Genomic DNA, 144,179 nt, shown 5'->3' with positions numbered 1-144,179 from the left:
TAAATTAGCGTTCTACTCAGGATTCGGTGGGTGGTCAGTTAAGTTAGGTAGTAGTTTATAGGAGATCCCGTCTTCAAAAGGTTATTAAAAATTAAGAGATCGTATACAATTACTTAGGTAATAAAGTAATTGTATAGTAAATAAAATCAGTGTTTATTATTAGTTGTTTAGTTGAGTTGATTTTTGTACTGAAATTGTAAAATAAATTTGATTTATAGGTTTGGGTAGGAAATCGTATGTAAGTATGACTAATTATTTTTTACTTTTTGTTCCTCTTTGTTTTTTGTAGTCCGTTCTTTTTTTATTTAAAAATAATTTATTTTTTGCTTTTTAGTGGTTTAAATATAAAACAAGTACGTAGGGTAGCGTATGTGGTACATGACGCTGAGGCCTTTCTTACGTGCATTTCGAGTAAGAAAACGTCGAGCATATGAGTCTGACAACAGCTAAGATGAGCACGATAGAGAAAGAAATAGAGCACAACGTCTCGGAAACTTCCGAAGATTAAAGAATGGCTCTTTCAAATGTGCAATTGTTTACAATGAAATGTGTCTTCATTATCAGTTCGACTTTATCAAAAAGTTTTTCCGGAAGCAAATGCACGACTCACTAAAAGACAAAAGAATTCGCTTTAACTTGCCCATAAAATTTGAAGAGTTTCCCCAATTTTTCAAGGATCCCATCTTCAAATGCTGACCTGATGACCATGGGATCACCTGGGAAGTATACCTTTTCAAAGAAACAGAAAAAGAATTTTCCAAATTGGTCTATTCGTTTTCAGTTAAAGGGGAATAACTCAACTAAAAAGATTCCAAAGAATTGAAAAAAATTGACAGTAAAAACTAATCTTTTTTTTTCCCCGGGATTTATTTGTGTGCTAATTTAAATAGAACCATTTAAATGTTAATGGTTTCCCAAACTAATTAACATTTCACAATAATACGTGTCACGTAACTCGTGATAAAAGTCAGATTTCTCTTTACTCAACACTAGAAACAGAGTATCTACTGTGATGTTGTATTTATGAAGGTCAAAATACTACTAAGCAATGATACTAAATGAATTTCCAGTTTGCTTCAGAGAAGTCTTTATTCAAAATTTGCGATATGACTACTAGTGATTAATACCGGGGAGATATTTAAATATCAACCCTCCCCATAAGACCTTCAAAGACTACTCCAAATCAAGAACCCCCAAAAAAGGAAAATAATTTTCAAAACAGCCCCCAGCCCCTAGGTGGGCCCCCTGATTATTATTAATATTTTATGATATTTTCTTTAACACTGAGTAAAGAAAGTACCTTTGTTTTGTGGCACTTTTTTTAACAGTGGGTTTCGTATTTAATCGTTTAATACGGAAATTAAATGAAGTACTGTTTTTTGCCCGTAACTTTTTTCTGAAGAACAAATATAGTGACGCAAAGGTTTGGGACCTAAGTTAGACCACCCCTATCCATTAAACAAAAAAACGAAAAAGAAAAAAAACAATAAAACATAAAAATCGTTTCACTAAGTGCAACGCTATGAGTTTACAAACAACAAAGCGCGAGTATGCAATTTGAAGAGTTCCCTCGATTTCTCACGAATCCCTCATATCCGGACTTGATTAGACGACCAGGAGAAGTATACCGCTCCAAAGAATTGTCCTAATCGGTCCAGGCGTCTTCTAGTAATCGGGAGCATAGTACATAAAAAAAAAATCCAAGGAAGTCTGTTAATTAGTATTGCCATAACTGTAAAATTAAACTGACGGCGTAATGAAATATTAAATCTAGAATACTTGTCAAACTTCAGAAATCGGACATTAGTTACGATATATTTATTACGGAATATAAATTTTATCGTCGAAGGAGGGGGGATTTTTGTCTTCAATTCCCCTTGAATTGAACACTAATATTTTAAAAATTGAAATATTCAAAAAAAAAAAAAAAAAAAAAAAACCCGAAAAACTTTAAAGACTAAATAAAGATATTTATTAGCAAAAAAAAAAAAAAATAATAATAATAATTCAACTATTTTCGTAGCAAAAAAATATTAAATTTACTAATTTGCTACATGAGTAACGGATACATTAGTAAGAATATAATTACAATTTACATGCGGCGCCGTGAAAATAAAGCATCCCGTTGGCATGAGAATTAAGTATTGTATTGTGTAAGACAAGACCCCTCCGTCGTGAAAATGTTCACAACGGACCGTTCACGGCAAAAAACACGTGACCTGTGACGTATCGCTGGACTGACGCAAGTTGGATTACGTGGACACAACGCGGATGAAATTTAAAGCTTCTTCGATTTTTCCGAGACCCCTCATCAGATATAGACAAAATTACCATGGGACCATCTAGAAAGTATACCGTTTCAAAAAAAAAAAAAAAAAGGATTTCTCAAATCGATCCAGGCGTCTTGGAGAAGTCAGAGAACATACATAAAAAGCTGCAGACGAATACATAACCTCCTTTGAAGTCGGTTAAAAATCTTCAAAAGTTATCAAGGAAAGCAGAAAAAATATGCATTCAATTCATTTATTCATTCTTTTTCTTTTTCTTTTTTTACTGTAGGAATATTTTTTTTAAAGAAAATAAGTTTCATCTTACGCTTTTATTTTTTCTAATACTTTTTATACATGAGAAATTAGTCCAAAGGAAGAAAACAATAGAAACTTTTTTGCGATTTGGTGAGCTATTGATCAGATTTTATGCTATGAAAATGTGCGGAGATAAAGCATTTAAATGTTACAAAGAAATATATTCGCACATGAAAAAATTAGTAAATTAACTGTTTCCCAGTTGAATGCTGAAAATGTTCAAAATTTCATCTTAAAAACTTGTATGCTTATTTTTAGATTTTCCTTCATTTTTTCTCTGATTTAACAATGAAATGATCAAATAAATAATCGTAAACAAATACTGTGGAAGATAGGTAACAAAAATAGTCGCACCGAAAATCTAAGAGAAGTTATGCATTTTTCACACTATGGACAATTAGATGAATTTAGTTAAAACGCCTTAAGCGTAATTGAAAAGATCTAATACCGTGGAAAGATAAAGCTCAGTAACTGCAAAATTTATCTTTTTTTTAAAAACATTTTTGTGATTTATTGTACTTTAACTTTATTGTACAAGCTTGCGTTTTTGGTTTCTGCTGAAAATTTTTTACCAAGAAAAAAAAACGTTAAATTGCAACATTTTCCTATTGTTGATCTGGAATCCAACACGTTTCTTCAAATATCACAAAAACGCTTTTCTGCAGGTACTGCACTTTTCCTTCCCACGGCAGTTTATTACCCTAGCTCTTCATTGAATAAACTTTCAGCAGCCACTTATTAATGTATAACTTATTGATTTTTCGAAATCTGTGATTTAATATTCAATTGGAAGAAAAAGCTGACCAGACGGGAAGAAAAATCAAGCACAGGAAAACTATTTTAATTAAATCTAATGCTTTGCGAAAACTGATAAAACTTTCTTTAGATAAAATTGCACCTATCCTCCAAAGTTATTTACTCAAAAATCAAGCAAAAGAAACCATCTCAGAGAATTATTTCCATATTTTAAATTTTTAAATTATCAGAACGAAGCTTTGAGACTAATCCTGATAGAAAAAAAATATGTTTTTGAAAATTAATTACTAATATTCTTCTGCATATCGTTACGCATCAATATGTGAGCCTTATTAACTTCCGTAATTAATTTCTAACTAAAATTCAGTAATGAATGTTTTCACAGCTGACATGTTCATTATAATCGCAAGAGAAAATCTGAAAAGATCTTAAACTTCCTTTTATAAAAGTCGAATTTAATTAGTATTTTACACGTCTTAATTTTAAGAACTTAACTAAGGTGGAAATTTAAACTAGCTGTTAAGAGTTGAATGAGATAGCAACTGGAAATATGAAGCACTGATTAAGTTATTAATTATTATAAAAATTGTTACAATAGTAATTATGATAGGTTAATAAGTTATAAAAATGAAATAAAACTTTCGTTCATAAATCGCTTGATAATTATATTCATTCACACACATACACAATAGTGGTACGGCATCAATGGAAAAAACATTTCAAAACATAGACGATCAAAATTAAAAAATCGATGGAATTGAGGAATAGTTCAGAAACACTTAATATTTTTTCTAAAATTGTAATTACAAACACCTATGTTTATATTTGCGTAAAACTTTGGAAACACTCAATATTCTTTTTAACAATGCGCAGGAAAAAAGGGCTGACAGCTTTTCCGCAATATAAGTCTAAGTCTGTAGACAACTAACAATAAAAAACTACTTCCGACGTGATAGATCTCTCAATAACTAATTGATAAAGATTTCATCATTACTGTAAACTGTACAAATATTCACATTTTTTAAGGATAATTTTGGTTCAAATAAAAAAATCTTAATCGAAAAAACATTTAAAGCAGAACATCGATGTTAGAAACATCGATTATCAAACATCAATGTTTCGAAAGCATCGATGTCGCATCACTAACACGCAACCACCAGCATTTTAAAATAATTAAAAGCATAATAAGGTTAGCTCGTGTACTTGGATCTAAAAGAAATGAATTTATTGTATCAAAAAATATTTTCATTTTATCGGTAGTTCGAAAAGAAGCTGATGATTTTACTTTGGGCTTTAAAATATTTTATTTGGTATTTCTTCCTGAAAAAAAAATTTTTTTCATTGAGAATTACAAAAATTGATGCATTTCATTCACTTTATTAACTTTCGATTTCATGAGTAAATCTTAAAACATGTTGTCACCGTAAAAAGGAGAAAAAAAAATCGTTTTTTTTTTTTTTTTTTTTTTTTTGTTTTTTTTTTTTAATTTCTCCAACTGCGTAATCTTTTCTGTAATGACTTATGTAAACGTGGTGAATTAAGTGAGCTTCAACTCAAGAATTTTTTTTAAATAATTTTGTTTATTATGTCAGACAAACATTTTATTTCAAATTTTGACCAAATTGGTGTATCAATGGAAAAATAAAGAACGCTTGTCATAGCTTCATAAATATTTTTGAATAAAAATTTTCTGAAAAGGTTTTTAAAAAATGAGTATTCCTAATTTTAAAATAGAAAATTCAACAAAATATGTTTTCATGTTTTAAGTAAAGAATCGAATGTTTCAGTGGAATTAATTAATGAATAAAATGATTATTTTATGCATAAACATATTCTTTCAATCTTTCATCAAACGAAATTCGGTCAACTAAGAAAGTGTTTTATACGAACCAGAAATAGGCAGCTCGAGTGTCGCGGGCCTTATGCCGTCAACATTGTTCCGTCGTCCTGACCTGCTGGGACGACGGGAGAAAATTTTAAGGATAAAACTATCTATAAGTATGTGTGTGTATTTTTCCGAATTTTTATTCAACAGATGATCTCATTTTTTAACGTAGGAGTATTGCGAATATACATGTAGGTAGTTTTTTTACACCATGCGCTTTGTGCTGTAGTTTGCAGTTGAATAACGTTCTTCTAATTAATTTTATTTGCTTTATTTTTTAATTTTGTGCTTCTGATAATGAAAATATAATGACAATTTTAATTAATTAAAATTAATTATTATAAGAAATAGAGTTTGATAAAGGAAAGTATGCAAAGAATTCAACTTCATATTTTACTGATTATTTTTCTGCATTAAGTCAACTTTTTCAAATTCATATTTAGCAGCAAAAAATAAAGAAAGGAAAATTTTTAATGACAATTTTACATTCGAAATGCATAAAAAATTTTTTACTGTCCCTTCCCATAAAAATACGTATAAAAATCTTGAACTAAGTGTTCAGCTTTTTTTAAGTGATTCGTAATGGAAGAATTTGGCAAAGTAAAACATGAAAAAAAAACATTGACTTTAGGAAATAATTTTCGGAAATTAATTTCGGATATAATAATTTTCGGAAAATATTTCATAATAGCCATTTACGACAGGGATTCACCACTTGCGACACCTCATATAGTGATGATATTATATTTGCCTACAGTATATGGACTTGGTGAGAAATTGAAGAGATATTACCAAGTTGGCATTATTTTTGGCGATATTTTGAAACTTATTTGTGATCGCCATAACGTGCCCTTTATCAAGGTCATGTGATATCCAACTGCCAATTAAGACACCTTTAGTCGGACACACATATGTACTTACAGAGATTGAGATATAGATACGGTCCGATTTTAACAGCGAAAATAGCTTCCACAATACAACAGTTTAAACCTTAGCAACAGTTTAAACCTTAAAAAAACCACTTTTGCTTCTGCTATTTAGTTTTATTTTTTTCCCTGTTTTATAATTAAAATAATCAATTTTTTCAGACGACAAAAAAAAAAAAAAAAAAAAAAAAATATTGCGGCAAAAGGTTGACTTTGTGTGCTCAGAAAAAATGAACTTCACAATAATCGAATAGAAAAAGACTGAATGAGTAATGGAGTTTCTCTATTTTGAGCTGAGACTGTATCGAAGTACAAGTTTCCTTAAGCGAAACAATCTGCTATAAAGTAGGGAAATGTGGGGTAGAGTGAAATAGTTAAGATTACTTACTTTTTTCAAGATGAAGAACTCGGAAATGTGCTCTGAAAATTTCGATGCATAAAGAAAGAGCAATATATTTTGCAATTAAATTTGCTTTGAAACTTTTTTTTAGTTTTGGCAATAAATTTGTATCTTCAAAAAAAGGAGGAAATTTTTCACTTATTTTTTTGTGGGGCTAAGTGAAAAATAAATTTTTTTTCTAATGAAATATTTTCTATTGTATTGTTGAAGATATTTTTGATTAAATAAATAAAAGAATGAATGATTAAATGTAAAGAAAATACAGTCGACGCTCATTATAACGACCACACATTATAAAGACCATTCCATTATAACGACCAGTGGTAAAAGCCCGAACTTTGTCCCTATGAACTTAATGTTAATTTGCTTTCGGCATAACGACCGTTCTGTATCTTCTAATCCAATACAACGACCGAATTCAGCGGGCACTATTTCCGATGTTTTTCCAATAAAGCAAATTTGTAGCTTGAAATGATCTTGATAACTGTTTACAGACAGCTGCATGTAGTCTTCAGTGTTCAATCCAACTTTGAGAGGGGGTGGGAGTACTACTCAAAACAGCACAGAAAAAATAAAGGGGGTATAAAGTGAAATTTCCGGATTCCGAAGTAAAAGGGGTTGACACATTTTATGTTAGTTTGGTGTTTGATCACGTGGTTTTTAAGATCTTTGCAGTTTTGCATCTTTCTGAAGCAGCATGGAATGAAGTCTCAGAAAAGACCCTCAAAAATTGCTATCATCATGTTGATTTTGAAAAGCAAAAGGAATTGGAATCTACTGCTGAAATGCAAAAGCAACTTGCTGAAGTCAGGCAATCCAAGATGAAAATTTCGATGAAGAAGATGAAATGCTGTAAAATGTTTTTAAGAAAATGAAACTGGATGAAGAGATAAACTAAAACAATTATGCTAACATCAATTCTGATTTAGCATGTGTTGAGCATCTGTCAGAAGATACTGTGCACAAAAATTAATTGATGTATCATGATCATATGAAGAAGGAATTGAGACCAAAGTTTCTAGTGTGAAAAGTTTTGAATGTTCAAGGGAATTTTAAATGTTCTTTCAAAGGCACACTACTTATCATCTATAACTGAAATGGAAAATTGTGTTTTGCAAAAATCATGTGCGTTAAAAAGGCAAACAAGTGTTTCTGATTTTATCTTCAGAAAATAAATGATTTTTAAATAAACGATTTTTAAATGTGTAATCAGTTTTTCCCATATTTTCTACTTTAAAATCGGTCATAATATTTTTCACCCATTATTTTTTAAAAAATGTCTATGATAAAAATACTTTAGGAATTTAACTGGAATCTTTGAAAAAATGCAAACTTTATTAGAGCAACATAACATGCGTGATGCATGTATATATGTTTTTTAACTTCTACCTCTTATAACGACCACCCATTATAAAGACCTTTTTCTCTGGGACGGAGATGGTCGTTATATCGAGCGTCGACTGTAAAACAATAAATAAATACGAAATAAGTGATAAATACGTAAAAATAATAAGTAAAAAATACGTAAAAGAATAAGAAATACGTAAATGAATGAATAAAATAGTGAATTAATAAGTGAATGAATGAATAAATAAATACTGGAATTATTGAATAAAATAATGTAAATGAAAAAAAATGAATGAATACGGAAGTAATTTTATAAAAGATTTAATAAGTAAATGAAATGAACTATTTGACGGTGTCCGATCCGCTTTGCCCCGCATGCACTTGACTAACTGTACAAAGCATTTAAAATACAAATAAGCTTAATATTAAACTAATAAATACTGCATTGAATATTAGTAAGTCTCAATTAATATTTGAAATGGTAACAACAAGAATTTTATCATTTATTAATTACAAAAATAATTTTTGACTTACAACAAAATATTATAATATGAGTATCAATTTTTGAAAATTGCTTGTATCATCATATTCTTTGATTTTTAGAGGTAAGTTTTTCTTGACTGGAGTATTGTCCGTTTTTCACTAGTTGAGACTTGGCCACGCCCCCAACACGTTGTATCGGAAGATTCTATATGCGTCTTTTGGGGATGAGGCTTCAGACCAACACTGAGAAAGGTTGCAATTGGTCATCGTTATCGCGCTGTAAGAAGAAGAGTGTTCTATAATTTTTTAAGAAATTACCTCCCACCTTCTTTCCCGAAAAAGGTGTGCTACTAAGACATTTGTTCGACTTAAAAGTATTTTAAGATTTGCAGTGTATTTCTATACGTTTTGGTTTAATTTATCATTGATTTTGCGAAGGAAATCCTAAACTTTCTGTCTTTCACGCTAAGTAAACATTTTCTGAACACATTTTCAGGTGAAATTGGAAGGAAAATTTTTCCTTCTATTCTGCTGAAACTTTCACAGCTCTCAAACGTGGGTTTTTCATAAGTATTCTAATTATAAATCTCTAATCGCATATTGTTAACTTTGCTGGTCAACCATTTCTCACCTTATTTTCGATCCGATTTTCTTCTTTAAAGCGTTTATTAAATATTACACAGTGCTTAGGGATAAATGAACTACTTTTGCCATATTTCGAACTGTTTTACTTCGAATATAATGAAGAATTAATGCGTTTTCGAATTGTGTTTGTTGTTACTTTGCGAATACCAGTCATTTTTAAAATAATACGTAGACCTGTAAAGTGAACAAGCAAAAATTAATGCCAAAAGATTTTTTAACTATCACCGCATTGAAAAAATAACAAAAAAAAAAAAAAAAAAAAAAAGAAAAGAAAGAAAGAAAGAAAGAAAACGACAGACGATAACTTTAATTTCGAATTTTTATGAAAATATTTCTCCGTCACCTCATTTTTGGCCCATTTCAAACAGTCAATATTTTGTAAAAAAAAAAATGTTGAATTGATGTAATCATGTAGAGACAGTATGAAAAAGTATTGAACTACTATTTTGATTCCTAGGCACTTCATTTTTAACCATACACATTTAAAGCCTACGAACAATTTTGGAAGCCTCAGTAGGTAAGTTGCAGTCTGTGTGACACATTTCAATACTTTAGTACTTTTTTTTTTCCAATATGGCTTTTATTCTTCAGAAATGAAAAAAGGAACAAAACAAAAATTAAAGCTTTTCACATGCCAATATGGTTATCTACAGAATAATTGAATAAGTGCCTGAAACAACGTTTTATGTTACTGTTTTAACCTATTTATTTTTCTAAATACGAAAAAATATACATGCTTTTTTTATTCAAGTTTTTTCGATTACTCTAAAAGTAATTCAGTTCTTCCAGTACTTTTACAGAACAGCGTTACGTGTGGGGATCATAAAATAGGCAAAAGTTTGTTGCCCGTATTCTAATACAGATCCGAACAAGGACGGACACAAGGGAGGGGCGATGGGGCGACCGCCCCTTCCTTGAGTCGAGATGCAGAACTCTTCCACGGCATGTCTTTGATACTGAAGTTGAAAATTGTTTTAGCCTATCTTCAATAGTTTGACGAAGCTCTTGCTGTCTGGAAAAGGAAAGTGTAGCACATATCTTATTCTTAACACATTACTGATAGAGATCTGAACTTTGTATAGGAAGTAGTTCAAAGTTCCAAAAACTCAATTTTAGAAGATTTTAGATGATATTAAATAGGGTTATAGGGTTCAAGGGCTCTTCTCAGGAAGTTTGGAAAATTGAAGTCCCCCCCCCCGAAAAAAAGAGGAACTTTAATGGGACACCTTTGATGGCGTTAAGGTAAGGGATGGGGTTTGGTACACTCCTCCGCAATTTTGTAGAAAAGGAAGTCCCTTCCGTTCCCAAAATAACTGAAATGAGACGATCTTTCATGGTGTTTGGAAAGGGGGGGGGGCGGAGGTTTGCGAATTTATAAAAGGGTAAGGGTGTGAAATCAATCGCCCCCTCCTTGAATAGTTTCTGGATCCGTCCTTGGCTCTGAATGTGAAGTGCGTTTTTTTTTTTAATCAAGAAACGTAGCTATAGTCAACCTATTCAGTTGTTCAAAATATCCCACACTGGCAAGGAAACTGACTCAACCACTGAAAAAAAAACAGCAATGGAGAAAATTAAGGTTTGACGCAATAGTAATTTTAAGTGATTTAGTCTCAAACATTACAATATGCGCAGTCAACTTATTATGTGATGTTTATTAATTAGTTTTTGAAGTATTGATACATAATGCATACTTTAAGCTCGAAAAATATTCTTCCAAATTATGAAATTTCAATGATGTGTCATTATTGATGAAATCGTTTCTACGCCCCCCCCCCGCACCATTTAGGTGAGCTAACTTTGCGGTTTTTGTGTCGAGAAAAAGCACTAAATTTAGATTTTAAATCAATAGCCGGTACGGTTTTCCCAGATTTTGAATTGTGTCACTTTCCTTGCTGGAGTGCGATATGATTCTTTATTAAAAACATACATGATCATAAACATATTGTGACTAGCGCTATCCAGGAAGGAGGGGGGGAGCCGGTCTTTTCCCTTAAAACAATTGTTACTGCGATTTTGGTGACTTAGAGCAAACCTAAGGAGTCGCTTACAAATGATGTCACGCTTGAAAGGGGTAGGGAGAGAGGGTTCGGGGTTCATGAACTTCGGACAGTTAGTCTCAAGGGGGAAGGAGGGGATTATAAGAAATATGACTTCACATATTTTGGTCCAAATAAAAGTGTTCGTTATAGCAATATGTTCATCGAACATTGCGTGAGATGTAACGAGGGGAGAGGCTAAGGTGAAGTGTAACGTCCTTTATGGACAATCCGTGTTTACGTTAGGCTACTGTGTACTGAAGTGTTATAACTAACTTCGTTTCTGCCCCCCCCCCCAGAAACGAAGTTGGTTACCTCCCCCCCCCCCCGCCTTGAAAATACTCGCCCTGGGGGTAGTCGTCATCTCTTAAGCCGACCCAACCGATGAACCTATAATTTTAAAACAGTATTCAAACCAAAGACACTTTTTATAACGCATCGCAAATTATTACATATTTCTAAACATTAATATTCATGCAATACTTAGAGAAATAGCCTTGATTTTAATAGTCAATTGCTTTAAATATTTCAGATTGATTTTTTATTGTTTTCTCATTTACTTTTATTTCTCACATGTAAATCCTTTCTGGAACAATTGCCCAGTCCCCGCCTTTGGTTCAACCAAGTTTTTTTTTTTGGGGGGGGGAGGGGAGGGGGGGGGCAACTTTTGTTCGAATAATGTTTTCATCATTTTTCAAAAATAACTGCTACTGTAGATCTACTGACTGTATATCCGCTCTATATGATCTGAAATTTTGTACAATCCATATAGATGCATCAAAAAGACCCAACCCGTAAGAGCTACTGAGTCACCCCCCCCCCCTCAAGAAAAGGGAGAGGGAGATGGAGAGAGATATTAAGTCTTCAAAACGAACGCAACCCTTAAGCATTTCAATGCCACAGTCTGTGTGGCAATGAAGTTTTCATGTCACCCCCCCCCCCCTTTTTTTTCATCAGCGCACTTGCAATTTCGAATATAGGACGTTAGTGTTTAAAAGGATATCGTTCAAAATTCAGAAAGCCTATCCTTAATAGAAATGTTTCATTCGGAAAACAAAATACCTTACTTTTTTTTGTAAATACAATATTTTTGTTCTGAAATTTTCAGTTTGAAAAGTATAGATTCCCCGTAGACGACAATTACGCGAAGCTAGAAACGAAAGGAAAGAACACAAAGACATTTTTACAAATTTAAATGCCCGCCAAATTTAGGGTTGTCTCAATTGAAAGCGGTAGCGATCACCCCCACGCTAAACTTAGCTTTGCTTTCGGGAAGGCGTTCCGAAGTCTCTTCTCCTCATGAACGCACAATAGACTACATGTGTTACTACATAGTTAAAACATTGCTAGGAAGGGGGCGCTAAAAGCAGAGTGATTATTTCGCCATTTTACTTTGCCCCACTATTTCACTTTGCCCCACATTCCCCTACAACTTATTTTTTCGTCTCGATAACTTGAGTTTTACTTGCCATAGACATTACTGTTAAAATTTTATATTAAAATAATATCGATGAAAAGCACGTTTCTCTCATCCATTAAACGAAAGTACTCAGTTTTGTTTATCTTTTGACCGAAATTAATGGAAAAATATAGTGCAAAAAATATGCACAAAAATTCTAATGGTAAATTTCAGATTAGTGATGTTTAAGGGAGCTTTCTATGAAAAAAATTTTGCTAAATGAACATTACCATCAATGTAAAACTGCATCAATAGACAGATTCTCATCAGTGAACAATTTCTTTACTGAAGGTGCACAAGTTTTCTTTCCAAAGCCTTGATAAAAAGCAACACGAGAGCATCATTAAAAGTATGTCTTGTAGCATGAATGTGAACTTCTTTTAATTAATAATAGATAATAAAGACTTAGTGTTTGGCCTTATAGATTGAGGAAATCAAAACAATATAGCGATGTATGTTATCATGCATTGAAATAGTTATAACTATTATTAGCGCGAATCTGATAAATAAACCTCTAACTTAAAAAGAAAGCTGCGTTTTTTTTTTCAACTTGTGTATTCTGTAGTAAAAAGAGTTAGGCGAGAAAAACTTTTAGGACCAAGAAAATGTAAAGCTAATATTTTGTATAACTCCATCAAATGAACTGTTAAATAAAGGATTATAGGGTAACACCCCAGTAAGTGTCACTTTAAGAGTTTGTTCTTAAACTAACCTCTGTTTTCATTACTTAAAAAAGAACATTCACTTGCAAATATACTTGTATCAAAGAATGCACATCTGTGCATCTGTTAAGTTTACTAAAAACAAAAATATTTGAATTGATATTTTTATAAAAATATATATTCATAAAAATTTACTAAAATCTGCAGTAATTGACACCTGATGCCCCAATGTATGACACCTTGTGATCCAGTAATTGGTACATGTTAATAAAATTGGAAAATCACTTTTTTTTTTCACTTTTAGATTACTTACAAATTTTATCATCATAGGAAACATAATTAATGTTAATTTAAAGTAGGTAATTTTACATAAATTAATGTTAAATCACGCGTCTTGACGTCGAAAAAGTATTTTAAAGAAATAAAAATTAATTTGGAGTTTTACATGGAAAAAAATATCAAGATTATTGCTGTTTCATTAGTCGGTATGCGGTTTTGATTTTATGAATTATAGCTATTTCCACAGAAAAAGGAACATTAACCCGATGATTCTAAGGGACCATAAAAAATAAAATGATTCTCTACAGTCGCAATATCTGGCGGTATATTCTGTAGTATATTCTGTAGGATTCAAATCAATAGTAGAACCCAAATAATATTGTTGCTGCAAAAGAATCAGAAATCAAACTAGTCATATATTGCGCAACACATTAGTGAGTATTGACACATATGCCAATTACTGCGGACTAGCAAAACTGAAGCACCACTAATTGGCATCCATCATTGCTTCAAAATTCCAACAAGGGATAAAAATATACTTCTGCCCACTCAAAGTAACACCTTTCAAATAAACAAAACTTTTGACAACCAAAATGTAAAATTTATTTTAAGTCGGATTTTAATGGATTGATGCGCATGCTTTCCTTAAGCCAGAGAAGAAGCTTTTGCAACAAAAATGACTGATTTGACACAAGCCACAATTCTTTCTCTTTCATATACACTGCTACCATTTAGTAACATGAATTGAAGTTATAATCATTAAAGTAAATGTACATTCAGTTGGTATATAGCCTTCTACTTTCAAAAGATTGGATATGAATCTTATTTTAGGATTTTGTTGTTGGAAGTGCCAGTCACTGGTGACCTGCCAATTACTGGGGGTGTTACCCTATAAGCCAATTAAAAAAAAGAACATTTTTGTTTCTTCTATATTGATTTTGCATTATTTTTTTTAACACATGAAGAAAAGATATTTTGAAATTTTATAGTTGCATCATTATAACTGTTTTTAGCACAGCTGCATGACTGATTGCCAACAAGCAAAGAATCTGAGGACCCGAGAAATAAATATAATTTAAATATAAACCTGTGTTCTCGATATGTTGTTTTTAAAGGTTTATTAGAAATAGTGATGAAAATACAGCTAATGTGCGTCAATGGTAAAAATTACTACTGAAATAAAGCAATGACAAAAATGGAAAAATCTTCCTTCAAAACGTCGTTTCGTGTTAAGAGTGGTTAAGGAATTTCAGCTTACTGTTAATAAGAAAAGAAAATTTCTAATCATAAGATGCACTGATGTTAGTTTGATTCTGATTAGTAAATGAACATTAAAGCACAATTTCATTTTCAAAAGTTCATAACATCGATAAAAACTTACATTTGGTACATGACATTAAAAATATTTTATTAATATATGTAATTGCTAAAAAAATTGCAAAAACTTTTGTGGTTCTGTTTCAGTTTTTTGGGGGACTTTTAATGAAAAGTAGTGTTTTAACCCAGTAAATGATTACGTCCAACCATAGTGCAATCAGAGACAAATGATAGCGGACATAAGCAAAGAGTGTTCCTTCGGGTGGTTCAAAAAAACTTTTTTCAGCTACAGTCCAGGACACCCCCTATTTTTTTTAAGACTTACTAATAGTATTATGCTGTAAAAGTTTTAGCTTCTTACTCAAATTTTAAGACGGTGCTCAATGACCCCTCAATTTAACATTAGCCGTAGTATACAAAATGTCACAAATTTAAAAACATTTTAATTCCCCCATTTGTTTTTTTTTTTTTTTGTAAATAATTATTTCATTGCAATGTATATGCATAATACTCGTTGTTTTTTTCATTTTAATGTATTTTTTTAACTCCCCTCCCCATACTATTGAAGTTTGGGGGAGGGGGTTGATCACCGTCTTTCAGTTGAAATAGGAAGCTAAAATTCTTCCAGTATATTGCTATCCACAAGTCTAAAAATATTGAGGGGTGTCCTGGTATCTAGGAGAAACTTTTTTTTACATGTATTTTTGAACCACCCTAGCTGTTGGGCGACAACATTTGTCATTTTCTTTAACTACTTATTGGATCGGTGGATCTGTTCATGAACACTTCGCTTAACAGATTGGCACTGTATTCAATCATCCAATCCCAAGCAGACAACGGCATAGCCAAGTGCCACGTTGCTTTGTTAACTTCCGCTATCACTTTTCGTCGAATGCATTGTAGTTGGCAAATACAAAATTTTGTTGTCGTTTCTTTTGTGAAATTATGTAGAAGGAAGTTATTGTTGCCAATTCATCTAAGAAAAAAACTTCTGAAACTTATTAAAAATAAGGAGAAAAAACGTTCATTCACTGACCGGAGTATACTACACGAATAAGGCTGTTTCACATCAAACGGTTCCTTGTCTTATATTCATTTCAATAGTCTCGTGAAAAAAACTCCTTTCTCATGAAACTTATCTCGTTTTCTTCTCCCTTTTAAAGTCTTGATGAAAAACACTAAAGAACAGTATTCAATATTGGTTTAGTTTAATCATTAAAACAAACGTGTGAAAAAATGAATTAATTTAACAGTAAGAACAAAGTAAGTTTAAAATAAGAGCTTAAAATTAAACCTAGTCTAAATCATTCTACAACAAAAACTACCCACTTGTTAATTATTTCAATAAAAGATATCGGTATTATTATTGCTACTTCTAGCATTGTAGTTTTACGAGCATACATTAAATCTTGATGTATATTTTGCTGATGCAAAATAATCGAATATCAACAGAAACTCTGATACACAAGTACGGCATTTAGCTCTTTACAAACTATTTAAGACCTTTTCTGCAAGAAAAATGACAAAAATGTGTAGTTTAATTTGTTTAGCAAAACTGGTTCAATTTGTGCCCCGAGGAAGACAATGCAACTAAACTGATACTGCAGCTGAGTGACCTTTTTATTTGCTATGCATTCGTCTTGTTTTATATATATATATATATATATATATATATATATATATATATATATATATATATATATATATATATATATATATATATATATATATATATATATATATATATATATATATATATATGCGCCGAAATAGTTTTAGTATTATCTAGGCTTTAAAATGTGTTTAATGTTTCATTTGAGTCACGTAAAACTGCTTTGAATGACTGTGAAAATGAATTTAATTAAATTTGAAACATTTATTAGATGGAACGGATTAAAACTAACTTTTCTTATGTTTCAAAAACCTACAAAAGAATGCTTTTCAGATTAATCTCATGAAATATAGATTAAATGCAAAGTAATGCCAGAAAATATTTTGTGAATAAATTTTGTTCGAGAGAGCTTTTATTAATTTATTTTTCGGTAGGGAAATACTATATATACAATATTAAAGAGAAAATTTTCGGAGATATTTCGCTATCAGGCACTGAGGTATTTTTTTATTTTTATGCACGGTTAATAGTCTTATGTATCTAAAAATAAATAGTTGCTATCATTTATCTTAATTCACGAAATAAAAAAGGAGTTAATTATATCTTGGTGATTTTTTTTATAGATCTCTTGCTGAGTGTTCAGATAGACTTCAAAGTATTTTTACAAAAACGTCAAACGTAGTTTTGTAATTTTTTTAAGATTCGTGTTTGTAAAAGAATCGCTGGTGCAAAAACTGTAAAAAATAAATAAAATTAAAACAACATATTTTGTAGTGTAGATTTTTTAGCACAGCGTTGAAGAATTTTTATTCATAAGGAAATTCAATAAGTTACCGGATTCATCTCCTACCAATGTAAATAAACTTCTAAGCATCGAGTATTCAAATTATGACTTGAATTTTCTGTTTATTCTTTATTTATTTTTCTTACCTGTTGCAAACTATTCCGTGTTGGTTTATTGCGCAAAATGTTTTTTTCTTTCTGTATTATCCAGCTGATACCAAAAGTATGTATTTTGAGCTTAAAGACGAAGGGGGAAATCAATGAGAAATATGTGTTCGTGATCATGTCACTGACTTATTTTATCTTTTATAAAATATTCATAAGAAACCGTAGAGATTTATTTGTTTAGCAAATAAATTTTGTACTGGTTTGCTTCCAACGTAGAGAAATAAATACTTGTGTTTTAAAACTAGTGTTTGATCTTTCCACAGAAAGATGCAAAGTGGTAAAAAAAAAAAAAAGAACGCATGGAAATTTATTCAATGACAGAAATACTCATAAAATTTACAGAGTAATGGAAGAAAATACTTGCGAACAGGCATGCAATTAACGGAAAATATATCAAGCAAATTTATTATATATCATAACTATAACAATGGGAAGTGCCACTGCAAAAGTAAAAGAACTGCTGGTCTTCAACAATTGTTTTTAAATTAGACAACGGAAAACACATTGGGGAACGGATTTGAAGCAAAAACGCAGATTATAAATTTAAAAATTTCCATTGTGGAAGTTTACTGCATTACCACTAGCCACAAAAAAAACCCTCGCAAGGTTGAGAAAACCGTTACCACATACGGAAAAATAATGAAAAATTAAAAAAAATTTTTATAATAATAATATGCGAAGATATCAGTTGATTCAATTTAACCAAAAGAGAAGTGCGAACTGCTGGGGCAATATTCTAACGGGAATATATATATATATATATATATATATATATATATATATATATATAAATCTCGTGTCACGATGTTTGTTCGGGGTAAACTCCGAAACTACTGAACCAATTTTTATCAAATTTTATACGTATCTGTAATTTGGTTCAACTTAAAAGATAGGATAGTTTTTATAATTTTTTTATTGCAAATAAAATGTTTATTATACATTAATAGTGTGTATCGATTGTTTGGTTCTGTAATTTTTTAATAGATGGCGCTGTAAGTTAATTCAGCCTTAAAAATTTTTTTCTTAAGTTAATTAAAATTTACAAATGATGATATGTTACGGATATTAATATTTATCAACAACAATATCTCCGTAAAAAGGAGGAGTATAGAGGCCACACTTTTCAATGTAAAGGTCAAATTCTACAAATCAAGTTGAAATTGATAAGAGGGTAGTTACATACTCACCACTGCATTTTAAAACGTATGAGGCTTATATAAATGTCGAGTTTTAAGTTCTGTTACCGACTGTGTCAAAGCCGTTATTAAGGGTCCTTACTTGGTCGCATTTGAGGTACAAGATAGGGACAAAATTTGTGGAAATAACGCGGTGAGTGAATATCAGGACAATTACGCTCCGTCTACATTGACTAAGCTCGCAATGAGAGTGAATGAGCTTCTGGATTCCGTTGCTTTGCAGAAGTCGCAGGGGAGCTGGACTCACGGTACTTGCTTGCAAGTCTGTCTTACCCTCCGCAATCCTTGGAGCTTTCTTAGGAAAGTAGAACGGTGTTAAGCTTTGTATTTAAATTACCTAAGTTTTCTCTGAAGGGGGGGGGGTGGTCAGGCGACACAACTGGCTTTTAGCCAGGGATATTACTGTACTCTTCAAGTGGATTCCAGGACAATTTCAGGAAGGAGAATGAATTTCAGTAATGAATTGACTTAACTACCATTGTCGTGTCCCGTCTAGACCTGACGTAACTCCGAATGGGAGCAAGTGAGTCTCTGGATGTCGTAACTTTCCAAGATTAACGAGCAAGTAGAATTCTTTGTGCCTGCTTGAAAGTCTTTTTTAGCAGTGGCTGCGGTTGCGATAATGCTTTTGGTACTTTCTTGGTAAGTCGAAAAATGTGCCAAGCTATTACTTTTAATCTTACTTCGGTTCTCTCTAAAGCTTTCAGAGAAATGATTGTTTCGAATCCGAAAGGTTTCGGAATTCTTCAGAAAGACTTCAGGATAATTTTAGGAAGGTTTCTGAGTTTAAGTGAGATACGTTCCTACTTTTTTGCAAGATATGTTACGGCAGATATTGGGCCTGTTACCTATCCATTATTTTTCAGGACGTTTCATAATTGTTTTTACAGTGTTGAATAAAATCAAAAATATTATGGAAGCCACGCAAACAAAGAACGCAACATTCATCAATCTCGGGCATAATTAAAAATTAAAGCCAAGATATTTGGACCAAAACTCCATCCAAAACAAAACTGTGCATCCAAAACAAAGTGAATGTTGTTTTTGCATTTGTTTTCGTTAAACATTCCCGAAAAGACGGGAATATTTGCGGACCGTTACTAATCGAGAATAATACATATCACGATGCATTTCGTGAACTGTAATTATTGGTAGCAGACAATCATAGGGAGTTGCATTCTCTAATGCAGTATTCGTCAATTGTTTAAGATAATTTTGATGACATAATATCCAACACAATCATCATTTCTGTGGGGAAACTATATAAATTTTATGCTTGAAGATGTACTCCATAGAGTTAAACAAACACACCGATGTACAAATCTAGATTTTACACCAAGTATATATAATGAAGCTTTAGTGTTGATTTAAGATTTATGCATTCCAATTTCAATTTTGTTGTTTAGTCATTATGGTATGATATTTCCTGATCGATTGGTCACCGACTTAGTTAACACTGATTTACAATGAGAAAAAACAGTGCAATGACGTTGTCTTAGCTACAATTATTGTAAATAAGGAGCCATTACTTACAGCTGAAAAAAATCAAAATTATATTGTGCTGAACATCGATCCTGAACAAGGCTATACAGTTGTCGATGAAAACAAAGCCGTTAACATTCCAATTCAATTTTTAAATTCTCTGGATATACAAGGAATGCCACTTGACGATTTCCGGTTGAAAATTGGTTCACCAATTATTCTTTTTGACAGTTCAAACCCAACCAGATTATGCAACGGTACACTTTTTTTTTATCAAAATTTAAACGAGTTTGACGGAAAGGTTTAAAGGAGAACTTTTGTGTTGCCACGCAATCCATTAATAGCGTCATAATTTTCAAACACATTTGGATGGCTTCAATTCCGATTTGTTTAGATTTGAAAAGACCATAAATAGATCTTAAAACCAAACAATGTCTACTTTCGGTTTCACCGTAAAAAAAATTCGAAACGTTACTGGTTAATTTCGTGGAACGTTTCGTGATTTCAGAGGTTTTCACCTATTTCCCCGCAAAATCAAGTATCTTCGCAAAAAAGGTTTCTGAATTGCTAAAAGAAGCACGAATGCTGACTTTTCACTGCTGTGAAAAATATTTTTTGCTATCAGTTTAAAGATTGACTGACGGTGTTTATTAAGTGTATCGGCTTCAATTTGATCACGGCCCGCCCAGGTTGATAAAACTCCCAGTGGGAGCAAAAAAAAAAAAAGTCGCTGGATAGCTGCGGTTTTGCGAGGCAGGAATTGCAGTCAAGGAAATGCTTGGTCTTTGCTTGCGATTTTCGCGTAGTTTTGGCGAGGATTGTTTGAATGCTTCTCGAGCTTTCTTGGGAAATTAGGAAGGCTCTAATCAAATACATAAAGCCTGTTTCATATATCTAGAATGTTCGCAACTGGCTTTATCATGTGAGATTTCGCAATATTTCAGAAAGGTTACTGACTTTTATCGGAAAACGTTCCTGGTTTTTGTAAGATATGTTACTGGTTGAAATTGGGCACATCAGCTGCCTATTATTTTCCAGGAACGTTTCTGAATCGTTTTTACAGTCTTGGACTAGAAACATACATGTTTCTCTAATGGGCAACTATCTATCGCGTACTCACAAGGGAGAAAGGTATCATACCTATTCGAGTTAGCAATAGACAAGTTAAGCAAGAATATCGTGCACAAATAAGTGCTTAGATAATTTTCAGTTTTCAAATAATAGAAACAATAGATCGAAGTCAATGTTATCTACTTCCTTTATAAAATTAAATTTTTATATGTTTTTAATTTAGTTAATGTATTTTGTAAATAAGTTATTGATTACAAACAATAGAGTAATCTGAGATGAATAAAGTGTAGTGTACATTCTAAAAGTTTATGTTGGTTTACGCTTAATTTCTACGTTCCGATATTTAACAATCCGTTTCGATATTTACTATCACTTTCAAGTTATTCTGCTTTTAGTTTTGGCCGAAGTCGCACTTGCAAAATTTACTAACTGTAAGTATAGTGCTTTTAGCATTTAAAATTTAGTTAGTACTTACTAATATCAATAAGTAATTAATTCAGTCTAACACGCCCATTATCAATCTCATATATTTTAAAATTTGCTAGACTATTTTAAGCTTTACTAAAAATATTAATTAGATTCTATCAAATATAGAGCAAAAGAATATTTTAATCCATCTACTTCGCCACAGCAACGCGTGGCTGGGTCAGCTAGTATATATATATATATAGAGAGAGAGATAGATATTATAATAGGTTAATTAAATATTTCAATTATTAATTATTTCCTTTTCAGGAATGAAAAGCACATCTAACTGTTAACAAAAAAAAAGAAACCCTACTAAGGTTATTTCTAAGTGTGATACTCGTAGATTAACCCCTTCTCACCCTCTCCCGTTAAAAACAAATCCAAAAATAAAATATAAATTTGTATATTAATTGTACAAATAATTTTATTTACATAATTTTCTTGAATAAAAAACAGGCCATTTTACTACCGTTTCTTGAAAATATTCGCTGGGTAATGAGATCGGTATTGGGTTAAAGGGATATCATTGTTCAACTGAGTAGTATTTTGTTTATTAGAAACATTTTTTGGAAAACTATATATAACTCGATTGATTTATTTCTAGATATGATACTGATGAAATGGCTAAGTTGAAATGTGTTTATTTCACCTGTTGTAATAAATGTTAAACTGAAAAAAAGTTTTAATGAGAAGGATCAAAAATTATAATATGTTTTTCTCTTAGAAAAAAAAAGTTACTGTACTTAATGGTCATGCCGACATGACTCAATTGTGTTTTATTTCATATATTCTCACAAAAAAAACAAAAAAAAAAAAAAAACTTTTAAAATAACTCATGTTTAACAATCATATCTAAAAATAATGCGTTATAGATGTATCAAAATAAAAAGATTTATCTTAAATTAATTTCAAATAGTGAATTACATTGTCCTAACGGTATGACGTGCATCACTCTCATTTTGTGTATTCTGTGTACACTAAGCTTGTCTGTAAACAAAATACATGATACATTTAACGAGAATGAATTAGTATTAAAGATTATCAAGTGTAAATAACTGCTTGCACGCTTCAAAATCTGTCCAGCTCTTTTGTAACGAACAATTTTCAATTACAGATAGTTGATTACGCAGAATGTCAAAAATGTTTCTAAAAGTTAATTAAAATCATGCTGCGACGTTTTAAGAAGCAGTATGTACTGAATGGTTTAATTATTTCATCAAATAATCTCCAAGCATTCCAAAAAAAAAAATCAAGGATTATCTAAAACTACGAAACAATAGCTTCATTTATGGTTAAGATATTCCGAATGGAATTGACAACAATCAAAGAATACTGAACCGAGAAGCGCACGCAAATCTCTCCCGTTGCCTTGGTAACGAAACTCTTCCCCTGTTTTGCGCTGCTATCCGAAACACGTTACGTGCGGACAAAAGAGGTGTTTATGCTTTTGAGTGTGTGTGTGTTTGGATGTTTGCGTGTACCTTGTCTAATTCCTGATTAGAACATAGTATGCGCGCGGGGCAATTTGATACAAATTACGTTTAATCAAGAGAATAAATCAAGCTATTTAGTGTAGCTGCAATAAATAAACTCTCATTTCTGACCATCTGTTTGTGTTAATATCTATGGATATTTAATCATTCATGTATGTGTGTGGGTTCATGTATATATATGTATTTATATACTACACGGATTAAATTAAATATATCAAGATACATAAATTTACTCTGAATTTTGAATTTTAGCTAAGTTCTTTTTTTTTTTTGTATTCCACGATTTGTTGATTTTCGTTGTTGGTTTTAGATAACGTTTTACGTTGGAAAACATTTTAGTTTTTTTTTTTTGATATCACTTCAAGAGTTGTCTACAGACTTTCGTTGTTTGATTTAAGATCTAACAAAATCATCAGAAAATCGCTAGTGGGAGCAAATATTAACATATTAAGTAGTAAGTTACCGCACCTAGGTCAGGGCTAAGGCAGAACTACATGCAATATACCAACAGCCCGATTTTCTCATCAGAGACTGCAGTTTTGTCCTTGTTATGGACATAGCAGTCTGGAATAGGAAAAAACAGAGCTAGAGTTCAACTCCTAAGTTTTGAACCGCACCATGTCTGCAGACTTTTACTGGTGAGATAAATTTCCTTTATCTACCAGTTTGTTGGCACTCTCAGCTTCAATGAAATAGCATCTGCCTCCATCTCGGTTGTTCCCTATTCCAGACTGATGAGTCCATAGTAAGGGTGAAGCAGTCATTGTATTTGATAACATGGCTGTCGGTTTATTCCACGTATTTAACGTATTGTTTTTGCTGAGAAGTAAGACGTATTCTGATAATTAGTTAAGCAGTAAACAACCTACCTATATTGTACCGAGGAATATGACCATTGGTTGTAGGTCAAAAAACGGTTTCTTCATACTGACTTCTTCTAAACTGCAGATGTACTGCAGTCTTCAAACTTATGAAAGTTATATACTGGTAGAATTCAATCAATCTTATTAAGTAAGCTTGATTAAAGTAAAACGGTAAGAAGAAACCGTTTTTTTTTTTTTTGACTTACACAATGTCAACGCCTATATTGTGAAGGATCAATAACAATAAATAGAAGCTATGTATTTGATTGTCACGACAAGACACATAAAGAACTTATCCTCTGTCATAACCATTAAAAATATTTAAATATTTTAAAGTCACTATGGTCGAGGTAAGAAAATCTTAGTTATAAGTATTATCTTTTTTAGGAAGCATTGCATCTGAATACTGACTATAGAAAAAAGCTCTCTCAAATTCGCGGAACAAATTGCTATGTCCACAAATAGAAAAACGCTGAATGAGTGTCTTTTCAGCAACTTTAATATCAATGTAATAGAAATATGGTGCAGTTATTAAAAAAATACAAGGAAATAAACTCCACCTGAGAATAAACACACTCCAGTGAATTAACGCAGTTAAACAACATTTAAAATACGTTTTCCTTACTGTTATACAATTCGAACGATAGAAAGAATTAGGAAAAACTAGAAAATGAATTTCTGAAATAAAACATTCGTAAAGTCGTAAAGAAAAAAAAAAGGCAAAACCAGAAAGCAATGAAAATTGAAAAGGAATAAATAAGTAGAGAGTGTAAAATAAAAGTTGATTACAAAAGAAATACAGAATATGAAAAAGTTTAAGTAATCTTAGGTACAGCATTGCACAAGTACAAATTAATGAAAATTTGGTAAACAAAACATTTAATGATACTTTTAAAAAAATATACCACAATGTTCATTGACTGGAAAAATTTGTTTTTTCATTGGTTAGGTGTTTGTTTACTAGGTCTATTGCACCACTTTTATTTAGCACTTCCGAAAAATTTAGATAAAATGCATAAAAATTCTCACATTAAAAAAAAATACTAAGGTCAAAAAAATCTCTTACTCTCAGGCACCAACTGTTGCAGATTTTAATGATGTTTTGAATTTCTGGAAACGAGCGGCAAGGCGTTCAGGCCACAATAAACGAAAATAGAATACAGCTGTTTATAAATACGTTTTAAGCGGGTTTTCACCGGCAAGTCCGTAAAACGGAATGTTTATGCCTATTAATAACAATGACTGAACTTTTGGAACGTAAAGAAAGTTCAAAAAAATCTAAATTTGAATTTTGAGTCAAAAATTGCTCTTTTCTACACGTTGACGTTGAATTTTTCACTTTTTTAAAAATTTTATTTTGGCTTGATTGTTGTGCATGCGTCAATTTTCACAACTTTTATTTTTGAGTTGGCATTGCAACGCCAGGCAACTCCGCTAGTAATAAATGGAAATGATCAAAATAGGATTAAGTTAAACCATGAGTAAAGCGAAAAATTAACGTTACATAAACCACAAATTGGTCTAGACAATTTGTGCTCTATTTAGCTTGTTTTTTTCATATTACTAATAAATATAGTAACAATTTCAAAAAGTAGCAACGAGCCTACTTTCAAATAAAATACAGGGAAAATTACAGTGATAAAAATTAGTTATCAAATACCAAAACTTTTTTAGTAAACGCTGGTATAATCCACTATATTGCTTTTCATAGGGAATCCAACTATATTTCTAAGTCCCATTCCGATGACAACTTGTGTTTGTTAGTTTAAAATTAAATAAATTGATTATCTTCATTCATTTTGTAACTCATTCATTTGTAGGAATGACATTTAGTTGCTTTATTACAAGGGTTTAAATTTTTCGCCCCCTTCTCTCCCTCTTTCTTTCGGATACTATTTTAACTTTTACTAAAAAATGAGTTTTTGCGAAATAAGTGACATTCATTACCTATTATGTTATCCAATATAAAAGAAATTATTTAGGCAGAAAAAAAAATTTCAGGTTTGATTTTTTTTTTTCATACTAATATAATTTTACACAAGAAAACCCCTTTCTTTTCATTTATCAAACATACGGTAAACATATGATTCAAAACATATTTTATTCAACAACGTTTTTCATTGTAACGGAAAGAATTGTTAAATTTATTACTTAATGCACACTTATTTTTCTGCACTTCTATTGTAGTAACAGCCTAACTAAAGAGTTTGGATGCTCTGCTGAATGGCGCAAGGCAAACCTCCCCAGGGCTGGTCTGAAAAGGAAATAGCGACTTGGTTTTTTCAGAAGTCACCAGGGGTTGAACTGCAGTTAAATGCCCCGTTATTGCTCAAAATGCTGTGCATCTGACATTATATCGAGGTAAGAGTTTTTTCGTAAAAGCTTTATACTTTTCCGACAGTAATATCTTTGTTTTTTCAGTCTCAAATAATATTTTTTTTAAAAGGAAAGAAATGCTGTTTAGCATTAAGACACTTAATCAATATTTTCTTATTACATGTCATGAGTTTTAAAAAGAAAAATATTGACCAGCCACACTTTCAACAAATTTCATTTCTTATTCTTGTTGGTGGTGAAAAAGCACTTTGTTTTGATTCACTTAATTGTACAGGAAACCTTGAACAGTAAAACTTGGAAACTATAATTCAGTAGCTGTTAATATCACGATACCGAATGTCTATTATACTGGAGAAAATTATTATATTTCCATAAATTTGGTTCCATTTATGGATTAGCCAAATTTCATGCCACTTTACTTTGAGTACACTGCCGTGGTCAAATAAAGGACAGTAACTCAGTAACTGCAAATTTTTCAATCTTTATTTGCTTATCATTAAATGTACGTTAGCTTTATTTCACAAGCTTGCTAATTTGGTTTCTGCTGAAAAAGGGGGAAAAACACAGAAAAACGTCTAATTCCAATATTTCCTACTGTTAGTATTGACTCAAAAAAAAAAAAAAAAACGCGTTTCTTATATTGAAAACTCATTTCTGCAGATACTGCCATTTACCTACCAGTACAAACTGGGGAGCGGAAATCATTTCATAAAGCAATAAAACAAACATGCTTCCAGTTACTTCGCATAGAATATGATTTTGACTCCGCTCTCCAGAAACTTCGGCCTATTACTCCGAAGAAGCAACGGCACGGATGGTCATGCAATGCAATTAGCGTGTGACATCAGACGACGGGACTGCGCTGAATTTCAGCAAAATGAAGCCGGGGGAATCATCTCGCTTAGCCATCAGCTGAGATGCACGCTGACGCAAGAGTCTGCGAATACCTAGGCGCGTGGTAGAGAGCGTTGCAACCACGCCGTCCGAATCCGATTATCGATTCTTTATTCTTAATACGGGGGCGGATATCGGAAATTCGTCTGCTAGCCGCATGGTAGGACGAGCATGCTGCCTTTGTTTACATTTCGGCTGCCACACCTGTCGGGCCGCCCACTTTCTCTCTTTTGCGCCTGCTGCTTCTTCGCCGATAGAGCGAAGGAAAGGCGGCTGGGGGACAGTCCCTTCGGAACAGGACGTGCCTCAAAGTTAAAAAATTCACTGCTCCAAGATGATACGCACAGAATCCATAATGCGTTATATATATATATATATATATATATATATATATATATATATATATATATATATATATATATATATATATATATATATATATATATATATATATATATATATATATATATATATATATATTGTACTTGTTTACATAAATCAAGTAGATGACGGTAATGGGGGGGGGCGTCAAGTCAAGAAGAAATAATTTGCTTTTTTCCACGCTAATTTCCAGTACTATAACTTAATTAATTATTTTTTTTGACATAAGTGAGTTTGACTCCTTTTACTAGTTATTTATTTTCCAGGTTTTAAAGATATTTTTCACGTCATTTAAAAAATACTTTTTATAGTCAGCATCGTGCCTTTTTCAAAAAAAAAAAAATTTTTTTTACCGTCACTTGCGCATAGTGGTCCAACTCTGGTAATGTTTTATTTATTCCTTTAGCACCCAAATCTATCTATCTACCTGTAAGGAAATAAACATATTTGATCGACGTATCTATTTTCCGTCTTATTATTTAATCTTCCATCTGCATGTCTATCAGAATAGAGGCATTACACAGTCTGTAAATTAGTTTGAAATAGGTAATTTTCTGATAAATGCTCAAAATAATTTCTCTCTGTTTAAATCTTGCTGTAAATTATTTTCCTTGTACTATCTCCTAGACAGTTTTTATGGATATTTCGTCCCATGTATTTACTTGAAATTTGCGTAAGAAGTTGTTACCAGCATAGGAGATTTCGGGGCACGTTGGTCCACTTTTCTACATGTAATTTTTTTTCTCTTGCCGAAAAATAAAAGGAGCATGTTGCTTTTGGACCATAAGTTTCGTCAAATACTTCGGATAATCCTAGATTGTTTGAAAAATGTTTTAATTCCTTTTTCTGACTAATATTGCAACAGACCCATGTGAAGTGGACCAGTGTGCCCCATACTCGGAGTACTTTGGTCCGCATTACGCCAACAAATTCTGTAACAAATTTGATAATAAATGTTATCGAATGTTGTAACCGACTTGTTTTTTTTTTTTTTTTGTAATTAGAAAGCAAATTATGAAGTTTAAAGTTCGATGTAATAGATTAGATTAAACTAAATAGTAAACCGACTTTTATTTTGTCGCTATTTATTCCAGAAATTTCTACATTTTCACAAGAATCAGCGCCACTTAGATCTTCATATTCTTCATTGCTGCTATTACTAGCATATTTGATTCATTTTTGTGATTTTTTAAAAGGGAACCAATATGCCCCGGGTTTTGTCTGAAAATATACCATAACATCTTTTTAATGACGAAAAAAAAAAAAAAAACTAAAAATTATTGGAAACTAAAAGCACTTACTTTAGGAGGGTAATTCAATTAATTGGTTCAATCTTTATGAACAAAAAATAAATTTGCACACTTTTGAAATTTACTCAGCACTGTGTTGAAAGTTCATTTTCTGAAATAAAATTTTTTCAATAACTGATTTCATTTTAGGATTTGTAGGATTATAATTGCTATTTGTTGGTCATAAATTAAAAAAAAAAAATAGTATATAGATCGATCCAACGGGCAATGCGGACCTAGGAACGAAGAATACTCTTAAAATTAATTTTCTAGACACATATTCAACCTTATTCAACCCTAGACACATATTCAACCTAAGGTAACATCAACATGCAAACTTTCCAGAATATTATTAAATATGATTGTTTGAAATAGAAAACTTTCTTTTAAATTATTTACCAATTGCAACTAAATCGTTATTGATAGTCGAAAAATAGCTCGGCTGTAAAACAGCTGTTTACCGTTTATGATATTTATTTGTCCTTTATCAATTTTAGATGATCCTTTTGAAATACAAGTGAAATAAAAAAATCAAATTTCATTCGGTTTCAAATTCTTCATAGTTATTTAAATACTCGAAAAAAGTTCTAACATAAATTGTGTCGTCTTTCGGTAAAAATTATGCTTGAACTAAGTCTCGTAAAATAACGACGTGAGTTTCGAGTTCACGTGAAATAATTATCCTTAAATAATAGAGGCAGTGAGAAGCAAAGGGATGTAAAAAGATATTTTCAAGTTTTGAGTAAAACGCGTTTAAAGATAATGCCCTCGGTAGAAATTCATTGAAAAGTTTGTTTTTAATAATGCTGGATAACAGCACCTACCAGGACTACACGTACCATCTCTTGCCCCAAGGAAGAGGAGAGGTTCACATATCATTTGTACTGGTTATCTCAAAATTTTTAAAATTTTGCCGCTACATCCCATTGCTTCTCACTGACTCGATTGTTCTTAATCCTCTTGAGATAATCTTTTTAAAATGAAAGTAAAATTTTTAAAAAATGCAAATTTCATTCAGATTAATAATATTTGTATTTCATTGAAAAGCCTGAAAGTCATTCTAACACAAATTGTCTCGGCTTCCAGTAAATATGCATGTGAGTTAAGTGTAGAAAAAGAATGGTATTAGTTTCATGTGTGAACTAACATATACAATCAAAATACATTGAAATCGTACAATGTTTATTATATGTATCATAAGTGGTTAAAACCATATTTCCATTTCCTTTTACTTTTTAGGTATAGATATTAAAACGATGTTGTTTCTCTTGCAAGCAACTATATTTATGAATATGGTGATCTAGCAATAACTTTTTAAATTTAAAAATCTTATTAAATCACTTGATTATCATTTTATTTACTCCTATAATCTTTTTATACTATAATGTCATACCTTTAAACTTTGTTGTTTTATCTGATCAGAAGAAAAGGTTTTACGAATTCGGCATGGTATGAATAGCTGAATAGATAATTTTACCATTTTTGGATACCCTATAACATTTCATCACATGTGAGGAAGAAAAATCCAAAAATGCTTTGTCCCAAGTACAAAGCATTTATCGCTTTTTAAGACAAAAAGTAGTTAACTGAAGCATTCACATGGAAACAACTGAGCATTTATTTTGGCACAAATAACTGTCTTGCATGTAACTTTAGTAAATATTTTACATAAATTATGCTTCAGGAAACTTTTATAAATAAAGAAACATAAAATCATGTAGATCGAAACACATTCTCACATTTGAATAGCTCTCAAACTTCAATATTTAATAGCCTTAAGAAAAAAAAGAGAGTACTTTTCATTTTTTTTACACTTATGTTTGAATTCTTCTATTTATTCGATTGTATTTATTAATACTTAGTTTTATAAACAATGTTTATCTCAGAAATATATGACATGAGGGAGTTCATTTACAAGGCAGTTATTTACCAGGTAAAAATACACACACACACACTATATATATATATATATATATATATATATATATATATTAGAAAGAAACATCTAACTTAAAGAACAGATACTACATTCTACGCAATATTTTTTTTACAGTAAATTCAGATAATATAAAGTTATTCCATTTATGTGATTTGAAAAACTTTATAATTACTCAATAATTTATAACTGGAATAGGTTGTATACAAACTATCGTGGAGCTTTTACAACAACCAAGTGAATAACTAAATTAATTCCGAGTTATGTACGTGTAAATAATTTGCATTTGTTGAAAGTTTATATGTATTTACATGTCCTGATAAGTGCTTGCCTTGATGACTTCTAAATATTAAACCAAAGTAACAAGTTTTTTTATTCAAGAAGCAAAAAAAAAAAAAAGTTACCATTGATATTAAAAGAATTATTAGACGCTAAGTATTAAACACTAAGTATCCAGTATCCACAATAAGTAAGGCGAAAAAGATTGAAAAAACATTTTTTAAATTAAAATTTTTAAAATAAATCAATTGAAGCTAGCTTAAATTGGTTGATTTTTTTTTAATTTAGTGCGCGCGATTCTTTTTATGTGAAACAAAACTAGATTTTACAGTTTTAAATATATCTTGAAACTGTAATGTTTCTTTACATTTACATCATTATTTAAAAAACGCATTAATTAGTATGTATATCAGTATTGTTTTTAAACTGCGTATGTCAAATACGATTTAAGACAAATATTGTTTCAAGCAATTTTGTTTAAGAGCCTCTGTAAAACTGCACTACATATTACTATTCAACTTGCCATTACTCTCTCGTTACTGAATGTATATTAAAATTAATTAGAAAAGCAAATACAATATTGAAGCAGATTATATGCATAAAAACAGAATATTTCAGATTATATATTAGTCTATGTAAAATGAATAGACTTAGGAGCATTTTACAGAAAAATCTTCTATAAAAATTAAAAATTCCGAATTCTTGGCTGAGTAGTTAAAACTCAGTTACATTTATGGAAACGTTTCAGATATTAACTTTCCTGATCACAGTTATAAAACAGATATGACCAGTAATCTAATTAATGTAAATTTTTTTACTGGCTTTGTGTATTACAAAAACTGGTTCATCATTCAAAATCATTGTAAGGCAGAATAAATACTTAGTTCATTTTATTAGTAAAATAGAAACGCATATAACTTAATTTACTATGAATAATAACAGTTATAACTTTTTCGAGATGTAGGTTAAACACCAAAAGATTAAAATCAAATCATGTACATAAATAACTCTTGTAGTAAATGCGAAGTTTTTAATGGATGGTTAAATCTTATTAACGTTCAATCCGTTGATATGGCTTTAATCTCGATGTCTCAGTGCTTAGCGAGTATTCTGAATCAAATAAACACAGGACTAGCTTACAATTATACATAACTGTTGCAGCAATTTTCCATGTAAATGAAAGTTGAAAAAAAATTTTTTTTTTACTGTTTTATTTGCATTACGGAGATGCAGTTATAGATTGCAATCGTTAAAAGAAATCATCGGATTCAAAAATGAATTGAAAGTAAAAATGTTCATTTTAGTTGATATAATAATATTTTGTTGATAACATTTGAAGTGATATATACTTCTGGTGGTCTTCATATGAATGAAACAACATGACTGCTATGGTTTTATAGATAGGTTTGTTTAGAGAAAAAATATTTTTGAAAAAATCTCGAACATTTCAAAATTTCTCCAGTCAGTGCCTAGACTTAAAAACACTGAAGTTCGTAACGTAACTCGATTAAAATCAGCTTTACAAAGATATCATAACAAATGCAATAAGTAATTAATTAAAACTCAAATGTTTTTTTTAAATCGAGCAATATGCTCCATTTTATTTTGTATTATTTGTTTTCAGTCGTCAAGTTGTAAGAAATATTATTTAAATTTTCTCGTATAGCGGCATTTTTAAAGTTAACTGTTCTAATCGTTTTCGCAGATATGAATTACAAAAACAAAAGTAACTATAGACCTAAAGCATAAATATGTGTGTGTGTGTTTGTGTGTGTGTTGATTTTCAGAAATTAGAGATTTAAACATAAAAGATTGTTATGACAACTTTTTTGCGAGCGGTAAGTGCTGTTAGATTTTTGTTGTATTTCCCTTAGATTAGCAATTCGTTTTTGGTAAAGTAATTTTTGACATTTAACTCGCAATTCTTTTCTTTTCACTGGAAGGAATGACATCAGCGCGGGTGAAATCTTTGTCCCGAGCGAATGTTTTGGCGATAGGCCAGGATGCCCACTCGCCAAGGTAGGGATCGCGTAGACAAAGGGAATCGGGGGAGAGGGGCTCGGGGAGGGAGGAATAATGAGGAAGACGGGGGAGAGAGGCGCATGCCCGGCAGTCGGATTCGGGGAGGCTGCGCAGTGAGTGCCCTTCCAGCGAGTGTGCAAATATGGCGGCGAGCTCTTGGCGTCTGCGGTGCGTGCGGCGCGGATAATCGCTTCGAACCCGGTTTCTGCGAGTGCGGGAAGTGGCAGTCTGTGTGTTCGGATGCTTCGGAGCGGCCAGAGAGCCGAATGAACGAGGATATGACCGAGCTGGTGGACCGCGAGCGCCTCCAACGGGTGGTCGTGGTGTCTGTGGAGCAGCAGGAGGGCGGCGGTGGCGCCCCCCAGCTCGACTCTCGGCGGCCCGCCGTCGATTCGGACGACGAGGAGGACGCGAACTCGGTGGTGGACGCAGTGGAGCCGCCGGTGGACCTTCTGTCGCGCTCCGACTCGGAAGAAGTGAGCGGCCCGATGATCGAGGCCGCCGAGTTCCGGGCCCTGGCCGAGGGCCCGGCCTACGCTAGCCTCAACGGCCGCCTCAGCCCGGGCTTCTCGACAGCGTCCAGCTACGCGACGCTCACGCCCCTTCAGCCGCTGCCCCCCATCTCTACCATGTCGGACAAGTTCTCCCACTACGCGCACCCGGGCAACGTGAGTGGCAGCTTCACGCTCATGCAAAACAACCTGGGCATGAACTTCCAGTACGACAAACTCGGCTCCATCGGGGTCATGAACATGAGCCCGACCCTCGGCGTGACGCATGCCTCTGCCGTCTCCATGCTGGCCGCCAACGGCCTCGGCTCCCAGTCCATCCCTTCGCCCCCTTACTCCCAGAACGGCATCCACAGCCCCGAGAAGTCGCTCAGCCCCACCGGCTTCGAATCCTACGCGCAGCGGGACCTGGGCTCGCCCCAGAGTCCCGTCCTGCACACGCCCACCTCCATGACCCTTCAGACGCTGAACGGGCTGAGTGTGCCCGGGAGCCCGCCCCCGGCCCAGCTCCAGACCCCGAGCCCCCCGAGCAAGCCCTCGCCCGAGCCCATGACGGTGCCCGTGGTCAGCCTGGCCCCGGCCACCGCCCTCAATGTTGCCCTCTCGCTCGCTTCGGCCATCCCCGTGCACGTGACTGTCCAGCCGGCGGCCACCATCGTCGCGTCGCAGCCGCCACAGCCACAGCAGGTCGTGGTGGCTGCGGCCTCGGTAGTCCAACAGCCACCTCAGCCACAGCAGCAACCTCAGCCACAGCAGGTCCCCAACAAGACCATCATGGTGGCGACGGCTGTATCCCCACAGTCTGTCAAAAGCAGCGGAGATGAAGTCGAAGAGATAAACACTAAAGAGCTGGCGCAGAGGATTAGCGCCGAACTCAAACGATACAGCATACCACAGGCGATATTCGCCCAAAGGGTGCTGTGCAGGTCCCAAGGCACGCTTTCGGACCTGCTAAGAAACCCAAAACCTTGGAGCAAATTGAAATCTGGGAGGGAAACCTTTCGAAGGATGTACAAGTGGCTCGAAGAACCGGAATTTCAAAGGATGTCTGCCCTCAGATTAGCAGGTAAAGTGTTTACCAATAATCTATAATCCTCTACTTTCTATCTATATATACCTTAGATTATAGTTTCCAATTCTGAATCAAAATTCGCTTTTTTGAAAAAAGCTGGGTACAGTGTCCATGTAACCTTCAAATACTCCTTTCGTTCTTTATCTAAAACGTGTTTGACAAAACCTCCTTTATGTGCTATTTTCGCTACTAGAAATTCTTTTATGCATAATGTGTTTAACACCGGAGCTCTCGTATTTATAGCAATCATACTGAGGCTTCTGTCATACTGAGGTTTAAAATTCAATGATGTATATGATTGTGTAATCTTATTTTTATCACAATGCTATTAAGCACACATTTATCATTAGTTACTTCCATTCATATTCACGACATTTCGTCATAACTTATGTCTGCTAAAGTTTCGGAAAGATTCATGAGAAATAAATGTATGCACAACAAAACTTGATTTCATTTAATATTCTTTGTATGTTCAATACCAAACTTTTTCTGACGGCGAAATAATAGATAAGAAATGTTCTTACTATCGTAAATGTGAGTAACAGTTAAATGATTTTTAATGTGATTTTTTCATGAGCAGAAGAAATCATTATTGATATTTCTTCTCTTATTGATAAGTTTACTAGGATTAAATCAAAGTAGATTCTTAAATGCAGGGGAATATGCAAAGCTTTAATCCTTTAAGTTACATGTAAGAGTTCATATCTTGTTTTATAGCAAAATAATATTATTAAATTGTGCAGAAAAATATTTTAATATCAAATGAATTATGTTTCATAAAGTAATGAATGAATTTCCTGTCCAATGTAATGTTTAAAAATGCATTTATACTTTCTCAGATAACACATAATTGGATATGCTATTCGTGTTCTGTTTTAAAAAATATATCTAGTTTTCACGATAAAATGCCGACTTGCAACGATGCAAAAAATGCAACACATACTTCGGACGAAACAGAAAGTGTGTCTAATGTTTAGTTAAGCGTTTAAAAAATCGGTTCAGCGTCGCAATTAAACAATATCCTTTTTAAGTGATTCATATTATAAATATTAAGTAGACGGCATGCATCTAAATGTAACAACAAATGTATTCAAAAAATTGAAGAAAATATCTAGAAAATACCTTACAATAACCGATTAAACTTAACATCTAAAATTGACAAGTGTACTTTCTATAGAAAATGTAAATTTGTTGGATAAACATTTTTTTTTTCTCATTTTTATCATCAAAGTTTCCGGAAGATAGTTAAGAAATACTTTCTATAAGAAGCTCGCTATCCTGTGCTTTTGTTTTACTGCGCAGAGAGTGTGCTCGCCAAAGAAACACATGTACAGAAACAAGTAGAATAACTGAAGTAGTCCATCCAGGTTTTTGATTAATTGTCAGCTGATTGTCAACTCGCTAAACAAACACATCAATGAGAAAATGTAATTATTTACCCGAAAATAAAGGCATATACTTCATTGTAACAGCAAATATATTCAGAAAATTCAATAAAAATATTCAAAAATATATCTTATACTGAAGGATTTGATTCATTATCTAAAACTATCACGTGCATTTTCTACAGGGAAATATAAATTTGCCAGATGAACTTTTTTTGTCTCATTTTTATCATCAAAGCTACCGGAAGAAAAATAAGATATTCGACCGATAGCAAACGGAACTAAGCAGACGCACTCCTATGTTTTTGTTTTACTGCGCATAGAGTGTGCTCACCAAAGAAACACATGTACAGAAACAAACGTGACTACGGAAGGTTTTTTGATTGATTGTCAGCTTATTGTCAACTATTTAAGCGTTAAATATCAGCATCAGTTTGAAGCTGTATTTTTTTCATATATGTGGAAAATAATAATAATAGTTATAATTTTTCGTAGTAAATTTGAGTTCTATTAAATTTATTTTGAGCACGAGTTAGAATAAACTGATCTATACTTCTCAAATATTTATTCTCATGATTTCATAATGTTTACATGTTATTGACACAAGCTTCTGAATCGTTAATATAAAATATTTTTGACCTAAGCACCTGAATTAAACTCATATGAAATTATTAGGTTGTTACTTTAAGCAATATTTGGAAACTTCTTTGCCACAGCTGAAATAGTAAAATATACAATATAAATGTAAGTGTAATTTTTGTTTATAACAGATTCCTACCTTTATTTGAAAAAAAAAATCTTTTAATATATTTTAATATAGACAACAAATAATCGGTCGAGGTTATTTCAAAGTATTTCCTAATGTGTAAAAAAGTTTGTTTAAAGTTAAAACTATTTTGACTTGATTTCTCAGCCATTATTGTTTTCTTTTTTTCTGATAGAAAAATTAAGATTTTTCATTTTAAACAATATTTTGAACTGAACTTTAAATGTAGAGTCATTAAGAGTCAAATCGTACGTAAGCTAAACAAGTAGAATAAGAGTGTAGTATAGTTTAATCTTGATAGAGTTAACCTAGGAGAACAATCGCACGAACCATGAAAGAATTCATACGTAAAAATTATCCGAAGAACATTGTCTTATGTTTGTGAGATTAGTAACCAGTGAACGCAAATATTTTTTTAGTTATCTCTATGCGTAACACAAAAATTGGCAAAATATTTTCTTACAAAGGAAGGCAAAAAAAAAATTAAATACCTATCATTATTAAAACGTGTTACTAATTTATGAACAATAAAAATCTTTTGATTCTACAAAAGGTAAAACTATTATTTTGCCTAGATAATTGTATGGTATTTAAAATGCGCAATAACTAATGCGTAATATTGTGAAATGATTATGTAGGTTATATTTAAAAAATAGGAGCTGACATAGTATTGCCAATATGTGCTTAGAAATATAATTTTAAAACGTGAAAAATGGTTCTTTCTAATCTTAAGTGCTAAATAATTTTCTAACATATTTTCATTTCGTCAGGGGGAGTCAAAAACTATTGAGAGATAATTTAATATCTTAAATAAATTAAAATTGTGTGTTTTTGAATTGTGTGTAAATGTTGAAAAGTTAATATGAAAGCATTAAAAACTCAATGTACATGCCGAAAATTTTATACATTACTCATTCATAAACTTTCTGAAGTGCAAATAACAAAGGAAAGTCCTGATATACAGTAAACAATTGACAGATAAGATCAAGATATCCTCCATACACAAACAATATCTCACTTTATTGCTTTTGTGTTGCATTGGGATGTTTCTTCAAGCCGATATATATATATATATATATATATATATATATATATATATCAATTTTTAACTAAATACCACCACACTTAGAGCACAAAATAAAAAGCGATGCCATTGTCTGGAAAGACATTTAAAGTATTCGTAAATACCACGCGATTAATGTAAAAATATTGCTAAGTTTCTATGATTATATGTTAACCTAATTTTTGCGTTGACGGTAATAAATATACCTTATCATTAGTATAATAGGGATTATATTTTGGAGGATTTTTCTCAATAGAATAATCGTAATATTTATTTTTACGTTCAGAATCTTCAAGTAAAAAATCCCGTCTAAATAAGAAGTGTAATATTTTCAAATTTCAAAAAAGTACTTTTCATGTGTAATTCTGTTTTACTAAACCGTTTTCCTTTTTAAAGAAGATTACTAAAGATTCTATGTAATTCTGTTTTTCTCGTGATATTGAAATAAGTAACAAATTTACACAAAACTTCGACATTAAATTAAAAAGATAATTTATCCTATCCTCTTAAAATATAAATCTACATGAAAATCGAAAAATGTGAAGAAACACAGAAAATTTCCACTAAGCAAAACTACTAAGATCATTCTCAGGCAAATGAAATTTTTTAACTAAAAAATCAAAAATTTAGAAGCAGAAATATAGGTCATTTTAAAAATTGTTACCCATTTATATGAATTCAGCTCACACGTTTCAGCTAATTATATAATACTTGGTTAACGAAAAATTTAAAGAAAATAATAGTTTACGTTTCCATACCGAGCTTTAAGATGTTATAAACAGTAATATATATAATTGTGTGCACAAAGAAACATAGTAATTTTCTAGTTTGAAAAAAACCCAGCAACATTGAGAAGTAAATAATTTAACACTGAATGCGGTATACATAAGCAAGAATTTTATTCCTGGTTTAATGAAACATTTTTTGGTTTCTATTTTCTATCAGGAAATAGTTTTCTTGTTTTTTAAGAAGCCAGCCGTCAGTATAATAACGACTTATAGGAAAGACTTAATCTTGGAGTCCACCAACTTTATCATACAGCTTACTTTGAAAATCCTGAACTTATGTCAACAGTAAGTCATGTAAGCTTTTGCGGTACTGACACTCCAGAACAAGCCAGGAAGCAATAGCACAAGAAACAAAACAAAATAATCTGACATTTGATTCATTTCCATCTTCCGGTTTTGAACTTTATTGATTTTAAGCTCTTTGGAATTTATTGATTTCCAGGCCAATGATTTGAAGAATAACAGAAAATCTCTTAAAGCCGTATTTCTAAATATTTGAAAATTCGGCTTTTATTCTGAAAAGGTTACGTAATTATTTAGCAAAGAACGAAACTCTAAAACAATTGTCCATGATGGATTATCTTCGATTAGAAAAGTTAGTGCATTCTGCATCGAAAGTTAATTGAAAATCTGAAACAAATTTCTGTTTTTTTCCTCTTTGTGGAGACAAAATCAAACCAAAAAAAGTACATGTACAGAAGTAAACAATTATAGTGGTGCTAACCCTTGAGATTCTTGATATTTCATTTCGCAGTTGTTCTTAGGTTTTCCTGAATTTCAATCATTTCTCCGCAAAAACTCACACTGCAGTGTTTTCACTTTTGTCGCTTAAAAATATTTTTTTTTTTTTTTGAAGTAATTCTTAACTATGATTTTTGAGAAAATAATTTCAATCATTTAAGCTTTGATTAAGCTTTTATTGCACTAAAATCAAATCGCTTCCTGATTTTATTTTTTATTCCAACTAGCTTGAGGAGGATTTTTGAAGAACTATGATTTTGATTTTTATATAAATTAGGTTCATAACTTCCATTATAAAGTTCAATCATATTTACAAACCAAGAATCTGATTTAAAAGCACGATTTTTGGAACAAAATATATTAAACTTTAAGAAAAATATCTTCATTTTACAATTAGTCGTTTAAGGTCGTCCATTTAATCCATTTTTTCCCTTGAGATTCGATGTCTATAAAAAACAGTTTTTAGATATTTCTCTTCCAAGTACATGTTTTTTTTATTTGTGAACGTAAATTTCTCTTTGTGAATATTTTACACACATTTATCATGTGAAGAAAAAAATCTTCTTTATAAATTACAAATGTTGAAATAATGCTGGACCGATTACGACAGCATAATAGTTCTTTTTCGTTTTTGAATTTCTCTTTCCGTTCTCCGCCTACGCTATTTCACTTATAATTTAAATCATTTGCTACTTTGTGTTTACTTTACAATCTACCGAAGTTATTTGTTTCTAATTAAAATGCTTCTTTGAGAACAAGAATCTAATTTTTAAATATATATACAAACATTTCTTTGTTTGATATAGATAATTAATCACAATGCAAACTCTACTCACTTTGTTAAGCGATATATGTATATGTATATATATATATATAAATATATATATATATATATATATATATATATAATTTTCAAAGATAAGTGATATTTTTAATAAGACACATATTATTCCAGAAATATTATTTAAATATATTAGTAGATTATGTGCACCTTCAACAAACATAATGCGTGTTTTGCTTCAAACAACAAAATCGGAATAATTAACCAATGGATCGGAAAAATTGAGAAAATTTATAATTTATTGCATTTCATGAATTGTATTGGATAAAGGCGCTATATTTAGTCCTCACTTCTATTTTTGGATTCTGAGTACCATCGGTTACGGTTAATTAGTCTGAGAAAATTAATATATAACACTACCAACTCAACCTATATCATTTGTTTAGGTTTTTAACTACATGAAAAACAGTTTGTTTTCCATTTGAAATTGTTTTAAAAAAAAACTTTTTCTAAAAATTAAATAAGTTATTCCATGTTCCTTCCCTTCCCCTCAATACGCCATTACAGAGGTAATAATGGTTTTTAAAAAAGATAATAATATCTTCATATTAAAAATTATATTAACGAAAAGCATCTACTATTGCCCATTTTTAGTACAAAATATGTATTTAACTGACAATTGTAAGATTGATTTTTAACCAACCCCTTTTCCAAACAAGACTCACAAATGAATTTTTCTTTTGTTCTTCACACCGGAGCCCATTTCAACAAACACTTCGCTTTAACGCACATAAAAACTGACGTCCCTAATTATATAGGACATATAATTGTTTAATTTATAACAAGGTACTGCAATCTAAAGTTATACATTTATGTATTGCTTGTAAAAAGTCAAAGGAATATTGCATTAGTCAATTTATGATCGCCGTGCTAACATCTTATCAACAAGTAAAAATGCAAATACAAAGCTTGTGAAACAAAATCCTAGTATTATACTTTGCTACAATTTTCACAATAGGCACTACAGTAAAACAAATCTCGTGTGCGCGCTTTAACGATTTATTCTCCAACTGATGAAACCTGACAGCTCATTGTCAATTTCTTTGTGGAACAATGTAGAACCAAAAAACATCCATTCATATTTCTCAGCCCCTCCAAGTTGACAGCTGTTTGCAAGCATGATCAATATTTTATCGTCAATGGACAATCGCAGATACGCTGAGCTGACTGTACAAGGTTTGCTTGTGGGTTGCAACGTTTGTGTATAACATAAATAACAAATGATATTCTAGGATTTCTCACTGAGATTTTTTCAATTTAACAAATTATATATATATTGTGAAAGTTCAGGATTTTTTCTCCTTCGGCTAAAATCCTTAATTTTGTTAGTTTATTATAAAAAAAAAGAATTATTTTATAAAGGAAATACTTTATATTGCGGGGAAAAAATCTTGATGCTTGTAAATGTAAGCCTGACAAGTACTTCCGGAATAACCTCTCGATGCATATACAGTTCATGATACGCGAAAGTGGCTGGATTTAAAACAAGTGATGCATATGCAACTTACAATGAGGTATATATATATATAGAATCGATAGTGATTGGCGTTTACACTAGTAAATGTATGATATTTTGATATGTTTGTTATTTTTAAAGTCACCTTTAGACAGAATTCTTGCCCTTATAAAAAGTAATTCGTTGAAAATAGAATGTAAACCTACATCGTCACTATAATGTAACGTACCTGCAATCAGCTGAATCACAATGCTACGGCGGCAATCGTACACCTCAATGTCAAAAACAAAGTAATTAATTAAATAGGTAAATTGTACAAATATCAACAAATGTTACTCTTATATGAAATGTATAAATGAAGTGAAAATATGTCTCATTTTATTTAACGATGTATTATCGCAGGCATTTGTTTCCGACTGAACCATTGTTCATAAACTGGTGTGTAATTGAAAATGTAAAACTTAAAAAAAGTAAATGTTTGTTGCCTGAGTTGCAACAACCGGCATAAGAAACAAATTTTTGAAATATAACCTTTAGGAAACTTCGAAATAGGTAGATAAACAGGAAAAAATAGTAGTATCGTTTGAAAAGTTACAAAACACGCATAAAAAAAAAATCATTTAAAAAAATGGCAGATACTAATCGAGTTTCCGTTTTTTAGCGTCTGAGAGTGCGAAGAGTTGCTAAAATTTAGAAATTTGTATGATTAGCCATCAATCGCTAAAAACCAAGCGTGAGTTTATGCCTAAAGGAAAACACTTACAAAAATTTTAATGTTACTACAAGTAATGTAGAAACTTTCACAAATTTTTTATCAGCGAGATTCTTCCTAATGCTAATTAGCTAATATATCTGCTCCTAAACTGAGCTTGGAAAAATTACTACATTTTTGCTACGTGTTGACACGGTTGTAGAATTGTTCTTCCAAAAAAATGTAATCAAAAAGTCTATCTGTCCTCCTTTTATTTTGACGGTTCTCGTTTAACATAAATAATCCGCAATGTTGTGTTAGTTCTTCCGAGAGCTTGTTTCTTCCCTTTCTAAGGTCAAAACAAAAACAAAGTAGACGCCTGTAGGGTGTTTAGATATTTTATCTCAGCTGTTATCACGGCGAGAATGAAGATTGCGCAATCTAGTAATCGATAGCCAGCGAAATCCCACGCCATCGATAAGAGAGGAAAATATTTTTCGCGGAGAAATATGAAGTCCTTAGTGGAAATTCATCCGTAAATATCACTGCGTGCTGTATTCTACATAAATGCTAAATGTTGAGAGTTGCCCTTTAAAGTTCATGTCGTAATGTTTTGTTTCTGGTTAATAAACTGTTACTTGCAAAAAGTTTGGAAGAAGATGATTGCTCTGGAGTGCACATCAGGTACCGTTTCTTTGAGATACAAATATTAATAAAATATTAAAATTTATAATAAAAATGTTAAGAAGTTTATTAGAGCTATATGAAAAGCCCATGACTTTTCTGGACGCAAAAGATTGATGATATACAACTTAAAATTTTCTAAAAGTATACCACTTACTTTAAAGTACCAAAAAAAAAAAAAGAAAAGCTAATTGTATAACAAAAAACAAATTGCCCATAGCATTGTTGAACTGAAAAATATTTGATATCAGCACCTGTATCGGAATGAGACGTTAGTTTAAATTAAAATTTGAAGATGTTCCCTGGTGTCTCTAAAATTATTATTTTATTGTTTAGATAACTTCTCTATTAGTTAAGCCACATTCAGAAGCTTAACTTAATTTTAAGATGTAATTACTGTTCATAGTTCTAAAATGCTTCCATTTATAATTCTGCATCTTTCAAATCTTGCTTTATGAAATTGCCTTCAAATTAACTTCATCTAGATGTGGAAAAATAATCGAAATTTATTTCAGGTAAAATGAATAATCGGTGAACGTAAAGCATGTATTATCGAAAAACAAAACAAGATTTCAAATTTGCTTGACTTAGGCTGATTGTTAAATTTGATTTAACTTCAATGATAACTAGTTCATTGTTGCTTTTCCACTTTTAGAAGTTTAAAAACAATGACTTCTCATCCAAAGAAAAAATCTTTAGAGCATTTCAAGCAATGAACATTTTTTTTTAATTTTACACTTAACATGATTACATAGAAATATTTTTAATAATGAGTTCGGAACATTTATCAAAACAACTTAGTTTTCCATATCTCAAGTATCATTTATTTACATTTCAATTAATGTTTAAAGAAATGTTACATCAAAGCTTATTTGTACAAACCCCAAAACAAAGTTATACACTAAACATTGTTCTAATATTGATTTTAACAATATTTTTCCGAGATCGTTTTCAATTTTAAGATATTATGTATTGATTTACCGCATATTCATTATTATGTAAAACTTCATCCTTTAGTTTTAAATAAGTATGAAAAGCTATGAAAAAGAGTTCGGAAGTTGACTATATATAGTAATTAATCAATCAAGCATACCTTTTCAAATGGATATGCATCTCATAGGTAAAGAATTTTATCTAGTGAAGGTCATCTTGCGTCGTTAACTTGGTGTATCTATAAAAGAACAGGTGCCACACCTGTTTCCCATCACGTGATCGACTGTAAAATGTCAAAAGTAACTGCTATTTTCTCTTATATATATCCTTTCATCTTAAAGACACTTAAGAAAACTTTTAATTTGCTTTAAATAGCGTATAGAGTTAATGTATACTTTGAGTAAAACGCATTATTTGTTTGAGCAGGGAGTTGAATATTTTGGAGCATTATTTTAGTTTGACAAAGATAATCCGTACGGTTAAAACGTTGTTTATATGTAAAAAGGAAACAAAGAGTGTGAAAGCCCATATTATTTAAAGCTTTGTTTGTATGCTCTTAATTTTCAGTTGGAAATCCTTTTCTCGCCCTAATACTCCCATATAATACTCCCATAAAAAAGTTCCGGATATTTCTGCACATAAAGTCTTTAAAGTGTTTCTCTTATTTAAAATTTAAAAGTTTTATACATGTTACTCGTACACTACTTTTGAGTTACTAATTTGTATTTCAAATACCGACACATGTGAAAAATGTAAAAAATATCTCTTTAAAAGAAAAAAAAAAATATTCAGAAATGTTGTCATTTTGTTAATACGTGTTTTCTTTTTTTTTAAATCTCTACAGTAAAATAATTTCGACTCTGAGCATACCTAATGCGATATATCATAATGCGATACATAATATGGTGATACAATACGTTTCAACTGCCTTACATTTCAAATAATACACACACACCCACACACACACAATTTCATGATAGACGTGATTGTCACATACAAAATAAAACTGCCTTTTGCCGCTTTTAGTTTTGGAAATGGGTAACTATATTTATGCAATACAATTTATTGCGAAACGAACTCATTTTGAAATTCTTTGTTAAAGGATTTACAGCAACATTTCCGTTCTGCAACGCATAGTTTTGATTCATTGATTGTGTTTACTAAAATTACTTATATTCGTTTTATTTAAAAAATATTTCATTTCTTCAAACCGAATTAATTTTCTTTTTGAAACCTTACTGCGAATTGAGAAACTATTTACAAGCGAAATATAAACTTACTCCCCGGCACTACGATCCATGCTGAATCATGGTCTTAATAACAATTCTAGTCCAGAGCAGTCTGTATCATGCTTTAGCTCTCTAATTTAATATTCTGTGCTCTTTAGGTTCCCTTCAACTGCGTCCAATCAGTTCTTCCTAGGTCTTGCTTGGTTTCGTTGACCTTGGCATTGAATTTCGAAATGTTGTTTTTCGTCAGGTTTTCTGCTATGTCTGTCGATTGGTTCTAACCATTCGATTATTTTGACATCTCCTCTCTCCCATAAATGAACATTATAAATGCTAAATGCCTTAAAAAAGGAGAAAAAGATCTTTAACACGTAGACAAGTACATTTTTCTTCGTTAATATTTTAATACACTCAAAAAATGAGTAATAAGTAGAACGGCGGCAAAGGAATAATTGACTGAAGGGCTGCAGAGCAGAAAGAGTTGCAAAGCCACTTAAAATGAAAGAAGATAACTAATATATATATATTTTTTTAATAAGCATTATAAGCAACACATATGGCAAATTTCGTTGCTGTAGCCTTTCTTCTTCTCAAGTTATGCTAATCTTACTGTCTGTAGCTAATGTTTTGAGATAAAATGCGTAAATATACGTGGTTGAATTCAACTATTCATGTAATTTAAAAATAATATTGCCTTAAAGAACTCAGTGTACATAATGTTAAAAATGCAAGCTAATTTTTTAAAAGTATAAAATTGCATTTTGCAAGTGTAAAACTTTTGTGTGTGTGACTAAAATTAAACACATAACTTTCTTTTAAATGCTCCTAAACTACTAAACCTTTTTTTTTTCTTTATCACAAGTTTGACAGATTTAAAAATGCGAGAGTAAATAAAGCTTCCAAAACGGAAAGTACTTTGAATTTGGTCTGCTCGTGGCACATAAGCGCTTGTATGTCTATGACTATATTTTTATACTGTGTTTGAACTAGAATGTTCACGCAAGGAAAGATTTCTAGTAGAGAGCGGACTTTCCTTTTTCGATCTTTCTTTCCTTCAAGCAATCTTCTTATTGAATTCTCTCCATCCGACCTAAATCCCAAGGATTCTTCGCTCCCGAAGGTATTCCAAATGAGCTAACATTGCAAAAGAAGAGTTTCCTTCCTATGGATGGATTTAGGTTTGTTCTTCCTTCAACTTTGCTGTTTCTTTTTTCCCCTTTTTTTGGGTGAGGGGGGGGGGATGGTCAGTTTCCTTAATGCCAGGTTAGTGTTAAAGGTGTAAAGGAAAAAATAGCCACGCTTACTGGCATCTGAAAACGGGTATGTTATCGCATTTCGTACCATTAAATCAAATAATTTCCAAACCTATAATCCACAGAAAATAGTTGAATGAAGTATTTTCACTGCATGTGATATTTGTACGGAAAGGAGGGCTTAAGTGGCTCACTTAGGATTTACCAAATTTTGGAAAATCATACTTCCTACATGCTGCAAATGTAGAAGAGATGGTATCGTGTACTACAAAAGCAATAGGTGTAAATATTGTATGATAAATAATCCTTATGAATAGAAATAAGTATGATTTTTAGCACGACATATGGTAAATAAAGTGTAGTCATTGCAAAACATGAACTGCTCATATCATACAACTACATAAAATATAGCCTTAATTATAGTTTTTGAATTTTTTTCTTATTCATAATATATGCTATTGTATTCTTGAGTTGAAAATGAGACTAAATGGATATTTTCATGCTGTTAAAATAAAATTAGTTTTCGGATTACTTGAAATAAGAAAAACTTTACTTAAATTACGAGAACAAGTGTATTTTAAAAACATAACTTTCAAACTTTTTCGCAGTTCAAATTTGAGTTGAAATTGCTTCAATGTTTATTCAGTTCCCCGCGATTTTAGCTGCAAAAAGAAAATGAATAAATATTTCTTTAGAGGTTCTAGCATTTTATCACTTAGAGAGTACTTCAAACTTTGTGAAACTGATGTTGAAACTAATATGCGAATTCCGCATTCTGATTGCTGCTAAAACTTTACAATGTCTCAAGAAAGTTCTTACGTATTTATTGCGGGAAATATTATTAAAAGTAAATTAAGTAAAACAACCTAAATAAAAATGGATTCACATTTCTTTTCATTTTGAAAATTATCAAAAAAAAAAAAAAGCACATGGATACAATATTTTGCCTACTTTTCCCAAAAAGTAAAGAAAGAGCGTTAAAACGCATGAAATTAGGCTTAATGTATCGCTACAATACCACGGAGCAAATCACTGTTCTTGAAACTGATAAGTGATTTCCGAATTCTCATTGCTGCTAAAACTTTACAATGTTTCACAAAAAAGTTATTGCGTATTTATTGCGCGAAGTATTATCAAAATTGAATTAAGTAAAACAATCTAAATTAAAATTGATTCACATTTCTTTTCATTTTCAAGATTATCAAAAAAAAAAAAAAAAAAAAGAAGAAAAAAAAAACCACGGACACAATATTTAGCCTACTTTCTTCGTAAAAGTAAGAAGGTCGATAAAATGCATGAAATTAGGCTCAATGTTTCGCTACACTATTACGGGGCAAAAATATAAATACATATTGAAAAATAAAAACTTTGAAAACAGGATTTTGAGATGAGGAAAAGAGTGTCTGTCGTTTCGTCTAACCTTGCTTCTATAATGTTTGAGGAAATAATTCCATTCTAACAACTATTTTTTGTTTGAAAGATTTAGCAGCGATTACTCATTCTCATACTTCATTTTTTTCAGTTGAACCTTGTTTTGTTCAATTTTGAACGGTTCAAAACGAGGGTTATCATTTGGGCGTGCGCGGAAATTCAAACATAAATCTTGAATTAAAGAGCGGATTTCCCTCGAACAAATTTGTTTGGAAAAGGCTCTTGAAGAAGAACAACTACAAAAAGGATTTTTGGACACGACGATTTTAAAGGTATTTTTTTTACAATTCAAAAAAAAAAAAAAAAAAATACATAAGCACTAACTAGAGAAACTCGAAAGAAACCTTTTGACCTGAAAAACGAATAAAACTTAAAAAATGAATTTGAATATAAAAGTTTGAGAAAAATGTGCAGTTCTTATTTTTCCCCCTTAATTTTCAGTTTTTGAAATAGAAAAAAAATATTAATTACAATCAAAGTGGAATTTCTCGTTCACTTAGCGTTGTTGAAAGTTATTGTCGATTGACTGAACCAAGGTTTAAAGACTTCAAAAAAAAAAAAAAAAAAGAGATCACTGCAAACGGTTTTATTTTTTATTTAAGTGATTATTAGTGCGTATCTTTATTTTCATAATTTATTAAAAAACTGCTGTTACTCATTTTTGTATTTGACAACGTATAGAATTATTTTGAAATAAAATTTTGCATTTGAATTACTTTTTTAATCGTAACGAATGAAAAAATTAATCTTCAGGGAAAAAATAACTTCTTTAAAAAATATTATCAGGATAAAATTAAGCTCCTTTCCAAGGCATTGCTTAAAGATTGTTTTTATTCGACTTGATCCCCCCCCCCTCCATTTTAGGTTGGACTCTTCATTTTGGCGGAGTTCTTTTCTCGTAATTCATTTGTTTGTATTTTTATCCTATTACATTCTCTTTACATATACAAAAATACTTTATTTTAAACTATTTCTGCTTAAAAAATAATAATTCAAATTAATTTAATCATTATGAATTAGCAGATTAAGGGAATGAATTTTATACATGTTTATGTTAACTTAGTTGTTTTCTTTCCAATTCGGTAACATAAATCTTTTTAATAATTTTATCTATTGAAGATATATATATATATATATATATATATATATATATATATATATATATATATATATATATATATATATATATATATATATATATATATATATATATATATATATATATATATATATATATATATATATATATATATATATATATATATGAATTAATTTAAAGCCCAAGACAGTAAAGAGAGCTAATATCCGATGTTAGAAATTGATGTTGATATAAAGAGGAATGTAGGCTCGTTTAACACTGTGTGAACTTATTTAGTTTTAACGTTTATTATTTTTCTAATTCAAACAAATACATTTAAATAAACTAAACATACATTATCTAATCGAGTATATCTCCTATTGTTTGTGAAATTTTATTGAAAGTTTGAAAATCATAAAATTGTTTAAGTTTTATTTATTATACATTTTTGAATGGACTTGTATAAATTTCTTCAAGGATGAAAAAAAAAATCAAAGAACTTTATTCGGTAAATATTTTTTTTATTTTTCAGTTTATCAATTATATTTGATTTTTTAATGTGTTGGTAAAATGCTCAATTACTTGTTTGACGAACTATACAGGATTATTCATTATTTCCTCTGATATTTAACAGATAAAGTTTAAAAAATTGAAATAATACAAAAGCAATTCGAGTTTTACTTGCATATCTTACAGATTATCTATGTGTGAACCCTGGGACACACGGCATACATCAATGACATAGTTCAGTTCTTGCTACAATTTACTCATCGTGGAGCTATCAAAGTTATGAACAGCATGTGTTATCCATTACAGCAGTTCTGTTAAATCAAACTGAAGAATAAAACTTGGTGTTTTACACTCTCTCACAAGAAAAAGTATACAACGGTAACACATGCTGCTTTTAATGTATGTTGTGAATAAGTGTTCACATATACAATGCATATAGGATGTATCAATAAAATTTAAAACTGTCTATTTATTCTTTGAAATTGCTCTTTTTGCTGTAGTTTTTTTTTACTACAGCTATTCGAAACCACGGAAGAATTATGAATAACTCTAAGATATGTGAGGAAGAGTAGAAAAGCTGGGAATGTTTCCAATTTTGTTACCGATTAATATTTTTTACTTATTTCGTAACATGTTTAGCATTTTCGTATTTTATTTGAACAAGCTCAGCTGATAACGCAAGTGTACTGCACACTTTCTTCACATTTCTCACTTAGCCTTAAAAATCGGGAAAGTTTTCCCATCATTTAATCTGAAGTGAAACTGTTTTCTCCTTGAAAATTGAGTATGTTATCGAAATAAAATGTCTTCGGTCAGTCTTCCATAGTTCGCTAACTCCTAAACTATTGTTTAGGAGTCATAAAAATTGGTTGCTCTCGATGAACGTTGCTTTTTGATAATTCATTGTAAGAAAAAAAAAATGATAAAAGTTCACTACCATGTTATATTTCCATTTAATTCAGTGATACTGAAAAAAATTTCTTTGAACTGTTTCTATCGGAATCATGATCATAAGAAGAAAAAAAAATGCTTTAAAAAGCTGCTTTGTAGCAATTTAAAGTGGGGATTATTTTACGATATATAATAATCCCCAACAAGAAACTTATAAGATGACTAATGTCTCGTTTAAACTTTTAAATGTATGATGTGATAGCAAAAGTGTTTTATTCAAACATCAAGGACAAGTTTCAAAATTCCTTACGAAAAATATCAACATTTAATGAATAAGTATATTTAAAAAATATTCCAATGACTAACTTGATATTAGATGCGAAAAAAAAATGAAAATATTAGCACTTTTACACTGATAAGCATATTTTTCAATTAAACTAGCAAAAAAATAATTTTTAACCTTTTCTACTTCGGAATAAGAAATATTCAAAAGAAAATAAATGCGATATCAGATGTGACGTTGATTTAGTAAATTATGACTTGATTAAGACAGATTATTTCTTAGAAGTTAAATTAATGCGACCATAATGTTTACTACATGTTTCAGTTAGCGTGTTTTGAAACCTTGCGTAACTTTTAGTCGGAGATTTCCCCGAGAAGTTTATCACATATATCTCATATTTAAGGGGGTGACAGTAGAGGGGAGTTTAATTGCAAGAAAATTCAAAAATAGAACTGGCTTTGAATTATTCTTTATTCAGTTAAAACGGCTTGTAGAAAACAATTTTTTCCACTTATATTCATATAGAGAAAATAACAATTTTATTCAATAAACATATATTTAATGTCGGTTGTAAAGCAAAATGGAACCATTCAAAGCTTTGGTCATTCATAGATCTCTCCCGTGATTCATTATTACATTTTATGCCTGTAGTTATTTGTTTGACTTTTTGATACTAATGTTGTGTCAACAGTTTGTTGACTGAAAGAGATGTTTTGTTTTGCATAGTTTTAGTTTATTATAGCAGTTAATGGTTAGCAATAGTAGTTTTATTGTGTAAAAAGGATAATCATTTGTATGCTAATCAAATAGAATTTAATCGTAACTAGTCAATCAATTTAGCATATTTCAGCATTTTAAATAAAATAAATGAATTACTGCAAATATTTTAGGAGAAATTGTAAAAATTTCTTATTACTGAAGTTAAAATCATTTATAAAAAAATGTCATTTGCTGTTCATTCGTATTGCATATTGAAGCTAGTTTATTGCTTGTACTGAAAATTGATAGGCTTGTTAATTAAACTCTCTTTGAACGTCTATTCCTAGTTTATCTTAAAATACTTAAAAGTATGAACACTAATAAATAATGTGTATTAAAGAAAATTGTACAGTTTTTAATAAACTAGGATTAAAGTGTGTATAAAATGAATGGTGAGTCAAATACATTTAATAATATCAACTGGTATTTTAACGATTTTTAAAGGGGTTTTCAATGCTTCAACTTGACTTATGCTAAATATATAGCTGGTGGAAAAACCACTCCGAAACACGCCACTATAAATTTTTGTTCCAAATTTGCTATTAATAACTTTGAAGTTTAAAGATTTACAGTCACATTAAGACAAGATTTTTATTTTAATAATTTTTCTGCGCAAAAAGTAAATTTTCATTCATATTAAACATTATACACTGAAATAACTTTATATTGGCACATTTCCCTTTTGAAGGTTTGTTGAAAAAAAAAAAACATTAATCGAATATTTGAAGCTAACACTATTAGGATTGCCAGTTTAGCTAAATGCAATCTTTTTCTCTTCCTAATGCCAACTTCGAAACAATTAGAACCACGAGTTAAAAGAAAAAAACTTTTGAAAGTTGGCCGTAGTAGAAATCGTGATTATTATTCCTGAATGCGAAAAATCTAATTTACTAAAATTTCCCAAAAGAGTTCTGAAGAAAACTCATTGAATATTATGCGTCATTAATACAGACTGAAAACATTAATAAAGTAGCTTAATTAAAGAATAATAAGAAAAATGTTGATAAATTGGCATGTAGTTCTAGTTTAATTAATGTGTTGAGTGGAGTAGTTGTAAGACGGAAGCACTTGCGCTCTTTTTATGTGAAATGTGTTGCAGTTGGATTAATTTTTTTGAGTGGAAAACTGATCCCGAACATCATTAAAGATAATTATACTTCTTATACTGCACTAAAATCTTTTTTAGGGCATCAGCAGCACATATCGTTGCGCCTTTGTCTAAATTTGAAACAATGCTTTCGAAAATGGCATTTGTTGAAACAAATATTTAAATATTTAAAAAGATATATATGTATTGTTTTTATACATTTTAGCTACTTACTTTTTTCTTATATTGTGTGATAAAGTAAAATTTTGTTAAAGTATTTTTAAGTTGTAAACTAAGTAAATGATTTCTTATTAAAAGGGAGGGGCATTAATGTAGGAGCAGAGAAAAGCCTTATAATATCAAAAGCTGGTGTCACTGATGAAAAAATATGATTATTTTTTTTCATACTACATCTATAGTTTTTTCTTCAGATAAGTTGACAGCGTATGTAGAGTCCATTGACCTTATCGGTAATGCTTTGCTAAATCATTTAATTGTAAAAATTGCAAATACTAGTAACATTTTCAGATATTTAGGTTCTTTTTTTTCTTCTTTAGAAACTTTAACAAGAACCCTGTTTTATAACTTAATGCTTTAAAATCATTCAGTTTTTTCACAATCAAATTGACAGATGTAACTTACAAAAGTGCGTTTAGCTAATGATAAACTAATTTTTTCCCAATAGAAATGAAACAGAGTTTGTGTTTGCCTAAATATGTTTGTCTTTGTCTGTCTCCTTTTTGCCAAAAGGAAAGTTCCATAACCATATAACATAATTTATATTTAAAAAAGGCTAAGCACGATTTTTCGTCATCGTCTGCTGGTGTTTTAATTAGTATGAAAATATAACCGATGAGGAAAATAAGTTAAATAGAAATATTGTTCAGGCAAAATGTTGTCTGCATTTTTTTCCTTCGCAATTTTGATGAAATTTTAGTTTCGGTAAATTGATAAAAATGTATAGAAGCGTTAGCGCACTATTGCATGTCTTATTCTGAAAAGGTTTTTAAAAAAATATATCATTATTCTTTAAAAAATCCGGGTTCATTCCTCACAAGAGTGGATATGGAAAATATTAAAATTGTAGGAAAATATATTTCATAATATCCGACTTCTTTTTACGGGTAGTTTTAAATTAAACTGGCATTCTACGCCAAATTAAACCGTCAACACGAAATTGCACCATACGATTGCCATAAATAGTATTCATCATTTCACTATTCCTCAAAGATTTTATACCATAGACAGTTGGAGCACATAGTGCCAGTATAGGAAAACTCTAATAACTCTATAGGAAAACTCAGCATAACTCTAAATATTACATAAAATCTAACTGACTTAGCATAAAAAAGTCTAACTTTGCTTCTGCAAAGGAATTTTACAACTTTTTTACTGGAGTAAACTAAAAAGGCTATAAAAATGCCCCATAAAAACTACCTACAGTTCACTTAAACACTTAACTCTTAAATGAATCAATTTACCAATGTTTTTAAGCACGAAAATTGCAAATTACAGCATTTTCGTGTTTCGGTGTTATAAGGAATACCTTTTTCAATGCAAAGAAGTGTGAGCTTCTTGAAGTAAGCTTAACGCTGACTTCTTTTGAAAAAAAAAATTGTTAGCTTGTTTTGACGGTTCAAAAAAGTACATTTTCTTATATGATAAAATCTTGCATCTAGGTCCACTACATAGCTTAACATAGCATCTGTAATGTATTTAATGATTAAAAAAAAACTTTACCTTTGCTGCACTATTTAGCGCAGCACAATAGCGCGTCAAAAATGGCGATCAACGACATTACTTTTCAATATATTTCAGAAACACTTAATTTTGAGTCACTTTCTGACAACTTTACATGTTCATATTCAGACTTGAAATGCTTCTTTTTCCTGTTTATTGACCTAAAATGTAATTTAAAACAAAATAAGAATAATTTGAAAATTAGAAAACGCACTTTTTATTTTTGAATATCCAATGTCTGCGGATGTATTTTCTATAACTGCTGAAAAATACAGTACTGTTTATAGACATCTATAATAACTACTTTGTACAAATTTACAAAACCTTATTAAATCAAACTCGAATATATTCGAGTGCGGAAATAACTACTAGCGCCGATTTTTGATGTTCGATCACAAATGCCGTCTCTGCGCTAATAGATAAACTTACTAAACGCTCGGAAAAAGCCGTGTTCTGCTACGTGTAAACTTCAAAAAGACATTCGCTGTTCGCAGTGAAATGCAAGATAATATTAGCGGTTGTAATTAGTGATGTGCCGGACATCCGTATCCACGGATATTCGAGGGAAAATAAAGATCTGAATCCATATCTGCATCCGTTGCGTTTTTGACGGATCTTAAACGGATCCTTTATGTTCTTAAATGACAACGCATATTTGAATTCTTAATATAGATGGGTATAAAACTTTCTTAAGTTCATTTAAATTAGGTTTTTTATTTGATTTAAATTATAAGGTATCATTTTCAAAATTTAAAAATTCAATTCGAAACCCCGACGGAACAAGAAAGGGGATAATAAGTTTGACATATGTATCTGTGACATCGTAGTGCATAAACAGATGAACCGATTTTTTTTTCGTTCAAATGTGATTTGATAGAAAGTGTTCTTAGCTTGGTCTCATTTTTGTTGAACTTTAATTAAAAGGGAGATATTAATTAAGAATTGACCTATTGTTTGTTGCCATTTTTGTTGTGAAAACTTATTCGTGCGTTAAAAATATTGGCACAAATTCGAAAGAACACATTTTTCTGTGTTTGATATTTGTTTGGAATTTCCAAGTTAAATACAGTAGGAGTTATAATCCTGTTAAGTAAATTTCAAAACAATTTAAACCTTCATACACAATATTAGTAACGATTTCTTTGTTGCAAGATAATGAGAAAAATCTCAATGATTTAAAATTTCTACCTACTTTCAATTTGTTTGTTACCCCTGTGAGTTCTGACCCTCACGATTTATCTTAATGTGAGGTCAGGATTTTTAAAAATTTTAAATTTGATACTAGTTCTTGTAATTGATGTGGGGTTTGTATCATTCTTCATTCTGGATATTCTCTGCATTCTTCAAAAAAGTGAGACAAAGTTCTCTGTTAACTATTTGTCAACAGTAAGATTTATAATTTCTGTGGTAAGAGCGAAATGTAAGGAATGGGTCTGCGCTGCATTTATGACGAAATAAAATACGGAAAATAATTTTTAACCTGTTCAGTAGCAGATTTATTATATACTTTTACTCCTTCTTCCTGCATCTGCCTAGAAAGCAAGAAATAATTTTTCACATTTTATTTAAGTGTAAAGGCAGAATTCTCTCAACTGTCCCCCAGTTTTAGTGGAGACTTCTTTTAAGAATAAATCATATTTTTGGTTATCTTTTCGTGGTGGAATTTGCAAAGAAATATTACCTTTACCCTGATGGGAGTACGGTCCGTGATAAATTTTACAATTCTGTAATTCAATTTGGGTAAAAAGAATGAGTTCGTATCCGTATTCACGCATCTAGACACTAATGATCCGGAACCGTATCCGCGGATCTAAATTTTTGTCGATGCGGCTCATAACTAGTTGTAATATGGGCACAATTCAATAAAGTCATATAAGGGTAAATAGAAACAAATACACACTTGGTGATTTTTGAAACTAAACTATTGATGAGTGAAAACTTGGCAACATAAAGAAGGCATTTTGAGAGTTCTGGGATTTTTTCTGAATAATATCGTAGGCGTCATCATTGCTCGCAGATGACACTGTCCAAAAAGTTGTTTTTTAAAGTGCAGTGATCTTATATTTTCCAGTCCAGCAGGTCAACAAGTAGAGAGTAACTAATTTCTGCTATTTTTATTTATCTTGTGGAAAGTTACTAAAACGCTTAGTTGAGAGTTTCTCCTTCCCTGTTATTTTTGATGTGCAATTTCGATGCTTCCATTTCCTTACACATGCTAATGTTATGGAAAGTTAAATTTTGATGTAAATTATACTTCTCTCTGCATTTTACATAAACTTTGCGCACAATTTAATTTGTTCTGTGATTTTTCTTTTAATGATTTTTGATTATATTCTTGGGATTTAGCGGGTCCTAGGCAACCTTTGGGCCGCTAATTGAGTAGGGGAAACCCGGCTAAAGTGGATACCTCAGGCAAAGCAAATTTTGCCTATAACTCCCAAATAATTAGTTGGCCGGCAGCCGCGTTGTCATAGCCACGTTCGCCTGTTGCCGCTCCGTGTGCGGCAAACACGTCGGGACAAGTTCACCTAATACAACACCAGTGAGCGAACAAAGTATGTTTTGGAGAAAAAAATATTAGTTTACAGAGGTTAGTGTTTCCTTTATAACTTTAATACTATTTGTGACATGTTCTTTGTTATGAGTAGGATTTGATGTACGGTTATGTAGCTTTCAACTATCCGTAGATGACGAGTTTAGATGCTCCGGTTTTCTAGTAATTTTTAGTAACCTCAAAAATGTACCTGAAGGGCAAAGCGGATTGGGCAAAGTGAATACCATATTCGCTTTGCCCGGTCATAACACGTCACTTCATTCGAACCTGACAGTCCTTCAATATTAAGATCTAAAGACAATACTACCACTGAAGACCGTCCTTATACTCCCATGGGATCTGAAACAACAAAATAAGTCCAAGGTAATGATGTTCCCGCCGCTTCACTCAAACCTGAAAGTTCTACGAACTACTACAGTCCTTCCGTTTTACTAACTATTCCTCATACTGTAAAACCAATAACAACACGTAAATAAAAACTTCAGAGATCTACACTCCAGGCAAGTACTCCAGTAAAGGACAATCAAAGACAAAAATTTGAAAAATCAAAAAAGACTTCATGAAGTAACTAGATGATGTTTCGACTAAACCTTCTCAAAAGACTATTAAAAAGACCAAGTACAAGAAGACTAATCAAAAATCACTACTACAAAAAAAAAGGACTGCATAAGATAAAGATAAGAAGAAGGAAGTACAGAAATTTGATGGTGTAAGGTGCATTATCTGTGATGAAATGTTCATTGAAGAAGCTGATCAGCCTATAGAAAACAGGATACAATGTCATATTTGTACTGAGTGATGTCATAAAGAGTGTTCAGCATTCGAAAATGGTAATGATTTTGTTTGTGATAACTGCAATGATTAGTATTGTAGCAGAAAAATGTTTTTAAATATGATCCTAAATATTGGATGTTGACTTTTTTTTAAAAAAATTCTTTGCTTGTTACAATAATTACTGCAATAATTAGTATTGTAGAAAAATGCTTTTTAATATTGAGCCTTTAATTTTCGATGCATATTTTATTCTTAAGTTCAGTTTTTTTGTTTGTAATACAACAACAATTAGCACAGCAGCAAAAAAATGTTTTTAAATGTGTTACTTTTATTTTCTACGTTTATTTTATTTTTAAGTTTAATTTCTTTGTTTGCAATAACTACAATAATTAGCTTTGTAGCAAAAAAATGTTTTTTGGATATGTTCCTTTAATTTTGGATGGTTATTTTATTTTTAATGTTTAGTTTCATGACAAATAATGTTGTTGTTCGCTTTGCCCTAGTAACGAATCCACTTTACCCGGGGTGTTGGGCAAAGTGGATATTCATGCCATTGTTGAAATCTGGCCTTATATCTGATAGTGTAATTAATATTAAGGACAACTGTTATTGCATTACGCAAGTGCATTAAACGAAGACTGACTATAAACATTTGTTTCAACTTCTAAAGTTATAACTAAACGACAACAATCAAGAAAAGCTTAAGGTATTCACTTTACCCGGGTTTCTGCTACTTTAGATGTAGAACGTTTTAAACTTCTAAACTAATCATCAATCTCATGGCCACCGGAATGAAAGGAAATTCGCTGGAGTGAATGTAAACATGATTCCATTCACTAACAAACTGTCATAAAGGCACATTTTCGCACTTAGTTACTCTCATTGAGTGCACTTTTGGACGCAATGAACAAAATTTTGCATTTTGTCATTAATAGCTGAAAACAGTTATAAAGATATACTTCACTGGCTTGCTTTTTTATGCAAACACGTTCAACCTGTCAAAATTAAAAGACTGTAATTTAGCATTAAACGAGCTAAATGAAGTCTTCGACCGCGAAAAACCAGTGAAATACAGACTAAAGTTAAAAGCAAGCTAACGGCGTTGAGCAAAATTCAAATAAAATTGCATCAATTCTCTTTGCACTGCCGCAAAGCGTGCTTGTGCCAGTGGCTGCAGTGTTTCCCCCTGATATATGCTTTTATAAATTTTATCGCTACGTAAATGTACGTTTGTACAATGCAGTGTTTAGTGCGTGTAGACATCACGGTTTACGTTAAAGTTCTGGTAAAAAAAACATAAAATGTTGTTTTTATGTATTATGAGTGACTGTGTCACTTCTCTAGCGTCACTCCTATGGCAGTTTTTGTACCAAAAGCGTCACCCCTTGACAGCACACTTTTCCCTGTTGTCTATAAACTCAAAACAGTTCAAACATCTTCTGGCCTCCATCTTTACATAAAAGTGACGGCAAGTAGTGAAATAATGAGCATTAAACTAAACAAAAATCTTTTACTTCGGGACGAAAAATTTTGTTTACTGTACATTCACCCGTTACCAAGAACTGTTAAGTAAAATTTTCAAGCGGCATTTTCTACATTCAAGTTTTAAGCGTCATTAAACGTACGTCTGAATTAAGCACATGTTGAAATATATTAGATAATCATCTGCTCTTAAATTTCAAGAGTTTTCGAGTTATTCAAAATGCGCTCATTTAGAAAATCTTTAGTAGTTGAAGCGTACTTAAAAATCAAATTTTATTTAAGGTTCATTTGCAAATTGTCTAGTGCAAATTTCCCAACTTGTCAGTTACGTCTTTCGATGCTAAAAATCATTTTCAAATTATAGATTCGACATTCCTTAATAGTAATTGATATCGATGTCTGTTTTGGTTTGATAACAATAAAAAGTGATGAATTGATAAAATTTACCGGTAATCCTGTGGAACATCGTTAATTAATATTTTGTGAGGAAAATACGTTAAACACACATTTAGAAAACTTAATTTCATGTAGAAAACATGTTCTCCATTTTCATTTTAAATTGCTGCTAATTGCAAAGTACATTTTTCAAGTGTTTGAATATTCAACTAATAATTGCACAGTATTTATTGATGACAGATAATAGCAGATAGTTCGCATCGTATATGATTTTAAAGCAGGATATTTTTATTCTTCTGATTCAGTTACTTTATTTAGTAAATTCTTACAGAGGAATTTCACAAAGTAATGTTTTTATATTTATGGCTACCAAAAATTTTACTTTACCATTTGCAAATCAATATTTTAATAAATGAACACATAGTAAAATAAACAGTACAAAACAAAGAAATAATATGAACACTTCCAATGCATAAGAAACATATCTAATGTTTCAAGAAATAATACTTTATATACATTTGAGAACAATAATTTTGTATACTGCCTCGTGCGAGACACAATGCTACAGAAGTAACACCTTTTTAAAACATCAGAAATTAAATTATTGCGCAAAAGAAGTGTTTGATACCATTTTATAATGCAGGAACATACATTTTAGTGGATTTATTTTTTTTCTGCAAATTGATTATTTAATGAACTATGTAAATTTGTACTACAAATGCTCCAGAATTGTGAATATCTATCAATGATGATTCACGATTGGAGCCGTTCCAAGCTGTTGGGTTACAAAACAATATGGATCTTTTTGAAAAGCATGTCATATAATTTACCATAACATTCTTCTTTCACTGCTTTCTATCCTTATGTTTTTTCGTGATGTTTCCGGACTTTCTTCAGGAATAATTAATGTTAGAAGAGTTTTCTATCATAGTTTACTGCACCGATTCTACTAACGATTTCAGTTGAGTGTTGAAATATATAATAAACTATTCCCATCATTGGAAATCAGAAGTAAATTTTAGTTGACATTTTTGTCTCTTGTTTTTTCATTTAAAAGCAGACACATTTTACATGAAACAAAATTTCGAGAATCATATTTAAGAAAATTTGGATTTTTAGTGTTAGCTAAAAAAATAATTCTTTAAGAACCATACTCATATGGTATTTTCAACTCTATATGGTATATCTTCCTATGGTTCCATATACGAGGGTTGCAATTAAGTAATGGCAACATAGCTGTAGATCAATTTTTAATGAATTAACAAGTACAACTGTATTACATTTCTTTTACGCAAACACTTACAAAGCTTACAACCTCTTTTCGATATGTTGGGAAGCCATTGCTCGGGGCAAATGAATTGAGACCAATCTCTAAGGATGATTCTCGGACACCTGGTGAACGATCTATGGAAAGGAGACCGCTCAGGATGTCAATATGATCTTGAGGAATGGAAAAGCGACCCGTGAGTTGCAAATCTGCGGCCTTATTCCGGTTCAAAAGAAATGTTTTAATGCATCGTGCAATCGTTCTATAGGGGAATGCATTTTTGTCACTGACTTCTAATAATCACCGATGCTATTCTGTTGCATGTTTGCCACAGGCAACCTCGCTTTTAAGTCACGACCACTGCTTGCCTTTTAAAAATATCCTTCAGAACGATGAAAACAAAACTCTTCACTTTAACGCCGCACAACAACTACCCTTTAATTAAATTGACTGTTTTTTGCACTCAACACACTGTCAACAGTTCTGCCTCATAGCTCCTATACCCCATGTGCACATTCCAGCTCTTCTACGAGTTTCTAAATTAAGTTGCCATATTTAATTTACAATTATCGTTTTTATTTTATGTTTCATTCCGGAACGAATATAAACAATGTCGTGCTTGAACAAAATTCTTTAACAATTCCAAAATTATCTCCAACTCTAATTCTAACTGTGCATTTGTAATGGAATTGCTGATGCAAGAAAAAAATCCTTTCTTTAGACCTTGTATAACAGCTCATCCTGTAATTGGTGACTGTGGAAATATTTTATGTATGCGATTTGTGTAAAACTTTTGAACGGTTTGGAGGTGTTTCAAGGGAACTTGAGTAACTTGTATAAGGCTGTAAGATGCTAAAGCAAAAATTTCTTTACATGCTGCAATCTCTTCCTGTCATACGCATAGAGCTTTGGTATTTCTTTTAAAGCATTAGACATGCATTCATTCTTTCTTCTTTTCAATACAATTATTTTTTGCTTTCTTCCTTTCGAAAATATGGATTTTTATATGCATTCCTTCTTTATATTTTTCTTGCGTTAGTCCCTTCATCCCGGCTAAGCAAATAACAAATTTTATTAATGCTAGATTTTTTATTTAAAAGTTAAAAAAAAAGTTATTATGCAAAAAAAGTAAAACCAAAGTAAAATAATGCAGTTTAGTCATAGGTATAGAAACATGTTCTTAAAATTAAAAAACCTCACAGTGTTTAAACTACGTTGTTAAAACGTTGCATTGGCAATTTAAAAACCCAAAAATATTTGTTTATCTAAAGGCAAACAAAAATAGTGCAGGTACTAAAGAGGGTGTGTCAAATAGGACCATGTAGACTAATGAGGTAACCCCCTCCCCTCAATATTTTGAGAAGGATGGCAAAATTTCGCTAGATCGTGATTTTACCATCATCTGATGCTGAATGTCTTATTGATGATAAAGCGATACAAGCAAGCAGTTTGTTACCATCGGGCAAAAGGTTAGCAACTGTTACTACAAAAGAGTGTTGTTAAAATTGTCTGATCGCGGTTTAATGTAAATTTTGTTTCTTCATGGTTCACTGTAATTTACTGGTATTTAAAGAAAAAGTTGTTAATAAATTGCTCTAGAAAGCCCAATTTTTGTACTTGATGAATTCAAAAAGAAAAATGTAACTGCGTAGGGTCATTTTTTTTTCCTGCGATTTGATAACCATAGAAAAGTAGACTGTAGCTCGATAAGGCCATGATTGGTATTATTAGAACTCCGGTGTCCTCATTAAGACACCAAACAATCGGTTGGAAGATATGATCCTGTGCTGCATATACTGCATAATGTGCGCGAACTGCGTACACGAGTGACCAAAAAGCATAAAATAACGACATATCAGTGCCGCGAATGTGACGATTGATCTTTCTCGTTTCCATTGATAAAAATATGGAATCATTGATAATGTTTTCGAGTTCATCAAATGTAGTGTAATATGTTTTCATATTGAATTATATTATATAAGTTTGATAGTATTTTTTAGCGCTTTTTTTCAGAGTTGGCCTTATTGAGAACCCGTGGGCCTAATGAGACTAATTTGCAATTTTTTTACCTGTTGACAAACATGATTTAAATTTAAATGTTCTGATAGAATAATTGTTTTCTAATATTTTATCAATAACTTGACGACTGTACAAAAATCGAAACTTATTGTATCATAAACTAGCGATATATTGGGCCCTAAACTAGGTTAGTCTTTTAGTACATATTTGGATCAGTGTTTATATCATTTAGCTGCACCATTTTTTCCAAAATAAAAAAAAAATCTTTTAAATAAATTTAAACTAATATATTCATTGTCTTGCTATATGAGGTGAAATTATCGTACTCATCCTCATATTAGCATTTTCTTATAATTATTTACAAACTTTGATCTTGACATCACAAAATTATTAGTGGTAATATCATTTTTGCAATCGAATGTATGAATAATACTTTTATCACATCTCAATAATATTTATATCAGCATTTATAGCAACATCAAAATCGTTTTTGCTTTAGAATCGCATCACCATGATTAAATCAACCGCTTTCGTCAAAGTCTAGTAAACGGGCAAATACATTTCGATTTAATAAGTATTTTTCCCTATATTTTGAAACAAGAACCTAAAATTTATCAGAATGCATTTTTTTGTTTTCAAATTTTCGAAGCTAAGTGTTTTTTTTTTTTCCGTGTAGCTAATGTTAAAAAGTTTCAAGTTAATCGAAAAATAAACAAATGAAAAGATTCCTTTTAGTACATGTTTAAGTACATGTATAAGCTCTTTTCGATATTATTTTAAAATTAAGGGTATCGGTTGGATCAGAATTTATACAGCATTAAAATATTTCTCGTTAAGCCTAATGCATATTTATTCACCTGTTCAAAATAGGACGAAAATGTGCCCAAATAGAAAAATTAAATATCGAATAAGGTGTTATAGCCTGCTGATCTCTATCAAAAGAGATTTTATTCGAATCTAACTCAGAAGCCCCCCAAATTCCTCATTATTGAGTGCCTCAGATTGGCAGGCAGTCAAGTTGAAATACATACGAGTTTCCCTTCTCAGCAGCCTACTTCAAAAGTTTTCATATCCCCTTTTAATTGAAAGAACTAATTTTGTTTTAACTTTTTTCAAAACACTTTTCTTTTTTTTTTGTATTTGTACAATATATTAAGTTTTCCTTCACGCTTAAAAAAATTGTTCTGAAAAAGGCTAAAAAATTACTAGAGAGAGTTCATCTGGATAATAAAATACTGAAGTACATTTTTCGAAAGTGGTTTTTTTTTTTCAAAGAGTAAACATATCACTATTGAAATAAATTATGAGTACAAAGACGCATATTGAATAAAAATATTTAAATGTCTAATGAGGTTTTATTTTTAAGAGCGAACATAAGTTATAATAAACAAACTAACTTCATTTTGACAACAAGTAGACCATAAGTAACAGATATAGTAATGATTTAGGCGGTTCTGTTTTTAAGGAACAAACGTAGCGCAAATAATGTTAACAGAATTAGTTCATCCTCCGTATAGATTGAAAAATACTAATGCCCAGCCTAAACTGACTATTGAATACGAAGATGGATTCACAGGTTTTCAAGAAGTTTCATTTTCCCTTTATAAATGTACCATTTCTTACCGCTGAAAAAGTATAAGTTAAAAACAAAGAAATTTTTTTCAAAGAAATAGGTGTGCTATTTCTTTGTTTAAATAGTAACTGGAGAAAAAAAGAAGACCTTTTTCAAGCTTTGTAAATTTGTTCCTTAAATGTAATAATAAATTTCGAGAATCATCCTTTTAGGACAGCAATAACAATAATTATAAATAACGTTAAAAATAGAAATAATAGCTTTATTTCCTTTATTAATAATCATGATATGATGTTGTTACACAGTTAGTGAAAAATAAGAAATGATTTTTTTTTCTAAAACAATACTTCAGAAACGTGCAATTTTCTATGCGTTTTAAACAACTTTAAATGTTACAAGTTTAATATAGCCTTTTACCAAAATTAGTAAACAGCTAGCAATTTGTAGCTAGTTTCGTGTTTATTTTTCTTTTTGATGGAAACGATAACGTATTCATTATCTGTATTTAATTTTCGTTGGTTAAAATGAAAATTTCGAAGCAAATCCGTTTTTATATAAGAAAGTGAACTGTTATTTATCGTGGAAACAAACAGCTTTATTCCTCCAGATATGTAAGGATCCATAATTTAATCAAGTATTTTTATCATAAACTTTATTTAACAAGAAAATATAATATTAAAGTGAAATACCTCTGTGTAAGGGGGGAAAATATTGTACCCATTTTACCTTTGAACAATCCATTTGCTCTCGTGATGCAGAGAATGCTGCTAATTATATACTGTTTAGCTAATGATACTAATGGTATGATAAAAGTTTGTAAAAAACGTTATTTGTTTCTTGTATTCCTTTTTACCCGACTGCGCGTGCGCGACGCAAAGGAGGGTAATGTGTTTATCAGTCTATGTATGTATGTCCGTTTATATGTGGCGTTCTAGGAGCTAAACGCCTTGGTCAATTTTGGTAATTCTTACGTCAATCGATTTGTCTTAACCTTGGGAGTGTCACTAAACACATGACAGTAATGAAAATTCACGATATTAACAACCAGTTGACAAAATATGGCAGTTCGGGATCGGCGCACGTTTGGTGTTCCACACTGTGTCGCACGCAGGTAGCGTGCGACAAATGCAGGTAGTTTTCGCTGCCTGAATTCTTTTTGTTTACTAAGTCTACTAATTGGGATCTTAGTGGCCGAGTGGTCTAAGCGATTGCTTCTCCCACTTGAGGCAGTGGGTCAAGACACCCTCGCTCCGGATGTACTTCCCCTCTTTCTGATGTCAATTCTACTGTAATGAAAAATATATCATGCGTAACGAAGGGAAGACCCTCAGATTGTAGTCCTCATCAAAATAAACCCGTGCAATAAGCACCAAACGAAAGAAAGTCTACTAATTCGATTTTCATCTCCTAACATGTTGCATTTGTTTTTGCCTTGAGTCAAGGGCAGAGTCAGAGTTTCGCGACGTGTACTTTCTCGACAGGCTTTTTTAGTTTTGCGAGAAAGATTTGACTGACGGAGGGGGGGGGGGGGACGTTTCCGATTTCGCGTCATCATGAGTTATACAGGCTGTTTATATAGCTGTGCTGTGTTTGACTTACTCTCTTAAAAAATTCCAGCGATTTTAACTCAGACTGAGTAAATTTTCACTCCTTTCCAGTGTCGAAAACGCACTTTCCTTATAGGTGTGAATTTCATTCCTTTTGCGGAGCGGTTATTTTCACTCCTTTTGGATAAGCTAATTTCACTCCCTTTTGATAAGTGTTTTTCACTCTTTTTAAGACTAAATTAATATCCTAAATGAGTGGTTGCTTTCCGTTTTGGAAAGCCGCTATTTCACTCTTTTTTTAGAATAAAATAGGTAAAATCATTTCACTCTCCTTTGGTGAAATTGTTTTTTAAACGTGTTTTCATGTGCTTATGCTGTGTATTTGAATTTAAAACTGTTTTTAAAACTTATTTCATTTGAAAAAAAAATAGTTTTTCAATTTAAAAAATGAAAAAAAAAATGTTTTTAGTGTTTTAGAAGAGGATGCACAAGAATTGTATGGTAAGTACGAAGAATTTTCTTTTTTATTAAAACTTTAACTGGTAATATTTCTTGAACTACTCGTATATCGTTACAAATCACCCACGTGCAATATTACGTACATTTCCGAATCTAAAGATTGAAATAAAACTAAAAAACCCACACAGTTCCAAATAAAAAGATTTAAAATTTTGAAACTCTATATTGATATTCTCGGTGTGCCTTTTAACATTAATAATGTTTTAAAAGTTACATCAGTTCAAATTAATTTAAAAAGTCATTCATAAATTGTGACAAGATACGTTTGAATTCAATTTTGTTTCTTCGAGGCCATTCATTAATTACGTAAGGACAGTTTTGGCAATTTTTGACCTTCCCTTCCCCCTATGTAAGGGTATGTAAGACTCCCCCCCCCCCCATCTTACGTAAGATTCTTTTTTTTTCTTCACAATAATAACAAATATTACATCACTGGGATTGTTCTTAAATTAACTATCATTTTTTTTTTAAATTTTTCCAAAAACATTTTTGAGTAAAGAAATGTTTACTGTAAGGAATCTAGACCGAACGTTTTTCGACAAATAATTTTTGTATATGATGCGATAATAATTAAAAATAACACATGCAAAACACAGTGCGATTCTTTTATTATATTTTACACGTTTCATTCTTTGAAACACAAGTAAAAAACAGCTCATCCTATAATACATACTACCTTCCTGAAGCAAATGAAGTATAATATTTGCCAAACCACTTGACCGCGGATTTCTAATATAAAATATCGGCTTGGAAAATATCACGTAAGAATGGATCCACCAATCCCCCTCTCCAAGCAAGGGTATGTAGAGAATTCCCCCCCCTCCCCCTCAGGACCCTGAATTAATGAATGGCCCGTTACACATATGAATGAGTGTATTATACAAAGTTTATGATAATCTTTAAAGTTTATTATACACAAAAACAATGTTTGATTAATTAAAAATATACGCAGTGGTTGGAGCTCCGACCATCGGGAGCGGATTCGGTATCCGACCTATAGATTTGCGCATGGTCGGGTCTGTAACACCTACCTAAAATAGATATACAGTACACACACACCAAAGATGGTAACGACTGTTTCAAATGTCATATTTTTTATTCGATGACCGAAATAAAATTGTTGATAACAGTTTCATTAATTTGGAAGAAAAAGTTACAAAAAGTTCGCCGTAACATTGCACGTGGATGATTTGTAACGATATAGCAGTTCAAGAAATATTAACAGTTACAAGTTTTAATAAAAAAGAAAATTCTTCGCACTTACCATTCAGTTTTTGTGCATTTCCTTCAGAATCCTCATTCGGCAACAAATAGTGTTTTAATTCATTAAATGAAGACATTCAGGTAGCGACATCCACTTCGTATTCGCGACCAACGTTAGTTAAGCCTAACGTGGAGGTATAGAAGATTCTCTCTAAACAAAATCACGTGACAGAATCGAACCAATGAAAATGCTTTTGAGTCCTTCTTTTAAAGAATGTTTTTATTTTTCGCTCTTCAAAAGAGTGTTTCCGAATTTCACGCCAATAAGGAAAAGTTTTAGTCTTGGTTTTTTTCGTAAAGCGTCTTTTTTCGATAAAGCTAGCACTCAGAAAGAATGAATGCACCCGCAATAGATTTCACTCTTTTTAAGAGTTATTTTTTCGTTCTTTTGAATTAAGAGTGTAGGTTCGCGTGTTTTTGCCGAAGGCCAAGCACATATAAGCGTAGTTAGGTCCCTAGACGGACTAATAATCAGTAGTTGAGAGAGTTACTCAATAGACCTCACGATACAAACAAACACTCTCAATGAAATGACAAGCTTGCGAAATGAAATGTACCGTATGATAATCATAATAACTAAGTCGATGAAAATTAACTAAAAAGTGTCAAATAAAAAAAATTATTAAATAAAAACAAAAAACCCGACTGCGTAAAAATAAAAAAAACTAAAAAGAAAAATGTATGAGCCCAGTAGTTTGGAATGTTATTAAGTACTACTGAATAACTACGCCGTTGAAATAGTTTTAAAACCGCACACAGATAAGACAAATCATAAATTCAAAAGCAGAATAGAAGGAACAACAATCGGGGCCCATTCAAATTTTACGTGTTTCTTTGAATCAGAAAGGAATGGGCCTCGACTGTCGATCCTTCTATTCTGCTTTTGAATTTATGATTTGTCTTATCTGTGTACGGTTATAAAACTATTTCAACGGTGTAGTTATTCAGTAGTACTTAATAACATTCTAAACTACTGGACTTGTACATTTTTCTTTTTAGTTTTTTTGGTTCTTACGCAGTCGAGTTTTTTGTTTTTCTTTCTTTCTTTTTTTAGGTTATGAAAAGTAGCATTTTTTTATTAAGTACGCTTTTATTTTTGCTTACAATTCTTTAAGCAAATCATATTTGACAGCGGATATTGATTGTCTATAAAACTGCACGTATACCACTGTAATCATTTTTCATTTTTACAAAACTTTTAGCTTAGATGCATATTTTTTTCGCTACCCCACATCATCTCGTACCAGTACACCTAATGACTTGTGACACAAAGAAAATTTCAAAAATTAACTTACGTAAAGATTTTAGTCATGATAGCTTAAGAGATTTAACAATGATGATGATCATAAAATAGTGACTTATATGTTGGAGATAGCTAATGAAATTTAAACAAATATGAGTGAAATGATTTTGAAGTTTACAACATCGTATTAGTTAAGTAGCGTTTTGAAAAGAAAAAGAACAAAGCAATTCATTGAATCGGAAAAATTTAGGAAAGTTAAAAATATAAGTTTGAGCTTTAAAAGATATTTGAAACGAATTGAGAAAACAAGCAAATCTCTTTCTTCTATCAATAAAGAAATATTTGATGATCATGAATCTAAGATGATAAGAAAACTAATTAAGCCTCTAAAATAGAGTATCTAGTAATGACATAATGCAATTTTTTTTTTGATAGAACTCCTGTAAAATCTGAATTTACTTAATACGCATCCAACCCAAAGCTAGTCTTTACGTTTAGGCTTCGCCAGCTCATCGCATTTAAACATTTTTCTTTTCTTGTTTCTATCGTAAATAATTTTAAGTTTTAAAGTTTAATTTTTCCATTTTTTTCGGTAAACTTTTATAATTTTCGAGTAACTCACCCGTTTGATGCGTGTTTAACAATTTAATAATTTTCAATTTGCTTATTTTTTCAAAGAACTAAAAACTTGTTTTTTACTTATAATGATGCTAAATATGTTAGTTTATATAAGCAGAATTTTAAAATGTAGTAGTATAAAATGTACAAATTTATAACATTTGTATTTTTTAAGATGCTTTTTGCTAAGGTGTTCTGAAGTACAATAACATTGTATGATACAAGGTGTTTATAGGTACTAACGTTAAAAAAGGCAACATAGAATAAAACAAACAGTTAAAACAAAACTATTTTTTTTTAAGTAATATTTGGTTTTTAACAGAAAAATCAGAGGTTAATGTAAAAAAAAACACCTCAAATTGCAACGAAAACTTTTGTACTGGAATTAATTGATGGAGGAATTTAACTGAGACATCGCGTAACTAATGGTTAATAATCCGAATAATTCCAATTTCGAAACGAACTTAAAATTTTGCACTTTTTTCAAAACTAATTACAGAAACCGCAATTGTAATATACCGTTTCTTTCTATTTCAATTTTTAAAAAAATGTTAGCACTTCTTGGAAACTTCCTCGAATTCTGAAGGTGAAACTTTTGTTACGGAATGTTTACATAAAATATTTAACTTTCCTTTTATAAAGCTAGATTTTAAGCATTTATAAATATTTCAATAGCAGTTAGAAGAAATTAAATCCATTTTTTGTCCACCCATTACAAACACATGTTTTATCAAACCCTTCGACTTCACCAGAAGCCAAAACGGGTTGAAATTTCATTGTCGAACGAAATATTTAGTTCTTTTTTTTAAACGGCTAAAATCATTTACATTTTTTTTCAACTCCGAAGATTAAATAAGGGCAAGAGCGGACTGGAGAAGCTATTTCGAAACGAAGAAAAATATTTTACTCAAAACTCATAATTCTATCAGAAGCTTTTCGGAAGGAGAGGGGAGAAGTAGACGGGGGGGGGGGGGAACGACGAAGAGGCAAATAAACCAACGAGCCAATAAATTCCCTTGATTCACATGCTTTCAAAATTTATTGATTTATTACATATTTAATTTGATTAGTATATTTATTTAATTTCTGATTTTAATGGAATTTTTATTGTTCCGAATCCCCTTCCCTCCCCCCCCCCTTTTTTTATATTTTTGCTCATAACTTTTTTTTTTCCAGCGAAATATATCTGCTTTTGTTTTGGATATTTCAGGAAGAACATTTTGTTATAATTTCATTTTTTTTCTTTTGATATTTATAGGGTCATCAAATAGAAAATATTTTGTCTGCGTATTCTGCATCAAGAGTTTTTCCGTATAAATTTCATGGAAATTAACTGAAGATCGATCATCAGAAGTGTAAAGTTTAAATATTTCATCTCAAGTCCAGTGTTAAGGTTTTTATGACTCAAAACTAAAAATAAATGAAATCACTGAGGAAAGTTAGCAATTAGTTAACAAAGTACAGATCTATATCCATCTGTACTTGGGAGAGAAAAAGCAAAACTTTATTTTCGAGTCTCTATAGCGTGACAAAGTTGCTATTGGTAAGCACATTAACAAAAAAAACAAAAAAAAAAAAAAACCGAAAAAAAAAGGGATTAAAATCGGATTACATCTTCCACTTGCATAAGCCTGAAAATTCGAAAAAATGCGAAATTTCACTGTTTTGTGATTTTTTTTTAAACTTTGGCTTCAAAGATTTTTTAATTGCGTAGGACGGAAAAATTGAAATGGGTAAAGAATTAAAAATAAAAAACGTGTATTGAAATCATATAATACCTTCCAATCCTGCAACGAGCCTGAAAAAAAAAGAAAATGAGAAATTTCATCGTTTCTTTGTTTTTTAAATAAAGGTGCTTCGATGGTTTTGTTAATACAATTATTAATACAATTTCAATAAGAAATGGACGTTATCATTTTTAGCCGAGTGTTATATATATATATATATATATATATATATATATACTCGTATATATATATATAAAGCCAATTTCGCGCTGGAATTTCATATTACGCATTGTTAATATTTAAAGTAACTTACAACGCATTTTGACAATTTAATCTGTCTAGAAATTAATTTGTCAAATGTTGCCTTTAAACTATTTAACCCGAGTGATAAGACTACAATAGAATTACATCGCAAACATTAAATTAGAACCGTATTCTGATTCAATGTTTCTGATGTAATGATTTCTCTTAAAACACTCAAAATAATATTTAGAAACATTGTACTTTTGTGTACATTTAATTTTTATTGATTTATTACTCTTTCTTTAAGTGAATTTTTTATGCCTGACATAATGATCACACAAAAGGATTTTGAGAAAACCATTGATTAAACTTTTTTGATCACTGTAAAAAAAATCCGAAACTTCACTGATTATTCTCGTGTAACGTATCGGGTCGCACAACAGCAGACTTTTAACTGATGTGAAAAATATTTTTAACTAGCAGTTTAAAGATTGAGCGTGTTTAATAAGTATATCGGTTTTAGTTCGTTCACGGTCCATCCAGATTGGCTAAGCTCCCAATGAGAGCAAATAAGTCTCTGGATAGCTGCAGCTTTGCAAGGCAAGAATTGCAGGTACGGGAGATGCTTGGTTCTTATTTGCAATTCTGCCTTAGCTTTGGCCATACTTGCATTGATACTTCTTTAGCTTTCTTTTAGTAAATCAGGAAGCTTCTAATCAATTACATTAAACCTACCTAGTTTGCTTTGAAGGTTCCACGCCGGCCTTTACCGGAGAGATTTCTAGTTTCTTCAGAAAGATTCAAGGATAATTTCAGGAAGGACTTTTAGCTTAAAACGTTCCTGGTTTTTGCAAGATATGTTGCTGGCAGAAATTGAGCAAATTAGCTGCCCCTTATTTTATAGGAACGTTTCTGTATCGCTTTTACAGTGAGGACAAAACTTGATTTTGGATTCGAACCAAAATCACTAAAAGTGTAGGTAATGTAGATGGATGATAAACGTATTTTGCGTGCAGAGATAGTTTTATATGTTTGAGAATAATCAGGAAAATATATTGCATGTATGTTCTGCGCACGCAAGACGTTTTGCATATCTTTACCAATTAATCAATATTAATGTTGTTTATTTTTAAAGGTAAAAACACGTAAGTGAATAAACTATGGAGCAACGAAACCATTAAAAACATTTCGAACCTTTTATCTGCCGGCGATACTTTAGTTTCATTATTACAGAAATCCTATATTATTAACATCGATATTGATCAATGCTATATAATGAAATAACAGCTCTCCCTAAATAGTCGCATGTGATTAAGAATGTATATCTTGTTTTGGGAAGAGATTGAGCTGCTTTTTTTTTCTCACATGGAAGCTTCCTGTATTATTTCAAAATTTAATTCAGTTGGAACCATGCTTTTTTTTCTTTTGCATAAGATTTGAGAGCTGCTATGAATCAAATGATTTTAAAATAGAAGTGCTTTGCATTTTTAATACGTATAATTAGAAGTGGTACTTAAAAAGTACCGTTGGATCACATGGATATATTACAAGAAGTTTACAATTATAAATGGGCAACTTTTTATAGTGTTGTTGAATTTTCCAACTATACATTGAATTTTATGTGTAACCATATTTACATGTATGTACACAAATACAATATGATTCACATAATATTGTTTTATTTCAAAATATTTTTTAAATATTATTTTCTTATGTTTCAGAAAAGTTTTGACTAATATTTAATTTTATTCCTAAATACGTGAAACAAAAGAAATTGTTCACAAAGATGCGATAAAACATCCAGTAGTAAATCAACACAGTGATAGAAAAAGTACCAATCGATCATCAATGATGGAATTAATAAGACATAAAATGCATCTTTTTAAAATGAAAATGTCCTTTCCCGAGTGTTGTGAAGTGCGTACTAACAGTACTTTAAAGTAATAACTCATTTAATTTTCTTTAAATAGCGCATAATATACTGAAAAGTATTATTTTTTTACTCGTGTATCTTAATTAGCTTTTCAAGAAAAGAAATTAAATAAATAAAACTGCAAATTCTGTTTTACTTCTATCATAATTCAGTAAACAAATGGCTCAGAATAGCACTTCTACGTCATACACGTTATCTTCATATGTATGCTTTGTGTTAATGTAAGCAAGCTAATTATTTCTGACCTATATGTCTTTTAAAATCTCAAGAATTCTTCTCATCCTGTCATAAAATATTATTTTCGTAATATGCGATGAAGATAACAATTCTTCCTAAAACGATTTCTTTAGTTATCGCCCCCATAACCAGCGGCAGAATCTTCCTCCCCCCGACGAAGTCCAAGAGTTTCTGATAAACAAAATGTATGCACCTGATAAGGATAAGAATGATGACTTCATTCCTCTTCCCTCCATATCGATAAGATGCCCGTCAAGAAGAAGGAAATATTTATCGATTGCAAAGCTTTAATTCAGCTGATTGGATTGGAAGAAATGATTTTCATATTTTGAAGAGCAATCTTTCCGAAACGAGAAAAGTCTCCAGGGTTGACTTCTTTATCTTCCCCTACCACTAAGCAAGTCGCCGAAATGCATTTCATTTTATTTATTTTTTCTTTTTTCTTGTTTTTGGGTAACTTCTACCTACGTTCAATCACAACTCGGCAATTACATTTGCTTCCCTGTATGCATATTTCAAGGGACGCGCCTAGAACTTATGCATAATTAACCGCAAGTCCGTAAACAATGGATGGCTATTCATTCAGCATGAATATCACACATTTACATAATTTATAATGCAAAGAAAATGAGATATTTTTGCTTACTTAGGATTTGTTTGCACAGAAACGTATTAACATAGGTAATAATATTTGCCATGAAGAAGAGAATTTGTATAATTTTCAAAACGAAAATTTAAAATTCGTTTTCTTTGCTTTGATATTGATATACCTTTGTATCAACTGTATATATCTTGATAAATTTCTAGTTAACGAAAAAAATTGAATTGAACAATTAAGAACAGTTGTATTTTTGTAAACAGGAGTAGAAAACCTATCTGATGAAAATTTAAATTTTTTTTATTGACTTAACACAAAAGACACTAACGCTTGATTTTTGTGTATTTTAACACAACGCACGTTTTAAGTAGTAAATATTATTTGGTTCAAGCATTTAATATATTTGCATATTATACATTACTGTATAATGTATCTAAGAATTTTTAGAGCTGTAACAGTTTTTCTATCATTAGATCCCCCAAAAAAGTTTTCACAATTCAACTGAAACTTTTTGTGTGTGTAATTTTAAATTTGTTTAAATACATGATTTCATTACGTTTAAGTACGTTGCAGCCTCTTTTACGCTATTAGTACAAGTGTCGGTATGCAAAAATAATAAGTTTTGAAAAGATTTGATGAAAAATTTATACGCTAGAAAAAAATATCGCATTAGTAAATAAGCAATATATATTACAGAAATTAGCACTCCAGCATCCATAAAAATAAGTGGGGAATTGTTTAATGCTTATTTTTTTGCTAAATAAAAAAATGATTTTTTTTTGTTAAACAATCAAGAACGTGTATTTTCGCAGTAAAAAACAAATACCAACGGCTTTTTTTTTGTAGAAAAATTGAAAACTTAAACTCATTTGATTTTATTTTATTTATCGTGCTTTCGTTATCCTACATACACTTGTTCTTTGTTGAGGTTAAGCTTTGTTGTGCAAAAATACAAAACATTTTTACTGTACTGTAGATATTTTCACAGTTTGGAGAAAGTATTATTCATCAGTACAACTAAGTTTTGAAGGAAGTACACTTTTTACATTATTTGTCCCTCATTTTAGCCTTATTGCTGTTTATCCGCGATTTTTGTTATCCGCGGCACTTGTGCTACCCAAAAGGTAAAGTAAAGTGCAGTATCTGCAGGAATTAGTTTTATGTATATTTGTAGAAAAGCGTTATAAATTCCATACTAGCATAAAAAAAACTGTTTCGTGCTTAATTTTCAGCGGAAACCAAATTAGCAAGCACGGACAATAGAGCTAACTTTTAATTTATGATAGAAATGCAAATTGAAAAAAAAAAAAAAACAATGAGGACTGAAAACTCTGTAGATACTACTGCGTTTTACTTTCCCACGGCATAATATCCGTTTATTATCTAATATCTATACTGACATGAAGAATCTTTTAAAGCATGCTAACTGAATTCACGAAAACTAATCCAGATTTAACCTGTGTTTTTTGATCATCTTTAAAATATTATTTGAAAACAACTTTCTCTGGAGGAAGGTTAAATAAACTTCCTATAGCTATTTTTTTTCCATTAGAAAATACATCTAAGACCATGTAAATATCATTTTATTCTCCAAAAGAAAAGCATGTCTTCAATCCAAATAAAATTTCACTAAACATCCCAAAAACGTTGATACTCCGAAGAATTAATTTCGAAATAATATTTTAAGTCAAATACTTCCTTCTTGCGTTTTAATTTTTATGTTGAAATCCTAGCTTAACATACTAAGAGAAAATAAAATGAATTACACAGACTCTAACGAGAATCGCTATTTTAAATTGGCTTTGAAGCATTGTTTGAGAGCATTTTACCGCTTCCTTTTCCAAAAATTCCGAACCGACTATCTCCTCAAACAAGGGAACTTGTTTTAAAAGAACACGAGAGCAAACAGGGCTGGAAGACAAATGCGTGTTTACCTTGAGCCAAATTAATCTACTTTCCCAAAACCCCAATTCAGAAAGCAGAGAAACACTTTAATCCGTCTCCTGTCCTTAAAAGGATATTATTGATTATTTCTGAAGTGAGAGTACATTATTTTCCGAGCTACTCAACAAGAAACTTGCTTCACTTGTTAAGCATTCAAATGTCAAATACAACATGGTTTCACTAATAAAGTAAATAAAGTTTTAAACAGCAGAAATTATTCTTTTACGGTGGATGAGGGAGAGTGACATTTCTTATGCGGAGAATTTTGGCTATCTCATTTTAAATTGTAGCTCGTAGGCTAAAATTTTTTAAAAGTCTTTCTCGTTTTGAAAGTTTAAAAGTTTAAGTTAGAGAAGTTTCTCTTTCGCATATTAATCTCTTTTGTCCTTAAAGTGAAAAAATTGAATTTCAACTACAAATATACATAAAAACATTACCACTTTGTTTAATATGAATGAAAAAACATTTTGTAATGTAAAATGAGCAGCATTCTAAATAATATATATTGAGCTTAACAGTTTAAGCGACCAGCATAATGTAAGCACCTCTAAAATGCTTGTTGTATTTCCTGTAAAAAGTTTCGACTCATAAAATGAAAAAGAAAATATTTTTTTAAAATATATTAAAATCGTAATGTGCAAGAGTGACTAAAAGAGGGAGAGAGAGACCATGTTCTTGTAGAAACTAATAAAAATAAAAATTTATATTTTATTATACACTCAAACCTGTTTTTGAGCGGTATGTAGGGACAGGATAATAGAAATTGCATTAAAAAATGCTCAAAACTTCACGAGTAGCTACAAAAAATATTTTTTGAAACATAATTATTTTTTTATACGGTGGATAGAGATCGCATAAGAAAAAAGTCTCACGTGGAAAATAACAAAAAAGACTTAAGAAATAACTAGGAACTGCTTTTTTAGACGAGTTCAAAACATCGCAGCAACTTGTAATCTCGTCAAACCTTTTATAATCTGACTTATAAAATACACAAGTGAACATAAAAAAATACGCATATGTTATTATTTTACACATACTAGACTTTTCAAAACGTATAACCATTGTCCTTCGTAGTCCGACACTCGAGCTTTCTTCACGTAAACTCTTTCAAAATCAGTTTTGTCTCTTCAAGCCAACCTTGCACTTGTTTAAAAGATAATTTCGTCAACTGAGTCTCAATTTGATTGAAATTGTCATGTACCACACAATAAAAAAATAAACAAAACCTCTCTCTCTCTCTCAAAAAAAAAAAAAAAAAAAAAAACGTACAAAACCAGGGGTGTTTTTTCAAATGTTTGTCCTTTTTTGTTGTTGTTACGGTTTGAAGAGAATGTATATCTACTTAGTATCAAAAACAGTACCAGTTTTGCAGTCGAAATTTGATTTTTGAAGCTAACAAGTTTTGTATTTCAAAAAGAGGTATCAATCATAGGCAAAATGTACTGATACTCTTTGTGTTAAAAAAAAAAAAAAAAAAAAAAACATAAACTAAAAATTCAGCTCTAGAACGCGAGAATGGCACGAAAAAAGACAGCTGACTTTCGAATTAAATAATTCCAGACCTAAGAATTTTATATTTGTCAACCTTTTCGCTGATCTGTTCTCTATAGGGTGATTCCACCGTCACAAGAGAAACAAATTGGACTAATTGTTTCCTTGCATTTAAATATTCATTCAAATTATTTAGGGCAAAAAGTTAAAAACTTGCTGTACTTTACGTGTGCTTTTTGTTACGCAAAATATTTTTTTCAATATATTTTTTAATTGTTATCATTAAAATGTTAAGTTTACCTATCATGTGCAAGACATACTTAAAGACATCATTAACCTTCACAATTCCAGCTAAATATCCTCTAACTCTAATGCAACATTTGGTTTTTAATATACTAGGAGGATCGACCCCCTGTTCGTTTAGCTCGCCAGCCCCCGTCTGCCACCGTTGCCTGCTGCGGGTGACAATTGATGATTTTAATACTTTTCAGTGTGTCTGGACAACCCTAGATGTCCTCAGGACTGAATTTTCGACGCGTTATCACAGGCCCCTTAAGGTTTAGACGGGTGAGAAAAAAATGAAATGCATCTCCTGAAACCAACTAGTCCGGGAGCAAATGGTTTCCCGTGCGATTTTTGTGATACAATTATAGCAGTTAGTTTTTCTGAAAGGTATTTGCATGAGGAAAACGAATTCAGATGTTGCCACCCCCCAAAACGGTGCAGGGGGGCTGGGGGGCAGCTATAACTGCCGTGGGGGACAAGTGATTTTCCGTTCAATTTTTGTGATACAATTGTGTGACTTAGCTTTTCTGAAAGGTATTGGTACGAGAAAACCAAATTTCGATAATGCCAACCCCGAAAATGGTTCAGGGGGGCAGGGGGGCGGCTATAACTACATTTGGGGGGGCAAGCTGTTTCCCGTTCAATTTTTGTGATACAATTATGGGAGTTAGTTTTTCTGAAAGGTATTGACACGAGGAAACCGAATTTGGATGATGCTACCCCCGTAAATGCTGCAGGGGGGCGGAGGGGGGAAGGGATTATAACTGCATTTGGGGGGCAAGCTGTTTCCCGTTCAAATTTTATGATATAATTATGCGAGTTAGTTCTCCTGAAACATATTGGCACGAGGAAACCGAATTTAGATGCTGCTAACTCCGAAATTGGTGCTGGGGGGCAGGGGGGGCGGTTATAACTGCGTTGGGGGCATGTAATTTTTCGTTTAATTTTTGTGATACAATTATGGGAGTTAGTTTTTCTGAAAGGTATTTGCATGAGGAAAACGAATTCAGATGTTGCCACCCCCCAAAATGGTGCAGGGGGCTGGGGGGCTTCTATAACTGCCGTGGGGGGCAAGTGATTTCCCGTTCAATTTTTGTGATACAATTCTGTGACTTAGCTTTTCTGAAAGGTATTGGTACGAGAAAACCAAATTTCGATAATGCCAACCCCGAAAATGGTTCAGGGGGGCAGGGGGGCGGCTATAACTACATTTGGGGGGGGCAAGCTGTTTCCCGTTCAATTTTTGTGATACAATTATGGGAGTTAGTTTTTCTGAAAGGTATTGACACGAGGAAACTGAATTTGGATGATGCTACCCCCGTAAATGCTGCAGGGGGGCGGAGGGGGGAAGGGATTATAACTGCATTTGGGGGGCAAGCTGTTTCCCGTTCAAATTTTATGATATAATTATGCGAGTTAGTTCTCCTGAAACGTATTGGCACGAGGAAACCGAATTTAGATGCTGCTAACTCCGAAATTGGTGCTGGGGGGCAGGGGGGGGCGGTTATAACTGCGTTGGGGGCATGTAATTTTTCGTTTAATTTTTGTGATACAATTATGGGAGTTAGTTTTTCTGAAAGGTATTGTCACGAGGAAAACAAATTTGGATGTTGTCAACCCCGAAAATGGGGCAGGGGGGCGGGGGGGCGGTTATAAATGTGCAGGGGGGCAAGAGGTATGTTCAATTTTTGTGATGCAATCATGGGAGTTGGTTCTGCTGAAAGGTATTGGCACGAGGAAAACGAATTTGGATGTTGCTATCCCCTAAAATGCTGATGGGGGGCAGGGGGGGGTATGACTGCAAACATAACACACTTATATATTCAAAATTTCTCGGTTTACAACAAGTTTTCAAAGTTTAATATGCTTAAATCCACTAATAACAACATTAAATGCAAAAAACTCCGAATTAAATTGCTGACACGTGTTTCAAAGCTATTAAGAGCTCCTTTTTCATTGTAAAAGATGTGAGTTTATGAATGAAAATTCATCCGACTAAAGACGATCTTTCCATTGATAATGGGTTCCTGGTAACAAAGTTTATCATTTCAGTAAAAAATGTTAGGAGGAAGGGGGGTCCCCCCCCCCCAAATTTTTTGTACAGGTGTTTCTTTCGGTTTCAAAATATAAAGAGTATTTTTGAACAAAACAAAACATTTATTGAAACCGTGACTTTCATAACCGTGACTTCATAATAGATTTACGGAGATAATTAGCAGCATCATACAAACTCCTCATGGTCATGTTTAAATCTTCATCATCATTCTGGGATATCATGTTATTGTCTCGTGCATGCTTCATACTAACAATTTCTGCTTGATTTCTTTTCTGCGGACGGTGAAATTCAATATCTGCAACAGATTTCTGTAGCAATTCTTTTGTTTCTTTCCTTGTAATGGATGGATAAGGGACGTTATTCATAGCACGAATGTTTTCATACGTGGTTTGTACATCAGCCATACTCAATGTACCTGTTTTTAAACATTCTTGAATCATACAAGTAAATTCAATCTCTGACGCACTCTCAGGGGCTCTAGAAGTGTTGGGTGCACTGGCATTAGGACATCGTAGTACATTTGTCACATTCTTCGCAAAACATTGTAAATGGTATCGAATGTCGATAGCGTGACCATCTTCAGGGTTTATTGCTGTATTAAGTTTTATCTGGAGGGCTTCATTTCCACTTTTAGCAATAGCATCACTCAGACTTTTTTGAGCATGATCAACCGACAGTTTTCTGAGGGACTTTGCACGTGTCTGACCTTTGTCACAGAAAAAGCATTTCTCTTTATTGAATGGAATGCAATGTGAACGTGTCAGTCTCGATGTGCTACTATTTGTAACAGGTGATGTATGCTGAGCTTGACTTTCATATCGCTTTTTTATGCGTTCAAAATGTCCCTTATGAGTGACATCTTGGTAACAACTTCGATGCCATGATGCCTTGTTGTCAGCCAGTATTTTTGCAGTCATTCCACGCAAACGGATATTAGATGAAACATACTTGACGTTTTCATATTTAGCATTTTCTAGCACACTCTTTAAAACCTTTTCATGTGTGGTAGGGTTAATGATTAATCCTTCGGTGGATTTCTCTTGACATATAATACATAATGTATAATTAATTCCTATTTTTAGCTTTGTATTTGGTTCAGTGAGATCCATCTGAAAGTGACTAATTGCTTACTAAACTAATAAACGACGTGCGTCAAACTTCTGCATACAATATTTTTATTTTAAATGAGCTAGACTAAAATAAGAATCCCTTCTCCTCTCTTTCTTAAAAATAAATGGTACAACGTTCCCTTGTTGACGAATTTCCATTTCATGTGACTCCAGAAAAAAGTGGCCAATTAAAGTGTCCAATAAAATAGATAATACTGGTGACAGCAATAAATTTCTGTTTTGACCATTTAAAGAGATCTGCTCTTCCCTCTCTGAAACTTGTTCGTGAGAATTTTCTTTCAGAAGAATAAAAAGGTACGGTGTGCTTCATAGAGAAAAGAGATATTGTAAAAAACCAATACTATCACGATCTGATTAGGAAAATGAGACCCATCAAGTTGCTTTGTAGAATTACTAGAGACATATAGGTTGTAAAACTGGACATGCCGATTCCGTGAGAACTGGATCAGATTTTGACATTGTTGCTTTTGGAAAAACTGACCGCCAACCAAGAATTGAAGATACACTAGGCCGCAATACAAAGGGAAAGAAGAGATAAGCAAAATTAAAGGCGGCGGCAAGGAACTCATGTTAAGCTCTCGTAACAATGCCTTTGTCCTCCGTTTCTATGAGTACAAAGGGGAAAGGAGAAAAAAGACCTCCTTCGACATATGTTTGTTTCTTTAATGTACGACCACCATGGTGTTGGAAATTTCATCCAAGCGCTCCCACCACTTAGTTAAAATTTACTTTAAAAAAAAGGAGAAAAACTCAAACGAAAAAATATTATTCTTTCAGAGCTGGGGCCGTCAAAGCCGTCATTTGGGGGGGGGGGCTTAACACTGCCCCCCCCCCCCCAAATGATAGGCCTGGGTAAAGGGTACAAATTTATTTCGGAAGAGGAAATATATACAAAGAATAATAAAGTACACAAATACAATTTTGCATTTTTTTAATCAACGGGGGGGAGACCCCCCCTTCCTCCTAATATTTTTTACTGAAATGATAAACTTTGTTACCAGGAACCCATTATCGATGGAAAGATCGTCTTTAGTCGGATGAATTTTCATTCATAAACTCACATCTTTTACAATGAAAAAGGAGCTCTTAATAGCTTCGAAACACGTGTCAGCAATTTAATTCGGAGTTTTTTGCATTTAATGTTGTTATTAGTGGATTTAAGCATATTAAACTTTGAAAACTTGTTGTAAACCGAGAAATTTTGAATATATAAGTGTGTTATGTTTGCAGTCATACCCCCCCCTGCCCCCCATCAGCATTTTAGGGGATAGCAACATCCAAATTCGTTTTCCTCGTGCCAATACCTTTCAGCAGAACCAACTCCCATGATTGCATCACAAAAATTGAACAGAATACCTCTTGCCCCCCTGCACATTTATAACCGCCCCCCGCCCCCCTGCCCCATTTTCGGGGTTGACAACATCCAAATTTGTTTTCCTCGTGACAATACCTTTCAGAAAAACTAACTCCCATAATTGTATCACAAAAATTAAACGAAAAATTACATGCCCCCAACGCAGTTATAACCGCCCCCCCCCTGCCCCCCAGCACCAATTTCGGAGTTAGCAGCATCTAAATTCGGTTTCCTCGTGCCAATACGTTTCAGGAGAACTAACTCGCATAATTATATCATAAAATTTGAACGGGAAACAGCTTGCCCCCCAAATGCAGTTATAATCCCTTCCCCCCTCCGCCCCCCTGCAGCATTTACGGGGGTAGCATCATCCAAATTCGGTTTCCTCGTGTCAATACCTTTCAGAAAAACTAACTCCCATAATTGTATCACAAAAATTGAACGGGAAACAGCTTGCCCCCCCCAAATGTAGTTATAGCCGCCCCCCTGCCCCCCTGAACCATTTTCGGGGTTGGCATTATCGAAATTTGGTTTTCTCGTACCAATACCTTTCAGAAAAGCTAAGTCACACAATTGTATCACAAAAATTGAACGGGAAATCACTTGCCCCCCACGGCAGTTATAGCTGCCCCCCAGCCCCCCTGCACCATTTTGGGGGGGGTGGCAACATCTGAATTCGTTTTCCTCATGCAAATACCTTTCAGAAAAACTAACTGCTATAATTGTATCACAAAAATCGCACGGGAGCTAAAATTTGACCGTTTGCTCCTCGACTAAACGGTAGTAGTATTGACCAAGTACACATTGCCACTGAGGAGATACAGTTACAGACATACCCGAGACACACACGCAGAAAGACGCGAGCAGGTTTTAATAGTATAGATACTTTGGTTTAATACTGTTTTTTTTAATTTGGTTAGTTTAAAAAAGGAACAAATAGTGGACCTTTACGCAGAATATCAAACCTTTTTCCCCGTTCGACACTACTTTATATTTCATTTTAAAAGTGATACGTAGAAAACGTAATAAACAATTCGTTTTTTTTTACTTAAGAGCACCTGGGTGATTTCTTAGACGATAACTATCTATTACACGTTTTGAAACGAAATACAGAGCTCTCATATGAGAGATAAAATGTCCAACTTTTCCTGAAATGGCCCTATATCAGTTAAATTTCAATAAGTTTTCATTGACCAGTTTTCAATGAGTGAGAATTTAAGTCAAGTATATAATGTAATTCAGAATGAATGATAACAATAAATATACTATACTTCGTGTCATTGCCAGTGAAACGCTATACGGGAAAAACAGTAAGACTGGATTATGTGTAGAAAGATTCATTTGTAGTTGAAATGCGTATTAAGCAGCTTAATCAGAGTAAATTTATAAACACTGCAGAAGAAGAATTTTTTAGACAAATTTAGCAAACAATGTGTGATATAACTACGAGTTAAGTAGAAAAACAGGTTAAATGAATGCATAAAATACATAATTACATTAGTTAACTTATAATTTAGGCGATAAATATATAATGTAGTCAAAGTAAGTTTATTTCTTTCTTTTTAATCTAGTCTCAGATAAATAAATTAATTTATAATACAGAGATTAAGATAAAAAGTGAATTTTCAACAAACGCCACTTTTTATTAAAATAATGATTAAGAAAACATAAATGACTGTAAGGACAAATAAAAAGCATCAATTTAATCTTTAAAATTTGCCAACTTGTCTTTTAGTCTCATCGGAAGTGTGGGTATTTGTAATGACCTCAAAACTCTCTACTTTGCTTTTCTTGGTCTTTCCAAAACTTTATTTATAGCTATATTTTTTTTTTTTTGATGTAATTGAATTTGCACCCTATTTGTCCCCCTTTTTTATCTTACGTTTCAAATGCAGCATTTTCAAGCGATGAAATATTTATCTCGTTAAAAATATAAACTGACAAAAATATTTCTTTGAAAGGCATTTCATATCCCACATAATGACTTTTGCATGGAAAATTTGCGAAAGAAAACAACAAAATAAATAAATAAATAAATAAATAAAGCGTAATCCTACGTTTACTCCAGAAAACGTAACTTTTGGACGCAAATATTTTTCAATTTCGAAACCTTTTTTTTTCCTTTCTTTCTTTCTTTCTTTTTTTTTTTTTTTTCATTCTTACATGAAAGTGTTACCTACTAGAAGTAATCATAAACAATGGCCCAGCTAAGTTCCAATTATTTTGCTCATAAATAAAATAAATAAATAAATGCTTTGTTCACGGAAATAAAATAAAAAAAACTTTTAGTATTTAAAAATAGAGGTCGATTTAATATCAAAGTAGTAATTTTATTGACTGTGCAAAAAATCAGCTATTTTAATGATGAGGAGGAATGTAATATTAAGCTCTTTTAATTAAAGTACGGCTTAATTAGTAGTTTCAAATGTATGTTAAAAAAGTATTTAGTAAATATGAGGATACACTGGCAATTTAATTTTGGTAGAACGCCTATTATTGATGTATTTCCTCTCCATCAGTTATTTTCTCTCAGAAATAATGACACTAATAAGGTCTGTCACGGGGGTGAGGTTCACGGAGGTGAACATCTTTCCGTTAATATAGGCCAAATAGAAACATTTTTCATGGATATTTTTTTCTTCGATGCTACAATCTGAACATGTCAAGTATATGAAAACATTTTCACTTCTTTTTTTCATTAATTTGTATCTCTGAAATTCAAGTTCACCGAGTTGAGAAGTCAGAATAACCACACTAAGTTTTTAAAGCAAAATCTGTTGTCTTGTTTTTCGACAAAAATCTCACAACTTCAACTATGGTTGAAAATAAACAAGGGGGCTCCCTTGTATCATGGAAAATAAAATTTGATGTCTTTACTGCCACGTGATAATGAGGAATGGCATTTTGTGTTTAGGTAACGGAGGTGAGAATTTATTGTGTGACATGACTCCTTGTCCTTCTAAAACGAGCTAAAACAAAATATTAGAAAATTAAATATACTTAAACAATTAGTATTTGACACACTTGTGAAAGGAATAATTATAAATAAGTGTATACTCTTAATTAAACAAGGTATTAAGCAACACAGTCGCACGAGGTGTGTGACATGCCACGGAAAGGAGAATTCAAATGTTGTGAACCAAAAATATACTAAAATAAAAATTATTATTAAAAAATTGTTGGCAGGTTTAAATAGATATGTTTTTGATGAAATTAAAAATCATTAATAAATGAATTGTTCCTTCAAGTTTTTCTGTAAAAGACGTGTGATAGAAAAGTTACACTTTTTTAAGAATGCCCCTTATGGGAATATAGAATGGGAAGTATAGTGCTTATGACACCGTGGGTTAGTTACTTAATGTGCTTTAGAAGTACCGACGACCCCCATTTCACTTCTGTCGAAGTCAGCAAATTATCTATGTGGATATTAAAAAATATATAAGAACTCAACTGAAATATTAATGTAAAAACACGTGTGAACGACATGAACTTAGGAAAGTGGCAGCTGCTTCCACAATATTCGTTTTGGATCCATTTTTTATTTATCGTTTTCCCAATTTAGCTTATGTTTAATCGAAATGTTATTTTCTTACAAAGCATTAGAAGTTAAATAATTCTCATATTTTTGTTTTTAGAACACTGTTGAGAAAAACAAAGTATTACAAAGTTAAAAGTTTGTTATACGGGTAATCGAAACTTTCAATACGGAGACAGACAATGTTTCACAAAATATTTTTCGAGTTAATATCGTCAATTATTTAACAGTGTATAGAACAAAAATAAAATGCAATCTTTTAAAACTTGTTTCGTATCAAAACCGTTAAGAAATAAATTCAAGTTTTGCGCCGTGTAATATTGAATCCGTGTCATAATAATCGCAAATTTTCGTACCATGTGATATCGAAACCTTGTTTTACAAGTACCACGTTATACGAGGGATGCCTGTATATAGATATACGTATACAAATGTGTGTTTCTCTAAAAGCATTTTAAATTTTTAAAATGCGAGAATTCATTATTTTATTATTCCTCATAAACTGGGCTGCGGAGTCGGGGGTAAAATGATCGACTCCGGGAATTTTACAGCCTTCGACGCCGATTCCGACTTTTTTATCCCAAAATCAGTCCGTCACCAATTCTTCAGTTCCGACTCCGACTCCACAACCCTGCTCATAAGCACGGGATGTAAAATTTGCATCAACTAATTGCATCAAGTTTGGCTTAGCTCCAATTCCAAAAGAAACGGGCGATAATGTAAACAGTTTGGAGACACCACCCTGCAAAATTTAGCGCATAAATAGGTGTTAGCAAATTATCAATGTTGTCATTTGTTTTTTTAGTGTGAAATGGGAAAAGTTAAGTTGAACTGTGCTGCTGCAGGTTTTACATGAACCCTTTTTTATGCCCATTTTATGTTAAATTGTGTTGTGTAATAAAGCAGGTTTAGTATTCTCGTCTGACTATTAAACAAAAATAGTTAACTTTCATAGAAGCCATTCTTTAACTATTAACTATCTTCAATTTGCAAGTAAACATTTAACTTCGTCGAGGATATATTTTTCTTGTGAGACACATTTTATGATACCAAATATGAAACTCTTGCAGTTTTGTTACGAATTATTTCGGCAACGCATGATATTTATTTTTTTTTATTCACCGTTTATATTTTATTCAAGGAGAGCTAATTAATTTTTAAACTTCGACAGATAATTTTTTTATGTTTGTTCTCCATATGTGTGTCACTTACGTCATAAGTTTCATCGAGTTTACACAACTGACGATGAAACATGAAGTTTGAATGATTTACATGAAAGAAACTGGAATATGATTGAATATTGAATTAGTACATTGAACGCTACAGAATCATCTAAGCCGTATGATTGCATTGAGTTATCAAAAAGTAGTTTTGTGTTGTCAAAGTAGCATCGTGTTTCCAAAAAGTAGGTTTGAGTGTACTTTAAAACGTTATTTGCGCATTGTTCGTACGTTAGGCGCTTCTATTTTGTTTATCTACGATGAAATATCTTATCAATAGCTTCGTTATCGAAATCAATCTTGAAAATATGTCAAACAATTCCGCTTTTGTTCCCTTGAAATGTATCAGGCTCCCTTGTGAGATTTTTACCGTAATCTTAAAAATAATATCGCAACTCTTATGCTCTTTAAAAAATGTATTGCTGAAAAAAGTATCAATATATTCATCAATAAATGCATTAAAACGTGGACTAAAACTGCGCCGACAGTAGTACTTTATCTTAATAAGGACACTGGTAGCATCATTATAATAGGGTAATGATACCGTATTTCGTCCCCCAAAGTTTCTCTGCTACCGCCAATGATATTTTTTGTTGGTTGGGGGTCAAAAACACTAGTTAGTTGTGGAAGCTTCATGAGTCTTGCTCGCTGTGCCACAGTGTTTTAGCGCGTTTTCTGATTTTTGAAAATATGACTTCTATTAGTTCAGAGGGTTGATGTAGGCAGAATCGCAGAATATGCAATTACCATTCCACAAAAAAGTCAACCCTCTGTCCCGCATGGAATGGTTAATATATTTCATTAAAAAGTAATAATTTAAAGCGTAATGAAGAAATTTTGGCTGCAGAAATCACACATGAGTTTATAATTTGTTAAGCAAAAAAAAAGTTGTTCATTAATATTTTAAAGTATTATTTTTCATGAAATATGTGAGGCTTCTCGTGCGGCACAAAATTACCATTTTCCGTGGAATGACTCGCAATCAGTTGAACAGCAATCTTAAGAAGTTCTGCACCAACAATACTCAATCTGTGACCCGTAGGTCACCTGCGACCCGCTGAATCCTTCAAATGTAATTTAGAATCATCCTAAAAGAAAACACATAGAAAAATTTAATATATCGGCTGAATTTAATTAAAATACTCGCCAAATTGTAATTTACATCAAAATGTATATAATCTTCTGAAAAAAATCGGAAAAAATGATGAACTTAATTGTTTTTATTTACCCAATAGTACACTATTGATGGGGTAAATGAGAACACCTAAATTACTCTTCAAAATAGCTGGAAAGTGAAATTCATGAATAAATATTTTTTGTAATTTGTTACATGACAAGTAAAACTAGATGAAACTAGTTGTTTCGTATTTGTAAACTTACTGCGTAGGAGGATGTAAGACCTTTAAACTTAGAAGAAAAAAAAACAACAATTATTTTCTGTGTGAACTTCTAACAATTGTTTGAAAATCATAGCCATCATAGTATTTGTCAAATGAAATTCAAGTAATTTATTTAAGCAGCATAAGGGGTGTAAAACGTCAATGGCTACATTTAAACTTTATACATATAAGTTGAAATGAAAGCATTAAAGTTTGATTGAAGACATTTAACGGTCATTCTCCACTAAATGTAACTTTTCAAAGCAAATATTTTTCAACTTCAAAATCTTTTTTTTAAATTCTTGCATGAAAGTGTTACCTACTATAAGTAATCATAAACAATCGCCCAGTTAAGTTCCAATTATTTTACTCATAAATAAAAAATATTTTTAAAAAATGCCTAGTTCACGAAAGTGAAAAAAAAAGAAAAAAACTTTTAATATATAAAAATCGAGTCCAATTTAATATCAAAGTAGTAATTTTGTTGATTGCGCAAACAATGAGCTATTTCGATGATTAATGGGAATCTATAATATCTCTTAATTAAAGTATGGCTTAATTTTTAGTTATCCTTTAAGTTCAAATGTGTGTTAAAAATAGTATTTAGTAAATTTGAGAATATACTGGCAATTTATAATTTTGGTAGAATGCCTAATATTGATGTATTTCCCCTCCATCATTTATTTTTACCTCAGAAATAATGACATTCATAAGGTCTGTCACGCAGGTGAGAATCACGGAAGTGAGGAGTTTTCCATTAATGTAGGCCTAGTGGATACATTTTTCAGGAAAATATAAATTTTTTTCTTCGTTGCTAAAATCTGCACATGTTAAACATATGAAAATATGTTCAATTCTTTTTCTACGTTAATTTACATCAGTGAAATTCAAGTGAACGGAGGTGAGAGATCATAACAGCCACACTTACTTTTTTCAAACAAAATCCATCTTCTTGTTTTTTCGACAAAAATCACACAACTGTTATGTGGCTGAAAATAAACAATAGGAAAATAAAATGTGATGTCATTACTGCCACGTGTTAATGAGAAATGGCGTTTTGTGTTTAGTTAACGGAGGTGAGAATATATATTGTGCGACATGATTCCTTATCCTACTAAAACGAACTGAAACACAATATTAAACAATTAAATATACTTGAACAATTAGTATTTGAGACACTTGTGGAAGGAATAATAAATAAATAAGTATATAACTTTTAATTAAACAAGTTATTAAGCAACCTAAAAAGTCACACCAGGGCGGTCATTCCAAGCTCGTCAGCTTGCGAGATCGAGATTCTCGCTCACGTGATCGGTTGTGACTTAGAAATCTCACAAAGTAGCATTTAAATCTACTCGAACCTATCTTGCGGCTAGGTTCGCGTAGATTACAATACTTACTTTGCGACATTTCTACGTCACAACCGATCACGTAAGCGAGAATCTCGATCTCGCAAGCTGACGAGCTTGGAATGACCGCCGAGGTGTGTGAAAAGCCGCAGAGGTGAGCATTCACATGTTGTGAACCAAAAATATATTAAAATAAAAATTATTATTAAAAAAAATGTTGGTAGGTTTAAATAGATATATTTTTTATGAAATTAAAAATCATTGCTAAGTGAATTGTTGCTTAAAGGTTTTACATCAAAAGGCGTGTGACAGAAATGTTATACTTTTTGAAGAATGACCCTTAAATGGGATTTACATTGTTTAACCCTTTGCCGTTCTTTGAAATATCCCTCCTGGTAAATGCAAAGAGATTACATAAAATGTGACTGGATAGTATCATAAGTCATGCAAGTATCCCAGGATCGTGTTTAGAGACGAATTGAATTTAAAGAAAATTATGCTTCAATTTAAATACGTGGACACAGGACCCTAACAGCAAAGTTTTAATGGCGGATCGAATTCGACGTATGACCGCCAAATGCTTAATACTATTGGAGGCATCCTAAGAGGTTAAACGTAAGTAAAAGTATTAGTCAAATTTACGCAATTCTGTTTCCGTCGAAATGTTAAGCAATTACAGTTTACTTAATATTAAGAATTACGAAATGATGTTTCTTATTTTCAAAAATTATTTTTTAGTAGATTTATTTTAAATGATATTTAGAAAAACTGGAATAATTTATTTGATTTTGTATAACAACATACAAATTATATAATATGTAAAATCAAATTAATGACATGAACTAGAAAAAAGTGTAAACAATATTTTTTTAAATGAAAAATGGGACAATTGTTCCTAAAAAAGAATTTAACATTGAATATATAAAGCACATCGAGAAAAATAATCAAGGAATATGTATGTATTTATATTCCCTATACAAATCCATAGTTTACGTCGGATCTCGGTCAAACTTTGCTGGGCAAACTTTCTGACTGTTTTGATTTCAGTATCATTCAAAAACCCACAAAAAATATCCCTGAAGTTACTTCCTTCGGATTTTTAAACCACCAGAGCTGTAAAATTACCAGGAGAATAGGTATAAGCATTTTCATATAAAGAAACATTTATATTAAATCGGAAATTTATTTTCTACCGCGAGTTCAGTTTTAATTAGCATGAATAAAATCATCGAGATGAAAGGTCTGTCGCCATTTTTTCTCGACTGTGAAAAATAAAATCCTTGCTTTTGTTTTGAGACTTTTCCTGTAATCAGGGGGATTTATTTTTTTTTTAATTTTGGGTTATTTTTCCACGATCTTTCGGGAAATTTTAGATTTTTTTTTTGTTTAAGCTTGATTGTTGAACACGCGTCTCTTGACATAACTTTTATTTTCGAGGTAGACCGTGCAAAGCCGGGTGACGCAGCTAGTTAAAGAATGTAATTAAGAAAAGACAGCATTCTTCTTTCTGAATGTTGAGCAATGCAACGAAGTAACATTTTTACACACTGGACGGGAGAGGGGAGGGCATACTCAACATACAGAGAAAATAATTTATAAGTTAAATTTTGTGTATTTTCACAGTTGTTCTGCTCCAATGTTACCTATTCAAATTATCTGGTATACAAATTTAGGCATTATGGGGGTTCGAGATAATTTAAAGGAGAAACAAGGGGATTTTCTGGATATCGCATCCTCACTTTTACTAACAATAAGAATGATTCTTTTAAAAAATCGTGTGTAACATATCGGTTTAATGTGGCCAAGATATCTTATTTTTATAATTAAATACCTCATTTCTATGAAAGAATTTGTAAAAAAATAGGTTTTCTAAAGCTGCTGCGTTACACTAGCCTCGTGATTATATGAATTTAAAGAACAGGGGAAACAGTCAGGAAATTTATTAGACCTAAAAAATGACACCATCGGTATCCGCCGAAATTTTACACAGTATTATAAGTCTTTGTATTTGTTCGTTTTCAGAATACATTCTATAACAAGCTGCTCTTATGCAGTAAAAAAGCTATGGAAATATCGTCATTGATTGATTTTCCAGCATTTTAATATTTATTAGTATAGTTTTTTGTTTTTTGGTGCTTTGTTTAAAAACATTAATATTTTTGCTAAGACATTGTAGTACGAAGAGCAATTAAATAACAATATATATGTGTATTTGCGTGTGGACATATAGTGAGAAAACTGAATAATAAAACCATGAATCTGATGCTCAGTTAAAGTGGAAAATACCATCTAATTGCTAAAAAGAGAATAAAATATAATTACTTGTTTAATATCAGTTTTGAAGAGCAATAGGCTATGCAATAAATATCCTTTATCTATTTGTGTTGTGAAACAAAACCTTTTAAAAATTGCAAGAATTAGCAAGGTAAGCCATGCTATATTGATTTTATTAAATTAACAACCAAAAGAAACGTGTTGCAACATTTTTTACCTGAATACTTTACGTCATAGACTTGAGCAACATATTTTCAGTCTTTTTGCTGCAGTATAGTTTTATATTTATCTTCGTATAATAGAATACTTTTAATGTATTCAAGAGTTTAGTTATTTGAAATATGTTATATCTATACATGAGTCTGAAATTTGTCGTATCACTACTTCATTATAGCCAGCTTAGTTTTAGTATCCCCCTTAATAAGTTCCTCTTTGCTTTTCGCTCCAAAGTGAATAAAAAATAGAACAAAAAATACGCTTTTGTTGGTTTAACAAAATAAATTTTTATTTTGATCACCCTTTTCTAAATTTTTGTTATGTATTAATCTGTTAAAAAGTAATTTTAATAACTAATTATTATTTCTAACTAGTATGTTAGTGATATTTGATTTTTGTTTATTTTTATGTTAAGATTTCATAAGTCAGTCAACAAACATCTGTAGTGGGATAGCAACTTATTCTACTTCTGTTTCCAAATAATATTTGACTTAGAGCTTTCCAACATTGACTCCCCTATCTGCTATCATACAGCAATTAATCTTTTCGGAAAGATTGTACATCACTTCATAGCTTTGCAATATTTTCCATTGGTATCTCTCAGCTCTCCGAAGTTGTTCAACAATACCTCTTCCTGCTCCAATATTCTCCGACAATGCCTCTCAACTTTACAACGTTATTCAAGTTTTACTCTCAAAACTTAACGATCTCATTCAGCATGACTTAGCTTTTCAATGTCATCCAACATTGTGTAATAATTTTCGACTTTTCATCGTTATTCCAAGTTGTGTGCAAAATTTCCCAACGCTATTCGGCGTAATATTTCAGTTCCTTAAGAATACTCCTCGCTACACATTGGTTTTTACATTTTCTCATTTGGTCTTCCATCCGCCTCTGTTATATCCATACTTGATATTTCGACGCCCTTTTCGGTTCTTCAATAAGGTACTTCAAGCTTTTAGTTTTCTAATATAAAAAGGTTGTGTTTAATCTTCTCGTTACGCTGGTAAAGAACCAAAAAATTCAATGGAAAACTATAAATAAATTGTTAAGTATTAGGGAAGAGTGTTTTTCCTTGAGACACTTTTCATATTTTAATTTTTAACGTCAATTATTTGAACCAAATTTAACATCTAAAAGTCAAATTAAAATACCTTAACATACTTCTACAATATATGCTTTAAAATTCAGACAGTTTGAAAATACAATGTTGACAGTCATTTAAAAGTAAAAGTTTCAAGCTGTCTCAAGGTACAACATCCTATTGTAACTTGGGACACATCCTGTTGTAGTATGGGAAAGTCTTCATGATTCACGAAACAGCCATATACTTGAACCGATTTTGCTCCAGAAAAAAAAATTCATGATAGTGAATTAAGTTATGAATATTTAATTATGAATTATGAATTATTATCTAACATTAAATGTGTTTAAAAGACTACATAAGATTAGAATATTGTTCCATGCTCCTAAATATATCTTAATGAATAAGAACCATGCACATGTTGTACCTTGGAACATTTCCTAAGGTACAAATGTTTAGCTGTCCCAAGGTACAATAACCACGTGGTTTAAGAAAAACCAAAATGATGGTCAATCTAGATGCACTATCATTATTTTCTCATAAGCAAATTATTTAAAGTACTTCTCTTTTATAACAAAATAAAATTCAGTTAATTAAATTTAGAAATACAGAGACAGAAAATGAAATAAAAATTAAGAAAATATTAACTTTTGACTCATGAAATTTTCTTTCTCTCACAAAATCGTCGACTTTACTCATTTGATCCTGATTTTTACTATGGCACCCTTAGTGGTGAAGGTTACTATTAGAGATTACAAATGCATGGCTGCTAAAAATAGATTCTTAGAAATTAGCAGTGTCCCAAGATACAAACGTCCCAAGGTACAACCTCCCCTACTGATAAATTGTTCAACGGACAAGTTATTTTTAAGTATTAAATCCATGGTTGTTTTTCACATTAGCTTTTAACGTGTCTAAAGAACCTCCTTCATAGGCTTATAACTTATTTCGTCCCTTAATTATACTTATTACCACGAAATTTCCATTAAAATTTTCTGTCAAAACAGACTGGCTAGTACCGAGACGCTTAATTTCTTAGAAAGCGATCTGCATAGAATTCTAGTTATAGAACTCTTTCTCGCATATCTGAATTCTGAAAAGGGCATTTTAGTTGAGAAAGAAAAATCGATATTCTTATTCCAACTTTTAAGAACTTTAAAACGCCTCACATTCCTTTCCTTTCTTTAGTGTATTGGTAAATAAACGATATGGTAAAATAATGTGCATGATAAATGGTTTGAAGATCAATTGGAACTCTGCTCTGACAAGATTACGCGGCAACTAATTTTTATTCAGTTTGTAACATTATAAATCGGCGCGCTTTTGAAAATGCAAGTTCGTGTAAAGCATACATATTCATGCAGTTGATGAATATTCATGTAGTGTTTGAATATTCTCATATCACATGCATATTTATAACCGTAAATTATTACAAGTAGTCATATTCGTTATAGAGCACCCGGAAGACATACGTATATAGCCGATTTTGCTATAAGAGCGTGTTCTATGCTTTTGTAGAACTATATTGTTGAACTTCTAATCAGAAAATAATCAGAATTTAAAAAATGTATATGTGACCTAAACCATTAAAAATTGTCCAACTAAAACCATTGACCCTAGAACTACAAAGCTATTTCTTGTACCTTTAAACGACAAACCGGGGTACATATTTGCCCCATGTGTTTTTTGCTCCCCCCCCGTAAAACCGTTCTGAAAACTCTAACATAACTACATGATTTAATTGTTTGTTTGTTTTTGTTTTTTCATGCCAAAGTAAATGGTGAAGTGAAAATTCAATTTTATAAAGATTTAACAGTTGAAAATAGGATTTCAATGGATAAGTGCGGAAAACCTGGTTAAAAGTGCTGAAAACAGAGTTTATCTGAGGTGGATATCTACGCGGGTTTGTAGTTCTAGGATTAATATTAGCAGTGGCTAAAAATCATCTACATGAATTTTTCTCGTTTGTCCAAAAAAAACAGTTTATGCAATTGCTAGTAATGATGATGTGATCAAAACTCTATATGAAAAAAAAAATGAAAGTCGAAAATAACAGAAAGTGCAATGGAAAATAGATGAGTTTGATAATAATTATGTTCTGATATGAATGAATTGGTTAAACCTAACTTATATATAAAGACATCAGAAAACAAAGTTCTGCTGGATTTTTACATTATGTATTTCAATCCACAATCAGTATAGTGTAATTGAAATTGATGTTACCGGAAGCATTAGATTTAGTTGCATAAAAAAACAAGTGAATAAACTTAGCTAAGTGTAGTTAATTTAAAAAAAAAAACCGCTTAGAAACACCAGGAAACCAAAGATTTGACTAGTGTTAAGTGAAACAAATTGTTTTCGTTCAACAGCATGTATCTAAAGCCAATTCTAATAAAACTAGTTGAAATTTATTATCATGCGTTACAAACAATTAGAGTGTGAATGATGTAAATTTATACAATCAGAAACCGCTGATAAAAATAGAGATACGAGAAAGAGAATGGGAGAGAGAATAAAAATAAAATCTGATTGCAATTGAAATAATTTTTGCGTTTTCGGAAATTGAGTTTAATGCACCCTAAACACGCACACACTCACAAACGCATATAAATATATAATAAAAATTGGCGAACATTGTCATAAAAATTTGCGTACCAAGAAAAGTTGTTATAAATAAAGTTTCACGTACGTAAAGACAACACATAGTATGCACCTATGTAAAGATTAACAAGTATGCATCACCGATTTGAATAAAACTATGCATATCGATAGAACACTTTAAAATATAGAAAGAATTTTTTTTTTATTTTAATGGCAACAAACACTTTTAACGGGTTGAAATTTACCCCTAAATATTGGATAATTGGGATATTAGAGGGTTAAATATATTCTTTTATTTTGAATTTTATTTACAAAAATTCAAATAAGGATTTAAAATTTGGAAAAAATTTAAAAAACTAAAGTTGACATGTTTTGAAATTTTTCTGAAAATACTATTACTAGGAGCAAACCATCCTTCGCATCTTACCGCGTCATGACTTTGAAACTGAAGTCTGTCGTAAAAAATTCATGTTAATATATCAATAGAAAGCTCTATTTTTTAGCTTAACAATGGTTTTTGAATTTTCATTTTACTATGGTTAGGAGATAAGTTACAGTCATTTGTAAGAACACACTTTTCTTTTTCTTTTTCTTTTTTCGAACATTTTGAGTTTTTTACGGGTTTATATTTTGAACAGATTTCGAAATAGAAATCTAAAAATTGACAGGATTACTTGATTTGTAATATGCGTCATTCATGCCGATTTTTATTGAAATTGGAAATGGTGAGGTCAAGAAGGTGATTTATTTCACATGGAATTGTTCATAGGTTTATTGCAATTGGAATTGGTGAGGTGAAGAAGGTGATTTATCTCATATGGAATTGTTCATAGGTTTATTACAATTGGAATTGGTGAGGTGAAGAAGGTGATTTATCTCACATGGAATTGTTCATAGGTTTATTGAAATTGGAAATCGTGAGGTTAAGGAGGTGGTTTATCTCACATGGAATTGTTTATAGGCAATTAGCCCCGCGATGGGGTAAGATTGCGAGGGTTGATTTGACCCTGCATATAGTATTTTCTAAAAAACCTTGAAACACTTCATCTTTAGTTTGTTTAGTTTTTTACAAATTTTCAATCATCATCAGAATTTTTGAAATTTTAATTTTAAGTAAAATAATGTATTTTACCCTCTAATATCCCAATTATGCAACAATTAGGGGTAAATTTTACCTCGTTAAAAGTGTTTGTTGCCGATAAAAAAAAATACGGGCTCAATATTTTAAGTGTTCTATCGATGTGCAAAGTTGTATTCCAATTGGTGATTCGCACTTGGGTAGGGTTACTTGTAAGTACGATCATGACGTAAGTGGAGTTGTTAAAGTTATAAAACAGTATGTAAATTTAGTCTATTTACTGTAATTGAAAAGTAAACGCGAGTGTTGTACCAGTACTTGCGTTGAATAGATAAAATAGTTGAGAATTTTTTCTTTTTTAAACCAATAAATATTTTTTTCAGGAGATTTAAACAGTGTGCAAACACAAATCAATGCAATATATAAACTGTTAATTTTATAATGATAGATGAAGTAGTTTATAAAATAAATAAATACCTTTGTTCTGAAAAGTAAAGTAAGAAATAACGTCAAAGAGCACAAATTGCAAATTACTGCAGACACGTGTTTTGGCGTTACAAGGAGCGCCTTTTTCAATGCAAAAAGTAATGAGCCTATGGATAAAAAGACATCCGACAAAACATTTTGTCGTATGTCTGATAATGTGTAAAGTTCTCATGAGAAAAGTGATGTATTTTACCAAATGCAATGTTTCTTATCTTAGAGAATATTTGTCACGAAAAACTCACTTTGCTTTATTCCCTTTCGAGAATGTCCTTAAATAAGAAACATAAGTATTGCACGGAAATTTAGATTTTGTGTATTTTTCCACTGTATTTTTTCATCGCGAGCTTATAATGCCTTAACTTTGCATTCATTTTGACTTTTCTCAGTTAAAAACATGCGTCCAGAAATAACGAAATGCGAAGTATAGATCATTTAGGGTCATTTAGATTGCGAAAATATAGGTTATTTAGGTTATACGTGAAAACGCTATATATGTATATTGAATTTCTATTTTTTTTTAAATCAACGTTGTGCCAAAAATTATTTCTTTGAAGCGTATATCTTTGTTTAACTGGCTAATATGTGCTGCAGTTGCTTGTATAATTAAAGCTGTTTTTCATACAATTATTTAATATTATAATATTATTTTATTAATTTAATTTTTGATATTATTGTAATACATATATATACATTCAATAATGGCTAGATAGTTAAAAAATGTGAAAATAGAACGAAATATTGTTTGATTAAAAACATTTATTTTCATTCTGAAACAAAGAAATTTTGATTATGTTTTACCTGTAAAAGAAACGAAAAAAAGTGATCCGAAATAACATAGATTTTTACGCAATTAACTGTCAGCAAAAGCAACAATAAAGTCACTGACAGTTCCATTTGCCCTTGAAAAATTCATTGCATTTTTTTTTTTTTTGTATGTATTTATATTATTCTATTTTTTCATTTAAAATTTGTCATATTTTATTATATTTGCTTTCTGACATCATTTTTATGTTAACAATTTCTTTTTGCCAGTTATTCGGGTTAAAATGCAAATAATCCAATCAAATAATCTTTAGTTTCATAATGCTTTCAAGTGGAATCGTAACGTCGATTTACTACCGTATCAAATCTCTTAAACTCGTCAACAGAAGTAAAACAATATATTTACAGAGACAGCCCTACTATTTCATGTTTTCCTTGAGAACAATTTTGAGAAGTAATCTAGATGATTCCGAGCCTGGAATAAATTCAATCTCATAGTAGTTTTAGCTCCAAAACTTCTACATTTAGCCAAATAATCTTTCTGCTACCCACTAATCCTCTTTAATGATATTTCTGCTATTACTTATTATAATTTTTCAGAACTTTCTTTGCATGCTTTGTGAAAATGCTTGATGTTAAGATAGATCCTCTAAAACACTTTGTTGTCTACTGACTTAAAATAAAATCTTTTGCTCCGTAAATTTAATGCTTTTTATGAGTTTGCCTCGTTTTTATTCCAATCGTATTTTTGTGCTTTCTCCATTTTATGTGTGAGTATTTGCTTTATGATCTTTCCTTCGATGTGCTTTTAACGTTTAGTCCTTTGGAATGTTTGTTTTTAAACTATTTGCACTGCTTACTTTTTCTGCTCTCTATGTGATTTGTTTTATCAAAACTCTATTTGTGTGTTTTCACTCTGTTATGTGTGTTTATGCATATTGTGTTAAAGCTAACGGCTTCTGTCACATTTCTTAGTATAATTAAGCTTTTTAAGGATTTGAAAAAAAAAAAAGAAACGTTTATTAAATAATCTACGGTAAAGCTTACTAAAATTTAACTCACGTAATTAAGATACAATTAATTAAAATTACTGGAGCATATTTTTTAGCGAAATCAAGCATAAATACCTTTTAAATCGTTTGAATATGCCGCGAAAGTTTTTGTTACTTACGGAATCTGAAACGCGCTCACATTAAAAGCAAACGAAATAAATTTATTCAGTTCTTTATGCTGGCATATATTGAGTATGCTAGTTTGGAAGGCACAAATTGATTTGTATAAAAAAAGATTCGGTTGCTACAGTGAATGTTTTATTTAGAATTTGCGTTAATGAATAAGTAAGGAAGGTCTTAACTTAAATCATCTTAAAATATGATAATTATTTATTCAAAATAAATTTGATAAAATTTAATATGAAACTCAAACAATGCCTAGTTTTGAACTCGTCAAATTTTATTTTTTCTTTTCAACATTCCTTTTTTTTCACTTTATTTGATTTAAAAGTTTCTACATCTTCGTTGAAAATTTAAAAAAAAACCATCAATTACATTTACATTTGTAGTCTTACACTGCCTAAACCTTTGTATAATATTATTACTTATTGTAGTGTTTCATTACTGTTGGAAAATTACCATTAAATGCTCAAAATGCTACCATTAAAAAAGAATTCTTTCAACTAGTAAACTCAGGCAAATATTAGAATATAGACATTTTAATGGAAAATAATCAAAAATTTAACTGCATTTCTGAGTGCAAAAACTAGCAAAAATGTGTATATGATAGCAGTGCTTAGTTATTCATAGAACTTTCCTTAAATGTTGCAAAAGTCTTCTAACCATAAAATGATGAGAAACTTTTCCTTCTTTTCCCCATTTCGCCCCTGTTAATTATTGTGGATAACGCAGCGACTAAAACTAAAACAGATATACAAATGGCCCAGTGGTTACGCATTTGGCTCGGAAACAAAAGGTTATAGCTTCGACTATATCCCTGATTTGAGAAAAGAGTAGGTGAAATCGTTTGGTGACATGGTGTCTTATCTTTTTCTGATTGGTTACCACTAGAATACCTAAATGCGGGCATTTTCTCGTAATATTGTCTGCACCAACAAGCAATATACAAAATGAGTTAATATTGCTGTATAGACTATGGAAGTATTTTGCACCATTAGACATAGTTTAACTAACCGTTTCTTCATTTGGAAATTAACGATTTATTGTCTTTGAAAAGTACCTAAAATTGCGTCCCAAGGAAAGAAGTGGTAATACAATCAACTAAACATAAGATTCTTAGCTATGTTTCAAAATCTGAACTATCGCAGCGATCTACAAATGAGAGAAGTATTTAAAAGAAACATCCAACGTTGTATGTCTTAAAAACAGTTTTAGTGCAAGCTATAAGTTTGATAAGTAGACAAAATAAGCGTATTTTAAGGTGTAGTAACAAAAAAAGGACGTCTTGTATTGAACATAACACTTTCTATTGTGAAAGTCAAGTATAAAATTAAACTATGATCTTGAGCTACGGAAATGAAATTGCTATTCATTTATCTCTTTTACGAATAGTAATCGCTTTTATTTCTGGCAAGATTACTGAAATAAGAAGTACTACTCATTAGGCTTAGCTTTTGTCTTTAACAACATACTGATGACAGATAAACGGTCAAATCAAATGAGTGATTTTGTGTTATTGTCTTTTTCAAGCTTTAAATTTAAGTAGCAAATCAAAGATTTTAATGGAAACTTACAAAGTCACTATTTTATTTCTTGATATTTAAATAAAGTTAGCACATTTCTCTTCATTTTAGAATAAAACAACAGAACAAAATTAGTTTTCCCTAACCAGTAGTTTTCTTAAAATAAACGAAAAAAAGTAATTTTTTTTTAGTAAATTTTAGTTGCATTCCAAAAATAACATCGAACAAGCACAATTTCAAAGATTTAAAAAGTAACGTGTCCATATATTATTATATTCCCACACATTATTCATCATATTTTGCTTTTCCAGCCATATGTTTAGACGGATTTGTTGCAAGTATCGTATAAATTTAATAAAAATATTAATAACATTTCATTAAATTATATATAACCTGAATCAATTTAAAATTTAAAGTATGCTACAAGTTATTCGTTTCATTTACCAATTAAAAAAGTTAACGAAATTCTAAAATACAGATTTGGTTGAATTTCCCGCGTTACGATATGATTTTTTTACTAAATTATACTACAGGAACAAATTAGTTCAACTTATTGCACCATGTAGTATACTAAGAATATTCTGTACTTTATTTCTAGAATCTACTTCATCAGACTGACAAAACATACATTTAATTTTACGTGAGTCACACATAAGCTGATAAGCAGCTATAAAACACAAAGTGTAAGTCATTATCATCATATCTGCTAAAAAAGAAAAAAATCTTACAGAAGCGGATAAATACATACTTAATTTACAGAATTTATGTTAAAAAAATTTAACTTTTCTTTTTAAACTGAAGCCTTCTTAGATTAAATATACTCTTTATTTAAATAATTACATTTGTATCTTAATTTAATCACTAATTAATTATGTCTTAATTTAACTAACAGAGGTCGAAATTCTCGCACTATATTTACCTTTTTAACGTATCCAGCCATGCTTTTATACCATGTAGCTTTAATAAATGGCTGATTATTTCTTTGTTCTAAGTGTATTAACTGACCTCTTTTTTTGAGCTTGTATTTCCAAAAGAAGCATGAGTTTTGGAATATGATTTGTTGTGATCCTTGTTTTAGTTTTTGTTGTCCTGGTAGTGATTTTGTGTTCTTTTGTTTTCTTTTACCCTTGCAGACGGAGGATCGTTTTCCCGAATGTTGTTGGACCGGCAACCCTCCTCTTCCTGCCCTTCCACGTCCACAGGTAGGAAGAATACCCTCATATCCATACAAACAGTACCAATGGGAGAAATAGTAGGGGCCTTCTACGGCCTTTTCTTTCAAAATGTTTATAATGATGTGTTTATAAATCAGGTATTGAAAAATTATTCAACTCTTTAAAAAAACAAGTTGGGGCCTTGTAGGGCCTTGTCTTTCAAAATGTTTATAATGATGTGTTTATAAATCGGGTATTCAAAAAGTATTCAACTTTTTAAAAAACAAGTCGGGGCCCTGTAGGGTCTTGTCTTTCAAAATGTTTAAAATGATGTGCTTATAAATCAGGTATTGAAAAGTTATTCAGTTCTTAAAAAGCAATCTATAAGGTATATTTTCACTCATAACTTTATTTCTTTTTGCCTCAAAGCGTTGTTGTGCACTAGTATCAAATGCAAGTGCTGATTTTATATCTAAAATAGTGTGTAAGGGAGAGTTAATTTGTGAAACATACGAATAATATGCATGAGCTATTCAGTCTTAGGGAGTCTTACTTACGTATCAAACTTCAGCTGTTAGGTATTAAATGTAAATTATTCCCAACATTTCTAGTGCATTATTTGAAGGTTTTAGCTGTGTAGATGTTTTGCATTTCAACCAGATTCATTCGTTGAACAAAACCATTCAATTCTGCAATTTTTTTTTCTCCCAGAAACTGGTGATTTTTTGAGTTTTGGAAGGCTATCTTTGAGAGTGAGAAAGAAACATAATGGAACTCGAAGTGTTTTCTTGTAGAAATTTATATTAAAAAAAAAAAATTATCCGATAGCATTGCATGGTTTATTTCTCAGGTTTTACGCGTATTTATTTGAATTCATAAATTGTCTTTAGATTATACGTTGAAACACTTGTTGCAGTCTGTTTTTATCTAACCTTTTTTTTTAATGAAAACAAATTCCTGTATCATACCATTTCTGGCTTCCGCGAGAGTAACTCTTAGTATTCATGTAAGTGGGACAAATAATTTTCTATACTAGTAAATCACTATTTTTTAAGACTAACAACTTTAATCGACTTTTATATAAATTAAGTGTTCAAATCATAGGTAGAGAGCTTTTCTACTAACAATGCAAAAGAAAAATTCAGCAACAACTAGAAAACATCTAGGATACTGAGATTCCATTAACTTTTCTAGTAACGGTACACCTTCTGCTGAAGTAATATTGACAGCGTTACTTAAGAATCAGCTGTATTTATTACTCCAAAACTTTACTACGTTCAGTTTCCTAGGGATTGCCTATTAGTTCATTTTTTACAGAGTATGGTTTAAACTTTACACGTCTTTTATTAAAGATTTTTATTTTGTCACTTACGCCCTTCACTGCCTCTATTAAGGTTCCATAATTATGATGACAGCCTGTTGTCCACGGGTATTATTTACTCAAAAAAAATTTCCTTTACATGGTCAAATTCTACAATTGCTAATTTACTTCCTCAACAATTCTAGTAAAGCTTTTGACAAACTCAACCAGGGTAAAAATTCAAAATTTAAGCTCTCAGGGGCCAATAATATGTTAATAAAAAGTAAATGAAACGCAAACAAAAATGAAACATCTATTTTCGTAACAACACGGCCGCTAAAGCGCAGATTGGAATACTGCTTCATTTATACACTGGAACTTATTAGCTGACAATTTTTTTATTTATCAAAGGAAGGATTCAAAGTTTCGAAATCGAGATTTCGTTGTGTACTAATTTTCTATTGCGCTATGATAACTAAGTAGAAAAAACTGACATGATTTAGGTTTCACTAATGTAAAATAGTTTATTGCAAATAAATAAAAGCAACTTAAAATGTTAAAAATATGTATCTATGCAGTTAAGTTCGTTCACATGTCTCTCGTATATATAGTAATTAAAAAAATTACAAGCATTGTACTGCTCACGACCAAATCAGGGATTGTTTTACTATACAATGGAATAAGTACTTGATTGCGCATAATTGTTTAAATGTACGTAACCTTTAATGACCTCTTGTGTAGCTGCTTTCGTTTCACATTTTTATGATTAAAAGCATTCATAATTGCTAATTTTTTTGTCATTAAACTTTTTTTTTGTCAATTGGTCTGAATTTTTAGTTTAATTTATGTATCAGTACATATAAATTTTGAAAATTGTTACTAACATAATATTTTTTAAAAAAATTATTGGGTAAGCAGTAAATAATACTGAAATCGTTAAACATAACTAATTTATTGGTAAAATGAAAAATGTTAGTTCACACAATAACAAATATAGTAAAATTTCAATTTGCAGTATATCACTGCAAAACTGATTTTGTCGATTTGGCTGAACTTACGGTTCAAATACTATGGTTTTTAGTTACCATGGGAGGACATTTTGATTACACTTAACATTTCCTCATTAATGAAGAAAATATGACTGCAGAGTGACATTTTTAATTAGTCATTACGTTATTTTTTTAAAAAAAGTATTGCTGTCGCACTCTTTTAGATACAATGTATTTTCTGAAAAGTTGAAAAAAAGTAAATATAGTAATTACTAACTTTGAAACGCGCAAAAAGAAAAAAATGAAAATTTTTCATGCGTACAAATTATTACGTTGTTCCTAAGATATTCATTTACCACACAACTGTACGTGGGTGTATTTTATGAGGAATAACATCAGAATTTCATTTGGGAACATAGAAAAAATCACTTGTTCTTAGTTATAAATACTACCTTCATGAAATTAAGATAGTCCAATTGCTTCAAAAAACTTTTTTCTGTCATTCTTAAATTAAAATTTAACTAATACAATGAGAGAGTAGAAACGACTGAAAAAGCATTATTCTCTGTTCACGAGACACTACTGTCACAGAGAATTGCTGCTTATAATAAGCTTCAAAACATTGTATAATATATGAAACGTAAAACTCAAAATAGGATGTCAAAAAGTGCAAAGCATTCTATTTTGTCCCTTTCGGCACTCAAATGGGGAACAAGTCGGTAATTACTCAAATTCAGTTGACAAAGGCCTGCAAACACCGGCTCGTCTAGAATGATATTTTCTCTTAAAGCTTTTCTTACATTCTAACCAGGGCCGTAACCAGAAAATAATTTCGGGAAGGGTTTAAAAACTTTCATGAGGGGCTTTGCACTATTTGTGCTAAAGTTCAAATCGTGGGGTTATCTATTATGAAAGCGTTTTATTTAATTAATATACACATGAAAGACATTTGAGTTTTGGAACAATATTTTTTGGAAATTTTTAAATATAAACGAACATTTAAATGTCAAACCGAACTTTTCGGGGGGGGGGGGGGGGAGTTTGGAACATTAAGAACCCCCCCCCCCCTTGTATACGGCTCTGATTCTAACATCAAACACAAGAATGACCTAATTTTTACAAATAGAAACTGTTATGAGAACATCAGTTTGGAACAAGGATTTTTTGTTTTTTTTAAGCAAACAAACGTGGACGATTGTACTTTCTCAAAGATACTTAAAACATATATGAATAGTATATGAAATGGAACGCAATGTGTTGAAGGGTCATGTGTAAGAGTAGACAAGATATAATATACAACTTTTTGGATTCAACCCATTTTTTAATTGTAGATTCTTTTTTTTAATTAGAAACAAATTAATTGGTAAACCCATATAACAATACCATAGAGATATTTATAAAAAACTGCCCTTCGTACTTAAAACCTGAAACATTGTATCGAATTTTAGATTTCAAAAAAACATTTGCGTGAAAGGAAATCATTTTGGGAAATTCAATTTAAAATTTTGTTTCTACGAATATTTATGTGTGTGTGTGTGTTTGTAAGTATCATTTTTGTGAGAAACTATCTTTCTATTATAGTGCATACGTTATTTAAGTCAAAAAATCACTAAAACGAATTATTATAGGAAATTAAATAGGTATTGGAGTGTTCGTATTACTAGATGTAATGCAATTTATAATAATCATTAAAATAACAAAAGTAAAAAATAACATAAGAAGTTTTAAGAAATAGTTATGGTAAACAAAAAAAGAATAAAATCACAAATTACGTGCTGAGAGGGAATACATGTGCGACTTTTAAAGTTTTACTGTGTATCAAAAAGTTCTGAAATTATGAAAAAACGAATTATTATACGAATTAAAATAATTATTGGAATGTTCGTATTACTAGATATAATGCAATTTATGATAATTATAATTTAACAAAAGTAAAAAATAACATAAGAAGTTTTAAAAAATAGTGATGGTAAACAAAAACAAAGAGAATAAAATCACAAACTACGTGCTGATAGGGAACACAGCCTGAAAGGGAACACATGTGCGACTTTCAAAGTTTCACTGTGTATCCAAAAGTTCTGAAATATTCTTTTTGTGGGTGGTTTCGCACGAGTTCACTTCTTATGCTTCGGTCACGGATTTGCGTATTTTTTTTATTGAGTGATAATCAGTACATAAAAAAAATCCGCAATTCTACTAACCAGATGTTAGTGCACAAACCGAGCGAGTGTGTCTGTTCTCGTCCACTAGAGGCACGTGACCTTTTCTGCTGCTCCCAACGAAGGGTGGGGTGCATTTGAATGAAGTCCGCACCGACTGACTCACCCACCCTAGGTCACGCCTAAAGGGGGTGAGTGTACAGAATGGATTGTCGCCGATACTGGAGTGTGGGAGGAATTTGAGGGGGGGGGGTCGTATTCGATCGATTCTCTCCGAGAATTGGTAGGATTGTCTTTAAATGAGTATTTTTAGGACAATTTTCGAAACCGGATGAACGTTAATTTTCATTAATGGGTCTTAATAAAAATGCACGGCAACAATTCCTTTCGATTAGGTCTTCTTTCTCTCGCAAATTTGGGCGCAGAAAGGCGTTAAATCTCACGGTAAAGGGTTCTGAAAGTTTTTGAGTGGTTTTTTATTTGCGGTGGTACTTTGTTATATTTTTTTTTTAATCTGCAAAAGAAGGCGCTAGAACTTTTTTTTTCTTTCGTTTTCATGATTAAGCATTGATGAAGATGTGCAGAAAAAGGTAGATTGGAAGCGTTATGAGACATTAAATTAACAATTAACCTTTTTAAATAAAAACAGAAGTGAAATTTAAGGCAGTATTTATGATCCGAAAGTTTTACAAAATGTTTAGACTTAATTTGAATGTTTTTATAGTTATTTTTAATTATATACTTGCTGGAAAAACTGTTAATCTTGGTGTTGAAACTTGTAAGTTCGTTAATATTGAGCTCTTAACTAAAAACTATAAAACAAATTAAAAGCGATTAGTTTAACTAGTTAATGGACCTGTGATTGCTTACCTATTTTTGGTTTCTTGGTCTTCATATTATTACTGCATTACCTACAGCTACTTTCAGTTTTATTTTCAGAAATTTTAGTACGAAATAGTCAAGAATGTCTTGGGTAACTAATAATTATATCTATTGTAAATTATGATCATTTTTTAAAAATAATATTTTTCTTTAAAAACTAATGATAGTAACAATGTGTTTTAAATAGTTGAAAACTTGGAGTAACACTTTGCAGAGTAAGTTTTTGAAATTTTATTTTGCATATTATATGCAGTGTTACTTGTGATTTTTAATAGAATTCATCCAATTTCAAAAGGTTAGAGAAGACATAATAAGGGAAAGATTTATATTTTCAACGTTTAATTATATTTTTTAAAATATTGTTCAACATAATTCCGTGTGTGTATTTAAGGATTCAAAGATTCAATAGAATGTCTTCAAAAGAATTAAAACAATTTCTAAAGTTTTTTTTTCTTCCTTTTCAAAAATAAATGAATTAATTAATCAGTTTGAAGTGAAGAATGAAAGTTAAAATTTCAGATATTTATTGGAATTTAATGTAATGCAGTTGAGAATAAAAATGCTGTTGGAAATTGTTAATTTAGACAGGATTATTTCAAAAGGAAATAAACTAAGCTCACATTTGAAACGGAATTAATTTTAATAAGGGTAAGTAAATATTTGTTTACAATTTCATTAGAATTCTGTGATTTACCTAAGAACAGTAGGATTCAGCTGCGGAGTTGCTTTTTCAGCAGTGCTGTATCTTATACTATAAATACTGCTGAATAAGGCTTGCAGAGGAATTCGCTAAACATTTTCCGGCTTATATAGTTTTCTCAAAGTCAATATGCTGAAGGAAATCCAAAATACAAGGTAATTTTGTAGTAAGTTACCGCCCTAAAGCCAGGGCTTAGGCAGAAATACTTAAAATACACCGCCAGCTCAGTTATTCCATCCGAGGACTGCATTTTCGTCCTTTTTAGCACTCATCAGCCCGGAATAGGAATCTCATGAGCTGGAGGCGAAAAATCTCTTAAGGGAGCCAAGAAAGCCAAACAAACTGGTAGCTATTGCAGAATTAGCAAACCAGAAAACATTACGTATACAAGGTAATGTTTGATTAATTCGTTAAATATGTGTACAAGGGCACAGTAGTTTTTGAAACATTGCAGTAAAAATATCTTTTAACATACTCTCGCAGCAGAGGGAGAAACTTGTAAGTTAAAAAAAAATCAAAATCAAAAGCGACTGAATTTCGCATCATGCGTAATTTTTGTAGAGAAAGCATTTTTAGATATGCAATAATGATGTAAACAGTTTTTATTGAACCATACAAAAGTCTTTTGTGGAAATCAACCAAATATATTTTATAATTCACCATGCTTCGGTATGAACTGACCATATGATTTTTTTGCATAACCATGCTATAGGAAAATTACCAGTCAGTGTAATTGTGGTCACATGCTATATCAGTTCAGATCTTAAGTTTTGTAGAACTTGTTATTGTGAATTTTCGCAATGTATGGTTAACGTATGCGCATGTGCATCAATTCTATAAGTCATCCAATGACAAGTCAGTATTTAGGCTATTTTATCACACAATATTATTCAGTTCTGATCCTAGGCATGTGAAGTTGACGCGTTAAAAATGAGCATCCAAGCTAAATTAATCAGAGAAATTTCGCTCTATGAGTTGGAGTTATTACTAAAAATAATCAAAACAAAATGTAACTATTGTCGTGGTATTGAAGGACTACCTGCAAGGTAGCTTAAGACGGTGAACCATAATGACATGTAGAAATTAAGTATCTTACTGCTCACACACAACACACACAAACCTTTTGACTCACCCTCATAAGTAGACTTAAAAATGCCTTTCCTTTGAGTTTTTTGAACTTGCACTGAATTGAAGCAATTGATACCTATCTAGACGTTTTTCATCGTACTATAGGCTACATAGAAGAAATAATGGTTGAAAATAAATTCATAAGATGAATCATTCAGTTTAAGGTAGTTAAATCGTGAATTGTCGACGTCAGGAACAAATGGAAGAATAGAAAAATTCAGATTAAAAGCGTTACCTACACACTAAAGCAGTCAATATTAAATAAAGAGTTGTTATTTCAACAGTTTCTTCTCAGTCTTTTGTACCGAACATTGAAAAATAGCTCATTCAGAAAATATTTGGAAAACTTTTCTCGATTATTCGAAGCAATTTGTTTCTCTAATCATAAATAATTAAATTTTCAATGAAAGCAAAAACTTGTAATTTCGTAACTGAGGATATATTTGTTGCAACTGTATCATGAAAACAACATCTATCATGGTTCATGGTCCTTCCTCTCTTTTCATTATATTTCTCAAATAAATGAATAAATCTTATACGGGTCAGAATGACAGCCTTTATACACTTGGACTTGGTTTTTTTTTCAACTAGCAAATGACACAAACGCTGATACAAAATCTCATCCTCGGTTCGCAATCTGGACCCCGTCGGCAATAAGTGACACTGAGATTGAAGTAATTTTTGCTTCGGTGGAGTCTTAATTTGGCAGATTTTGAGTTTCTATGCTGACTTGTAACTAAGCGAATCTAAAAGAGAGGACTTATTTCTGTACTTCAGAGTCAGAATGACGTAAGTCCAAAAACTGCGATTTTCTGTTCATTAGTGCATTGTATGCGAAAGCCTATTCTGCATCAAGCCATGTGAATGTAATTCTTTAAAAACGAGCTGATGTGTGCATCACATGACTTCCTTTTACTCCAATTTAATGTCATTTCCCCATCACTGGCAATTTAAATGTGATTCAATTGTTTGCTCTCTAAATATCACCAACAGTGGCCAAGTTAAAATCAAATTTATAATTTAAAAAAATCGCCAAATTTGTCGCCATCTAGGATATACCGTTTTTGAGTTATACGCACATACACACATAAGCACATACGTACGATGGACGTCACGAGAAAATTCGTTGTAATTAACTCGGGGGTCGTCAAAATGGATATTTCGGGTGTCTGTAGGTTCCTAAGCTACGCTATCCACGTGTGGTAGGGTCGAGAAAAAACCTCAACATTCATTTGGGGGTGAGAAAAATGGAAATTCAGGCCGATTTTTGAGTGAATTTTTTTTCGCGAATACAATACTTCCTTTTTTGTAAAAGGAAGTAAAAATCCCTTTCAATTTTTTACCAGGGTTAAAAGAGCGCGTGTCCCATCCTTTGCATGAGCCAGAAAAAAGTTTTCCCTCTCAATTGTAAAATTATCATAATGTGACTTACGTCGTTCTTGCTCTAAAGTGCAGATTTTACATTTCATATTTTTTATTTATTTTTTATTTATGTTGATAGATGCTGTGATCATCAAAGGCATGAGTTTCTTGGTTTCTTGCCGCTGCTGTTTTATTACTAATAGGAGAAACTAATTCATCTAAATGTTTTAAATCAAAACTATCGTGCCAGTTATTTGCATGCTCAGCGTTTAACATAATAACACTCGTAAATGAACGGTGTTATGCAAAAATGGGCCAATCCACAAAGCCGTACTTTTGAGAAAACTGAGTTTAGTTGAACATCAGTGGCCAGTTTCTTAGAAATTGGTAAGCATTTTGTTCATTAAATGGCATAGTAATACATAACTTGACTTGAATATTTTTGCATGCTATAGTAAGTCAGTTTGTCTATCAACCTATGTGAATAACTCATTTTTTGAATTTTTGTGGGTTAACTCATTTTTGCATAACACATTGCAAATAATCGTTGTTTTATAACAAAATTTATCTTAAAGTGTATCAAAGTCTATATATTCCTTTAACAAAAGAATATCGAGTGAATGACATCCGTAAAATAGGTCGAATAGGCATGGCATAAGATTTCTTGTAGCTGAATATGTTTTAATTCAGTTTCCAAAATTAGCAATTAAAGAAGTTTTATAATTTACTAATTACAAATTGAGAAATTTTTAGACTATATTTGTTAATCTAGAACTAGATTATGACTTTTGTTGCATGCTTTTATCGAATTTGAGAAAAACTATTGTGTATTCATGTTGTTCTTGTTGCTGAGTACTAATATTATTTTTCAAAAAAAAAAAAGAAGAAAAATACTATACAAAAATGGGCTTGAATAGTGCTTATGCTTCGTAAAAAAACATCTGTTTCAAAACAAAATATTAAAAATTTCTTGATCATGTTAAGTAGTATATCAGTGTGGGCAACAGCTATTCACCTTTTACAATATGTTTTACACCTTTTGGTAGTTTTTGGGTAAAGTTTATCACAAGAAAGAAATGTATATCAGCCACCTAGTATTTAATCGCTTTCTTAAGTAAATAATTTCTGAGTAAATAATGTCATTTGAGTATTTGGTAAAAATTCTTAAAACAATTTAGTTGAAAATTAGTTGACACGTTTTTTTTTGTCTTTCTTCAATTAAGTACTTTTGTTTCAACAAGAAATGTAATAATCTCTTTTAGGTCAACATATACGAGGAAAGGGGGAGGGGCAGAGATATATATAGTGGAGGGTCATATAAACCAAATAAAGGCCGAGCCTTCCTAAGTCAACCCACCCTCCATAAGTAGAACAAATTTCCTTTTTATTCGCTAAATAGTGGTAATTACATTATAAATCATGTATTTTTACTGGGCGTGGCCCATTTCTTAGGTAGCACATTTCGTTTCATAAACGTTTTAAAATAGTTTTTAACGTTGTCACAGCCATTTTCAACAGTTTATAAAACAATTAAACGTTACGCTTGCTACCTGAAGTTTGAGTGCAGATACAGTGAAACCTGTGTAAGCTGACCACTAGTGATGCACTACTTTCGCAGTCAATTTAAAGAGGTTGATTTATGTTGTACGAGGCTATTTCTGTGCTTGAACTTTGGAGGCGCAATAGTTTAATTTGCAGTCTAATAGGTATTTAATCTTGTATGTGTTTAAATTCTTAGTTTTCAAGTTTAAATTCCTCTTCTTTAAGTACATATGCTTCAAATTCTTTAAAAAAATATCAGCTGGTTTTACGTCCCTCTGATGGTGACTGTGGGTGATCTAACATAATTTAAGCCAATTCAAGATTTCTGTCAAAGTTCTCTACTGAAAACCCCCTAAAAAAACTAATTCTTAAAATGTTTTTCATAATTTTCTCCTTGAGCCTTTCTTATAATTAAGAACTAATTTTCATTCCATATTGTAATCCTCATCTTAAAATTAATCTAGTTTTTTTTTTCCTCATATTTTAAGAAAGATTTTAATATGTAAGCCACCGTTAAAACAATGGATGTCAGATGTGCGCCACAAGCTACAATATCAAAATAATTGCATTTGTTGCACAAAGTAAACATAATTCATATGTAATGAGATAAGTACAATGTTTTAAGAAAAGAAGAAAAAGTTCATTAATCTGAAAACAAATTAAAATCAATACTTGAAGCTTAACTGCTTCAACAATACTTTTCACGCACTTAACTTTAACATATTTTTGATGTTCAAACAGTATCATAGTTAGCATAATTATAACATATGTTTTAAGTATAGTTTTCAATCAAACATAATTTTATGCGCAAAACCTTGTAAATTTAGCCAAAACAATTTTGTTTTGAACTCTAAATCTGAATTTACGGTTTTTTGAACTATATAATGTTTTAAGACCATTTTTGCTTGAATTTGGACCGTTTAATTACTTTTTTTTATTATTAACGTCATTATTATTGCAAAAAAAAGTTGCTTACTTTTTCCTTTAGATTTGCGATTTTTATTTTTTAAATAGTCTTAAAATGTATTGCGCATAAATGACTTCCACCCCTGTAAAGTCAGTTTTTTTCATTATCATTTTATTTTTTTCTTACATAATTTAAAAGTACACTTTTGTCACGCATGCTAACGAGTAGATTATGTTTCATATCTTCTCAAAACTTTTTAATTTTAAAATTGCATAGCTGTCAGGCACATATTTCATGAAAGTTCACTCCTTTTAAAGTCCCTCTACTCGGTACTCTACTTTAAAAAAAAAATAATAATATGGGCTGCATTTGCATGACCAGTAGGTTTTCCACCCTATCTTTCTGGAAAATATTTTGAAAATATTATAAATAGCAGGAAAAGGCGATTTGAATTGCTCCTTCCATTTCTTAACCAAGTCAACTCAATTCCGCAAAGAAGCTTCATGGACTACTCACAATGTTATAAACAGCGAACATTGGCCCGGAAGAAACGTATTCTTTTGCTTCTAATATAGGCAGGGGTTCTCCACACATTAAAGTGCAGCGATTTTGGGATATCTTGTCAAGATATCCCAATCTATCTATCAAGCAGCGGATATCTATCAAGCAGAAAGAGTAAGGAGAGTTTTTATGGACCAAAGGACAAATTAAAATGGAACCTAACATGATACAATATATAAGGGAATGTGGGGCAAAGTGAAATGGTGAAATAATTACTCAGCTTTTAGCACCACCTGTCTAGTAATATTTTAACTACGTGGCAACACATGTAGTCTACTCCAGTCAAGAAAATGATACCGCCGAAGAAGAAAGCATGTGATAATACAGAAAATTTTCAAAAGCTGATACTCATATTGTAATATTTTGTTGTAAGTCAAAATATATTTTGTTATTTTAAAATGATAAAGTTCCTGTGATTATCATTCTAAATATTAATTCAGGTGCAGTAATATTCGGTGCAGTATTTATTTAGTTAATATTAAGCTTATTTGTATTTTAAATATTTTGTACAATTAGTCAAGTGCATGCGGGGCAAAGTGGATGGGGCAAAATGAATTAGTTTATTTCGATAACTCGCTCAATTAGTTGTGAAATTACTTAAGTATTCATTTAATAATTAATTCATTTGCATTCCTTCATTTAGTAATTCACTTATTCATTCATTCATTTACTTGTTTTCATATCTATTTACTCGTTTATTCATTCGTTTATTTTTCTTTATATATTAATTAATTTTATTTAATTATGTGTTAATTTTTTATTATTTTTTTTTCTTTTTACCTTATATTTGCCGATTCATTTGATCAAAAATATTTCTTTATAATCGAACAGAAAATAATTCATTGGAAAAAAAATTGTTCACTTGTCTCATGAAAAATAAAAGTGAAAATTTTTCACTTTTTTTCAAGGCACACATTTATCGCCAATTATAAAAAATAGTGTTTAATGCAATTTTTATTACAAAATACAATGTTCTTTCTTTATGCTCTGTAATTTTCAAAACAAATTTCCAATTTGTTAATTTGGGAGAAGTTCTGTAAACTTAACTATAACACTTTGCCCCACATTCTCCTACTGCTGAAAATGAAAGATGAACCATTGTAAAATTTAAATTATATTTAGACTCCAAAGACTTGGAATCAGAAAAAAAAAATTACTGAAAGCTGAAACTGTACATTGGGGGGGGGGGGGAGTCAAAAATCAGGAGAAAAATAAATAAAATTGTCACAATATACAACCGAAAATATCTATTGATACTTCTGATACTTTGAATAACTTTTTATTGTCAACAAGATTGTTAGCCCCCAGCACATGATCGCTCACACATTCATCAATTACATTTTTTTCAATATTTTTACGTTCCCTCTCGAAGACGATCTTATCCTTTATTCCCTTCGGAATTTGCGAAGGATCCCTCTGCTCACGGCAACAGCTTGTGCAAACAGTTTACGGGGGGTGCCCACAGCCATCAAGTAGCTGAACATGCCTGCCTTCCCCCCTCAGAAAATCTCACGGCGCACTTTCATCTGCAAAGTCATTCGAGCGGGCACAGCCTCCGTCCCCGTTCTCTCGTTTCTCCCTGAGGATACGAAGGATGAAGAGGGGCTCTACGAATGACATTGGGAACCGTTGGGGAAAAACGAAAAGTGGAGGGGAAATTTTGAAAATACAGGATTGCATTCTGGGAATATGGTTTTATAAACTATATATGGAGAAATAAAAAATTCAGTTTTCAAAAATTTATGTTTAACGAAGACACGACGGTGGCATTCCTAGTTAAAAAATTTACTCCTACAATATTCAATTTGGGTTTGTTTACACAAAAGACCAATTTCCGTTGCTTGAAGAAGAAAACTTTTGTGCGGGGTAGAGTGAAAAATAAAATATTTTTCCATTGCAGTGTTTTCTATTTCATATTAAAAGTATTTTTGATCAGATGAATGAGTAAATAAAAGCATAAATGAATGAATAATGAAGCAATAAAAGAATGAATGTATTAGTGAAATAATATATGAGAAAAATTAGTTTTAATTGGATAAAATAGTGAATGAAAAAGAAAAGAAGTGTTTGAATGAAAAAACAAGTGAATTATTAAATGAAGTATGGTAAATAAATTTATTAATAAATTAATACGGAAATGATTTAATAAATGATTGGATAAATAAGCGAAATGAACTATTCTCTTTGTCCCACCTACTTAGCGCCGCATGCACTTGACTAATTGTACAAAATATTTAAAATAAAAAAACCTTAATGTTAAATAAATGAATACTGCACTGAATATTATTAGGTCTCATTTAATATTTAACACGTTAATAACAAGAACTTTGTCATTTTACAATAACAGAACTCATTTTTAAATTACAGGAAACTATTACATGTGTATCAATTTTTGAAAATTTCTTATATTATCACTTATATTATAATATCACTTAAATTATTTACCTAACTGGAACAGTCTTTTTGTATAATTACTCAGTTGAAATATCGCTAAATAGCTTGCGATAAAAACAGAGTGAATATTTCACTCTGTTTTTTTCTTCTTTCTACATTAGTATTGTAGTTGGAATTGCGCCTTAAAGATGCTTTAGTGTTCATTTGAGTGCAAGATTATCTGTAAGTTTGACACATTTGACTGTCAAGTTCATAATATAGCCGCTTTAGTGGTTATTCTATATCAGCGGTTCCCAACCTTTTTTTAACTATTATCCAAAAATTGGGCAACTTCTTTGCAGCTACCCCCTTTCTCCTCCCTTCCTCCTCACACAGAAAAGCTCAGTTTAAAAACAAATTAGCTACTGCATTATTTTTCTTAAAGATACAAAAAAAATTAATAAGTTTTAATCATTAGGACAAGAAAATATAACTGTTTTTAGTAACTAATATTAAATTAAGAAGTAGTCAATGTGACAGTTATATCAACTGGTTGTTTAATTATCACAATTTGTTTCATTATTGTTTCGGTTTATTTACATAGTAAGTCGATAGTTGATAGACTTTTCATATAAGTCACTAATGATTACCAATTACAATGTTATATTTGATACACACGTTTTTAATAATTTTGTTTTGGGATCAAACAATGACTCACTTCTTTCAATTATTTTGGCCCCTTGGAAAATCCTATTTTGACTACCCCCAGGTTGGGAATCACTGTTCTATATAAACAGCATATTTTCTATAAGGAGAAAATTTAATGTGTATGCAACGTTTGTTTAACCTAATTCATGGCTGATTCGCGATAACGTGATGCATGTAATTGCCAAACCATTGCTTAGTTAACTTTATCACTTGTTATTTTACATAGTTTTGACAAATTATTTACATGAAAACGCTTGTTTAGCCAACTTTGGGACTCATTGTCATAACGGGAGAGTTAGTTCGTCTTAAGTCATGAAAAGTAATTTGTGTTTTAAAACGAAATATTTGTTCAAAAATACAGTTCAAATAAATGCTAATGCATTGTGAAAATTGTGAGTTAATAATAATGGAGATGAAAATTGCTTATAGTACATTTTTTAAGTGCTTAAACTTTTATAGTAAATTATGTCGTAATGACTTCGTAGATGTATAATCAGAACGAAATTAATATAATTAAACATGAAAATATAGTGTATGTACATGTCTTGGGGTGTTAGAATAAAACACACTTGCTGTGTTACTAGTTTTTTACTGCTTTTCACTGCTCTTAGTTTTCTTTAAAATTTCTAGTAATTTTTATTCGTTTAATTTTATTATTCTGAGAAGAAATGGAAAAAAAAGAGAGAGAAAGAACATAACATTCCCTCGAGCTATTGTTCAGCAAGAAGTTACCAGGAATGAAAGTTGCTCTCAAAAAAGAACCTGAAAAGAAAATCCTTGAAGAAATCAAATTAAAAAAATTATACGAGAAGTGAATTAATTTTATTTGAAAGCATTTAAAGTACTTCAAGTGCTTCGTGTAGGAAATAGGAAAAACAACTTTAAAAAAAATGAAATGGAATTGCTTACATTTAAATAAATTTGCTTTTATTTTCTCTTTTTGGGTTTCATGCATCAGTGGAACTTACAATGCATATTTTATGTACATAGAAATATTATTAAATTATTGCATTTCAGGTGTTTTAACACATGCACGGTCACTTAACGATATTTTTATGTCTTCTACATTAAAACCGTTTTTTTTTTTCTCTTTTTTCCTTCGCTTCACTTTTTGTTTTGTTTTTTTCTTAGCTTATTTAATTAAATTAAATCTGTATTTTTCTAGGATTTAGTTCTAAATATGTTCTGATTATCATGATATTTTCTTCCTTAATAATTAAAAAAAGAAATCCGTTTACTAATTTTTTCTCTATATTCTTTTCGTAATGTGTTAGTTGTAACAATTGATTAGTACTAAATTGTATTAACATTTTTTTATAGATTTTATGCTCTTGAGTGACAACCAGTTTCTTTATTTGAATTTATCATACATTTTGGCTTTAAACACTTTAATGTAAACTAACAGTTTCATATTCTTTCTGATTGATTTTTCTGAAAATAAAAATACGTTAGCTGCGCAAAGGAACATTTTTTTCTGAATTTAACGTCGAGAATGGGTTTTTGTTATTTTCTCTGTACCATTCAAATTCAAGGTATATCATCAGGGTTGTATGCCCCTCAAACGGGACTTTTAAAATCAACTTCTCTCATTTGCAGTATATATTTGCTAGGAAGCATAAGTAATAGTTTCATGTTAAATTAATTATAAGTGAAAATATTAATTTTGCCTTTCTTCATAAACCTATTCCCCAGATAAATAGCGTGCAGATAAATTTCTATAGTATTTAGGAAATAATTTTTTACAATACTAAATCGCTTGATTTATCTTTTAATTGTTAATAGATGATTCAATTATTTATAGAAACAAAGCAAATCGAAAAGATTAAATTTGGGAATTAGATACGTTAGTCCTCAAATCCTTACTTCTTAATAACTGGTGAACAACGCAGATTATGATAGCTTCTTGAGATTTCTTTCTGGTGCGCTGGGAACTTTTTTTCTTTGTAAAATAATAAAATAAGTCCTAATGCTACAGTGTAATATGCGACAAAAATGCTAAAACCAATTGTTCTTAGGTCATTCTGGGAGCAGAATTAAGAAAAACCATGTTTGAAATTCTCTAAAACCGGCAAACATACAATTTTGAGAAGAAGATTATCTCTTATTAGTAATCATCTTATACTTCATATTATTCGTACATTTCATTTCAATTTTTGAACTTCGAAAATAATCCCAAATACTTACAAAAGCTTTTCAAGAAATATTGGGGCCTTAGAAAAAAAACAGTTGAAATGTTTACTAATTCAAATGTTAATGTAACGAATTAAAATATACCTTTTCAGTAAATGTCACTACACATAATGTTTTGTAAACTATTACATTAAAAAAAAAATTTGTGAGTTCAGATGGAATTTTCAAAGGAGGTGTCCGATTTCGTTGATTAAATCAATCCTTTGAACAGATTCTATTTAGTGTCTCGACAAAATATATTTTCTTTTAAAGGAAGGATTTTGGGCCCTGTTGTGCGTTTTACCCCTTCAATTCTTGAAACTGCCTGTAGTTTGCTGCTCGCTTTACGCCCATGTGACTGAAGACGAGTACGACTTGTTTTGATGCGCTTATTAGCCCCTAAAACGACTTCAGATTCGCCCTGTTTCATTGAGTTTATGAAACAGTTGTAATTATGTATCTAACTATTATTCATTTGACCGAAATAGTGAAAAAAAAAATTCTGTAACTTTTCGTATTTTCTCATTCAAAGATTGGATTTCGTGACTAAGCACTTCAGTTATAACTTCACTATTTATTCTACATGCTTTTGATACTTCCTCCTTTAGATTACGGTTTTTATGCAAACACTTTATAAGAGATAGAGAAGAACGTACTAACATGTTAAAATCACTCAACGTGCATTCAGCATTTAAAACTATACAATGTGAACGCGAAAACTGTTCAACATAATTATATAACAACATATTAAATAACAATTGTTTAGCATTGTAAATATATGAAAAATATTCAAGCCTTAGTATTAAGCATATCAGTTCCCTGTAATATAAAGCGGTACACCTCGTAATTGGATCTGTACCAATAATTGAGGCGGTGAAAAGAAAAGTTGTTTTACCCACTATTTCTAAAGAACATTTTGTTAAATTCATAATAAAATTCTTAATATTTGAATATTCAAACTTTAATAGAGGTTAAACTAACTTTTTATGAAGCAGTTAATACTAAATTAATCACAAATATTATAGCATGGACCTTTTCTAAATGGGTCATTTCACTGTATTTTTGACATTTATGTAGAGTCCGTAACGTGAATTATTTTGCCATAACTTTTTAATTTACTGTTTAATTTGAAAATTACTTCAATTTGAGTTGGTGTGTTGGTAGGAAAAGCTCAAAATAAAATAATATGCTAATCAAACAATAAATTAAAAAGTTATGGCAAAAAAGGTTACGTTACGGACTCTACATAAATGTCTAAATTACCGTGAAATGACCCAAATATTTTGAGTAAAACGCTTAGCTATTCAAAATGCCATGAAATCGACTTCCAGAACTTTTCCTTTCGATATCTTAGTTGTGATAAAAAATCACTGGTAAAAGTATCGAAGCAGTACCTTCTCAGTAAATAGCCTTGTGGTACTGTGAGTGATCGTGCTTACAACATTAATATTCTTTACGAGCTGTTTACTCTGAATTGTAAAGTTTGACAGTAACAAATGGTAAGAAATTTGCGTCCAAATGGTACATGCCACCCAGAATAACAGATCCCATTGCTGCAAAAAGCCGCTGAACAGAATTTATTTATTTACTTTTGTTTTGTAAACAATATATTTTTTCGGTCTTTTTTATCAGCATAATACAGGGTGCGGCAACATGACTTCCTTGCTTCAAAACTCAATAAAATCATGACTCAGAATGTTTTGGTTTTTTTATTAATGTAACTACATATCTAATATTTTCGACAAGATTTTGAAAACCGCTTCATACAGTTAACGACCCCATTGCCCATATACTGAAATAAAGATATCTTGCTGCACCATGTATGATGCTATAAGTGTTCGTGTCTCATTTTATACATGACGATTTCAAAATTCATACGAGCTAGAATATTATGTTAACATTTTAAGAAATACAAATGCGGCAGTGAGAAACAAAGGAATGTAAATGGGTTTTTTAAAGTTTTGAGTAACGCGTTCAAAGTTCAGACATTAGGTATGCTTTAATTGAAAGTTTTTTCAAAGCTTTACAGCAGCATCTACCAGAACTACTAGTATCATCTCTGGCCCCAAAACAGATTAGATATTCTTAAACTCTTTACTGGTTATCTCCAAATTTTGAATTTTGGCACTTAAATCCCTTTGCGTCTCACTGCTTTAAATATAATCTTCCGAATGGACCTTATAATAGGGCACCCCATTGTAAAGGCAAGATATATTTAACCTACATTTCTCTGAAAAGCATGCTTAAAAAATTTAATTATTTTAAAAACAGTATTATGATTTATTTACGAACATTAAGTGATATCAAAGCAAAGCGTCAAAAATAAAGAAAAAAATAGCTCTGTGTTTCTTATTGAGAGAAGATTACTCAATTCTAAAAGGAAGCGCGAAGTATGCTTCCGAGTTTTCGCGAGTAGGGAAATCAAAAAGGTGTAGCTGAAAGTATAAAACCGGAGCGCGAGTGACAAACTCTGAGGCCGTTCGCACTACCATCTGGTTCCGCATGTGATAAGGTAGAAAGGCAAACCAATCAATGGTTTCCAACCTTGACCTTGAGTAGGGGATCAATTAAAAGGGGAGTTGTTGTCCTTCTCTTAGGTATTCGTGGCAAGAGGGGGTGGCTGAGAGTTCGATTGCCCCGAATCGATGCTCGTCTTGCATTCCTCTTGCAGAGGGAACGGAGGAAAATGCTGAGAACTTTAAGGGAATTTTCTTTTTTTTTTTTACTCTCTCTTTCTTCAAAGAGAGAGTGTGAAAAATGTGTCTAATATATGGTTTTTTTTTTTTTTTAATTTTCTTTTTTTCGTCTTAATAGTAGAATACCATGTTAGAGAAAATCTTTTGAGTTTCGGTGTACGTATATTGTTTATTATGAACAGGTTCGAATTCGGTTATAATGGATGAGGGTTCATCTTGTACATATATATATATATATATATATATATATATATATATATATATATATATATATATATATATATATATATTGTTAAAATTAATTTTAGTAACTGTATTACGTATGGCATGAAAACTTCGTTATTCTTAAAATAATTTCTTAATTTCTTGTGAAAATATTAGTTTAAAATTTATATTTGGTTTAAAAAATAGAAAACTTCAAAATGTATTTTGTCCAGAAAGAAAATTTTTAATTTTCTTGGTTATCATTTTTCCTAGCAAAAGTCTTTGCTTGAAAGCTTTAATATTGATCAGCATTTTCTAAATACTTGAGCAATTCATGTCAAGAATAGAAATATTAATAATTAAAAGCAAGAAAATCCTTTTATTTTCCACAAGAAAAGATTTTCTACTTATTCGCTTCGCAAAGATGATGACTCATAGTATGGCACAACACTCGCTCTTAAAATAACTTTCTGCGCAGTGCTAACCGAGAAGGATCTAGACGTTAGTTTATTAAATATAAAAGCTAACCCACTTTATTTCATCATTTAAACGTAGGGTCAATTTACCATTGTAGATCTGTTGGGTTTATTTGTATGGGGTAAAACAGTTTTTCGGTTTAAAAATAAAATATGAAGTGTAATGTTATAAGAGGTTTTCCAACTATGGATAATGATCGCGTCATCCTCAGAAAAACAACTTCTATTTTGATTGCAATAATTTTACTTTATTTAGGATAATGACGCAAAGCTTACCCTACATTGGATAAAATGTATTTTCATGTTGTTTAAATGTTTTCAAATTTTCATGTTGGGAGAAGTTCTAATCATTAGCATAGATAAAATAAATACTTCGTGCATAATATAAGAAACAATATAATGATGAACCATTTTATTTTAAATGAAGATATATTAAGGGTAGTAAATATATGTCACTGCTCATGACAACACTATGCCAGATTAAGGTCATAAATATAATAGCTTTCGAAACTGTTAGATTTGTGCGCATGTCAGGATGATTCGAATGATTTTTGAATACTTCAATAGCAGCAAGATATATTTTGGTTCAGCTGCTTCTAACAATTATAAGTTTTAATGTGATCAGTTTCTATACTGAAGGACTGGGGTGAGGTCAACAGTAACAGATAATGGTCCAATAACAGACATTATAGTTTTGGATTTAAATAATAAGCCTTTTGGGCAGGTTAAACTGATATTGCTGTGGCCCATGAATATGGTGCAGACATCTAGTGTTATCAAAGTGAATTTTATGAGCCAGTTTGTATTTACAAGGCAGGGGTGGAAGGATATGAACAGCCACCACGAGGTCAGCTGGTGTTTCATTTTCATTTGAATTTAATAAGGCTTTAGTTCTAAAAATTAAGAACTTTTGTACATTTTTGAAGAGATAAAGGGGAATTTTGTCTATTATTCATCCTTCCCTCATTCTGTCTGTTTTGCTGGGTTTCATCATAGTTTTCAGTGTCTGTTACTGGGGGGGGGGGGGTCGGACTCTTTTCGAAATTAAGCAAATAAAGGTAGAATTAAGTAATTCGGAGGATCCAGAAGAAGATAAACGTTAGATGAGATGTTGTTGCATGAAAGAAAATTAGTTTAAAAAGTCTAAATGCATTAAAAGGCTCAGGAAAATGAGTTAACCTGAGAACGCATGTGTGTGACTAGTGCATTACCCTACACTTCGCACGCTATAGTGGGGAGAACAATTGATTTCAGTAGTGCTAAAAAAAAACATTTTTTCCCAATCATGCCAGCTTTCAAGCAATGCTTACAGCTGACCGACAATTAGTATATGAAGAGATATTTAAAATATTTGTAGGGTGTAGATTTTTATTTTCATCGTAATTGGCAAATCTAAGTGATCCACATCGGATACCTTCTGCAACTCAATTTTGAGAGGGCAGTATAGGAGTTATGTTCTTTATTTGAAAATGAGTTTATAAATGGTTGCTCAAAAAGTTCGTTGACTTCACTTAGCGGTCCGCAATAGGAAGAGAAAATTTATATCAGATGAAAGAAAATTTACAGAACATCTATAGATTATTTTGAAGGTATTTGGAACTGAAACATCTGCTGAAAATATTTGAAAAAACTTGTAAAAATCCTTTTTCTAAAAATGCTGTGACTAACAATTTTCCTAAATTAACAAAAAATGAAATAAAGGAAAAAAATCCCGATTTCTTCAAAATTTTGAACCGTTGTTTTCAGCTCAGATTTCCAAATAAAAACTTGCATTTGTCACTTCAATGAAATTATTCAATGAATATCTAACTTATGGACAGTTCTTTTAATCCTGTTTCACATCAAGCAGTTTTATTATGGCTTGGGTGTAAGTATGGATGTTGCTAGAACAAAAATATCAGCTTCGCGCGTGAACGAACAATTGCTAAAAAAAATGTCGAAGTCAAAAGTTTGGGGATAGCCAGTGCAAATGGTGGAAGAACTTCTCTGTTTTGGAGCAAGAGATAGAAGCAATGTGTCTGTTAGGGGCTGCTATAGTGCAGGATTTAGGCGTTTCTTTTCTTCAACGAAAGCCTACCCAGGATCTAAACCTTAAACACGTTTATTCAAAACTTGAAAATGTTGACTTGCATCCCTTTGCTTCTCGCTGCTTCAATCCTGTTTATAGATTAAAATAATGCACTTCTGAAAAAATATGGATGCCATACAATTCCAACTAACGCAATCACTACAGTAATAAGATTAACACATATTAAAATTGCACTAGAATATACTGCTTCAACGCTTGGCCTATTTGGCAGCTTTTCCGCGAAGTTTCTTTCTAAGACGTAAAACCCAATTTACAGTATTTACGGCAATCTTAATTTTCACCCTGTACCCCAATTTGGTAGCTATAATGCGTTCAGAATTTCAGTTCAGAACTTTATTTTATTAATTTTGCGTAAACGTAGGTACTAATTATTAATTTTGACTAGAACAAAACATTGAAACTACCTTGTGAACCGCTATGGGCTATAGAAATGTTAGTTTAATTATATCTGCCAATGTTATATTACTTCGTGCATTTCCCTTTTGACAATGTTTGATTACCTTTTGAAACTTATAAATGGTTAACCCATATAAATAAAACAAAGAATATATATGCGTGTGTGTGTGTGTGTGTGTGTGTGTGTGTGTGTGTATGTATGTATGTTCTCTATACAAATCCACAGTTTACGTAGGATCCCGACCAAATTTGGCAGGAAGGTACTTGGGCACCCGAGAAGAAACGTAGGGGGGTTTTCGAACGTTAAAAAAGAACCGAACCGTTTGAGTTTTAATTTTAAAGCCCGAAAATGGCATTAACCGATTTTACCCGAAGTAATTATCTGAACAGTTTAATTTTGGCACCAATCGAAAGCCCGCAAAAAATACCTATAGAGTTCACTCACTTCCTTCGAATTTCCAAAAAAAAGAAGAAGAAAAAAAGGCTGTAAAATCACCGGGAAAAAAATAAAAGGCACTTTTAAGCCTAATGGAACTTTTATTTTCACATCGGAAAATTATAGTTTGCACGACCTCATTTTAAATAAAACCATTCAGAAGGTTGCCACTTTTTTTCTCGACTGTGATTAAATAAAATTTTAATTTTGTTTCAAGGTAAAAATTTACCCTTTTGACTTTTATTTGGCGATTTCTTTTCTTTTTTTTTTCTTTTTAGGATTTTAGTTGTATTGATGGAGGGTTGTGTTTAATTTTTTCGAGAGCTTTTGATTTGCCGTTTTCTTTTTTTGAGAATGATTATTTTGACGGGAAATTTAGTAGCATTTTTTAAAATCTAATAGAAGCTTGATTGTTGAACATGCGTCACTTGACATGACTTATTTTCGAGGTAGATCGTGCAAAGCCGGGCAATGCAGTAGTTTCATAATAAAACACATTACAAATTTCCTGTTTCACTTACAGAAGTCTAGCGGTAGAAAACTGTGGAACCTATTTAGAAAAATGCATATTTAAAATTTGGTGACTCAAAACAAGAACTTTATTAGGAGCCATTCTTTAAAGTTGCACTTTTAATATTGTCACGATAATTTAAGCAAGGCAACTTTTGTAATAGATATTTGTACATAAATAACATTTATAAGGACGAAAATGGAAAAGTATAAATAAAAAAAGGATGCATATTTTCACTTGTGAGAGTTGATACTTATTTGGGTAACCTTTTTGGCAACAATGAGGACTTTTGCAATGCTATTTCACGAAGCTCTTCAATTGATTTAAGTTCTTCAGCTGTTACAATGTAAAACTAATTGTTTGAAATATTGGATTTTGTTGATGAGTTACTCCTGTTTAAAACATTCCTATAGTCTTGATTTAAAGTCTTTCGAATAAGTTAAGCTTATATCTAGTTTCTGGTCATTTAAGCAGTAAAATATAACTTTCTTGATAGCAGATACTGTACATTATAACAATAGGCATCAAACAAGAGTATGTGACCCACTCCTATAAACCCCATGTCTGAGAAAAATTTAGCGTTGTAAAAGTTTTTTTTACAAAAATAGTGAAAGTGTTGCGCGTTGCACAGTCAGAGTTTCATAGCAGATCTTCAACAGAAAACATTTCCGTATTACTCAACCTAAGTACATAATTACGATGAAAATTCGTTTCAGTATGTTTGTAGCATAAATTTATATTTATATTTCTGGGGATGCACCGACCCCAATGTTTTTCACTATATCAAGAAATGATTAATGCTACATTATAAACCTATCTAAGGTCATTTTTAATTTTAATTATTTATGTGAATATAACTTGAATAAATGTTAATAATACGGGAAGGTTTTTTACTAAAAATCTGCTATGCGAGCGTGAGTGCAACATGCGATACTTCCCATGCGTATATTTTTATATATATTTTTTTTACGTGAAATTTTTTTCAGACATTGGGCTCATAGAAGTGAGTGCTGTACTCTGATTTTATGTCGAAAAACTAGTGAAATTTTGATAAAAAAATCCCAAGAGAAAAGACCGGTTTTGAAAATTTTTGGGGAAAATATCCCCATAAGTCTCCCAACTTGCTCCAAATGGTCAAGCTTTTCAACTTTAAAATTCTCTAGCCCCTCAGAATAGTCTTAGTGGTTAATATAATGCTCCCTTCCCCACCAATTAAAAATAGTGGCTAAAAACTCAATTTTAAAAAAAATAGAGCTGGCCATTTTTGGAAAGTGGGACGTGGTGAGGGAAGACGTTGCTCATATTTGGATTCAAGAACGATAAGGAAGGAAAGAATCATTTTACGAAAGAATCCGCAAGAATGAAGGAAGAAACATTTTGAAGGGTAGTTTTTTTTTTCGCGCAATGTAATACGACGTTAGGTCTAGTCTGAGTATTCATAGCATATAGACTATTTTCAGTAAGTTACCACCCTATAGCCAGGGCTAAGGCAGAAAAACATGAAATACTCCGCCAGCTCAGTCATTCCATCCGAAGACTGCAGTTTCGGATAATGCAGTCTTCGGATGGAATGACCGAGCTGGCGGTGTATTTCACATATAAACTATGTTTAAATAAAGGAAAGGTATGTCTCATCAGTATTTTTAAGATGTTTTTTTTTTTAATTTTATTAAATACAGTTTTAAAAAAATATTCTATAAGAAATTTATTTAAACTTTTTATGAATTTTTGAGGGAAAAAGAGTGTGGAAAATTTAAATATTTTCGTATTCTTATCGTATTTTATAATCGATATAACCGTATTCTTATTTTATGCCGTCATACTACAAGCAAAAATTTATATTAAATATGTGTAGATAATTTAAGCATCTGTAACTAAATTGGTTCAAAAGATAGAATAGTTAGAGGAAAACAATGTTTGAAATGCCTTTCAGACTCTACTTCGCCCATTCGGCAGCTTTTCCGCGGAGTTACTACCAGCGGCGTAAAACCTGATTTACAGTAATTCTAATTTTTACCCTAGAAAGCTGCTGCGAGAGGAAAAAGTAATCTCTTGTACACTTAAGGGAAAACACAATTTTTATTTATTTATTTTGATCACAATGTAAAAATCTCAAATTACTTCAAAATTATTGTTTTGAGCGGGTGTGTGTGTTAAGGCAGTACAATATTGCTTCTTTCAAATTTATAAAATTTTCTTTTTATAATTAAAAAAAGTGTAAAAACTTATATATATATATATATATATATATATATATATATATATATATATATATATATATATATATATATATATATATATATATATATATATATATATATATATATATATATATATATATTGGCTACATCATAGTCAACACATTAAACTTTAAATCCTAATGGGATATTAAATTTTAAGAAATGCATGCTTAATGATACAAATTCATGTTTTCTGTAACATTTCTTGCAATCGTCTTCGATCCGTATGTAAAACATTTTGAATCTTATTCATCTTCGAATATGTAATTATTTTACTAGTTGACTTTTCAGGAAATGTTTTTAGATCCCAAATGGAAATAATCATACATCCTTTAGATCATCTTTATATTTAACATCTGTAATGCCTGTATGTGGTATTATCTTAGTTATTTTTTTTATTAGAATTTCATCTACTGAATGATTTGTCATTAAATTTATTTCTTCAACTGCAATACATGTCACATTTAAAATTCATCGTTTTCTCAACTTAATTTTTTCCTATTTCAATAAAATCAAAGCAAAATTAACTCCCGAAGATGAGATTTATAAACTTGTTTTTTTTTTTTTTCAGTTAGTATTATTGTTTTGTGTTCTCAGCAATGTTGCATTGAAAAAACAATGTTAAATATTCGTAAACACGTTAGATAAAATAACTCCATGTGCACTCAAAGTTTCCTAAGAAACTATTTCAAAGACACAACTTCTTTTTTTTTTCATCCGAAAGAGTTAAAATAAATATTCAAGTGACACTTAGACAAAAATGGTTCTTTGCTGCATCGAGCAAGGGTTGAGCTGTTTTTAATAAGGATAGGAACTTGCGAAAAAGAAAAAAGAAATCACGTGATGGCAAAAAGTGTTGTTTTAATTCTATTCTTGTCACTGAAAAGAATGGTAAAAGCACTCCACTAACACGCTTAAGTGTCTTCGTTTCTGCTCTGCCTCAATTTTAGTGACACCCTCTCGAAGATAGGGGACACACATAGGGAAAAAATAAGAAGGAAAGAATAAAAATCCCCACTCCCCTGCTGCTGGAATGGGAGAGCCCGATGTTCTATAGCTGAGTCAGATGTGTTGCTAGGCAACCTTTCCCCAAAGCCACCCCGCCTCGAACTAAAAGCTATACGGTAGGTGTAGGTTTGTGCCCTTTGCTTAATGCTGGCTTGCTCTTTTTATGAATCTTCTTTTATTATATCAAAGTTATTTTGGATTAAAATAACCTTTTTTACTATGTTTCGAGTAGGAATTGCCAGCGATAAAGAAATAACGAAGGACAATTTGTTTTCTAAATTTGAGAGTTTAGCTGAACTCGTTCATACAAGAAACCATCTTAGTACTGTCTTAAGTTTTATGCATGTGCATTTATGAATTGTATGTATATATTATACTTTTTTATATGTATTTATGAAGGTAGGTAGGTAGGTATTTGTATAAATAGACTGTACGATTAAGTTTTTATAATGAAAAAAATGAGATAAACATTTTTGGTTTTTGTCATTCTTTGTAGTGACAATTTTACCCCTTCCAGTGATATTTTCCCCCAAGGAAATGTTTACTCAATTTAAGGGATAAGCATCTCTTGTTTTTGTGCCATCCCTTGAATTTTTTGACATTTTATATTTATTCAAAGGAAATATTGGCTCCATTAAAAGATCCTTGAATTGAACTTCAAACTTTCTACAACTTCATTTTCTTTTATTTCACAGACTTAAATATACACATCACACGCACATATATTTCTCTCTCTCCCTCTCTCTGTCTTCAAGATCTCACGTTTCTTTTAAAGTAAAAATTTAATGAATGCGCTAGCAGCGTTAATGATACATTATTCGCTTTGAAAACACTAGTGATTTTGTACGTTACATGAAAGTAAGTAAACTAGCGAAATTTCCATGACTGATTTTCAGTTTTGTTTAATTTCAATAGATCGTTTTTATACAATAAGCAGCTTAAAAAATAAAATCCTATGATTAAATTTATTAAATTCGTTCCTTCCACAATGTCATCTGATGCCGTCCTGGAAATAGATTTACAGAGTGACTAAATAATGCTTTTTTTCGGAGAAAAAAACGGTTTTTGAGACATGTTTTCTTGTTCAATTTTGCCACGCTCAACTTGTTTGCTATAATTCTGAAAATAGTTCAAAATAATTTTGAAACTTCATTGTTATTCAATGAAGAATTCTGTACGTGTTGTGAATATTACATTATGTATCTGAAAGTCATTAGTTTCGAAGAGTAACTTTTATAACACCTGTGACAAGCAGATAACTTTGCAATAGAAAATTTTCTTCATTTTTTGTTTGCCAAGATAACAAACGTATGATTTGGGGAATTTGAAACATGCACAGCAGATATTTTGCACTTCATTTTTCGTAAATTAAATAACTTACTCTTGTAAGAAACGTTCGTAGTAGTTTGCAGTTTCTAGAAAAAATAGTACAGTGAAACATCATTTATACATTTCTCATTTATACGTTTTTATTAATTATACGTTTTTTTAAATTGGTAAAATAGAATACACATTAACGTGTACTTATTACGCGTTTTTTTTTTTTTTTTAATTTTTTCATTTATACGTTTTTGTCATACAGCCCCTTCAAAAACGACATAAATGGCACTTCTCTGCATTAATTTATGTTAAAAAAAATACTGATGATAAAAAATTGTTGTTAATGAAGCATTTTTCTAATAAATTCCTAAGAGCATAATAGATGCGAGAGAACTGCGTTACGACGTACAAAACTGCAAGAATGTGTTAATGCAGTGTGATAGTTTCTCACCCTTTCTCGGATTGGAAAAAGGATTCCTTACATACAACAAAACACTGGCTTTATATTTATTTAATTATTCTGTGCATCATACCTTTTGTTTTTTAGTTTCCGCACAAGAAAATACGATTCAGTTATAAAATAATTTTATAAAAAAGGAAATTCAATTACAATTTGTTCTTAGATGAAAGCTGCTATTTCATTGTTTTCTGATCGAAAAATAAAAGTAAAAAATCTGCACTTATCAAACCAGGTGCTTTAAAAATATTTACCTGCCAGTATATTGTTTTTGAGATGGCAATAGCAAAACATGTCAAGCCAAAAAAAAAAAATCATTTTATCTTTTAGGTTAGAACACAAATTCCGTCAAACATCAAAACATTTTGCATATCGTATGATAGTATTGTGAAAATCAAGTCCCGAAATTTAGACTCCACATTTTATAAACTTTTATGTAAGACGTAAAAAATTCGGATTGCTAAGAATCTCAATTTTTGCCACAGAAGAATCCCATTAATAAATAAAACTAAATTTTACTTCAAGCGTGAATACATTTTCTGTTATCTTTAATTTCCTGAAAGGTACTGCGGACTGTTAAAGTTAATGGCGTGCTGTAATTACTGATATGTCTAGACTTATATCAAAGAGCTTTTACGCAGTAAGGATAGTTGTCAAAAACCGTATCCTTTATATCATGATACCTAAACATGCAAGAAATAGTGACTATTGTCAGAGGAGACTATTCACTTCCTACGTAATTCACTTGAATTCGTTGCATTAATTGATGTAGCGAATGTGGGAGAAAGTCGTTACACGCTTTGGTTTGAATGTTGATGGAGAAAAAGCATGAAAGTTTTTTAACCACTGTTGTTGACACGAAAGAGAAACATTTCATGTTTTGGACATCAAACAGTTGCCATGGTGTTCAGAGAAATATTTGTTTGTTCATTGTAACAAAAGAAAATAAATTTTAGACGAACTGCCACCATTTTTGGGATTAAGTGCAAAATAAGTTTTTGCTCTGTTTACATCATATAGAACTTTATTCAACTAGCTTTACCATAATTTTTCTGGAAGATTGTCTTGTTTACTAGCTTTCTTAGACGAATAATGTATGCTTGCTAATTTAATTTGAATTTGTGATTTTATAATTTCAGCATTTGTTGACGTAGTTAAGTTTAGTTGGCTTAGTTAGAAAGTTTAACTTTTGCCGATTTATATCTTCAACGAGCTGCATTTCCCGACGTTGCACAACCTACCTCAAAAATAAGAACTCTGTCGATGCATTTCTAAAAATCAGGCTTAGATAAAAGAAAAAAAAAGCTTTTGTCATCATCGGTAGAAAAGAGCAATGTTATTACTAAAATTCTTCATTTAGACCTCTTAGGATTTTTAAGATTCCAAAAATTCAGTCATTGTTTTTAAGAGGCGTACACATTCCGTTTCACTGATTTTTGAACAAAAACCACCTATCGGAGTTCCTGAGCATCAAAGGACCTCTATACTAAATTTGACGGAAAACCGACGTATCTCTATAAAAAGATTAGACTTTTCAACTCTGTTCCTTGCTATTTATCTGTCATTTTGAACACTAAATAATATATCATCTGGTACGAAATGTCTGTCAAACTTTACATTACTTTTCAAATTGATCTTGTCATTGCACATGTTTACGAAACTTTTTTCATGATTCAGTAACTGTAATTGACAAACATGATACAAATAACTCATGATACAAATGCTTTTATTTTGCTAATTTGTTTATTTATTAAAAAAATTAAGTTGTGTTAAAAACAGCAACAGACACAACATAGGTATAAAATTTTCTACTAAAAACAACTTTTTTAAATTTAGCATTTAAAGATGTTTAAGAAAAGAATAAGAACGCTTATACTTATTTTAAATAATTTCCGAAAACACTGTTTAAAATACTTTATATTGAGTTTTAAGACCAATGGAAACCTAATTGTTTTGAAACTCAAACAATACTCCATCTTTTGGCCCATAAAAAATTATAACTCTAAGTTTTTTTTTTTTTTTTTTTTTTTGCGAAAAGTCATAGTGTTATGGTACGAGCAATATGAGTCATTAAACACTCAGAATCGACGTGTTGGTTAACAGGTTATGAAATATTTTATTCAAACTTATATTAAATTTTGCAAGAAATACATTAAATTTTACTCTTGAATAACATATCAAAATTTTATGTTTCATTTTTGACATTAAATTTCCTTACTGTCTTCTTTAACGAAAAGGGAAATCGAAAAAACACTCATTCTTACAAGCATCCCTGTTGACCTATTGCTATTTTTTAATTCGTGTTTTTTTTTTTTTTCAATTTCCCTATTTTTGTGCAATTTTTATTAATTTATCAAATTAAAGTAAATTTAAAACTTAGTCTATTGCATAGTTATAGTTCTATAAGTTAATTGATTTTTTTTCATGACTTTATTTGCAATTTTTTTTCTTTCAAAACAGAGAATATTTCTAAACTCTTACACTCATTTTAATTATTACAAGAAATTTACTTTTGAATTCTCAAATCAATGTTGACTACGTAGTACTAATTATATGCTAATGAAATGATGAAATGGACCAATTCCTTATTGCAATCGTACAGAAAGTTCATATATAAAATATATTTTTACCAAGCTTTTGAAGACAATTACTTTCCTTAAAATTACATACAAGCGTTTTCAATTTTTCATAATAATAATTATTTATTTTAAAATATCATTTTATTTTAAACACAAATCTGAATATCTGAATAAAATGAACTTAGGTTTGTCAAATTAATCTTGTACACTTATATATATATATATATATATATATATATATATATATATATATATATATATATATATATATATATATATATATATATATATGCTATTTAAATTGTAGCACGTGTTTTTTCTGTAACTCGTTAAAAAAGAATTTTATGAACTCTTTTTTCAGCAATATTTTTGTAAACGAGTCATCATTCAATAATATTTTTTAGTAACTGGATGCATCTATGAGCAAATAATGTTTTTTTCTTTTCAAACCTAAATTAAGTTATATTTTGCTTTACAGAAACAGAGACACATTGACTTTATATATCAGGGCATAAACACATTAATATTAAGGTTAATTGCCATTAAGGTATTGTAGAACATATTTTTCAGATACATTAATGTTTTTTCCATGGTATTTCAAGGGTAGTGCCATTTAATAACATGATCACGTTTATTTTTCCTTGATTTAGTTAGTTTTAGAGGATGTCTTTTGTGAGTGTCAAAGGATTACCCAGGAAAATTCTTAAACTCATAAAAATTATTTTTTTCCATAAAATTTATGCAATGAAATTTTTGAGGAATCTAGAAATATAACTAAAATTATCATTATTTAAAGAATTGCCCGATGGCATTTAACACATGTTATTTATTTATTCATTTTGTGTAGAATGTTATCTACTGTTTATTAAATAAAAATGTTTTCACCTTTGTACTGTTAACAATACGTATAGATGTCTCCTTTTGAGAAACGCAAAACAATGTTCATGAGCGTTGCTGTTCGTCTTCAGCCGTTAAAAGTTAATTTGAAAAAAAAGAAAAAAAACGTTACTCCTTTTTCTAGAGCTGCCAGAGCTAAACATCGTACTTTTTATTGGAGACGAATAAATGCTAGGTGTTATGCTCGCTTTTTCTTTAGAGCAATTTATCTTATTATAAGAGGCGAAAACAATTCCCCTTCACAAGTAACAAATGTGCTCTGTTAAAGGGACATTCGTTTTTCCAGTGTTTTCCTTTTATATCTCATTGCTTGGCGATATTTTTCTCTCGTCTGCTGTTTTGCGTGATTAGAATAATACCGAAGCCACCAAGAGTTCCCCCTCCCCTTGTTGCCAATAAAAAAACGGCTAAAACACGTAATTGAGTCAAAATCGTATTCTTTTGCAAAATAGACTGAATCTATCTAATCGGCAACCTGTCAACAGATAAACAGAATAGCGTTTCCAGGGAAACAAGAGCCCAAAAACCCCTAATCAAAACAGGTAGAAAGTGTTCGTGATGATTGGCAAAATATATGGCCTAAGTAAATCAAGGGATCGAGTAGATATTATGCAATATCGTGTGCAATATCAGAGTGGATTATGAATTGCCGTTAAAACTCGCGTTTTACTGTTGACAGTTGCGCAGTATTCTAACAGCAAGAGAAAAATATGTTTTGATGCCTTTAAGTTTCGCATACAATTTAATAATTAACTCATTAACAGTTAATTAACATTAACTCAACCAAAAATGTTTTTATTTGGTAGGTAGAGTAGTATGGTAAAGAGTATCTTATAGACAAAATTTCAAGTTTTTAGATGAGAAATTAAAAGAGTTATGACACGTCCAATATTCCGGACATTTGTTATCGAAATACATATTTCAGATTAAAAAAACAATGAAATATCAAACATACTTCTTTGTAAAATTTTCTCTAAGCAATCACAAAACATAATTTAGTAATCATTTGAAATGATTACTAAAAAATTATATATTTTTAAAAAATTAGAAAAAAAAACTCGCTTTTGCGACGAGAATCCGTGGTTGAGGAAAATGCGCCAGTCCCATTCTCTCCCAATCCCAATGTTGTCAATCCCAAAATGAAAAATTGTTGCACAGATAATAATAAACAGACTGTAAAGAGTTAACGACGAAAAAAATCGCCTAATTTATTCAATTAATAAATATTTAGCAGCTGTTTAAAGTTCATGTCCGGTATACCGGAAGCCACGTCTGAAAGGGTTAAGTACATTATTGCACACCTTTATACTAAGTAATGTGATTACTTAACAATAGTCGTAGTTGTGCAAGTACCTTTTAATGTATACGTACAATCCAGGGGTGCCCACCTGGGGGAGGGGGTCAAAGCGCAGGCTGCACCATTGAAATTTTTAGGGAGGGGGTTTGAGGGTTATTTTCCTCTTCTTTTTTTTTGAGGGGCTCTTGCTTTAGGGGAGGGTCTTAATGGTATTTAGGGGGGTGCGCCTTTTCTCTTGAAGGGGGTACCCCTTTTTTCTTAAAGGGAGTACCCCTGTACAATCTGTGAAGATATTTGTTTTTCTGATTTCGAAATGTGCGCTTGTTTTATCCCCATTTTTGGAAATCATCAAGAGCCCAAAATCTAAAAACTATCATAAAAAACTTTAATAACTTTGTGCAACATTTAATTTATCATTCCACTAGTTATTTGCTTTTTGAATTGTTGCATTAAATGCGAAAAAAAATAATAACTTCGTTAAAGTGACGTAACGAAATTATATTTTCATTAAAAGTGAAAAAAACACCCTTCTTAGACGATGTTTATTATATCATTTTTAGTTATTGTAATAGTAACTATATTAATGGAATCTAGATTAAATCTAAATTGAAGTGAGAAAAGTACATTTTATACCTTTGACTTGCAATACCTTTTAAGTTATTCGCTTCTTAAACATACGCCTGCATAGGATATATAAATTTGGCAAATGTTAAATATTGCATTAAATTGAATTTTTTAAGTAGTTTTAGTAGTTGAGAAAAAAAGAATGTAAAAAAAAACAACTATCAAAAAATATTAAACTTTTTCACATTGAAATATTAAGCTTCTTCAGAAAAATACACGCAATAGTTCCGATTTGAAAGGAACTATTTTACTTTATTGCATCGATTCGTGTTAAGGGAATAATTTTCATTTTTAAAAGGGAAATAAACGTTATAATACAATTTGCTTGTTATTTGTTTTGGTGTATTTTTATGCTCTTTGACTCTTCGTTTATTCCTGTTCATATCATCAAAATTACGTTCATGCTGTTCAACTGTTTAACCTTACACTTTTCATAACTATATTCTTATGTTTTTTCGCTTAAAATTTTCCATTTTTTTAAAAAAGCTAATTAGACACCATTTAGTGCAAAATGAGTCAAATGTGTTGCACTTACATTCCTTTGATTCTCACTGCCTCATATTAAACATCTGTTTTCACCTTTTATGAATATTTATCAAGTACAAAGCTCAAAAAAATTCACAAAAAAAAGTAAAACTGTTTTACCGTCACAAATGTACAAATTTAAAAATGTCTTTAATATGTTTTCTAAAACCTGTCAATAACATGCTACAAGATTTCTGACTTCGGTTTTCTTAACAACGGGGTATAAAAGAAGCTTTCGTAACGCTCTTAAAAAATACTTGAAAATGTGTAGGAAAACCTATGTTCCGAAAATAAAACTAAAATCGAAAAACTTTTCCCTCCGGCACATTTTCCACCTGACGAGCCGCGAGGGGTGGTCAAGCGACTACCATGCGACCTGGGGGAGGGGGACAGATGGAAAAAGATGGACATGGTCGATTGCAAAGCGGAGGCAGCCACGTGATTTCATCCATCTATGTCCAGGTATACGAGAGAAATAAAATGGAAGTAATAACTCATACGGACTTCTATTCCCCAAGATTTAGCTGTCTCTCTTCCGTATCCCGAGATGTTGAAGTTGGAATATCGGGTGCGAGAAATATGTGTGAATCTGTCGAGTTACTGTTAATTTGCGTTCAGATATTTTAATTCATATCTAATCTTTTACTATAATTCAACTATTTTTAAACAACAGTTATTCATGAAAATTGATTTAATTTCACACCAATTGATTAAACAATTAACGTAACATTTATGCAAAATAAGACTTTTTGAAGTAAATTGCAATCGATGGATGATTTAGTGGTTGTTTTTTCTATTGGTTGCTCAATTTAGTGATTATATATATCTTTACTGATGCTACGATCTGATAATTGTTTATATTTTAGGTATGATTTGATCTTACTAACTAACGGTATGAGTTGTGATTGTTCCTATTACTGTAATTAGTTCGGTATTACACTATTGTTGGTATGAATTAATTACTTCGATTAATGTTTGAAACTTGTGATTTCTCATTTCATTTGTATATGGCTTGGTAGCTATTCCTGTGGGTGATGTGATTTGGCACCTCAAAATGCAAATAAGAAACAAAACAAAAAAGTGAAACCAGGATCACTTTTTTTCTCTTTAGTAACAAACATTTCCTGGACAAAAATGTTAACAGATTTTAGTTTCATTTTGCTTATATTTTCTGTCATAATTCATAAATTTGTTTTGCAATAGAAACTTTTGTGGAAATTATCCATCACTTGAAATTCGTGGTCCAAGCAATTTACTCCGTGCTAGAGTCCATTTACGTTTCTAATTCCATTTCATACCGAGTAAATTTTGAGATCAGTTGAATTTGGTATTATATTTATTCCTTAAAAGTGGAATGATGAGGCTGATAAAATTCAAGTATGCAAATACACATTTTATTGAACATATATTTACTCAGATTTGAACATTTAATGTTTTATGTATCTTAAATATTTAAAGAGAATCCTTGTAACGTCAACTCCCCAATTAAAGCACGGTACTGGAAATGTTACAGCGCAATAAATGTTGTTTTATTACTTTATTAAGCTGAAGGACAATAAATTTTGTAACAATGTTCATATAAAGTAACGCATCAATTCCCCATATGCATGTGACGCCCCCCCCCCCCTACGGTAGTGATTTAGCAGAAAGGCTGCGTTCAAGCCGTAAAGGTTGAAGAAAGATGAAGTTGCTATAGCAACCATTTTTCCCAGAGGATGATAACCAAATCTCTTGTGCTCATTTATGCGATATTGAAACGTAAATGTCATTACCTTTGGCCTGCTTCAAACCGATTTCTTTTAAACTCATTTCGTGCGATTTTGCACGTATTGAATTAGTTTCAAGTAAAATTCATTTGTTACTGGTTTGCTTGGTCTTAGCTACAATGATATTTTTGTCTTATTTACACATACAAAAATTGTTAGGAACATAAATTGAATTTCTTAGATATCTAAATATATTTTGTTTGTAAACTTCTTTGCGGTATAAACTAGGTTTTACGGTACTACAATTAGAAATGTCATGCACTGGAGTTTAACATCATAAGTTTCTTTTATCATAAATTTAAATTCATCTTTAGCAATTTTGATTCGAAAATTCCTTATATGTTTATAGGTGGTTATATTAGTTACCATTTTGTCAATTCTAATAGTACCCTCCTCCCCCCACACACGTGGAGCCCCTAAGAGTTTTTTTTTCTTTCTTTTTTTCATAGACTGCGTTTTCAGTTTTCGATATCAGTGCTACATGCTTTTAGCTAATATTGTACCAATAGGGAAAAAATTCGACGAGAGCAGGATCAAAATAATTAGTGAAGATGAGGAACACGGGGCTAGTTGGTGACCTTAAAAGCTGCTATTTTTCACTAGCGAAAAAATGTCAACTGGTTCTTTGTTATCTGAAATTCTTGAGAGGAATTTTTAATTTATAAAGCTATATCATTAACATAAAATTTAATGACATATCGAGTCATTAAATTTTATATTAATCATATAGATTAATTATTCGTCATCGAGTTGATTATTCGCCATCTTGCCCCTTATACGGGGTAAATGACGATCTCGTTTAAGATTATATGAAACTAATATATTTGTAAAAGGGGAGTAATTAGCATGCTTAATTACAATTTTGTGCGTAATACCTTAAAAAACGTAGTAGAAAGCAATGCGAAGGAGCTGATAAATTTGTTTTTCAATAACTGGTTCACTTGGATGTTATGAAAAAGCGTTATCTGGAGCATAATATTGCAAAAGAGTTTTAAGTGATCAGAAAGAATCAAAATCCTATGCTCACAATCGTTGAGGGATGTGCTCTGAAAATTCTACCATGGCAATATTGTTTCCGTGCGATAGATACCGAGCTTGTCATCTTGCCCTTTGTGGCGAAGATTTACAAAATGTCATTTTACTTAATTTGATTGAACTTCAGTCATTTATACGGTACAACGCATAAATAAGCTATGTTAAACATTACTTTAAGCAGTTAACGAAAATGAATGTGCCTTACTTTGAACTGATAAGACCATAGTATGCCATGAGCAAAAAATTAGATGGCCGGGTCTCAAGCAATAGAAACTTGATCAACAGTAGTGGATGAACCTCTCTTCTTACATTTTGATTTGGTCAACAGGGTCTCTCGAAATTGTTTTCTTACCAATCCATCAATAGAGCTTTAATCTATTGTCTGAAACCTTTATACATCGTATTCTTCATCTCATCTCACATCGTCATATTACCCCGGGTCCCCTTATGTATAAATCTTATAATTTTTTTAAAATATGTTTTCTTTATCAGTTCAGGACTTTCTAAACACCCTGTATATCATCCTTAATAAATGTCGAAGCTTTTAGAGTTGTAAAGACTATTGTAAGAACAAGTGTAAAACCACAAAAATCGTCCATTTCGTACTTGAACTGTTCTGATTTCATTTTTTTTTTTTTTTGTTGAAAACCCAAGAATGTTAACTCTTTTGAAGGTTATTTGATTTGATAAATTCTTGTTATATTACGATGGTAGTGCTATTTTCTCTATTAACAAACTTTTCTCTAGGGACTGTAATTTATTGGATAACCACTTGCAGTTAACTTGTTGCGCACGTGTATCAATAATATTGCCTCTTATCGCTGCCACCATCCCCCATTCTTATAGGTTCGGCAGCATCAACTATAAATAACATACAAGGAAAAGGGTACATTGTTTAATTAGAGGAATTCAGCTTGACGTGTTGATAAAATTAAATCCATCATACAATTCTGAGATGAGAGATGGTGCGTAAGGATGTGTAAATGCTTATGAACTTGCCTTGCAGAAGTTTGTTAACTTGTCCTGCAGAAGGGTTTGTTTACAAACTGATTAAAATCTGACTTGATGTGTCATTTATTGTGTGCAAAATTCCGTTTTATGTTGAAATTATTGTATCTAAAGTGAAAAAAAAGACGAATTTCTTAAAAACAATTTGTGAATTTAAGAGAGAACTTTTTAATGGCGTAGGATAATAAATTGTTTTTTAGTCCATTCCCTGTTGGGGCTTTCTGAAAGTTACAATAAATGTCTACCTATTATTAATAAATTAGAAATAATTTCGTTCTGAATAAAAATCTGAGTTACCGACTATTAAAAACATTTATGCATGTTTACTATCACGTGCACTCAGAAAAAATGACGCGTTGGGATAAATAAGAAAAAAAAATAATTATTCTTCCTAGATAGCTTCAAACTGTAATGATTCTTCTTCTAACATTAATCGCAGTTGCAATTTCCGTTCGAAAAAAATAATTTAGAAATATCAAACAAAGGAAACAGAACAGAAAGTAATTAATTGATTTCATGAATTAATGTTTTAGAAATCTCTTTTTTGTAATAGCATTCAGGCTCTTTTCTTGAACCAAAGTAAAATCTTGCTAATTCACAACATGCTAAAGACTTTTTTTGTTTTATGATATAGTTGTGACTTTGAATAAGTTTTTTACACAAATACTGTTTAATCTTTTAAAAATAGCTTCAAAACATTTTATTTTAATTGTTTTTTTTTCTTATATCAAGAAGCGTAAGCATTATGCATTAATCAAATGCATTGTTCCACTCATTCTGTTGATTTTGGGTAAAATTATTCTTCAATGTTTGTAAACATGTCTAAGTAAACATAGAAGTAAATTATTCTTTTAAAGTACTAGCACTAAATTTAAATGCTGCAAAAAAAGATCAGTTTCTTTATATGTATTCCCTAAGTTCGTGAAGATAATTATTAATAAGTAATTACGTGCGCGGTACGTAAACAGAGGAGATAATAAGGAAGATCTATTTACTTTTTGTGTTTCGCTCTTTATGTATGAGATTGTGCTTTGTCGGGGAAGTCGAAATTAATGTCTTTGAATTTAATACTGCTCAAAAGTTATTAAGGAAAATAATACGCCTTTTTACAACAAAGAAGTTGTTCTCTACCTAAGGATCGCGGGCCGCATCCATCCCGCAATGTTGTTACGCTTGGTATAAATAATGAAAATGCTACAAAATTGGTGCCAAATTCTCCAAATTTTGTTTCTGAAAAATAGATGCATTAAAGAAAAGAAGCGTAGTAATTGATAACAATTATTGGTTTCTAATTTTCTTTCATTTTCCATTCTTTTCCATGTTATTCACATCTGTTCTGGCTCTGAAGAATATTTTAATATGAGGTGAGGGCTCTAGTGTAGAGAAAGGTAGGGCACCACCACACTAAAGGGATTTCTTTATAAAAGTTTTATTTATTAGTGTACTTTCCTACAACTTTTTCTCTTTTTGAACTTTTAAATTTACTGTAAGTTTATTAATACCAATTACTTTATTAAAAACTCTACTTACGATTAGCTTTATAAAACGTTTTCTAATTACATTTTCGCCATTTAAATGATATTTGTGTTTTTTAATTATGTCAACTATTTTTGTGGGTTTTTTTTATCAACAGGGTCTGTTTTTTATTTAAATTTTCTTAATTTTACATTTAATTGTCATTCATCAGCCACGATCTCATGATAACGTGTGGCAGTCCTAAGTTTTAGACTTTATGGTTGATTTTCAGGTCACTAAGCAACTGGATCCCTTTCCTTGCTAGTCATTTTTCATAATTGCACAACATTTTACACAATAGCTGCTCTACTAGATTTTATATTTGAATTTTTTCGATACTCTATGCATGTTTTTGGACAGAAGAAAGGGGTTCCCTGCATGTGTTATGTGGTTAATTTTAAATTTATGTTATAATTTTTCAATTTCACTTTTCCTACTGTAAATATATTATATAAAACTATTTATGCCCTAAAAAACCTGCTATAATTCCGAGTCTAGTTCAAATTGGCGATGGAAAATTTTAAATGCTATGTATTTATATTTTTTACTTACGTTTTTATGCGTGACAGTTACATTTTTTCCCCCAACCATTTGTCTCAAGTTATTAAATAGAAAATCTGGCAGCAGTTCTCGTTTCCCCCTTTTTCCTCTGCCTGGTAGTATTATAGATTAAAGAACCTCGCAATTTTGTATCATTTGAAAATACTAGCAATTACTCTGCATTTAACAAATTCATTCCTAAGAATATTTATGTCATATTTTTGGTTCAAATATTTTATTGCACTTAAGTCTTCACGTTATACACATACTCTGTGTAAAAGATAATGTTGATTTTTATAATATCCTTTTTCATAAGGCAATAACTTGTGATTTTAAGGAAAAACAGAATACCCTGCATTTATATCATTTGCAGGAAAATACGTATGCCATTGACATCATGTTTGCAATCTGTGATTGTTATAAATAGTTTAGACACTACCACTAGTCAATTATATTGACAATTGTTCTGTATTAACTTTTCACTATAAGAAAAACTACTAATGTTCATGATTTAAATAACTTCTAAGAAAACAATAAATTGAAATTATATTTTTTATCACAAATATGCAGTGAATTATGATATCTTTATGTTTAGCATTGTGATATTTTTATTTTTAAATGTATTTAATCAAGATTTAAATATTTTAACAAATTAAATATACTTTCTTTCCACTCTTAAAATTACCACATTATTGTGAATAAAAAATACATACCGATTTTATGATTTTCAAGTTATTAATAGAAAAACATAAATGCATGAATTCAATGTTTTTAGTTATAACCCTTTTATTGTAATAATTGTTCTTCATTAAATATTCATCATTGATACATGATATCTATTTTTGTTTCAATCTATCGAAATGCATTAACTGTATTTTACCAATACGACTTTTCAAGTATTATTCTTGCTGAATTGCTTGTCACAACTGATGTATGCACCTAAATGAAAAATGCTTAAACTGATTTTTAAAATGAAAGCAACAATTGCAAATATATTCATGGAATAAAAATCAACTTTGCTTTCACTTTTTTTCGCAAGGTTTCATTTTATTGCTAACTGTGACTTTATTTCTATTAAAATCCGAAGATGTTGCACTTGGATTCACAGTTTGACTTTTACTTCGTACGCAATTTCTTTCAAAGAAATGATTCGAGAAAAGGAATTCTTTTGTGCTGGAAAAAGAAATACGTTCTAAATTAATAAACTTCCACAAGAATGATAAAAACTCAAATTGAAAAGCTTCGGATACATCTTGATTAAGTTTAGATTAAAACTCCTTCAGAAACAATATTTCAACGCATTTTTCTCTCTTCGAAAATGAACAAAAATCTAAAATATTTTTCAAAAAGAAAAGTGTCTTTTTTTTTTCTTGAAGAAAAAGGAATATCTTCGGAAAAATCAAAAACTCACAAAGTTCTTTTAATATACGTTATTTATATAATTATTTTC

The 144,179-nt window shown here is 31.2% G+C and overlaps 1 protein-coding gene across 1 annotated transcript; it reads left to right on the top strand.

Annotated features, from left to right (window-relative positions):
* The first annotated feature begins 33,035 nt into the window (after nucleotides 1-33,035).
* LOC129219075 (uncharacterized) lies at nucleotides 33,036-112,687 on the top strand. The gene is made up of 3 exons (XM_054853393.1): nucleotides 33,036-34,629; nucleotides 102,310-102,488; nucleotides 112,589-112,687. The coding sequence occupies exons 1-3, from the start codon at nucleotides 33,036-33,038 to the stop codon at nucleotides 112,685-112,687; spliced, it is 1,872 nt and encodes a 623-aa protein (XP_054709368.1).
* The last annotated feature ends 31,492 nt before the right edge of the window (nucleotides 112,688-144,179 follow it).

The sequence above is a fragment of the Uloborus diversus genome, chromosome 3 (genome assembly GCF_026930045.1).
Source record: "Uloborus diversus isolate 005 chromosome 3, Udiv.v.3.1, whole genome shotgun sequence".
NCBI lineage: Eukaryota > Metazoa > Arthropoda > Arachnida > Araneae > Uloboridae > Uloborus > Uloborus diversus.
This window is presented reverse-complemented; position numbering and strand designations above follow the sequence as displayed.

Coding starts and splice junctions, on each gene's coding strand:
- LOC129219075 (XM_054853393.1), top strand. CDS start 33,036: ATGCCCACTCGCCAAGGTAGGGATCGCGTAGACAAAGGGAATCGGGGG. Junction 34,630..102,309: donor GTCTGCCCTCAGATTAGCAG/GTAAAGTGTTTA, acceptor TTACCCTTGCAG/ACGGAGGATCGTTTTCCCGA. Junction 102,489..112,588: donor ATGATGTGTTTATAAATCAG/GTATTGAAAAAT, acceptor TTAAATTCTTAG/TTTTCAAGTTTAAATTCCTC.